Genomic DNA, 144,179 nt, shown 5'->3' on the forward strand with positions numbered 1-144,179 from the left:
AAGTTCTATTAATATATTATTCTTTAAGTAATATACATAATTCTTCTACTCGTGTCCTTCGACTAATCAGTATTTCCATATTTACGGAAATGCAATATATTCTGATAAATGAAAAGCTAAGAGCTATATTGGTAGACTAGGATGTGTTCGTTATTCAACTGCTAGACGCTAACTGCCTTTTTTAGCCCTTCTTTATTTTTACTCTTTATCTTTGTCTCGCCGTGAGACACTCGCTCGCTACTCGGCTATTCACATTATTGGCCCGCCGTCCTACATTTCGCTTGCATACGCTACATGTCGCTTCGCGATCTCTATCCCACATATAACTCAACTTTTACCTCACTCGTCCCTTCGCACTCCACCTATATATTAAACTTATCAGCTGTATTGTATCCGTTATTATTGCCTAAACTGAAAGATCATGCAAATCAAAGTTTACGTACCGAATTAAAAGATCGCGAGAGAAATTTATTTGCCGAACTAGACGATCGAGAAAGATTTGCGAAATCGATGTACTGAACTAGAGGATCATGAAGTATCATTACTCCGTCGGGAAAGAACTGGTTCTACACGAAAAATTTATAACGTTAGATGAAACGCGCGAAATCCATATTATTTATAGTTCACCTCATGTTAATTGCGGATAATTCGATATTCCTCTGGAAATAACTTAAGACCAAATCTCGAAGCATCGAGGCGAGAAGTAAATAGATTAAGGGAAAATCTTCGAAATGTAATGGAAGAAAGAACAAACGGTCGATACAATTTGATATCTTCATTTCAAGCAAGTGCTCCACAGTTTAAATTGAAAGAATAACTGAGACAATTCCACATTTCAACGGACACAATATTCCAATACATCAATTTACGAGAGCATGCAAATGCGCATTAGAACTATTTCCAAGTTATCCTTTAGCCAAATCTGAATACGTATTGGTAAGGATGATTCGTGCTAAATTAGACGAACACGAATATTTGGTAGTGAAAGAAGAGAATTTAACGACGACAAACCAATTAGGATCTGTGTTAAAATCGGCATTTCAACCATTAAAATCCATTAGTTATTATAGAGGACAACTGGCAAGCATATATAAAAAAAAAAACAATGAGCACGTATTAGATTATGCAGGACGAATCAGAAATTTTAAACAGACTATTATTGAAGGAACTTTTAGGTAAATTTGCAGTAGGAGTACGTTAGTGAATCGAAGTTAAAACTCTCGAATGCTTCGAGAATGAGTTACAGAATTAAGACCCATTAAAATTATAGGACCATTTTGACTTAGCTTCTGCATCAACTGCTCTTCTCCGAAAAAGCAAGTGGAATGGGATCATGAAAGGGCGAAAATGCCTGCATGATATTATACTGCAGGAGTTAATGCAATCATTATAGACGGACACCATTGTGTAATATATGATACATCGCCGCGAAATGTTGAAAGACCCATCTTCCTATGTCGTGGTCGCTGCTAGACCTCCTCCTCGTGATAGAAGTTTAAGAAACAGCACAAATAATAGTCGACCGAATTCGAAGTCTTTTAATTCGAGAGAAACCAAAATCTGTCATTATTGTAGAAAGATCGGGCATATTAGAAGAGATTATCGAAAGTTTAAATGTAATAATGAATGTTGAAATTTAGGGACAAGGCTCAAATATAATAACAAGCGTCGAACAGGAAGTGCCGTTCCAGGAAATCCCGTAAACGGCCCGTCTCGCACTGACAAGGGCGAAGCCGTTCCAAAAATTGTTCGTTCTCTACTAGTGACGAAAGCAACGAGTACCGATGAATCACGATAATTAGCTATCGGCCTATGATTAAAGCACCATCGATATATTTTTATACGACGAAATTTTGTAAAGCAGTGATTTTTATGATCGATACCGGCTCGAAAATCAACTTGTTGAAATCAAAAATCATTAAAATAGAAAAGAAGGTAGATGATAGTGAGAGAATAAAAATTATCGAAATTATGAGCAGCCACATCTATACTCTCATAATACATAAATCTTTTTGGAATAATCAGTCCGCTTTCATTTGGTAGATCCTACAGCTTTCTCATAGAACAGGACGGAATTCTGGTAATTGAATTTTTCAAAGAAGCTAACACGAGCGTGAATAGAGCCAATAGAGATCAAGAATCATCAATATTAAGAAATACCATTTGTTAATCGAGAGCTAATTCACGTTCCCGATCCCACGTAGAAAACCAAGAATTTAAAGAGGGCATACATTCTCTGATTAGAATCTTTGCCCGGGATATATATAGGAGATGCTTTAGTCAAAAATGATAGAAGACAGGCGTATTTTAAAGCAATAAATACCATTGACGATGATTATGAAATAATAGTACCTTACAAGCTTCGAAATCCAGTGAATTATGCGAAAAAATATCCGCGAGCTGAAATAAAAACTCCAGAACTTCATGCTAGAGAGGATCTGACGAAATAAAAAATCTGAGCTTCAGAAAATCTTGTGCAAAATAACCCCGTATAGAATAGTCCTAAATCTGATAACAACACAAGTTCTGAGATTCGATATACTTCAGTTAGAATTATTTTTGCTGTTTCCGTGGCCAGTAATAAGAATAAGTATTATATTTTCGGTGTGAGCCTGAACTGAATGAAATAAATAATAAAGATAGGACAGCTCAGGTGGAGTCACCTTTACGATTCGATTACTTTAATTCAGAAGAAAGAAAAAGTGTATTGAAACTTTTAGCGACTAACTTTAGTGACTGTTTTCATCTATCAGAAGAACGTTTAGAGAATAATTTCCCACAGAACGTAAAATACATTACGACCGACGAAATTTCAATAAACATGAAAGAGTATAGATTTCCGATCACCGGTGCACACAGAGTAAATCAATAGACAAACAACAGAACTTCTGGCGGATGAAATCATCTAACCAACAGTCTCATCTTATATTTCTCCAATTTGGGTAGTTTCAAAAAAAGGGGAACACAATGGAAAATGGTGATCAATTATAGAGGACTAAACGAAAGAAAACTATTGAAGATGCTTATCCTCTTTCAAATATTACCGAAATTCTAGATCAGTTGGGCTCTAGCGAAATATTTTTTAATTTTCGATTTAAAGTCAGGATTCCATCAGATAGAAATGCACCCGAAAGATAGCCACAAATTCTCAACGCCATATGGTCATTATGAGTTCGCACGTAATGTCATTTGGCCTTAAAAAAGCTCCGGCAAAATTTCAACGCTTACTCAGGACCGTTTATTCTTGACGGTGCTCCAGGACGAAGAAATGTTTGTTTATCTTAATGACCTAGTTTTGTACCCGAGATCGCTTCGAGAATATGAAATTAAGTTTAACAAATTAATCGAACGACTAAGAGCAACCTATTTGAAGCTGCAGCCAGATAAATGTGAATTTCTAAGTCGTATATTTATTGGGGATGTTAAGCCAGACTCAAAGAAGCTTTAACCACTTAACTTACAATGTCGTGTCAGAGACGTAGTAGGGCGGCCGTGTCAAATGTAAATAAAACGTCTCAGAGACGTTGTAGAGCTGATCCGGCTACACGTAACATTCACTCATTTTTGCTTACTGCATTTAGAACTGCAGACTTACTTTGTAAGAAAAATTACAAAAGTACCCTTCACAATGTGTATTCAAAAAGAAAAATTAGCATTGACAAGGACAGTGTGATAACATCCCCAACAATGATTTCCAAGGTTTCTTAGATGATAATGGTGACAGTGATAGTGACATTTTATCTGTTGTACGGAAACGTTATAAGCGACTGGTGATTGAAGATGATTTCGATTATGAAAATTATTATCAACAATCAGAGTTGTGGATTTGGAAAGAAGAAGATAATCAATCAAAAAACTTTAGATTACTTGAGTCCAAGGAAAAAGGAAATAGACGTTTTTATTTAATAGTATATTTGGGGAAAATATTATAACGGAAACAAATCGATATGCGGAACAAGTAATAGGAATGTATAGAAATAAAAAACTGAAAATAAACGAAATTTGATCTCCTGTCGACCGTAATGAAAGAAAAATATATATTGGGCTATGTATAATTATGGCTGAAGTAAAGGAACCTACAATTCAAATGAATTGGTCTAAAAGGGCCGTTATAGAAATCCCAATATTCAGGAAAACGATGCCATTAAGAAGATTTTTACAAATAAGTATATAATTGAAGGACGCTTATCCTATAAATAATTTAATCCATCAAAAAGGGCCAAGTTTGGTATTAAAGTTTATAAATTATGCGAATCAAGTTTGGCTTACTGCTATGATTTCAAAATATACACGGGTAGTGAGAAAATAAATTCTAGTGACAATGCATTCGAAAATATTGTTAAAAAACTATCAAAGTCGCTATTACACAAAGGACACACTTTATATTTGGACAATTGGTATTCTTCAACAAAATTTTTTGTTGAACACTAGTCAACCAGTAAAATCAATGTCATTGGAACAGTGTGCGCGAATAGAAAAAATATGCCAAAAGATTTCTTGAAGACAACATTAAAAAAGGGAAATATAAAATGAGAAGCTGTAATGCAGTAATGGCACTAAAATAGAAGGACACACGAGACGTTCTTATTCTTTCTATAAAACACATAACAGCAGCAATGATTGAGCCAGAGAAAAATCAACGCAATCCTACTTGGAAATCGAAATGTGTCATCGAATACAATAAAGGGATGATAGGAATTGATTGACAGGATCAAATGTTAACATGCTCCCCTGCGATGAGAAAGTGTATGAAAGGATATTGCAAAATTTTCTTTTACCTCTTTGATATGGCTTTATTTAACTTTTACATTTTGTATAATAAAATAAGTAATGAAAAAAGAAAGAGTTACACAAAATATAGAATTAAAATAGCCGAATCATTGTTGCAAAATATACCGTTACTGAAATACAATCGTAAAGGACGATTATCAAATGGAGATTTATCACAGAGATTGCACGCACAACATTGGGCTCATTTTCTCAAGCCATCATAGATCCAACACCGTTGAAATTAAACCCCCTACTAGAGCCTGTATAGTTTGTAGAAAGTATAAACAATGTAGCGAAACGAAAACGTGGGAATGCAAAATTACATTACATGTATCAAAATGTTTTGAAAAATATCATACAATCGAAGATTATTACATTTTTTAAATTTTATTAAGACGATGATATTCTTAAATATCTGTTTATTTATTAGAAATAAAAATAAAAATGTTATTAATGTATATTCACTGTGAGACAATAAATCTTTCTTGTTCAATAATTACATCTTCGAACACTCAGCCAAATCGTGAATGGCCCGACATGGAACCGACATTGTTGTCGTTTATGGCACGCGATATTGGAAATTAAATCGTAAGGCAAGAAATTAAGCGGTTAGAGAGTTCTGGCGTTCGTGAAATGTTAAAAATATTCAGCTGTTAATAAGATTGCAAACAATGCGAGGTCCAATTTGTTTCGTCAATTTGGTCGATCCCCGTCCAATACCTAACTGAAAAAAGTTTTTTTGAAGGACAGGATGATCTGTAGTGACCTTAATCTGTCCAACGGAAATTGACGGAAAGGGATTTCCGTCGACATCCAACACCTGGATGATCATTGTGAACAACCGGATTTATAAACTATCATAATCATGAAGCGCATGCATGGCTATTGATACAATCTGACGCAGAGACTCCCAATTGATGAGTTTTTGCCTTGTGGATCGCTTTGTGGATTTGATGATGTCGCGAGATACAGAAGTGTGTTATATTTGTGTTGTGTAATTTTTGCAACTACCGGCTTGACAAACTTTCGCGCGATGCGAAGTAGATCGTAAACAAGACACAGTTAATTGTCCCTGGCTGCCTTTGCGTGCTCGAGAATCGGAATCTTCACTAAAGTTTCGCACTTGAACACAAAATCCTTGTCCTTGTAAATAGGGCATTTGTTAATCTGAACTGTGATGTTGGACGAAGTCGGCTTTGTTTGCCGTTGCTTGTTAATTGGAGGAGGAATAATTGAAGGAATATTGGTGCGCTCTTCGCACGAGTTCCTCGTCAAAGCTTTCCCAGTCGGCGTTAACGACGGAGAATCGTAGTTTTTGCAGCGTGTAACTATTGTTTCCGCTTTTCTCGAGGAAGAACAAAATGACATTGTGGTCGCTGGAGGTGTGAGACCCTCCTCGACTCTCCAATTCCTTACGAACGGCACTATGTTTTCCGTGGCGAGCATAACGTCGATGTTCGACGTTCCTCGTGGCGAGCTGTATATTGGCGGATTGCCTGCCTCGTTGATGACAATGAGATTCAGTTCAGAAATCAGTAACTTGAGCAATAGTCCTCGGTCGTTTCGAGCGTCTTCGCTCATTGCTGTGCCAGATCGTTGATCTGGCATTCACGTCCGCATCGATGATTAACTTTTCGCCTAGAAGTTCCGTTCCGATCTTTCTCACCAATTGCAGGTGGGAGTCGATTGGCTCCGATGGTGGAAAATACATGCTTGTCGTCGCAAATTGTAGTTGCACACACGTCCAGTGCGCGTTCGAAAGATGCCAGAATTTCACCGCCGAGATGTTTCTTTTCCCAATGACGATGGCTGCCCATCGTCGTTCTCGCCGCCATTTTAGCTTCGTGAATGGTGGTAATTACACAGAGTTCGAAACCCGGAATATTGTTCCTACAAACATATGGTTCTTGTAATAACAAAACATCTATGTTTTCCTTACCCATAAATTGCAGGACTTTTTCCGTTACGACTCTGCCCTCCTCGTATTAAATTGTAAAATCCTCAGTTGATCCGACGCCGGTTTTACGACCTCATTAGTGCGGTTTATGGCCCCGGCCGGGTCAGATACAGTTCTATTGACCGTAATCAGTCTTGACGATTATTACCTGCGTTACTGCCTTGTATGCGAAGTACTCTCTATCTGTCACAGAATGTCCCTAGGGTTTTCCCGCTCGCTTGCAGTTGACGCAAATTGCGGGCTTTCCCTTCGCCTTACATTCTTTGTGAGAGTGTCTATCGGCTCCGCAATGTCCACATGTTTCTTTTTCGGCTTTGAAGTGCCGTGTTATGTGCCCTTATGCACATTGGGCCCTCATGATTGGCACTTATAACATCTGGTTGGCGCGATGTAGTCCTGGAATTTGCAATAACCCCAGCCGACATATAGCCGCTCTCTTTTCCTTAAGATTCCCTCGCGGGCCTCCTTCGAAACTTCTAGGACAATGTTGCAGATGTCTTTTTTCTTATCTCCCGTCTTCAAAGTCATCTTGCTGCTTTTCGTCAGCATTTTTAATTCCTCGCCTTCGAAGTTGTGCTTTAGTATCTCCATCCTCGCCTCTTCATCATTAGTGGGCCTCGGTACGGAGAAGATGATGATTCACGTGCTTCTCTTCGCTGGAAGACCGACTTCCATCCCTGTTGCCCTTATCTTTTCGTTCCTCATAATTGTCTCTATGTTCCGTTTCTTCAACGTCTCTATCAATAACCCGTTATTCTTGATCTTCCGCACGTTCCGTATTCCCATACCTTCTTCGCGCGGAATAACCATTTTCTTCAGAGCCTCTTTTAAGTTCTCGCTACTTTTTAGGCTCTCGTTTTTGCCGGGCAAGATTGTTATAAGATTCCTCGGTTTCATTATGCTAGCCGTTGCAACATTTTTGGCCTTGACACCCACTCTTTCCGCGTAGGTTAACGGCTTCTTCGGCAGAAATGGTTTCCTGGATGGTCTCTTGCACCGTTTTCGCCATCCTCTTGGTGTTTTCCACATGATGTCTGTCTGGAGGCATTCAATTTTACCCTCCAGTCTACCGTTCGCTATCAGTGCCTCATTGACGAGTTCTTTCAGCTCCGTTGCCGTGGCGCGAATTTTCCTCTTTAGTGAGTTCTCCAACTTAGCTTCCGTAACTAAGTTTAGCATTCTATCGAATGCTGGCCGAGACTTCTCTTTTAGGCTTATTAAGCTTCTCTCCTCGTCTTCCACGGCAGATTCTACGACCTGCGCGTTTCTTGGCGCTTTTCTCTTCTTCTTGAGAGCCACCGGTGTAGGCATTATATCGATTTCTTTGATCGGCTCGGAGTCTGAGTCGATCACCTTCTGCGCTTTCCTCTTTTTTTCTTTCTTCTTCCTCCGTTCCACCAAGGAGAAACTGCCTCTTTCTTCCACCGTCGACATCTGATCGTCGGTGGCGTTCATTACGCGAGACAGATTCCTCGCACAGTCATTGTTCTCCACTGAAATCGTTACAATTTTTTTTCGTAATCAATCGTTACAATGTTTTATAATTAAAAATAATAGAATAAACCTTTCGCAAAATCGCTCTCTAACGCACGTAGCTTCATAGCACGTCACTTCTCGTCTCATTCCGCACTCACTGTACCGCTTGGATAGCGCAGGTAGCTGGGAGCAGAGAGAGCTTCGATGTTAACCGTACGACGTTCGGCAAACGACTATGACATCGAGACAGTGCTATTGTATAGGAGTGAATGAGGAAAAGAGAATAAAAATATGATTGGAGACTTACCAAACGCCAAAGAAAATTGAACCGGCCGCCGTGAAATTTCATCGAGCTGTAGTCCATTGTTGCTTCACTGTTGTCGTTCGCGATGCTGATTTGGAAACGTGTTTTTTCTCGTTTTGACGCATGCTACTGTCGCGTAAAGATTTTATAGCGTAATACTTCTCGTTGAATACCTTATAATGTATGGCACACATGGGATTATGAGAATGTACAATGTAATAGTGTCCCGTTATACTACGCACAAATATATTTGTACTACGCACTGCGTTGAAATCGACGAATTTTGAGACAAAAATTGCTTTTAAAATGCTCGATATAGTCACGATGTCTCCACGTTTGTTTCACCACATTCTCACGAATGATTATCTATAGTGAGTGCGAGAATGAAAACTGTTTATTGTTGTTTGTCACGATTTTTTTTCACTAATATTTATCAATATCCAGCTCGAAGGACCATGTTCCATGTGTGGATAATAGTCACGTGAAATAAATAACACACGAAGCTTAACACTTTTTTATTGATTAAAAATAATAATTTTAATCAAAGTACATTCACAAAAAATTACATACTATACGAGTTTGGAGAGACAAAGCGTGAGCTCACTTCTTTTATCGATTTCTTTTATGTTAACGTTTTTTCTTAAAAGTAACATTTCACGCATTTCTTTCTTATAAGCTATTACACCAATGTTAACTAAACTATTTACATCACACACACACACACACACACACACAAACTTTCCAATGCTCCCATAGCTGCAACTGTAAACAATTCTGCCAGTGCCACTCCTATGGAATTCTGACCATCCAATCATTCTATATTCCATCACAGGCTGATATATTGGTATCTTATACTACATATGCAAGGATACAATAGCAAATAGGTAGGTATCTTGGATCTCTTTATTTCACGCAATTGTCGTTTGGTCTATCCCAAATTTCTGTGTCCAGTTTGAAAATTAGTCTCATCTTTGATAAAATATCACTTAGGCCTTGTTGAAATTTTGTCTTTAATGTCTACACGTTCGTAGGTGTGGCTATTAAATTCAATTTCACTGAAGCTTTCACACAACAGCACTTGAACTTTCTGCAGTTCTAATCTTTTTCTTTTGCAAACTCAATACTTTTAGGTTATTGATATCCTTAATGTTACCCTTATGTACCAGTTGTTATTAATGGTATATTCATGTTACTATTCGTTCCCATTCGAATAGGCTAGACGTAAAATACGTTTTCGGACTTTTTGATGCCACAGATACTACAACACATAAACCCATCGTATCCACTACATGGGTCCAATATAACTTTGATGTCTTCAAAAAAGTTGAGTTCCGCTTTATATGGTTGATGCATTTTGTAGCCGCCTTTGCAGACATATGCACCTGTATTTGTCATCGGCAAAGTTCTGATTATAGCCTATTTGCCAAACGGTCAATGACTTGTCTTACGCGTATTATCTGAAACACGTCTATTGTATTCCATAGTAGAACCTTGGAACCACTCACCCATTCCCAACTGGGCGCCATTTGCATGCTTGGGGCATCATATCACAATGACTCCTTGAAGCGGCCAAAATCACCAGAGTCCTCCATTATCGAGGTCATCGCTTCTCCTTCCCTCAAGTCCAGCTCTTCCCTCAATTCGCAGCACCATAGTCGAATTCCAGTCATCTATTAGCCAGACTGGGCTTGGCATCCTGCAATGATCCCCTTACCAGAATCTGAGTACAGAATCGGAATGGGGGCGAGAATTTCAAGAATTGTCTTGCTGACTTATCGTGCGATGCTGCTCCTGTTGGTGACATTTAAGATAGTACGAATTAATAGTTGATAAGGAAAAATTTGACAAAGAGAAATGGATGTCTCGCGTAGTGGGAAGCAGGTATGTAGGAAGCAGTCTAGAAAGAAAATAAAATTCCAGCTGATTAATTGCATACAATGTGGGAAAATTTTTCATCCAAGATGCCACAAACTCTATAAAGGTTACGAACTCCAAAAGTACTAGTACTTAGGGAAAAGCAGGGATAGATAAAGAACGAAGAACGTTGATTACAAAGAAGATACATATAAATAATTCTGGAATGGAGACTGAATAGTTGATTAGAAAATTTAGGGAGGAGATTATTAAAAAAAATGAAATAAAGAGCACGTAGGATCATAATGTAGGTATTAATGTACTTAAGTTTTCTTTAAAGGCAAAGTTTTTGAGAGCCACAAATTATAAGCTTAGGATAGGATTGTAAATGTACGCTGAACGAATGTTTACCAGATGTCAATCAATAAATAGTTATAGAAATATTCTTTAAGATAAATTTAGAGATAGTGGATAAATGCTTAGAGTGATTGTTGCGTGGGAACCTAGATTTAAGAATGTTGTGCGCAGTATTTTGTACATGGGCATAGTATTAAGAGTATGTAAGTGTATGACCGAGTGGGGTGAGTGGTCCAAGTAGTAAGATACCTAATTGTAAGTGACAGAAGGGACAATCCAAGACCGGAATCAAAGTAGACATCTGTTTTATTCATTTGTTCCTTTTACTTGAAATAAATAACCGACATTTATAATATTTCCTTGGCCTGTGATGTTTTTTTATAGATAATATTAACGTCATATATCTATCCTAGTATCCATTATATCTTTTGATACTACAGAGCATAATTTACAGATATTGTCAAAGACGAGTTGGAGAGCTTTAAGAAAGAAATGAAAAAAATGAAAGAAATGATGCAGAAAATGTGGAATATGATGTCAGGCAAAGTTGCCCAGCGCAGATACTGTGATGTGACAAAAGAAAGGAAAAAAGGAAATATTATCATAATAAAGCAAAAGGAATAACGGGAGAGTGAGAAGACAAAAAAAGATAAAGAATAAAATTGATATCAAGTATGTGTATCAAAGTTGAAAAAAGGAGGAAAAGGGACACTCATCTTAGCTTGTAAAAGTGAGCAAGAATTAAAACAATTAAAATCAAGTGGTGTAAATGAATAGGGAGTAAAGGGAATATCAAATTATAGAGCCAAAAGGTATTCAAACTAAATTGAAAATTATCAATTCGAGCAAAAAGAAAATGGAATGTGAAAAGAAGCAGATAATAGAAATGATAATAAAACAAATCATTTGAACAAAACAATAAAAGGATTTTATATGAAAATTTTAAAAAAAATTACTAGAAAACAGAATGAAGACAGTAGTATGGTTTAAATGAAGAGGGGAGATGGTACACTGATAGTTGAGATGGATGATGCAATGTATGCGACGATGTTGAAGAATAGGAAAATTGAATGAAGAAAATGTTATGCTGCTAATTATATAAACGTAAAGATATGTTTTAAATGTTGGAGTTTTTATCATCCTGGGAAAAATTGTACACAACCAGTAATATGTTTGAAATATGATGATGATCGTAAGAACAGTGAGTGTAAAGCTAAGAAAGAGAAGTGTGTGAACTGTTTATACAAAAATAAAATCTATAATTTGAAGATAAATGAGGAGCATAATGTTCTGGATGTCCAACATTCATGAGAGCGATAGAGGAAGAGAAGAGGAAAGCCGGCTGGGAAAATATGAAATAGCGATTATAGAAAAGAGAGTTAATATTATATACAAATGTACAAAGTTTGTTAGCGCATAAATTCGAGATACAACATCAGATTATGAAGAAACTGATTCCTCCATTTATAGTACTACCTGAAACTGAAGATAGTGAGGTGAATATACGAGGAATTATAATGTGATTAGATGCTATTCTGAAAATAGTAATAAAAGTAGCAATATCATATGAAAGAAATGATGTTAAATATGAAATATTAGTGACGATAAAATGTTATTGGTGTATTGCAATAGGAATAAAAGAAAAATTGTATAAAGGAACAATAACGGTAGTCATTTATATCATTTACCGAGTCCATCATACGGTGATTTTGTGAGCTTTTAGATATAGTAAAGAAATTCGCAATGTATAGTATTGAAGAAATAGTATAATGTAGGGAATGTATAGAAGAATATACATACAAAGAAGAATGTATAGTATTGAGAAATTTTAATATAGACTTTATGGTAGACTCATTCTATACAAAGAAATTGTAAACGATGATATTAAGTTTAGGTATGAAGCAGTATATTAATAAACCGACAAGAATCACAAAGTATAGTCAAACAATTATAGATTTATTTTTTGGTATTAATAAACTGAAAATACAAGTAGTTTATCATGAATGCAGTAGCAGATCGTGCGTGGCTAAAATCTGTTTTATATACGAGTAAAACTGGAAATAAGTATAGATAATTTATTGCTAGAAACTATAGTAAATTTAGTGTAGATAAATTTGTTAGTTTGGTGAAAAACAGAATAGGGCAAGGTCAAGATATAATGCAATAAATAGCAAAACTAAGAAATTTGCTGATGACATAAGAGAGGCATTGAACATCATAGCACCTAAGAAAAAGTTTAGAATCCCAAAAGTATGGAAAGGAAAACAATGATTTTCAGATAATACAAGAGTAACGGTAAATATAAAAATGGATGAACCGTATAATAATATAATATACGAGGATATGTAATAGCATTGGTTGCAGTACAAAACGGAAAGAAATATAGTGATTAAATTAATCAGGGAAAAGAAGATGAAATATTATTCAAATATGATAGATAAATATCATGCAAAATAATTTTTATGGATCTTAAGAAATCGTGCGAAATAAAAGATAAAAAAGATTAATAGAAAAATACTTCTTGATTCCTAAGCTTTTATTGTTACATTGCATAATCCACATATCAAGATATTTATCACATTTACTGAATCCCATGTCATTAGCCCAATTGATTTGAATACTGCATTTACAGTATCACTTAATCCTGCTCAAAAATAGGGAATAGTATAGAATTATATCTAATTATTAGTTTAATTATCAATGATTATTATACTTGTGTAATAGTGGCAAATACTTGTAATAATAAATATTTAAATTGGAAAAGAAGATATGTAATACATGCATATATAAAAATAAACGGAAAATATACCTAAACGAATAAGATAGTACTCTGTTAGATCCTTATTGGCGGCCGTTTTGATATCTATTGTTCACAGTCATTTAATTATTTACCTTTTCATAACATAATAATTATTTTGCGTTTACATATTATATAGATTAATATTAATTTAACTATGAAATACTGGCGACTTTTCTGATACTCGTTAACACGGATAGTCGATTTAAAAATCGATTTCTTTTGCCTATAAACATGTACGTAGCGATATCTAGATACGAAACTCATCGAACTATAATCTAACATACTTTGCAAACACGTCCATTGACAATATGATTATTTGATTGGTGGAATCAGTAAGCATCATACTCTCATGAATATTTTATGATATTTTAATTCTAAATTGAGTTTCTGTTGATCTATCATAATGGTTATACAATGTTGATGGATTAACCTTGTGACGTTCTAGCTGTCAAGTATTAATAACATATTTTTAAAATAAATAGTACAATTCAAAGGATATTGTAAATATAAAAATATATATATATATATATATATATATATATATATATATTACGTACATAACCTAAAGGTAAAATGAAATATTGGATATACTTATCTTTTTTTAAATTATTTAAAGATATCAACGATTAACATGTTATTAATTAATTATTTGTGTATTTAGTTTCAGTTATACCTAATGAAAATAAAGAAGACGAAGAAAGGAATAAAAAATTCAACAATATCTACTAGAAGAGGAAAAAAGGATGAATATATTGAACAAAAAAATTTTGGAGACATTGGTTAATAGTAAGAAGAATGACGATTGACAGAATCATATATATTTATATATATATATATATATGATTCTAAAGTCCATGCTTTTAATAATTAGGAAATAATGAGGTTTAAAAAGCCGATGATATTGAAAGGAGTGATAGTGATATGAGTCAAAAAGAATAGAAGAAATCATGAATGAAGAAGCTAAAGGAAACATATCTAGAATTTTTGTTGTATTTAAAAGAAAATGATCAAATTCTATTAGATTTATCTGATTTATCCAATAGTAATAATGAATCTGATGGTGAATTACATCATAAATTTAATGATAAGTTAGAAGTATAAAAATATTATATATGTTTAAAATACTAATACAAAAAAAGAATATGTTTTAATAATATACATTTATAATTTATTCGTTATAAAATCATAGATTGCTAGCGATGAAAATGATTTTGACTCTGAAGATACTAGTGGTATAACATCTCATGATCTGGAATAAGAGTTACGCTATAATTAATAACAGTTTGGTAGAATAATATTCAAATTGACAAATAATGTTTTCATATATTTTTAATTATCAAAATAACTATGTATTATCAATATATTATAGTTTATTTATAATCTTATTTGTTTAGAACATTCAAAATTGCACTCGAAATTCCTTATGCTATATCGCAAACCGTATCGGAAACGCAAGATAAAAGTGCTACAAAATTTAAAAAAGAAGAAAATGTAAGTAGGCTTTATCAAGTAATATATTTAATTAATGTACTTGTGATTAGCAAAATTAGCACCTTAATCATAACAATTTCAGTATTTCATTGAGTCATTCAATTGTGTATATTGCATTTATCTTATATATTGCATTCAGACATTGGCCATTTAATGTTTCCCCGTTTTTTATGTTCCTTGTATAATATAAATAAGTTATCATGTTATTCTATTATTTTCTATAGATGATAATATGTTGTCCAATTTATAAATATATATTTTACAGTAGAAAGTATTTTTCAACAACTGTCATGTCGCACTTTATTGTAAGAAAGTAAAGTAATTAATAGAAAAAAAAAATAGAAGAAAATTCAAAACATATAGAAAGTGAAAGAGCTAAGGATATATTCGATTTGAAAAATATGATAGAAATCGAAAATTGTAAAAAATAGAATGAGAATTCAGGGTACAGCTTCAGGGAAATTTTATAATTCCTTGATTAAAATTCATCAAGCTCAGAAACTTAAAGATATAACGAAAAATGATAAAATTAGTGAATAAAATTTAGCAAGTTTAAGGGAACCAAGAAGGAAGAAGTTAAATAAAAAAGGTATAGTAACTTTGAGTTACAAATAAAAGGAATAGAATAAGAGAAAGCAAAGGATATATTTCTAAAGAGATCTAATAAAAATCAAAAATAAAAGTGATAAATCAGAAAGTATCTGAAATAGACGACGCACAGAAAATACAGATATTGTTACGAATATTAATAACGATGACTGGTAACAAAATGTTGCAATATGTAGAATAAGTGTAATAACAATTGTGATAACAATTTCAATAACTTTGTCATTATAAAGAAAACAAAAATCTAACTTGAAATATACTTGATACAAGTATCAAATATTTTGAATGTAAATCATTTGTTGATTTCTTCATTGGCATTTCAAACTATGTTTAAGCATTTACAAAATATACATATACAACAAAACACGTATTTTATTTAGTTACTCCAGAATACTATACGTTCAAAGGAATATCATTGTCTTCTTTAATTTCCTTTCATTCCTTTTAATCCATACTTTATCAATATCTCCTTAATTCTAACAAACAGGATTTATTTTCATAGCTATGATGAATTCTTTCACCGAAACAAGGATAACTGGCCCAAAATGTAAACTTTCTTAGAGAGTCGTTTGGGCCAAGTCTGCGAATAAAGTCAAACGTATGAAGTCAGAAAGAGGAAGAAAGAGAGAAAGAGATAGAGAAACTTGACGTGACGACTTACCGTGATCGCTACGGTGTAGCCAATAATAACAAAAGTCTACTCCTAAAGTATCAAATCCAAATGAAATTCCCGGATAGATGCCATCGATGATAGTTTTTATAAATCTTAAATGAAAATATAATATTCTGACTTACGAAAGATAATGTTGAAAAATCGACATAACAAAGATCCATATAAATGCCTTGTTAATGTTTAACAAGGTTATTAAATGACGATTAAACGAAAAAAGTGTGATGTCGTTTCCTTTCTCATGTAAACAATCTTAATACAAAAAAAGCGAAATAAAAACCAAAAGAATTATCATTGCTTACCGACCAGACCCTTGAAATATCTTTATCAGTATCCTTTTTTAATATGAGTCATACGATATAAGTAGATTAATGTCTTTAGAGAAATCGATGTTATTCAGTTAATTTGTCTAGTAAGAATTATTAGAAAAGGTTTAATCGATCAATTTAAAACCCGATCATCCTCGCTTTGTAAATTACAAAAGAGCAGCAAATTACACATAAAGGACAAAAAAAGGAAAAAGAAAAAGAAAAACATCACTAAAACGTCAAATAAATACATTTTGTAGATGTTTCCTCGAATCGTACATTAGAATAATCATAGATAGAAGAATTATTATTTTCTCTCACTCCTTTGCGTAGTGTTTTAAGCTCTTCCCTCCAATACGTGATGTATCATTGCCATTTTTTTATTTAAGTTTTGCGATCTACGTACCATAAAATTGTTATTGCTCAAACGATAAGTGTAAATTTATATATTGTACATTCAACCTTCGTTTTAAAATCATTATTGAAGTTACGCTGCACCAGGATTCCTGCCGTCCTGACGCGTGTTGTACTTGCGTATCTACATAGCCATGCGTATTTTTTAATATCAGACGATATTTTACTAGATAATTAGAGTCGCTTATTAGAGTATAGAAGTATAAAGAAAAAGAAAGAAAAATTTTAGAGCGGCATTCCTGACGTCGGTTATCGCAATGAACAATCTCTGAAAGAAATAAAAGCACTTTCATGTAGTGATGACTTTGAATTTGCTAACTCAGCCAATTTTATCCTCTTACATTTCCTTTCTCGGCATGTTCACTAGTAAATAACTTCGATTAAATGATTATATAATTTTTTTTCCTTACTACATATATTTATATACTTATAATAAATTCATATTTATTCTATTTCTTTTCGTGTATAATGAAAAATATCCACGAAAAATTTAATAATGATCCGACAAAAGTCATAAACAGAGTATACATTAATTTGTTGTTAGTATTAATATTGACAATTGTTAAACACATTAATAATTTCTTAAATTTGCATATATCGTTTTATATCATATATCTATTTGGTTAAGTAATTTTTATAAAGTTAAAAATATCTTAAGATGTTATAAAAGGAAGCTACATTGTCAAGCATTGACTAGATTGCTACTAGTATTATTTCGAATGAATTGCTTGGATAATTGCAAATTTTTGGGAATTAAAAGGATATTGCTGATAAGATTATTAATCGTATGGACAATAACCATCCCGACGTTTAATGCGGTAATGATCTTAGGTAATAAGTAGAGCATTCATTCAAACTAAAAATACGATTGCATCCTAGGAATTTATTTTTCCCATTTCAAAATAATCGAAAAGCAAAATAAACAGTAATAAATACAAATGTTTTATAAGGTAATTAAAATAATACAATTTAATTAAATTATTATAATATTATAAAATTTCAAGTTAGTCTTAGTAATAGTATCTAGAATTTTGTAATGAACATCGTACAATTAATATATTCTTGTAATAGTTAATAACATTAATAAGAGAAATATCTTAAATAAATGTATTCAGGATATAATATTTTATAATTATTAAATTATAATATACATATAAATAATTTGCCTGGGTGATATGTGTGTAATATCCGGATAAAACTTAAATGATAAAGAAATTTTCGACCTATATGAGTATTTAAGTTAATTTTACAATAATCTTTCCTATCGTTTCTTTAATATAATGTTATTTCCGTTATATCAGCGATCTTTGGAGTTTGTTGGATGACGTTGTTATCCTACGACATTTACAACTGAAAAACTTTCGTATTATGGATATTACAATTTATAACCATGAAACTTTAAAAGTATAGTAACACTCGAGCATACGAGTAGTAAGGATAGTTAATCGATAATTTTTTGTCGCCTTATTTGTCCCCTAAGGAAAAAGAACCAATCTTTTTACGATAATAAATTCAGGATTATTATTCAGGTTTTTTGTAGGTAAACTAGCGACAGCCAAGTTAGTTACCGATATGAGAGCGTTACGATTTCTTTCGATGGTAGTGGCAACACTGCATGCTGGTAATTAATATAACTGATTCCCTCTTGAATGTCGTTAATTAATTAAAATCAAATAATAAAGTTTTAGATACAAGGTATGCTTTTATTTATATAATTATTTTCTTTAATACATATATACGCACGCATACATTCACATGTGTGTAGAAGCGTGTGCATTCGCGTATGTTTATAATCGTGGCTGTGAAATTATTATATGGTAATAGCATATAAAATATATTTTACGTACGATTGTAAATTTCATCGAAATACCGTATTCAATATATTATTCAAACGCATATGTTGGACGTTTCTTTCTATATATTGGGAAATATTTGTTTCGGGGTTATGCGGAAAGTTCGTGCCGATTTTTGATAGGTGGCGTAAGGACTAAATCGGCACGATCTTTTCGGGCGACCCAATAAAATTGTTATATATGTCTCTTTAGTAATTAAAAATATTGCGGGAGAACGTTATTAACGTGTACTTTGTATTAAAATATGTCTCGATAAATATTTTTATTTTTATTTTTAGTTGAAGTGTTTTATTAGAAGTTTCTATGTTATAAAGATACAGTAAAACTGTAATAACAAACAAAATAATTGATCTTTGAAATTTTATCCAATATTCTAATATGGCTCTGGTTCGTGAATTTAAAAAATCATTGGGAGCTGCAAATACTAATACGGACTTTAAGGACCTATCCAGAGTAAGTAATATTTAACAGTATAGTGGAGTTTTAATGCTTATGGCTTTAAAGTACTCTCCATCTTTTTCTTTTTTCGTTATTCTTATTTTTCTATTGCGCAAACATAGAAAAAGCTTTTGTCTTTATCCCATGCATCTCTATTTTGAATTAATTCCTTTACATAATATATTTTTATATAGTAATTGCTCAAAGCTATTCATTTTCTTCATTGCAATTGATATTTTGCAAATTATTGCTTAATGAACAGTTGATTTTATGTTTATATCAATGTGATATTTTTATTTCTGACAGCATCGAAGTTTCTAGATAATATATGAAAAAATAATACGTAATATTTACATTGCAAGCAATAATTTGGTTTCCAATTAAATTTTAGATCTTAAATTAACTTAATTGCACTTTTTTAGTTTAGCGCAGAAGAGAACTTGATAAAACAAGAGCCACATGATAGAAATGATGCAAAGTCATATGATACTTGCGTGCCAACTATGAAAAAATCTGAAGACAATAACTCGATTAATATAACTGAAGATAATATCGGTGGGAAAGAAAATATCTGTCCTCCGACTGAGAACCTCTGTAATGTAACGATTAATTCAATCGAAAGGATGTATTCTTCGATGGATCATGCGGAAACCGAAAATGTAAAGCGTATTCGTCAAGAAAAAGATTTCATTGTAATTGATGAAAACAATGAAAACAAAGAAACATTAACAAAGCGTAATGATATTAAAAGATCCAATAAAGAACAACGAAAAGATATACGAACAATAAGGGAAAAGAAGATTATTGTTTATTGCAAAATATGTTTTTTGTCTTACGACAATTTGAATCAGCTTAAACGGCATAAAAATTTTTATGCCAGACAAAATAATTATTCTTGTTCTAGTTGCTTCTCGAATTCTTGCTCTCATATTAGACTGAAGATTGATAAAAACGTGCCGAAATCTTTTAAATATTCCTGTCATTTTTGCAATCGAATGTTTCGAAGGAAAATAATTTTACAAAGTCATTTATTTCACGTTCATGGAAAGGAAATAAGAGTAAACGTTGTAAACGAATCATTTTCAATAAATCATTCAACTGTTTCATATTCTGGTACGTCAAGGAAGAGAAAAATACGACAAAAGACAATGTTGGAATACATTGTACATCATAATAAAGTAAATGCAAAGGATTCGTCTGAAAATTTAAACAACTCAAAGGTTAATAGCGCTTTACGTATAACTAAGCAAGAGAATGAATGGGTGGATAAGGAAGTGGGCAGATCGTCGAAGGACAAATTAGTTGCCAGTATACCTCAAACAAGGCAGAAGTCAAATGAAAATAGAATAAAACAACAGCCATTTGTTAAAATGCACGCCGATTTGAACACGATGAAGGCTCTTTTAGGAATTTCTTACCTGTCTAATGACGACAATCTTGACTTTGAAAAATCTTTCCTATATAGTAGTAATATTAATAGTAAGCGTTACGCATTGCGATCCTCAAATAATTCTATAAATGTAAATAAGCGTTACGCATTACGATCTTTAAATAATTCTATAAAAGTAAATAATATTGAGGCAACCACAATTGTACGTAAAAATGATCAAAGCGATAATAAAGTTAGTAAACTTTTAAGTATGTGTAAAAAATGTAGCATTTCGTTGATAAGATGCGATGATAAATTGTCAACCAGATCGATTTCGAATTCTTCAATAGTTGCTGCGTCTTCTAAAGTTTTACAACCAATTAATGATATATTTCGTAAATGTGAATTATTGGAACGGAAAAGTGATAGTAACGTGTCACCTTCCAAAAATCCTTTTTCACGAAGTAATAATTCTAAAGATTTCATTAGGAACAATTCTTCTGTAAGATCTGTGCCAGTAAAAATTAAAAAACGAATTACTAAGAGCAAACTAAGCTCATCTGTCATCTTAAATTCTAAGCGTTTTTCCAAGAAGCGTATTGATCGATGTCGAACGTTACTCAAAAAGAACAAGTTTGATCTAAGAAAGAACGAATTTTTAGGAAAAGCAAATATTACGAATCCCGAAAATTCATCGTCTGAGAAGGAATCGGTTGCTACAGAATGTCAAAATAAACAGTCTGCGAATGCTATTGTTAGATTGAAGGAAGTAAAAGTATCTTTGGTGAAGTTGCCAGAAATTAAAAAGGAATTGCTTATGCCAGGAATCAATGAGAATGCGACGGCCAGTACCAGCGATTTTCTTTGTACAATTTGTGATATGTTATTGACCAGAAAAAGACATTTGAAGAAACACATGAAGAAATGTCATACGGCATACATATCAAGCATATGCCGAGCACGATATGCCTCGAAACATCTTTTATTGAAACATTACTTACGAGAACACGATATGAGGGTACGCAAATGTTGCGTTTGTTATCAATTCTGCAATAGCCGATTATCATTGAAACAACATTTGCTTTTACATTGTATTAGGATAACGTTATCGAAAAACGATCGTCCTCTTTCGAGTAAAGATATGAAATGTCATTCCAATGTAAAGGGAAACAAGTGCAAGATATCTGCGATAAAAATATTGCCACGATCACAATCGACGGAACTTCAGAACGATCGAAACGGAAGAGAAAGGGAACATCAAGAGATTGATGATAGTAATCGAGAAAATCCAAAGGAAAATTTACTTGTTAGTAGTATTGAGAATCTGACAAATCATGTTAACGAAAAGAAAGAAATTAATGTCGGTGTTCTTGAAGAAATAAATGATCGTCAAGAAGATCAGACAGTCTCCGTTGAATTAACGAACTCATTGGAATGTAATAATGTGGAGGATTCTCCTTCTAAAAGTAATGATTTGATAGAAGAACCAATACCGGATACTTCGGCATATACTGCCGGTGAATTTACCATTTCTAATGCTAACGATGATATGCAAATTGATTTAATTTTGCATGGAAATGTGATTGAATTGGGTGATAGTTGTAATAATGAGTCTATGCCGGAAATAGATGCTACAGTAAATAAGAAGAAATATCCATGTTCGATTTGTGAGACACAGTTTCAAAAAGCAGAAAATTTGTTCCAACACCTACGTACCTATGATCACTCCTTCAATAATTTCTGCGAAATATGTGGACTATTCTTTTCAAGTAAAAAGATATTGAAGACACACAATGATACTGCTCACAATTTTGCCATCTGTAGTTTGTACACATTGCATTGTCAATTTTGTAATCAAGGCTTTCGTACTGAAAATAATCTTCGAATACACGAATTTCATTATCATGCAAGTGCAATAACTGTAAACAACATAAGATTGACGGATTTTTTGAAAATTCTCAACGGTCCATCTACTAGTACTAGTCTATCTTTAGCAACGGTTTGCAATATTTGTGGACTATTTTTTAATACCTATAAACGTTATCAGTTGCATTCTATGTATTTTTATAAAGGTCATATATTCCAATGTACATTTTGTGGTAATATATTCCACGGATTGAACATGATACATCGTCATAACAAAATGTTCCATTATCCTAGAAATAGTTCAACATCTTATAAATATAAATGTTCGATTTGTTGCGAAGGTTTTGCTATTGAATCATCTTTTCTTGCACATAAATTGCACGTGCATTCGAATAAAGAACATATAGAATCATCGATTTCGAATCTCTCATTGATTTCTATGCATTATAATAAAATGAGTAAGTCTTACGTATGTTCCAAATGTAATATTGAATTCTATAGCGTAGTCGAACTTTTAATACACATTGAATATTATTCTAATTGTGGCAATTATAAGTGCTTAAAATGTCCTAGAAAATGTTGTACGTTGTCAATACTAAGCGAACACATTAATTTAACTCATAACGATAATAAATTGATGTTAGGACATAAGTGTGGTATTTGTGGCGAAATTTTATTGTCTGATATTTCGTTCTTGTTTCATAAAAATCACTTCCATATTGATGACATGGAAAATCAGCAAGTCGTTTCCTCCTCTTATAAATCATAATATACAGACTTAAATATTAATGAAATCATTGATGACGATAAGTTCGTTGTTGATAAAGGACCAATAAAAATTGTACATGGGCCTACTTTCTCTTTTGCTAATTTGGTAAAATGTTATATTTCGTGTCCGATATGTACCATCAAATTTGCAAAAGAATTACATTTAAAGAAACATTTAGCCGAATATTTAGATTTCAGGGATTATCAATGTAATAAGTGTCGAAGATCATTCGTTAATTCTGACCTTTTAAAGAAGCACGTAGAAAGTGATTTGCCATCGGGCATGACACTTATCAAATATTATTATTATCATTTGTAACGAAAATTGTAAATCTTTTGTCGTTCTCGAATCTCATATTGCTCATTTACATGCTCGTGTGCAAATTTAAAGATATTCCGTCATAGTCAGCTTAACATTTGTGTTTTACTTATTGATAATATATAATTTCTATAATTCCAATGAAATTATGAATTCAAAATAAGAATTTATTTTTTTTTTCATCTTTTTATCGTTTTCACGTGAACACTTCGTCTTAAAAATATTTCTCATAATATATTTTTACTTATATTTGAATAGATTCTATTAAGTATACCTCCTTTCTTGGGATTGTTATGTATACGTTATGTCATTTTATATGTAATTTAGATAATGTTTTTGTAATGTTTTATATCGAATTACGCCTGTCAAATAAATAAACGTATTTTACTTGATGCTTGGTTATATGTGTCAGATGTAAATTTATTATCGAGCTTGAAAGTACGTATTCATTTAATATTTGAAATATATCTTTTACTATTTAATGTGAAAAGATATCTTTTTCTCCTTTTATTTCTATTTGTTCATTATTTCGTCCTGACTCTTTCTCTCTCTCTCTCTCTCTCTCTCTCTCTCTCTCTCTCTCTCTCTCTCTCTATTGTCCAATCTCCATTTATCTTCCATATTCATTCCTTCTCTCTCTTTCTCAGTCTCTTTTAGTACAAAAGAAGTTCTTCTACATTTCAGGTAGAAAGACTTTAAATAGCCATATAAAAATTTGAATCCCTCGATGATGAAACAGTCTTCATGCAGGGTATTTTCCTGAAATAACCTGGAAAATGAATAAAATTCAAAAGTTTTTGTTTACATTCCAAGCCGTAAACGACAGTGAAAATCAAAATTTTTAAATATTGACAATTAAAATTAAGATTATTTTAAGTTTCGATCTATGTATTGTTTACATAAATTTGCTATCGATTAAATGTTAGTATACTGTACTCACTGTACAGTATATATTATTTAAGTAACAACAAAATTCCTGAAAGTATTAATGTTTTAATTTTTGAAGTTTGGAAAGGGAGATCTTCGATATTTATATGTCGAAATGCAAAAGAAAGTTATTTTGATAACATTCAAGTCAATACACCGTTCATTTTTCTTGATATTATAGGTAATCAACGATTCAGTGTTCAAAATTTAACCGTATTGAAATATTAAATTAAATTATTTGACGATTAACGAGCGTTACGAGTCGTTTACATACAATATATTCGTAGGGAATCCACGTTGGATCTTCAGTAACCAATCTCTTTAAAAATTGTTCTTTGGATTCGTATGTTTTGCTGCAGTAGCTTGTCGAACATCGAAGTACGGTAAGGCTGCTCATTACTTCTGCTTTTATAATGGTTTACGCCATCAATGAGAATAGGCGGAATTCTTGACCGATTTTGACGATCAAAGTCTCATTTTAATTACGAAGATCTCGTCTAGGATACATCTTTATCATATTTTTGGAAACGCTTTATTTTCTTTGAAAAAGATTGTTTTAAATAATGGTATTTTATATGTAGAATAGTTTATATAATAATAAAAAGTTTCTTCAAAAATTCGAAAAAGTATATCCTAGATTGAATCTTCTTCTTTACAATATCTTGCTAATTAGAATTGGTCAAGAATTCCTATTATTCTCATCGATAACGTAAATGCTGCTTCCGACATTTTTCGCGAAGAAATACTTTCGTACTGTGATGCTCTTCGAAATTTGGGACAAAAGAGAACCTCCAGTATTGATTTTAATATTATACAGAGTTTTATGGCATATGTTTTATAGCGATTGAAATAGCGATTGCCTGCTTCTTTGTGTGCGTAAATAAATGATTCTCAGATTTTTAGAATATTTCCAAACCCAAAGAAATGCGTTTCACGACACTTGCATGAAGAAATAACTCACTTGATCATTTTAATGAGTTTTGGGCAGATGATTCTATGGCAAAAATAAGAAAATATGACTTTATACGTTAAAAACACAGGAAGTTCTGCAAACAATTTATAGCATATTGGCAAGCCTCTGGGTACCTAATTGATGAATTGTAGGTACTCGAGACTAGTTAAAATCAATGGTTTTGTTTCATTGCATTGATATATACGAAAATAATTAATTAATTTATTTCATTTTCCTTATATGATAATTTAGTAAAGTATTACTATCTAATTTTTGATATTTATTTCCACCACTGTTGACTGACATGAATTTCTGATTATGATCTGTACTAGATAGGACACAACAGCAGTAAAATTTTTTTTGATGACAAATGAATAATAAAAGCTATACATTTGTCGATTATTTTTACAAAATGAATAATTTTTAATAATGATCAAAACACAAATTCATTTCCATATTATCTATCTGATTTTTGTCCCGTGGCTACTTTGTTATGATTTCTTCTTTAGGCGTGCACTTAATGTTATTACTATTATTACTGCAGTAATATATAATATGATAATATAGTAATAAGAACAGTAATATTAAGAAGAAACAGAAGAATATACTTATATATATTATGTACATCATGACACATAATGACGGTAATTTATAATAATAAAAGAAGAAAAAGTGTATTATTTTACATGGCGCGACATATGAAGAAAAGTACAAAACGTTTCTTTTGTTTCCATCCTCCTTATCTTTATCGTTTCTCCTTGTCTTACTACCTTATGATAATTTTTGCATTTGTTTTTATCCTTTTTTTACTCATTACTTTACATATGGCGCATGTTATGGCTTTCATCCAGTGCGTTACGTGTGTCACGTATCATGGGCTCCGTCCGGTGCACTACAGATTATATAAAAATATTTCATATAATAAAGAGACTGATAAATATGTAAGGTTTCCCCGATCACTTCTTATACCTAATGAGTGATTTACAATAATATTATTAGGGACTTATTTCTAGAAGACTAAGATTTTTATAGGTGGATAACAGATTTTTAAATCTAAGTATGAGAGGGGTGCGGAATGTAACACTTTCCCCCATATTTGAAAATGTGCGTAGATATACGTACATTTTAATATTTATCTTTATTTAAGTACGCGTTTAATTCGAATAATATGCTTGGTCGATCGGGTGCGTCAGCTGCGGGTTCTCCTTTTTCCTCGTGGAGGGCAGTAGTCTCGGGTGCCATTTTTGTGGGTGGTTCTTCTCGTTCCACTCTTTTGGCATGGTGGAGGTGGAGGAGGAGGACTGAACTCCATAGGGCTCCTAGGAGATGTAGGCTCCATCCATAAATATCGTGTAATCCGTACCCATGGGTGAGTGTGTCGACGATGAATTTGACTAATCGAAGAGGCATAAAAATGGCCAAGATTCCGGCGCTTGCTGATTCGAAGGTTACGAAGGAGTCGTTGTGCCGTACTTAATGCAATCTTACTTAATGATTCTTCATCCATTAGGTTATATAAAGAAATTTTGCCTAAAGGTATATGTCTCCCACTAGCTTCTTTAGCAAAAGTGTCGATAATGGCGGGTTTTTCAGCTGGTTCCATGATGTGTGACATGAGTTTATTTAGATCCCCGCTTGTTCCCAGGTGTTCAGGGTCGCGATGTACCTCCACTGTGGCTTCGTCAGAGGTTGAATTACTGGGGGAAGTATTGATTCGATCAGTTTCGGAATCACTCTATATCAGGTTCTATGTAGATTATACATGTTGGACAATAATTCATTACAATCTTTTGGTGAAGCTTCTTTCAGGATGATACGTGTTATAGGTGCTAGGAAATATGAGTCGTTCCGATATGTGATCGGTAATTCCTTACAGCATTCCTCAGTCTGCCTGACCTTTACTTCCACAGGAATATATTTTATAATATATATTACTTTTGCTGCGATGACCGCCATTGTATCCTGACTGCTTCATCAAGGTATAAGCCATTTCTTCGGGTGCTATTGTTGCTAAAGAAAGAGCATTCTTGAGAACCTGTTGCTCTAAGACACATTTTTGTTGCATAATATCGACATATAATGAGGTTAGTTGTGTCTTAAGATGTCTTTTTACATATATAAATTTTGAATTCACATAGGCGAGGATATCTGAGTTTTCTACGGAAGTTTTACTCTTTCCTTTAAATGTTCTTCCAAGTGATGTTTTTATAATGAATAGCTTAAGGTGTTCTATTTTGCGGATAGAGCAAAAAATATTTGCATAAAACAAACTTGCTGGTTCTTGTTAGAGCAAACGTGACGTCTTTCGTTGTCACTGTGTAAAGTATGGGTCCTTGAGATGATTCGGCAGGTGTTAGTTTCATTGCTGGCCCTTCATAAAGGACATCATATTCATGGAAGCCATAGCTGTCGGTTGAGATGTTTGATCAGTAACTTTCGCTTTTATCCGAGTCGAGGCAGGCTTCCTCGTCCAATGCACATACGGTTCCAGATTTTAAGTGGGTTTAATTGGCTTTTGTCATGACAGTAGTAAAGTAGTGTGATCCTAACGGAGGCTTGTACTACTACGTCATCCCATGTTCCATAGAGGTTGCTATATTGAGAACCTTTGCAAGTGCCATCTGTCGTGGCGGTACCACTCAGGGTAAGACTTCTTGTGTCATTGCTGTTTTTCTTTATGACTTATATGAATGCCTTCGGGTCTAGGGAGAGATTGTCCGTAAAGTGCAGTTGTTGGCACAATTGGTGGGTCAATATGAATAAGTATTCTCGACGTCCATTATGAACGATGGACGCGTGTGAGTACATGCTGCAATGAAATATCGTGCGGTATATCTCCACGCGACATTGTAAAACTCTTAAGAAGTAGTAGTCAGCAGTCTGTAGTAAGTCTACGTAGACTGTGTTATTAATTGGTTGGAGATTCGGGATCTCACAATCGGCTATATCTAGGAGAGAGTACGAGGTAATATTCAGGAATTGCGTAGCGCAATCGTACCCTACCAGTGCTACTGCTACTTTTATTAAGGTTAGCATCGAAATAAAGGTTTTCATTGTAAGGATTTTATGTCGAGTTCTGGGCTGTTCTGTTTTGCAAAGCGTCGAAAGGTAACTGAGGCCGTTAGCTCGTTTAATATTTCTTATATTCTAACTTATAGATTAAGGTGGAGGACCACCTTACCAACCGTCATCATGGAAGGGAGAGCGATCGTTGCGCCATGCTGCGTTTAGAGAAACCGTGTGTCGATATTACAAGTTTCCATGATGCCGATTTTTACTTGGATTTTTAATCTGGAGTCTATTGGCGTGTACTATGCAATCGCCATTATCGATACGTATTTTTATATTGTGTGTTTAATACTTTTATTACATCGAATGATCCGACATATTTGTCATCGAATTTACCTTTATGTAACCCTTTCAGAAGGTACACTCGGTTTCCTATTTTAAAATTGAAAACTCATTGCTTTCTGTCATAATATATTTTTGATTTATTTTTAGCGTTAATTAAATTTCGTTTCGTGGCTTTCTGAGATTTATCAATCTGTTCTGACTCGTTCTGGCTAATTGACCAAACACTAGTTCGTGATGTGTACACATCGTTCCTACAGTGTACGTTTATATTATATGAAAACATTGCCACATCAATCCAATCGCTGTGCCGTTTTGGGCTATTTTCGGTTTCAAAAATTCTACGAGGACGTGATGTGGTTGTGAACTATTTGATTATGGGTGGTACGTGCTTATCTGGTATTGATGGATTTGGGACTTTCTAGCTACGTTTTTCATTAATTCTGACAAAAAGTTAGTATCTTAGTCGGTCAAGATACCTTTTGGAGAGCCAAATCGGCATATTAAATTTTTAATAAATGCATCAGCGATTTCCTCCGAAGAAGCTTGTTGAAGAGGAATCGCGATAGAATATTTACTTAGAAGATTGCATTGTTAAGATATAGCTATGTCGGGTTTCGTGGTAGGTATCGGACCTAAGATGTCCATAGATATCTTATCGAACGCCTTCCCGGGCGTGTCAGTGATAGTCATGATGAGTTTTTAACCTAATAAGCTTTTTCGTTTGACAAATTCTTCATTTCTGTATATAATTTTGAATATTTCTTTGTAAATTTGCCCAATAGTATTTTTGTCGGATTCTAGAGCAAGTTTCCGATACACCTTTATGTACGCCTACAGGCGTCGAATGGTTGTCATGTATTATTTCAATTCGTTCGGTTTCCTTAGATATCACTATCTCACGCCTTAATATAATGATCTTTGTTTCTCTACCTAAAAAGATCGAATAAATTTTGCGCCTTATGTCGGCTCAGGGTATATCTCCCTCTGGTCCTCTAGAGATTTCTATCGTTTATAATTGTAGTTTTATGGTCGCGTCAAGAAGAGAATGAAGGACTTCATCCAGGGTCTCTAGTTGAATAGAGAGTGAGATTCTTTCCTTGACGGGAAACACGGTTAAATACCTTTCATTTTTCTTTATTCTTCCAAGGGTTGCGTCGGTAATGGTGGGTAATGTATAATTGTCTGCTAGCTCTTTTGCGTCTAGATCTACTAAAGTTCCGTTAGTCCTAATAAAGAAGGTAATGTTCCCGTCATACATTATCATCATGTCTTTTATCTCTGTTAGATTGCTGTCGATATGAGCGTAAGTTTCTTCGGTTGGAGTTACGTCATTAGTTTCGTCTGTCTTATCGTATACGTCGGGTGAGACTTGAACAGTTTCTTTTATTATATTATCCGCTTCCTGATCTTGAGATTCTTTAGACTCTTGAATGCTTGCGCGTTTATTTCTAGCTGTATACATTTCTTCGTCACTCGAGCTTGTTCCTACTATCGGAAGTATTTGTTGTTTATGGAGGTCCACGGGGTTTCGAGATAAAGCGTCCGCGTTTACATTTCTCTTTCCGGCCTTATATACAATGTTATATTTGACTAGCTTTAATCGCCATCGTATCAATCTCGATACGATGTCGGGTCTCTCATGAAATTCAGCCATAGTAAGGGCCTGTGGTCTGTTACCAAAGAGAAATTAGTACCATAAAGATATGGTCTGAAATAATTCATTGAGTATATAATGGCTAATAATTCTTTCTCTATGGTCGAGCAGTTCTGTTCCGCTTGGTTTAGTAATCTCGAGCTTTAGTATATGCGATAGGTAGATTCTTCTCTATTTCGCTTTGGCTTAATATTTCTCCGATAGCGTAATTGGATGCGTCTGTTGTAACGACGAATGGTTTTGAAAAGTCCGAGTATTGTAATAGTGGTTCTTGACATAATAAATTTATTAATGTTTTGAATGACATCTCTTGGCTGTCCTCCCATTTGAATGGTATGTCTTTCTTCAAGAGATATTAGTGGTTTGCTGATAGCGGAGAAGTTTGATATAAACCTTCTGTAATATCCGGCGAACGTTACACGAGAGCTCTCCAGAGTATAAACCTAGAATCACTAAAAGTAGAAGAAATAAAAACAGCAAAAGATATGATAAGAGATTCCCTGGAACTATTTCATTTACCAGGAGATGAACTCACGTTCACAAATACCATAACTCATAAGATCGAAACCGTAGATTCAACACCCGTTTCCGTACGTCAGTATCGTTTCCCTCCTAGACACAAGGAGGAAATAAATAAATAGATAAGCGAGCTCTTAGAAAACGAAATTATTCAATCTTCAATATCGCCTTATAACTCACCTCTCTGGATCGTCCCGAAGAAAGCAAGTGCTGACGTGTTCCATTGCGGAATGTAATTCTATTGCTTTGTCGCATGCGTCTGTAAGGTCCCTACATTTATGAGCCGATAAATACGGAAAGTAATCCATTGGTAACCCGGTGCAGAAACTATAGAGGGCGAGTTCGTCAATCTCGCACTTTTTTTACATCGGAAGCTTCTTCCCAATATTCTTCTTCATCCATGAGTGCCTCATGGTGATCTTTTACTCTACCGATGTATTCTATCATTGATTCATTCTCTCTCATTAGTATATTTCGGAGCTCTGCTTTGTAGTATTCTTGTGAATGACGCGTCCTTAATGTCTGCCTGAGTCTGTTACATAACGAACTCATTGTCTTAAGATCGTGCTTCTCGATCGCGCGATACGCGGAATCGTGCAACTTACGTATTGCAACTAATCGTAAAGAGATCTTCCGGTATCGTTTATCGCGCTCTCTTACATGCCTTTATAAATGAAGTTAGTGGCATATTTTTTCCGTCAAATTGCGGTATCATGCCCAGTGCCTCGTTAACCGAATGATTATTAGATGTAGAACGACTCTCACTCCTTACAGCGAGGATTTCTTTCATTATGAATGTGATAGGATCGATCTCTGGTTTCGCGGCGGATGCGTACTCGGTACCACGCCTAAGCATCTCTTCACGTTCGCATATAACCTGTTTGCGTGATTTTAACTGAGATTCTTTATGCAATAGTTGCCTATGAGCTGTTCCGATTTCTTGTTCTGTTGGTCGACTAGTTCTACTACGCGTTTCCATTCTGTCGGCTGTCGCGTCAAGTTTGTCAGAGCGAGTCATCTTATCGGTTGACATATCGTATTAACTCATCCCACCTCTGTCACTAAATTTACGTTATGTTCCACACGGTACGGGCCTCAACAAAAATATATAAATAAGTTACTAAACTTACCTGAGGTAACTTGTGAGATTTTCTTGTGAGATTTGTGTCCTTTTTGGCCGTTACCTGCTATGTGCAGTTCTTGACACGGGACGAACACCAATACGAGCTGTCTTCCGTTCAAACGATCTCCTTCGTAATGTTGATTGGTGTTAGACGATATGGAATTGCTTGGGTGAACTATACTCGAGGATCGGACGGCGATAATCGACTCGGATAGTGAGTCTTCTTCTCGATCGTGACAGGTATGAGGCGGTAAGGTACGGCCTCGTGTTGGTCAGTAGTTTCCGTTGGAACAATTCCCAAATCTTTGTGGTAACGAACCGAATCGTAAAATGACGCGAGTAGTCGACGTAAATGGTATTTTCTACCACGGCGTCGTTTTCTCGGCATAAATGAAGCTAGGATTCAAAGATAGGATATATTAACTCGTACGTGCGATTCGTACGCACCACCTAGTAAAAGAATAACTTAAGGTTAAGGATTCACGTCTTATGAAAAGATAGCTTTTATTAGCTTTGAACTTGTCGACTGTGTGACAGAAAGTTCTTGAGACTCGCGAAAACAATTAATGTAACTTGAAAATAGTTTAGAACTTCGTGAGGTTTTGTTGGAAGTTAAGCAGCCGGGATTATTTAAGACACACTGACTTTAACTTAACAATATTAATTTATTAATACTTTACAATAACTGTCGAGAATAACTTTCGAGAATAACTTTCGAAAAAAATAACCGAAAATAACCGTTGGAACAAAAAAATACAACTCCTGAGATCCGTTGTACAGCCGCTTATATACCCTAAACTAAAGATCAATATCATTAATGCAATATTATTAATTAGACAAATTTAATATATATACCAGAATTATATAGCGTCGATTATTTTTTCCTATTATTTAATATTTTATGATTACTATGATTACTATCTTTAGTTCTAATTTGTAGATCTGTATAGGTCTTTCAAGAAATTATTTACTTATTCGAGCAAATTAAAAAATTAAATTACGTATAACATTCATACTTTTGTTTTTAGATAAAATAAAGCAGAATCTTTATTTAACGAGGTTGCGTCGTACGGGAGCGTTTTTAGGTATGCGTCCTTCACCGGGTCAGGTTCGCGGATCCGGTTCTCGCGAATTAATGGGAGAACGCGAATTTTTTTGAAAGATCCCGTGGAACTCGTGAGGTAAATGCACGTTAATGAATTGTATCACGAATTGAAGTTATCACAGTATATTTGTTGAAATATGATACAATTATGGATGTAGTAACGATTTCCATTGTGCCGGATACCTCCGTTAGAGGCGTAGCCAGTGATATTCGTAAGAGTCGGTTGTCCTACTGATGAATGCGAATGCTCGTATACCACTGTCTTTAGATTTCTCTCGAACTATCCAAGAAGGCATTAACAAATTAGGAAAGGAAAATAAAAAAAGAGGAATTTAAGTAAAAGGTACATGGAAAGGGAAAGCAATATTCTTATTGATCGTGGGTATGTCTGGATAGTTCGTTCGAAATGTTTTTAAGCAATCTCATGTTTGGTCCTTTATCCTGGTGACCGTGTGGACCCATGAGTGTTGCATTGATATTTGAAGGATAGGTGCTTTGCTCGACACATTATCGAAGATTAGGTATTTCATCATTTCTACGTTACAGCATTTTAAAACTTTTAGCTGCTATATATATATATATAATATCTCGGATTGATTATGGGAGGTGATAAACGAAAATATGTTTCTCTGTGAACAAAGAGATAAATCTTTATTTGTTAATTAATGCTTAGTTTCTGATTAGTCTTATCTGTGAGCAAAGAAACGACAATTTACATTTATTATTCACACTGTTTAAATTTTATACTACACTCTCGTCCTACTTCTCTCTTTTACGTTCTATTTCTTACTGCCCGTTTCTCTCCCAAATCTTAACGACTCGATTTGTAGGTCACAAAAGAAATCTACCTGAAGAAAGTATACTTTCTTTACATATATACGTGTGAAAATCTAAAGATATCGGAAACAATCGTAAATGAGATCGAGAATCGCAATAATAACTCTCGAAATATTCTGAACGCGGCAGTGATCGCGTTCGATTTAATATCGTTTATTCCAGAAAGCCGATTTAGATTCGAAAGAATATCGTCGTAATATGAGATTGTGACAACAACGGTTCCGCACTTCGCCATTCTGCATATATTTATATTCGTTCTCGAATATTCTATTTACTTTCGTCTAATCTCTTATCGTCTTTCTTTCTCCTTAAAGTTTCCTGTCATCACTTCGGTGCTCTTTGCCGACATTTTGTTTCACACTTTACTTTGCACGTTTATTATTTATTTCACTCAATAATAATTACAATGTTTGCTAATCTTACAAACTACGTACCTATGCACTTAGCAATTCCTAATGTCCTTTTTTTTTCTTTTTATAATTTTTAAATTGTTGCCGTTTCCTCTTTTTAATTTTTGAACTTTTCTGTTAAAAAATACACGAGGATGTAGATCCGATTCCCTTTGTGGTTTCTCGTTTATAGATAATTTCTCTAGTAATTCTGAAATGTTACCAACAACCTCACCATCCTGTTCGTACTTTGATGATTGGTTCGTTAATTTCCTTCGCCTGATCAACTATCTTACTTGTGATAATTCCAGTATTTGCCGTAGAACTTGTCTGTTTGATTGTATTTACTTTTACATTTTTAATATTCAATATATCTGCTCTATTATTTTATTCTTATTGTACAAATACGAATGTATGCGTGCGTATATTATTAAGGTGAACCCATAATGTGGAACCCATAATGTTTCATTTAAATAAATTTCTTCTTTTCATTTGTATTATATTATCTTTGAGGTCGAAGTCTTCAATCATACAACGAGAAAAATCATTATGTGAATTTAATGTTCGAATAATTAATCTCCCTTATATGTCATTAACTTTGCTCTATTTCATTTTTAATTACTTATTGAAAGCTGAGTTTCTCTTGTTATCATTATGTGAAAAGCTTGGATAAAGCCGGCAGAAGTGAAGAGAATATTATGCTTGATGAGCTCTTATTCTCTTCAGTTTCTACTGTTCCTGTGAAAATGTCATAATTCTTTTCTTGTTTTTTTTTTGAATATACGCATGAAAGCATCTCCATATTCTACTTAATCGATATTTCTAATTGCTCTATTGATATATATGACATCGGTATTTAAATTAATCCATTGATATGCATAAGTCGGTATTATAGATTGCTTTCATGTCATTATTGCAGATTAATTTCTTATCAGTAATTTACATTTCTCTTCCTATGATATCGTAAATTGTTTGGCTCAATAGATTAATAGGCAGCTATTAAGATAATAAGCTAATGGATAAATTCTGAAATTGTAAGGATGACATATTACTGGGAATAGCTGTCATTTCTTCTTCTTCTGTAGTTAAATCTATTCATGCGAGAAGTTCAATGCCACGGATAACTTAATTTTTCAATTAGTTTAAATTTATTTTATCTGCTTTACCAAATGAAAGATCTAAAGTTTCATCGTATATGATGACATAACTGTTCGACCGTTTTATTGATAGACACGTGTTATAAAAAAGATTAACAAATATAAGATATTAGTTCTAGTCGCGACGTTTGCTTGTACAATAGTTGAAATAATCTAGAGATCCATGATAATTGCATTCGAAAACTTCATTCGATTAACGATGTCTCATTATATGGAATTTGGAAAATTTTTGCGTACTGTTCGAATACTTTGGACATAGTATTTTTGCTTTAATGGAATAAAATTTCAGGGAGTGTATCGAATATGAACGTTATATTTGCGATACCAAACATTATAATAATATTTAATTTAATCTATAAATTCACGATTGTCATATATATATACATACACATATTCATTTTCATTTATAAGAGAAAATTCTGGTCGAATTCTGTACACGAATTCGTTATATTCGTCGGTACTTTATTTTTCTTTCATATTAGCTTCTTTTTTGGAAGATCGAAAGAGCGTTTTATAAAATTTTGAATATCGTAAGTTCTTCACTTAGCATAATCGATATATTCGATTCTAAAGAGTTCAAAATTTTTTGATGTTAGACTATAAAGGTATTAAGGATTTTCTGATCTTTTGAAATTATATGTTTTTTTATTTAATATTTGTATCAGAGTACTACTTGTGGATCTAAAAGTGAATTTTGAGTAAATTTATTTTCTTCGATTACTGTTTCAATAGCCGTTACGTTCATGGAGCAATCAGCTGACATGAAGTAGACCGTAGTATCCTACCTTTAGCAGAATATCATTATCTTATTCCCATGTTAATGTTAATTAATATATTTTCTGTGATTGTTGCACTTCTTGTCGATAGATTCGTTGTTATGATCATGTAATGTGTTTCTTGTGATACTAAGTTAGTTGTTATTTAATTTTCACTTTTTCCCTTCGTTCTAGCATCCCATTTAACATTTGCCATCTATACTTCTCTCATTCTCTCTCTCTCTCTCTCTCTCTCTCTCTCTTGGTTTCTATTTCTCTTCCGCTTTCTCTTCAATTCCGCTCTCTCAAATTCATATTAACGCCACTTATACCACCGTCGAGGGTGGAAACGGAAATTGAACCAAGTCAGAATAACTGTATCTGTCGATATCTCAACCTCTTTCTCTTTCTTCTTTTCTCTCTCTCTCTCTCTCTCTCTCTCTCTATCTCTCTCTCTTTGTTATCTCCACACATTTAAAGATGTTAATATTATTATAGATCGAAATCACAATATACAAAACGTGGCCGTGCAGTAACAGGAAGAAAAAAGAGTGACGTCTATAAATTGAAAGTTCAAACTAACGAATATGTAAAGAGAGAGAGAGAGAGAGGGAGAGGGAGAGGGAGGGGGAAGAAGGAAGAAAAAGAAGAACAAACAAAAATAGAAGGAAAAAAGAAAGAGAAATAAAAAGGAAGGATCTAAGGAAGAAGCAACGAAAAGTGCTACTCCTCGCCATCTCACTTTTTTATAGCATCGCGTGGTTGAAGCTGAAGTACAGTGTAAACGAGATACAATTTGATTGTCGCCGCTACGAAAGAGAAAGATGGAGATAGAATATTGGTGGCATAGGTACGCCGCGCCGCACAATCTCAAATACGACTGGCAGCTCGAAAGATCTACGCGAACGACCGGAGACCAGTTGACTGTAGTAAGACCTTCATCCGGATTGTCGTGCAGGCCAGCAGAACGTGGCTTCTCGACCAAAGAATCGATGTTTCGTTACGATACACCGTTCGTTTTTTTCTTTATTACATTTTGTCGATCGTTACTATAAATCGTTATCATAGTTCACGATCTTTACGAGCGAACGGATAAACAGCTGAAATTTTTCTTTTTTCTTTTATTCCTCCCCGAATTCTTTGAAATCGTTCAACGTATTATTGTGTATGCATATAGTACTTTTATTATCATTATCGTCATTATTATTATTATTAGCATCGTATCCCTTTATAAAAATACGTAAATACATCGTATTTTAATGCGCACGATTTCTTTTCAATCTGTACCGCACATTATACAACAAGCCTTTATCACAAGAGCAGAAGGATCATTATCCTCTGTAGACAAAGTAACAATTTTCCTTCGATGTTCTGTCTCTGTCATCTTTTATATCAATCTCGTGCTCAACGAATTTTCCCTGTATTGTCTTCATACAAAGAAAGAATGCAAATTTTGCTGTGGCAGGATTAATTACTACAATTGGTAAGTACATACACTCACGTTTTTTCATCTCTGTATCGTTAATCTGCTTAATCGTTTGCGTACCACAACCCACTTTCGTGCTCTTCAGATTTTGTGTCGAACAAAGCCAGAGCATTTGGCCGAAACAGACAACTGAAACTGATGGTCCGCCCGAAATTTGTTGAAACGCGCTCAGCCTTTCAAACGCATGTATGTCGCATTGCTATTAATAATCTAATTTATATTTTGTTACTTATTCTAAATTAATGGAATATATATATATATTTTTTCTTTTTCATTCATAATTTTTTATTTTATGTATTGCATATATATGTACAGTTGTTTACCGCATTGTACATGACAAACGCTTCCGCGCTCTTCGGCTTTTTTCGATACGTAATCGTTTCGATTCGTAATCGCGCTCCTTGGCGTTTTTCGATCATGTTTTGTCGAAACCCTCTGGTACACAAACAGTTAATATATGCTTTATTGCATTTTGAAGATTTTCTTTGTTTTCTCTCGCGAAAAAAAGTGATTGAACTTTATCTACTTATATATTATTCGCTTATTGTCGGAAATAGATCATGTTTATTGTTTTATATTTTTTTCTTGTTCTTCAGCGTTGAACATTTCTCGTGCTTGTGACGTAGAAGATCGTGGCTCACAAGATCGTTTTAATGTAAAAAGTAATTATCGTTTTTCATTGATAGATTGAATCGTTTGAGGCTTATGATCGTGTCGACGTGACGTAAAGAGATTCAACTTCGTCTCATAAATAGATCATGCCATTGACGTATCGATCTTATGAGAAAATTAAATTATATTATAATTAAGTGATTGCACTTAAAAGTTCTTAGAAGGACAAACAGCTTTCACTAGCATCGATCATGATCCTTTTCATTTCTTTTTCTATTTTTATTTATTTTCTTTTTTTTGTGGAGAATTGGAAAATTTTTTAAAAGCTTTACAACAATCGATTTTACATTATCGTAGCAATTATCGACGTTCGTAAAATTTATTTTAATCATGATTTAATCGATCATCATTATGTTATTGTTCATTCAAGTCGAATCAGCCGGTATGAGTCCATTTGTTTTGCGAAGCAGTAATCGATCGATTATACGAAAATGACCTTTACGTGTAATATAATTAGAGTAGTTTACAGCTCATTTTCGTGTAATAATTGCATTCGGAAATAAGCTGATTCGTGTAAATCGATCGAATTGTCCGATTTTAAGAAGAATTTACTTCGGCAGGTACACTCAGAACCGTATTCAATAATCTTTCAAGCGTTGCTCTTTACTTTTCACGTAAAGAGTTTCTACTCGCGACTCACCAAATCTACTTTTCTCACCGAGAACTCTATTTGCTTCCTCGTTGGTGTACTCTAGAACGCCCGATCCTCTGGTACTTTCCTTATCTTCTTGTCTTCTTCCTATCAAAACTTATGTTAGTACATTTATACGTACTAATTGTTTTGATCGTCATTTCGTTGTCTAGCTTTTTGTGTCGCATCAACGTATTTTCTCAAGGACTGGCCAGAGTTTCTTCGGCCGTCTTTCTAACGCCGCTCTTCTGCGTACTTCTCTTCAAGGAAAGACTGAGATTCTGATAGGCTACTTCTCTGATGTTAGCTTCTGCACATTTCTTTTTACGGACAGATTATTCTCTTGCTCAGTTACTTCTCTGACGTTACTGTTTTGCGTATTTCCGTTTAATACTATTTTTCGATCAACTACTTTTCTGGTCTTGATTTTTTGCGCATTGCCTAACGATGCTATTTTTGCTATTTTTCTGATAGACTGTCTTTCCTGACGTCGATCTTCTTCTTCGAGTTGTCAAGCACAAACGCGATCACTCGTACATGTTACTATTGTTTAATCACTGGTTGGCTTACCTCAAGTGTATTATTTCGTTTACCTCGAAATTCATTAAATGATATTGAATTCTTAAACGTTGATAGTGTCAATGTAGTAAAAGAAGTATATATAGACGGAATAGTTATCATCCGATATTAGATGTCGATGATAAATACTTTGAATGAACTTATACAAGCGTCGCGAAGGAATAACCGCATTTCTTTGTCAAAGTTGGAGTATGCGGATTGATAACGCTCCGATTTTATGGAATAGCGTTATGTAACGGCTTGTAACTGTAAGAAAAAGTGAACCTCTTTCTCTCTCTCTTTCTCTCTCTTTTTCCATTTCGGGATTTCGTCGACGACAAAAACGAAGAAACAACAAATCGTATTGAACAAAAATATCATCGTGCTATTTTTTTCTTCTTTTAGAGAATCTACAATATTTAAGATTAGGAGATAACAATCTACACGCCGTGTTGAGTAATGCGCTGAGATAATTTCATCGTTTGCATCATCTGGATCTAAGAGCTAACAATATAACCATGGATTATCCCGGAGGATACATTCACCTGTTACGAAGACACGATGATTTTTCTTAATCTACAAAAAAATTTGTAATAACATTTTAGACGTTTCAGAATTAAAGACCTACCACCCAATGGTGGTAGTTTTTGACAATCAGAATTCATTGGAAACGCTCAACTTGCAGAACAATAAACTCGCATACCAGAGGAAGTGACAGAAACGATCGTGATACATTGCGAGATACCGACATAAGAGTTAATGAAATGATAAAAACTCGATAAATAATTCTGATTATAGACGTAGAAAATTCTATTGACGTCGTGGTAAGATATTGGGACCTCGTCAAAATAATTCAATAGAAATTCTTAAAAAGAAAATATTTTTAGGAGAAAAATTTGTATACGTGACTAATAAAATATATATGAAGAAAGAAGTTTTTGAATTATGATTATGACTATCTCTTTTCTTCTTCTTTCGATGAGGCTTGCTAGAGACCACGTGCCAATTTCAATTCTTCACACTTAGCTGTTTTCTTTTCCGTTCCCTCCAATATTCCTTTATCTTTTCACTATGCTGTTTCTTTCTATCCTCATACCACTTCGCACCAGGTTTCTTCTTTAATCTTCCTTGGAATCCTTCCATGCTTAATATCCTCTTTCTAAAAATCTCTCTGCCTATAGTTTCTTCCTCACTTATATTATTTCTTTCTAGATCTTTCTTTACCTCTTGAATCCAGCTAGTTGTTGCCTTTTTCTCCCATAGGTACATGAGTATCCTTTTTGTTAATCTGGACTCATCCATTCTGTAAATATAGCCAAAAAATTGCAGTCTTCTTTATCGTTTCTATTATGCCTTCTATGTTCCTGTATATTTCATCATTAGATATTAATTTCCATACTTTTGTTGTTTTCACTGGATCTAAAATTTTCCTCATGATTCTCCTATCTCTTTTATTATTTCACATAGATAAACTATTGGTCTGCGATTGTAGACTACGCTGGTATCCAGCTTGGCTTCAAAATCTTTGCAAAAACAACGAGATTATGTCGAAGAGGCGCACGGTTTGTATGTCCAAGTATCAAGAATATTCTGTGCAAATTATACAGAAAAATTATATATAGAAAAAATGGACTGCGTCAAGAGCATAGAGAGGATATCGTCGAACGGAATTTCCGTTAATCGAGGCGTCAGTTTTTCTTACTTCTTCGCATTTGTTTTCATCGGCTTGTAAACATTTCATCTTTCTCGTCGTTTCCATTGATATCAACTTTATAATCTTTTCCTTCTTATTTTGTTACTCGTTTTATTTTTCTCTTTTCATTATATCATTTATAAACACTATTAATAACTTTTCCAAATAGATAAATTCCAAATAGATAATTTTTCAGATTATTCAAAATTATAGTGAGCGATGTTATAGACTGTTCACAAAAATATAATTCAACGAATTATTTCTTACATTTTCTAGTTGAAAACATAATCGATGTAAGTGGAATTAAATGAAATTTTTGAATATGTGCACAGCATTCAGTATATTTTTAAGTACAATTGCATATTGAAATTGGAAAGGAACTTTCTATCTTGAATGAGAACTTTTGAACAATTCTGCATTTTTTAATTATTATCATTATCATATTTGTAATTATGTTCTATTCCAATTGCTTTTAGCAATCTAAAAGTCGTGTTTAAAGTTATGCATTTAAAAATGCCCTTCAAGTCAATAATTTTAAATAAGTGCACGATGCCATGCTATGGCAATAATTAATGTATATAAATCAGATGACATAGTTCTTCAACTAGTCCAAGTATTAATCACATCAATCTGATATTAATGAAACATTATACGCTTAAACATTATTTTGTAGAAATTTTAATATAAATAACAATTATTGAAGGTTTTTTATACCGTAAATAATTAAATTTATATTTCGTGCTTTCCTTCAGAAATGCATACACACCCACATACATATTTTTTATATAGCAGCCAGTTTAGGTGCTCTAATACGCGAAAATCGAAAAGTACTAACGTTAACAAATGCAACAATGTTTTCCTGTAACGAAAAGAAAATATATTAATCATACGATCAATGTTTAAAGAAATGAAATGTAATAGGATTTAACGTATTAATATGTAGGTGCACTTTACAATTTAATTTTCTATCTATTCTTATGCATCCCTATATCACGTTGTAAAAAAATTTAAACGCATGACTCTATCTAACATGTAATACATATAATACTTAAACAAAGAAAACAAATTGCGAATATTATATTAGAAGAAACGAAAATTAGTTTATTAGAAGCTGAAAATCTGATCTAAAAATAAATTAACATATTCTAGAGTCTACGGACTATGATTCTACAAGTTTCTTTGGTTTTTTCATTAGCAATGACTCTACTCGACTTTTTTCTTTCCAAAACTTTTCTTTTATGAACAAAAAAGATTTAATATTCACTAACTTGTGCTGATTCGGACATGATTAAGTATTGAAGGTATTTTAAATTTGTTCACTCACTACTTAAGAAGTTCTACGATGGTTCCAAAATACTCGTCCACGATGTAAGTAAAAATTAAAGGAGAATGGATCCATAGAAAATTGAAAACAATGTAGTTCGATACATAAGTAAGTTGAAAAGCTCAACGTCGTTGTAGACTGATAAGACACGATCATAATGATGATTAGTAAAAAGACAAACAAATTTTTATTAAATCTATATTAATAAAAAAATTGTGAAATTATTAGGTATGAAATTAAAAAATTTACTTACCAATATTCTTCTTATAGAAGAAAATGTATTTATTTTTTGATCATTTTCTTCGATGCACTGACTCTACTACGCGAATAATGTAATATAGTATAAAAAGAAAAATAATTTTAAACTTTATAAGAAGAAATTATAACTCTATGACTGACTGCTTTGCTCTCGCAGTCAATTTAACTGCATATGATACTAAAACTTAAATCGCTAAACGTGGACGAAATTAAAGTAACGAACGAAGAATCCTTCTAATTCATGATTGTTATATTACTTAAACGGTACAACACTCGATTCATTATTACCCGCATGATTGCATTGATTATCTGAAAAAAGAAAAAAAAAACAAAATTATTAGTATGATCTTTATAATGAAAGTTTTTTTTTGAATTATGAAGGAAATGTTTAAAAAAGAAATTTACTTACTCTAGACTTTGTTGCACGATGAACTTTCTAAAACATAAAGAATATGTCAACACAGGCTCTACATCGCGAATTTATATTAAATCTAATTTTATTTAATCAGATTATTTTATGTTATAAAAATAAATCAAACGTATTACAAACAAACACTGCTTTTACTTCATATATATATATATATATAATATCTCGGATTGCTTATGGGAGGTGATAAACGAAAATATGTTTCTCTGTGAACAAAGTGATAAATCTTTATTTGTTAATTAATGCTTAGTTGCTAATTAGTCTTACCTGTGAACAAAGAAACGACAATTTACGTTTATTATTCACGTTAATTAAACTTTATTTACTAAATATTACCTATTATAAATATCCGTATAATCTCTCGTGCTAACTTTCTCTTCTACGTTCTATTTCTTACTACCTGTTTCTCTTCCAAATCTTAACGGCTCGATTTGTAGGTCACAAAAGAATTCGTAAATAACAAAGGACAATGGAAGGGCGGATCATGAGACGCACGGCAAATCTACCTGAAGAAAGTATACTTTCTTTACATATATATCATATATATATATACATATATATATATATATATATATATATATATATATATATATATATATATGTATGTATATACGCATATAAGAACATTGAATTTAATACAAAATATCGATCGATCACAATTATAAACACAGAATTATTGTTCAGTAGGTAGTGTAAAAGTGAGGCAAATATCGATGTTATGAAAATAAAGTAAAAAATTATTTTTTTATAACTCGCAGGAATTATCCCGCAATTTGTTATTTGAGACAAAACAGCGAGTTGTTTTATTGAATTGAGGGTAGCACGTAATATATTGAATTTTTATTGAACATAGGAATAGCACTATTACAATATCTTGTTGTTTCAGATTTGCGTAACTAAATCTTAAGGCCTCCTTTTCTTAAGTCTTTTCGCAGTATTGTTGTTGTAGAGAGTGTTGACTAGCGGGTTTGGGTGATTTAGGGTCCTTGTTTTATATTTGTCAGACATCCGCTGTATCTACTTTGATACTGCTGGGATCTGTAAATCTTTACGTAAGTCCTTGTTTTTGACATACCATGGCACGTCCACTATTATGCGGATTATTATTGATTGCATAGCTTCCATTTTAGAGATATGGCTTTTAGCTGCCGTGTACCATAACTGGATGGCGTACATCCAAGTAGGCTTTATTATTGTTTTATATGTTAGTAACTTATTTTCTATACTTAGTTTAGATTTTCGCCCTGTTAACCAGTAAATGTCTCTTCTTTTAAGTTTAATTTGTAGTATTTTTGTATGAATGTGTTGTTTAGTTTAGAGTCAAGGTACAAACCCAAATATTTGATTGATTTTGTTTGCGATATTTCATTACTGTGTATAGTGATTGCTGGTATTTTGTTTTTGCGAAAAACGAATGTAATTGCATTTATTATAGATGACTTTAATTTTTCGATCTATCAGCCATTTTTCAAGCTATTTTATGTGATTTTGCAAGATTATAGCTGCATCTTGTGGATCTTCATGTGTGGCTAAGATTGCAGTATCGAATGTTCTTAATATAGTGTCTTGCGTTATCGGGATATCCGCAGTTAATATAATGTCAGCGTATAGCAGTGTAGAGCGTATAGAGGACCGGACCCAGTACACTTCCTTGTGGTATACCGGCAAATATTACGTGTACAGCTGAGTGCGAGTCTTTAACTTTAACGTAAAAGGTTCTATTGTTTAGGTATGATTTAAGTAAGAGATAAATTGGTACTTGTAAGTGTTGTTTTATAGTTTTCAATAAGCATTCATGCCATACCTTGTCAAAGGCTTTTCCGACGTCTAAGAACAGACGTGTACAGTACTTCTTGTTTTCCATAGCAGTTGTTATTTGGTTAATTAATCTGTGGACCTGTTCAGTTGTAGCATGTTTCTCCCTAAAGCCAAACTGGTAATCTCATTAATCGTTTTTTATTAATTATATTTTTTAATTTTAACTAATATTAATTTTTTTAAAAGTTTGGATAGAATAGGTAATGAGGAAATAGGTCTGTAAGAGGATGGTTCATAAATATCTTTATTCGGTTTAGACAGCATTATTATTTCTGTCAATTTCCATGAGTCAGGGAAGTAGTGGAGTCTAAATACGGCGTTAAATATTATGGTAATCATTCTGACGACTTTTTCTAAGAGTTCTTTAATTACTTTCCCACTAATGAGATCAAAGTCTGGAGATTTTTTTAGTTTTTATTATATTTATCAATTGCTTTATTTCCTTTTTTTGTACTCTTATATGTCAAGTTGTTTTGATCTTCGCTTTCAGTACATACGGTTGTAGCATGTACTGTCGTGGGCATAATATTTCGCTGAAAAGTTTGATATAAGTGGTTAGCAAATGTCTTGGCTTGTTCCATGGACGTCTTTGCCCAAGATCCGTTTGGTTTTTGCGATGCTGGAATCTGCATTATTAGTTTTTTTAATTTTTTTTTGTTGCCTTTCAAAGTGAATAGTTTGTATTTTCATTTGGCGTAAAGTTTAAGAGATATTTGCTAAAGCCGGAATTACAGTATTCTTTTATCATTATTTTAACCTCTTTTGTGAGTGCATTTAACTGCCTTTTATTTTCTTCTGTTTTATGCCTTTGCCATTTGTATATAACTTTTCGTTTTTATTTAATTTTCTGCAAAACATAGGCTGGGTATGAACAACACTTTTTATTTTCTTGTATATTAGGGGTAGATAACCATGCTGACTCTTGAATTATTTTTGTTATGTAGTCCACGGCATTCTCTATGTGTTCTGCAGTTTTTAGAGTGATCTTGCAATTTAGGTTTTCGTCAATAGTTGATCGAAATTTATCCGTATTTCCGTATTTCTATTTTATAATTTGGATGTAGTTTCTATGTGGATTGGTTTTTGTAGAAATTCTATCAGTATAAGTGTGTGTCAGTTAGTTCTGTGCTTGAGATTAATTCGAAGTTCGCCTTGTTCAGTCCTTTAGTTACGTGGAATCTAGAAGATCTGGTGATTTGTTTGATGCTGCTGGCCAATAGGTGGGTTCCCCGGTTGATAGTGGTGTTAATGGTTATTTCTGTATGATTTCGAGTAGTGTTTTACCCCTAATTGAAATTCTTTTTGATCCCCAATACTTGTGCTTAGCATTCTAGTCCTACTACTATAGATTTCTTTCCTAGACTTTTAAGGAATTTTGAATATCGCTCTTGAATAATTTTATGTTTAGGCGGTGAATGTATAGCCGATATTCGTGTTTCTCCAGTTATGGTTTCTAGTGTAATTGTCGTAGCTTGTAGATAGTCAAGTGAAGTATTGGCATATAGATGGTGTTCAATATTATTTTTAATGATAATCGCAAAACTTCCGCGTGTATTTCCCGATGGGTGTTTGGTATCATATATACTGTATTTTTATATAATTTTTAACTGTAATGTGAATTTCCGAAATTGCCATAATATCGATGTTATGTGAGTAGATGAAAATTTTGAGTTCTTGAAGTCTTTGTTGTAATCCGTTACTGCTCTAAACAGCTATTCCGATTGACCCATCCATTATTTGTAGGTATTCAAGAATTTTGTTGAGATCTAACATAATGGTTATTTAATGTGTTTTTTGTTGTAACGGTGATGTTTGCATTGAGAGAATGTCTGTTATGAGTTCTGTATTTTCAGTAGATTGGGTTAAAAGTTGTTTAAGTTCTCTATATTTGTTTCCAGGAGAATTTTTTGAGCAAGTAAGCGGTGCTAGATTTTGTTGTTGCGAGGTCTGTTTGCCTGTTACTTGTGCATAAATTCTATTATTTTTGTAAAAGTGTTTAGTATAGTTTTGAGAAATGTCTATTTTTGGATTGTATTCTGTGGTATAAAGAATATGGTTATTGTTAGATTGAGACAGTGTTCTTCGTCTTAGTGAAGGAAATGTCTTGTGTTGTAGGTATTTATGTACCAAACAGCCTTTATAGATTGCTGGATGATTAACTTGGCAGTAAAAAGCAATTTACGTTTATTAGTTTACCCTGTTTTGGGGAAAATGTAGTTAAATGGTTGCCTGCACATTTAACACAAGCAGGTAACCAATTCAGTAATTCTTCGTATGACCGTAGGTTTGGCAGCGATGGCATTAAGGTATGTCACGTTTCGGTCTTGGCGGTTCGAATTTAATTACTATGTTGAGTAGTTTTTCTATGCTCCTTGTTATTATTATTTGGTTCATGTTCAATAGCAAATAGAGGTAATGGCTGTTTAGTATCATATTTGACTATATTATTAATCGACCTAACAATGTGTTTGAGTTCGTCAATGATTTTCTGTAAATTTGTTTTTGGATGAATTCCGCATAGAATTTCCTTTTAACTTTTTTCAGCTTTAAGTTGATAGGTGTGAACATTTGCGTTTTTGCTTTTTAACTCGTTTATTACTTTCCCATAGTTACCCGAGGATGATAACTGGATTTTTGTCTGATTATCTTTGAGTTGCTTTAAAGTAAAATTGTTGTTACCTGCTTGATGCACAAATAATTCTATCAGAGGTTCAATGACATGAGGCAGAATGTAAATAGGAGGAGGTTTATTTTCTTCATTTGTTTTGATGTTACCTGTTGGTATAGCATCAGTTTCAGAGAGAATACTATATTAGTTGTGTATAGGTATATCTTGTAGCCACATCTCGGACTGATGGAACGTGCGTGAATTTATCATATCTGTATTTGTATTAGATTTCCTCTTGTTGCTAGTAGATAAGAACTCAGCTCAATAGATAGAAGCTTTAGTGGACATGTCGATATTCCCTACTTCGTTATTTGACGTATTCCCTATGGAACATGTGTCTCCTATTTTTCCGATTTTTAGCTTTATTGGTGGCATATTTGAGCCAACAGCTGTACGCTTACTGTCTCACCGCGCCGAGATAATACAAGAGGTCAATGTACGCTATAAGAACTGTAAACAAAAATAAATCGCGAGGGATAAGAAATATGTCTATCCTGTATCAAGTTAGCGAGCAAACTCAAAAAGCAAGAAAATAGAAGATAAATTATGACCCAAAAGTTCGTGCCGACTTGCGAATGCGGCCTCTGCTATTGCGCATTCTGATATCGATTGATATTTTAAAAGAGGCTGTTAGAAAAATCCAGACGTCTAAGATGGCGACGAGATCATCAGCAGGGAATCGAAATGACCCACCGTAATTCGATTACATTACATTACTGCGTGAACACCGCGAATCAATGCAAATATTAATTTCATCAATTAAAAACAATAAAAACATGTGGGAGCATCAAAAGCGTAACAAATGTAATTAATACGGATATTAAATGTAAACAAAAATTTTCTAATGAAATAATTACATTTTCTAAAAATACAGAAATATAAAATAAACTCATATGTATATCACACGTATGTAGATTATTCGCATTTCAATATTACGATCGAAATAATTAATCAATGAATTGAATAATTCAAAAAATTTCTCTATTTATGCATATCTCTAAAAAAATAATACTTTGTCGAAGTTTTATTTATAAATATTGAATAATACGTCATTTACAATCGTAATAACGTTTATCATAATTTGGTAATAATTGGAAGAGAAATGCTGTATTATCGAAAAGAATAAAATATATTCATTCACACACACATACACACACATAGAGTGAAAACTTCACAATTAATACTTTCGTTGTATCAACTTCGAGAATAGAAGATATCCATATGGAAAATAATTTTCCTTTTAAATTTTGTCTTTACGTTTATGAGCTTTATTCCTACAGGCATCAAATTGAATTGATTAATTTTCTTTTTTAGTTTGGACTAAAAAGTTTTGTGATGTCCATTGCACAGATGACATAATACGCATGAGCGACGATCCAATTAGTCTCCTTTCTTTCACTCCGCCGGTAGTTTTTATAACTCGATAGTACGGATTGCAACCAAGCTTCGTCGTCTCGTTAATTGTAAGTAATAAGAATATTTTTTCTATCCTTATTTTATATATTAATCAATTTTCAAAAACGCGACATTCGCGCATAAATGTTGGGAAGATATGTCATCGTTTCGTTTAAAAAATATTCGTGAAAATAAATTCCTAGTGACGTTTTCTATTTCGAATTATCCTATTTTATTTTTGCTGTGTCAGTATTTGTTTCACTTTTTAACGTCTTTATTATTCTTATAAAAATTTTATCGATAGTCGTCGTACACCGAATCGTAGCTTTTTAGTAACGCCACTTTTTCATCGGGCTAATGCTTTATTGTTATCTCATTTTTAAACATAAGTAATTAGTCTTAGAGAATAAGGATGACGGTATCCATATGATAAGTTTTGTGATATTTTGGCATGACCTTTTAGTATTTACTGTTATTCTTTTTCCGTCAACTGCGTAGCATCATGCCGATCGTATGTTGTTATATCGCATACGATTTGTTTTCATTGGAGATGTTTTTCTTAGTAATTATCTTTTTTATTAACGCGAAGTGTGCATTAGCGTTTATTAATAAAGTCGAATTATTGTATATACAAGATAAGTAAACTTGTCAAAGTTTAAATGTGAAGTAAAGGAATATCTAAGATAATTGATACAACGAAGAGAACACTTATAATTATTCAGTTTTTTATATCTGTTCTTACAATTAATTCAAATATATGTGTTCTTATACGATCTTCGTGATTGGCTAATCTTTAGCACTATTGAAGAACATTAATAATCAAATTGAAAAATAATCAAAATCAAATAATCGGTTAATAATCGGTTTCTTGGGAATACATCGGTTGGATAGTTGCGTACTTGCTCATTGCAGCTCGCTGATTGGACAGTTGATTGCATATTAATAGGATGATGTTGTTTGGCCGGTCGTTAGCACTTTAGTTAGCACTTCGGAAGTTAATCAATGTGAATTTTGATCTAGCAATTGGATTGTAACTTTGACATCTATATTTATCATATGAGTATTATTCCCAGGATTGATAATTAAGTGTGTATCTTGATGGAACAAATTTATTTAGTTCAGAAGATAGAATGTCAAAAGTTCGTTGAATATTCGAGAGAATTCTGTTATCGTATGAAACGCGTGGATACTCGCGTGTTCAGTTGGATCATCTAATCAGTTGGTAAAAACAATTCGACTAAAAGCCCGGGGAACAACTTTAATTACTTCCTCTCGTACTATTCTTTCTCTTTATTCTTCTTCTTCTTGTTCGATATTTTATTCGAAGATTGTTGTTCTATTTCTCTTTCTTTTGCTTTCTTTCTTTATTTTTTCATTTTTTTTGAAGAATGAAAAAAGACTCGAGAAAAATATCGTTCGAAATTTTTGCGGAAATTCATAAAGAAAAATACATTTACATACATAGAACGCACATGTTTATAATATACATATATACATATATACATTGGTACGTATATGGAAAAGAAAAATAAGTTTGATTGGGAGAAATGAAACCACCCAACTCCATTTCCCCCATCCCCCAGTCCAACCCGGTTACCCATCCTCCCAATTCCCGTCTTTTATTCGTCTTGTTCCATTGCTGTGCAAATAGTCATTCCATCGAACGTAAATATGGAACGTATATTTATATATATATCACTGGCCAGATCTGACATGTCTCATATATTTTTACTTCGTATTAGACTTGCGTTATTTGGTTCGTAAATCGGCGTCGATCGATCGATAAATCCATTGTTTCGAATGATCATTATCATTTCCAAGAAAACTTGCTGGAAATAAATAAGTAAGTACCTAATTTATTTCCAATTTGTGATGACTCGTCGAAAAGTATTAGAGTGAGGGTGGGAGAGTAAGAAAAAGGTGAGATGGGGCTAAGGATTAATATTTAATTTAAGAAAAAGCACGTGCAATGTGTTATGAGGATGTCATAAAATGGAATGGCAAAGTCACTCTAAGGTTCATTTTAATGAATAGTAATTCGAGATATAGTGATGACAATGAAACTTTAGCCTATGGAATGATTTTGTCCGGCTAAATTTAAAATATTGAAAAGGACTTGAAATGGCCACCTTTTGGAACTTGATTTCACGGTATATTTTCGTGCCATTTGATCAGTGACATGGACGCTAAATTTAGTTCTATTATAAAACGATACAGTTTCAGATAATTTCTTAGCAGTTTTATCAATTGTGACGTGTTTATGCTTTGTACTTAGTATAAGTACTTTTTTATTTGATTTGCTCTTGTAAATGGTAAGTGTGCACCCATTGGATTGATATAACGACGTTGAGAAACGAGTTATACCGTATTTTTTCAGTTTGCAGGTTTTCTGCAATTCCCTCTTATTTCCGCGTATTGTTCCAAGCAACGAGATATTTTCAGATTTTAATTTTAACGCCAAAGAAAAACTTGTAGAAAAATTATCGGTTGTTGCAGTTCGATTCGTCATGGTATACGGTTCAAGAAGTTTCATTAGAACAAATTCGCTTAGGGGGGTTGATGCATCTCGAGCCTCGTCTTTTCCTAAATACGGAAACCCACTTACTACATATTTCATCTGTACATCAGATGCCAGCCAGAATTTTATACCAAATTTATGGGGTTTGTTCGACATATACTGGGTAAATCTGCATCTTGCCTTCATTGGAAAGAGTTGCTTATCCACGGTAATATAAAACTCCCAGTTTGAAGCAATTTTGACTGCTTTCAATAAATTTGACCAAAACAGCTAAGACTAAAGCGAATTTGTCTGTTTGCAAACGTCGACTCTTTTGATTTCTTTTGTCGAAACGAATATATCGCAGAATCTCAGTAAAATCGCTTCTACTCATAGCGCTGGAGAAAAATGATGGTCTCTACTTGTTATTCCACAAATATTGAAGCCTCAAATTATTTCCTTCGGACGCTACACGAGCGTACAATATTGCAAGAAACGCCTTCAATTTTGCTTGCGTAATTGTCCAGTTTTTCCACAAAACTCGAGAGGCTTCTAACTCTGTACAAATTCGTACATGTTCCAAGATATGGTTATCAATCAGTAATAGGAACGCACTACTTAGATTCCCCTTCATAATGTTTCTTTTAGCACGTGCTGTTGGTCCGTGTATATCTTTGAAAACACTTTGAATTAGAAATTTACCAGCAACACCACTTTCTTTAATTCCTTTCCAAATAGTCCCATCTAAAGCAATTTCAGTTTGCTTATTTGGTACGTTACTTTCATCTTCGTCTTCAGAACTGGAAGAAAATCGTATGCATCGTCTCATACGTTTGTTTGGAATATTTTCACAATTACTGTCGTTTGACTGATCTATAATTTCATTATCAGAAATTTCCTTATCATTGCTCTCGATAATAGCACTGTTTTCATCACTGGATCAATTTGTCCCTCCAATAATTCGCCGTTGCTATCATATAATTCATCACTTTCTACATCTGAATATTCCTGAAGTATGCTGGTTGCATTTTTCAAATTTCTAAAAACATTTACTCGTTTTTCCATTTTTAGGGTCTGACGATCGCTAAAAAAAAGGTGAAATCAAGTAACTCTCTCAGTATTTAGTATTCTTACAAGAGAATCAATTTTTGAATATTTCAATATACACATAAATGTTTCTTACCCGTGTCATTATGGGGATAAAAGTGAATGATTACGCTTTCAGATCGATTGGACTAAGAATTTATTTCGCGTGTACCCGAAGCAATGCATTATATTCTTGGATGGAACGCTGGGCCCAGTTCCTAAATAAAAACTGCGCATAATCGAATCAATGCCGATAACGGAACGAATGTCGCATGGGGCGTCATATATAATGTATCGGTCTCATGATTCTCCAGAAATCATATTTCTGTGTCGATAAAACGTTGCAGTACCCATCAATTGTTATAGCTTCCCCAATGTTTTCTTTTTTACAAAATTTCTTCATAGAAACGTGCACTAGTCATTTTGACTGGTACTGGTATAAGTGTCAATAACCAAAAATATATTTTTTACTATTATATATAATGTAATATTAAGTTCATAAAATGTATTCTCTACTTACAGCTACAAAAGTCATAACATCATTTCAGAAAGCAAATGTTACATGCAGTAGGAATTTTGAATTTAAATCAGTCAAAGTGACTGGTCTGGTAAATCTAATTTCTTAATTTCTCTTGCCGTTTCTCTTGTAGGTAGTAAGTGATATCTTTATTTTATTATAAATCGTGTAATACGCGTAATTATGTCAGCTCATGATGTTTCGTCTCTCGCGAAGCTAGTTACATACAGTAATGAATGATTAATAGTATGAATAATTAATATTAATTACTGAGATGTATCATGTTAATTTGCTTATAGAGACGTTCTCGAGTTTCGGGACGCACAAACGGAATAGAGAACAAATAAATAATGACGTGGAAACACATAGTCCCTAGTCTCATAGGTTCAAATATCTAACGTTATGTGAATTGATTAGCGCTGATGGATGTGTAACGACGAGAAGAAAATTCATTTGCTCAGCTGTCGTATAGTATACGAACATAATTGATGTTACTTCGCGAGAATGCTCAACGAAATATTGTTTTTTCATACAATTACCTATTTTTACGATTACACCTACTTTAACAATACAAAAATCGTTTTACGTATGATCGAAATATCTCACCATGGTTCTGACAAATGGAATCTATTTTCTCTCTCTCTCTCACACACACACACACACACACACTCTCTATCTTTCTTTTTCCTCGTTAACTCGTTTTATTACGAGACACTTTGCAACGATCATTCCACATGAATAGAACTTGATAATACTACAAAAGTGGTGTACTACATAAAGGATAGAGAATATACACGTTTTGTGGACTGAATTTTTTTCATAATAAAATGATATGCCCTAGATACATATAAGTATATATATGTATATTAGATTGCAGTTTAGTGCGCTTTCGTCGAAACCTTTGTCGAAGAAGATACGGGAACGATCCATTATATATTACATATCTACCTATGTACATACATACCTAAATTATAGTAATTTATAATAAATTATATTATTATACCTAAGTTATAAAAAATTCGTTTATTCGAAAGAATTATTATAATGAAAGAATTCGTTTCTGTCACAAACAGACCCGAATATACCAGTGGAGCAAACACGCAATACACAACAGTGGACTTTATAGAATAGTATCAGATTTTATTACTCGCCCGCATTGTTAAATTTCTTGATAAATCCATGAGATCATTTATTATATACAGATTGTTGCATGCTCACGAAGGATCATGTTTATGCTCGAAGTCGTAAAACCAAGCGCCATTCCAGTTAATAGCTTTTTCGGACGGCTCGTATCATAACGGACTCCAATGTATTAACGCACATGAGCATCTTCCCTCTTTCTCACATTCGCTCGCTCTATCTCTCAATCTTCCCTATCCTTCGGGATTTATTATCGCATAGGTATATATACGTATATATAAGATTCTCTAAAAATTCATCAAGTGATTAAGTTATTTTTTTATTTTTACAACATATTTACAACAACCTATAAGTGCGCTTACCGTTTATTATTTCATCTGTTTTCTATCGTGCGTTACATGAAACGCATTGTTAAAGTATCATATATTCTATGTTATATTTAAAACTAATTTACAATCAGATTCTTATATATATACATGGTTTTAAAAGTAATGCGTTCAAATACTCAAGAAATATTCTATCGAGATCATTATTTCTGTTTTTTTTTTTTTCAATTGGAAAATACAAAAGAGAAGAAAAGATGGAGGATTCGAAATTTCGGATTAAAAATTATGGAAAAAGAAAAAGAGTATGTGTAATATAATTAAAATATTTTAAACCATTCTACTTAGTTAAATCGGGACATTCTATGTCTTTCGATTAAAATTTAAAGTACTGGATATCGTTGATACTTTTTATCTGTTCCATTGGATTCAAAGATGTTATCGATTATCAATTCGACTATTTCCTTTTGATATTTCAGCCGGTTACTCGAAGCGTATCTTTCTTCTCCTTTTAATCCAGATAACACCTATTTCTCTTTTAACCGATTCTATTTGTTTTGCAACGATATTTTTTCTATGTAATCGAACACTAATGTCCATCGATATTTCACTCACGAAAGCGAGAATTTGAGAATCATCGAATCGTTAACAAATGAAATATTTAATATATGTTTGTAAACATTTACGTAATTTTCATTATAATAACTAAGTATTAGTCACGCATGCACGAATAATTAATTATTTTCCGCGTAATTATATCCGGATGGAATGAGTTATTGATAATCATTCTCTCTCTCTCTCTCACTCTCCTTCATCGTTTTTCTCTATTTGACAAATCGAAAAAACAAGTCCATAAGTTTGTATAAATTCCGATCGATGTGAATGTGAACACTGAAAAGTATAATTATCGATATTAGTTAATTTCTTTGATAAAGTTTTTATTCTAATGAAAATTACGCCAATGTTCCTTCTTTTTCTTCTTTTTTGTTTTCATATAAAAGAAAAAAAAGAAAGAGAGAGAATGGCAAAGGGAGAGAGAGAGAGAGAGAAAGAGAAAGAGAATGGTCGGTTTTAGTAATAACGGTTTGTTAATCCAAATGTTATTTCACTTCTGTACCGGATATATTATCCAGGTAGTGAAAATGGCTTAATGTCACCTGCCTGATGGTAGTTATCTCGTGTCAATATTTTCTATACGTGATATGAAGAAAGAGGGAGAAGGAGTATCGACTATCCGTTTACAAGTCTGTCTAAAAACCCCTTGTCTGTCTCTCAACCCCTCTCTTTCTTTCTATCGCTCTCTCTTTGTCTTCTTCTTCTTCTCTCTTATACATCCTTTTTACTCATTTCCTATTTCTCTTCAACGAAATCATACTTGGGATTGTCGATTGTTTTTCTTTTCTTTTTTTTTGCTACCACGTTTTTGCTACCTCTTATCTTCAATATATCAATATATTGGAAAAAGACGATTTAAATATTTATTTTTACTATTTATTTATATTCTTTCTTATCTCCCTTTCCCTCTTTCTTTCTCTCTTAATTTTTTTTATATATAAATTTGTTTCCAAATAAATTTTTATAATTAATTGATTTTCTCAATTGAGTTTTATATTGATTGATGTAATATTAAGATATTGATATTTAGTACAATGATAATCGAGAAAAAACAGAGAGAGAGAGAGAGAGAGAATATGTTGAGATTTAAAAAATTTCAATTTGTTCTTACGATTTCTTTATATAAATTACTTTTCGAAAATTATGATGTTATGATGATATTCGATAACAGAATGTTATAAACGAAATTTGCTAGACAATTTGGATAGAATGAAGACAAAAAAAAATGGTATTAAAGATCCCATTACTTTGATTTACCGCAATAAAATAAATTCATTTTACGGAAAATGAATCGAGGATTTTGATCTCCATCTTTTCTGTTGATACCTATTTGCGTATAAATCAATATTATAACTACAAAAAAAAAATAATAATAATCTATCCATTCGCGTTCTGTTATGATTAATTGATTTGCCTTGACAATAATATATAAATAAAAGTTTTTATTTAATATTATTGTAATAATTACTAAATTTATTATTGAAAAATAATGAATTCGAAGATGGACATTAAATATATATATAATATCTCGGATTAATTATGTGAGGTGATAAACAAAAATATGTTTCTCTGTGAACAAAGAAACGACAATTTACGTTTATTATTCACGTTATTTAAATTTTAATTACTATATATTATCTATTATAAATATCCGTATAATCTCTCGTGCTAACTTTCTCTTCTACGTTTTATTTCTTACTGCCCGTTTCGCTTCCAAATCTTAACGGCTCGATTTGTAGGTAACAAAAAGAATTTGTAAATAACAAAGGACAATGGAAGGGCGTGTCATGAGACGTGCGGCAAATCTACCTGAAGAAAGTATACTTTCTTTACATATGTGTGTGTGTGTGTGTGTGTGTGTGTGTGTGTGTGTGTGTATGTGTGTACATATATGTATATCGAGGAGCATATAAAAGAAACGTTTATGAATGTAACACCATATCTAGATTACGTCATTGATTAAATTATTCAGATTTTAAATAATTTCGATGATTTGATCATATAATGAAGAACACAGTTGAAATACAAAAGTCAATGATACTGTATTTGACTCTCGATCATTTTATCTCATATACACACACACACACAACTAACTAACGCTAATACTTTCAATCTTTTCGGTCAACTACTGATAGACTTACTTATCTTATACATACATACACACAAGTAACTAATTCGACAATCATCCATCCCTTGTTTAACTGTCGATCGGATTATCTCATACGCATACACATACATGTATACCAAAAAGTAGCATTAGGACCTTCCATCCCACATATATATGTACTCATGTATATCATATTTATCCTTGATTTATCACTTGAATACGTTTTTATGAATATATCAATTGAAAAGGATCGATATTTATTCCATACTATAATGTATATAATATGTTCGTTCCACAGGTATGAATAATCCTATAATATATTTGTAATCTGTCTGGAGATATATTTTAATATACGGATTGTGAAGAATCCATCTATTTTGCTGACTTACAAGTTTCTTGAATATGGCTAATGTGTATATACATGATTAGATTGAGCTTCTTATCAAATTCTTTTTATCCAAATAATTAAATTGTTTAGTAAAACAAAAGAAGATTAGAATGATCGAATTGTAATGGATATTATAGGAGAGGGAGCGAGAAATTCAAAGATTGAATTCATATAATAAAAGATTATTATAATATACCATTGTTATCACAAGAATATCGTATTACGACGATATTTTTTCGAATTTATTGGTAAATCACCTTTGTGGAATAAACGATACTGACTTATCGATCGATTAAGTAATACTTACTCCGAGTTTCCAATGATATAATTTCATTTATATATATATATATATATCTCGAATTGATTATGGGAGGTGATAAACTAAAATATGTTTCTCTGTGAACAAAACGATAAATCTTTATTTGTTAATTAATGCTTAGTTTCTAATTAGTCTTAACTGTGAACAAAGAAACGACAATTAACGTTTATTATTCACACTGTTAAATTTTATTTCTTTTATCTGATGAATCTTCTTCTAGCTCTCGTGTTTGCTTTTCTCTTCTATGTTATATTTCATACTGCCCGTTTCTCTCCCAAATCTTAACGACTCGATTTGTAGGTCACAAAAGAAATTGTAAATAATAAAGGACAATGGAAGGACGGGCTATGAGACGCGCGGCAAATCTACCTGAAGAAAGTATATTTTCTTTACATATATATATATAGAAAAGAGGAAGGGGGAGAATCATCGGTCCAATTTGGGGAGTTCGTAACTTTTAAATTAGCAGAACCATATACAAGTCATTGGAGAAATTATAACTGACAATTTTTTTACAAGCTTGTCATCAGCGAGTAAACTTAAAGCAAAAAAAACTACACTTGTTGGAATTATTCGCAGAAATAAAAGAGAGCTACCAAAATTAGCGAAACAGGCAAAGGATAGTGTGACACGCTTCTCAACAATATTATACAAATCGAATGATTTTATTCTAACAATTTACAAAGCTAAACACTATTAAAAAGTATTAATACTTAGTTCAATGTATTCATTCGTTAAAATTGGGATAAGTGACATCCGTATACCAGAGACAATCAGATTTTACAATAGCACAAAATTCACAATAAAAATGTAGATGTAACCGATTAAATGGCCAGAAAATATTGTGTCAAATCTAAATGTTAAAGATGGCCTTTACAGGTATTTTTCAATATCTTAGATTTAGCCGAGATAAATGCTTGGATGTAATACAAAGAAACGATGGGTGAAGGAATATCGAGGCAAGAAATTTTATTTCAATTGGCAGAAAAGCTTGGGAGCGAACATCAAAAGCAGAGATAGCTAAGCAAATAATGTTCATTAGAAACAATAACAAATACAGCTATAGATTCATCTGGATGGAAAGCTTGTCAAATAAGATATTGTAAAGTCAATAAGACTAACAAAATTTGTATAAAATGTAAAAAATACGTATGCGGAAAATGTGCGATACAAAATACTGTAATTTGTAAAAAATGTGCTGAAAATGTATAAATGTAAATAAAATTTTTCTAACTAGAAAAAAAATATTTTGTTCACTATCCAGTTGGATAAGATCTCTTTGTATATTAAGATAATTATCTTTTTTTGAAACGGTCATTTGATCGCTCATAGTAGGATTAGGTATATATGAAATGTCGGTAGGTTTAGTGTTAAGTGGACTTCTAAAGAGGAAATCATAAAAAAATAGCGCTGAGAGAAAAATCACATAGATAATGTAGAAATGAATTAGTGTTTTGATCTTTATTAAAAATAATATATAATATATATACCCGCTAATTATTTACTTTGAAATAATAATCGACGAATGTACATACTTTATATGCATTTGTCATCGAACAAAATTGTGCTACTGCTATATCTTATCTAGCACAGTCAAAAGTGGAGAAAATAAATATAAGAGATGGTATAGTAAAACCTTACTAAATTATCATATAAAGAAAAAAGAATAAATTAATTCATTATTTTCGTTTACATTGATACAATAAAACGAAATCACTGGAATCAACTAGCCTCGAATACCTACGATTCCTGAATTACGAATCAAGATACTTACAAATGTGCTATAAACTGTTTGCAGAACCTATAGTGTTTTAATGTATAAAGTCGTTCATGTATAGACTTAATTATTTTTGTCATAGAATCATTTGCTCAAAGCTCATTAAAATGACCGAGTAAGTTACTTCTCCGTGCGAGCGTCGTGAAACGCATTTCTTTGCATTTGGAAATATTCTAAAAATCTGAGCATCATTTATTTACGCATACAAAGAAGCGGGCAATCGCTATTTCACAAACATAAAACATATGACATACAACTCTATATAATATTAAAATCAATACTGGAGGTTCTCCTTCGTCTCAAATTTCGAAGAGCTTCACAGCACAAAAGAGATAAGATCTGATATAAAGCGAAAGCAATATTACTAGTATCATTATTATAATAAAAAAAGCTCCTTGAAAGTATACGTATACTAAGTAAATGAAAGGAGGTTACTTGAATTTTTATTAATAAAAACTAAATGAAATAAACAAATAAACAGCACGAAATAAAAAGGAATTAATAATTGCGGTTTATTTAATAATGATAATTACCCTAAAATTAAATTTTCGATGGTATAATCAACAAGAAAATAATATTACTTATGTACGTCCATTTGTATTGTATTTGTATTTTATCTTGATCATAATACTGGATAGTGACAGAGAAGTCACCTTCTCTAATTGTCTATCATGCGAAAACAAAACAACTTTCCTAAAAAATACCAAGCAAAATAGAAATTACCAAAAGAGGAATAGTCATGCTCGTCAATAACTTATTTAAAATATTACAAACAGTAATTTGTGCTGATTCGGACCTTTCATCCTCGGCATAATTGAGTGTTGGAGGGATTTTAAATTCGTTCGTTTTCTGCTACAAGTTCTACGTTAGCTTTAAAACATTTGTCCGCGAAATAAGTCAAAATTGAACAGCTATGATCCATAGGAAGTCAAAAACAATGTAGTTCGATATATAAGTAAGTTGAAAATAAAATAGCTCATCGTCATTGATAAGACAAAATCGTAATAGGGATCAGTAAAAAGACAAACAAATTTTTATTAAATCTATATTAATAAAAAAATTGTGAAATTATTAGGTATGAAATTAAAAAATTTACTTACCAATATTCTTCTTATAGAAGAAAATGTATTTATTTTTTGATCATTTTCTTCGATGCACTGACTCTACTACGCGAATAGTGTAATACAGTATAAAAAGAAAAATAATTTTAAACTTTATAGGAACAAATCATAACTCTATGACTGATTGCATTGATCGCGGTCGATTTAAGTGCATATGATACTAATACTTAAATTGCTAAACGTGGACGAAATTCAAGTAACGAGCAAAGGATCCTTCTAATTCATGATTGTTAAATTACTTAAACGGTACAACACTCGATTCATTATCACCCGCATGATTGCATTGATTATCTGAAAAAAGAAAGAAAAACAAAGTTATTAGTATGATCTTTATAATGAGTTTTTTTTGAATTATGAAGGAAATGTTTAGAAAAGAAATTTACTTATTGTAGACTTTGTTGATTCGTTGCACGATGAGCATCCTGCCTCAAAAGGATGACAAATTATTCTTCTTTTATTGAACCTGAAAAGAGGAAACGAAATTATTAGTATCATTGTTATATAATAAAAAATTATTAAAATTATTAAAGAAAAATATAAAAAGAAATTTTCTTACCGGAATCTTTATTAATCGTTTGTACGAGCTTTCTATCCCAAGATCTTAAAGAATATATACTAGCATAAACTCTACATCGCTTATTTATATTGAATTTAATTTTATTTAATCAGATTATTTTGAGATATAAAAGGAAATCAAACGTATTACGAATAAACACTGCTTCTACTTCATATATTATATATACAAGTATAAATATAAGTATATATGAATATTGAATGTAATACAAGATATCAATCGATCAAAATTATAAACACAAAATTATTGATTAGAAAGTAGTGTAAAAGCATCAATATAAGAAAAAAATATCAATGTTATGAAAATAAAGCTAGAAAATAGAATACGCATAAGTACGTGCCGACTCGCGAACGCGGTCCTGTAAAAATCACGCTGTTATCGATAGATATATTGAAAGAGAGTGTACGTTAGAAAAAGTCTACTAATTATCTGTAATTATGCGAAGCGACAAAACACCGTGTAAACGGAGTTAAAAAGTCCAAGATGACGAAGGGACCATTAATACGGAACTGAAATAACTCCTATAATTCGATTACGTCACATTATTGCGGATACAACGTGAGTCAATGCAAATATTATTATTATAATTATTTAGTTAAAAACAATAAGAACATATAATAAAAATGTGTGAAAGTATCAAATGTAATTAATTCGAATTTTAAATGTAAACAAAAAATTTCTTTCTTAATTAAATTTTAATATAAATATAGAAATATAAAATAGACACACATATGAATAGATGCGAATGCAGAACATCCTTATGCTTTATATATTACGCGCGAAATAATGAATAATTAATAAATCTAGTAATTGTAATGATTTATCTATTTACGTATTTCTCTATTTATGCACATCTCTAATACGTTTCTACAAGTATTTAGGGAAGTATAGTACTTTGTCGAGTTTTTATTTATAAATATTGAATAATAGGTCATTTACAATTATAGTAATAATTAAATAGGAAATGTTCGACTTTCGAAAAAGAGAAAATATATATATACACACATATACAAATATCTAAACGTAAAAGGTTCAAAATTAATACTTTTGTCGTAACAACTTCGAGAATAGAAGATATTCGTATGGAAAATAATTTTATGCGGACGCTTTAACATTTTCTTTACAAATTGTATCTTTGTTTAGGAGCTTTATTTCTACAGATTTCAAATTGAATTGATTAATTTTCTCATTTAGTTTGGAATAACAAGGTATCCGTTTAGACAATTTTTAAATTTCTGTATCATATTTTTAATGTTTCGATATTTTAATATAATAGATGAAAAAATTACAAGCTTTGCGAGGTCCATTGCACAGATGATATAATGAGCGACGACCCAATTAGTCTTCTTCCTAACAGTGAATTAATCAGTTTGTATAACTTTGTGTTACTTTGTTGCAACCGAGCTTCATTGTCTCGTTAATTATAGGTAATTAGAAAATTTTTTCTAACCCTTATTTTACACTCTCCAAGCTCTATAACAATGTATTCTATAAATGCAAACATGATGAAATAGTGGCGCTGTTGTCACTAAACGTTTAAGGTTAAGTTAGCTTAACATTATATTTAATGCTTATTTAAAAAATAGATTGCGTGTGATCATAATTTTTTCAAGCGATATGCTTTCGTTATGTATAACAAAAATGTTAAGCCAATACCAATTTATAAAAAATCATTTGCATAACCATACTATCTACATATATATCATAAAATGATATTTTATTCATAATGTGTTTGTTGCAAATTATTCGATATAAACAACACACTATTTTTCTATTAACTGCAAGGTAATTGTTCTTTTTTAAATTACTATAAATAACTTTAGTAAAATTTGTTATTTAACCTTACAATATATTTTTTTTTCTACCAGTCATTTTCTTTGTATATTATTGCTAATATTGATCATCATTAAAGATTATAAATATAAAAACCGTAGGTCGTTTTTTTCAGGAAATCGTTACTAATTAATCCATCCAAAGGAAAAGGTAATGTCGTCGTTGAATTTAAAAAAGATTTCAACGCCACGTTAAGGTTATCTATTAAACAGGAATACAAGAAGCAAAAGATTCTATCAAACATTTACAAAGTTGGTTGAAGGACATTATGAACAGGTCCAGTTAATATATTGAAGGTAAATATGAAAGAAGCAATTAAATGTGAAGCAATTAAACAAAGTAATAAGGCAACAAAAAATAGTGATAGGCCGTAATCACAATGGAAAGACTTTTTGGAATATTTATATCCACAGTTATTTATTTCTTTATCAGTAAGTATGAAAACATTGATAAAAAGTATTTATAGCTGTAAGTTGATTTAGTCTTCAAGCTACTTGAGACGTATACAAAGTACTCTTACTGGATCATAGGAATAAATATAGATATAAAATTTATTTATCGACCGACAGATATTTACCTAAATATATTATGTAACATAAACTTAGTTAATTGCCTGAAGGCACTATTTTACAGGACCTTTGCCATTGTTTCTATCACCTGTGCATAGATCCATCAGTACATATTGTGTCACTATATTCATTATATTAATTATTTGTAGAGTACTCTGATCATAGGAATGTTAAACATATGGATCCCAAAAAGACACGATAATACATAAATGTATTGACAAAAATAGTATAAAGTAAAGGAAATGTTTCTACAAGGAATATTTTGGGAATGCTTCTGTGACCATTACTTATGTTGGCATGCATATATATTGCACAAGTATGTACATACTATATATTTCTAATAGAGATAGAGGATAGTTTCTTCTTTATGCTCTTGAATCATAACCGAATTTAAATGTTGCAGACATTTTTTACTTTTGCTTATATTCACGCAATTTCTTATATTATAAAAAAAGTGGCAATGAAATCAAAATGTATTCAAATCTATCATTGTGCAAGGTGGTACACTCTTCGAAAAACAGAAGTATTTTTTAAAGTAGTTGCATATGCATCTGAAAATTTAGTACATGGTACAGGTTTTTTCTGTCAGCTACAAATTTACTTTGAAATGATATTTTGCTTTGTACATTGTACTTTGTTGGTCATTTCATGTCTATTGGGCAATTGACATTCGGCCATCTTACGGCATTTTTTATGCCAACTCAAATAGTTCAAAGATTCTCTCTCTAGTATTTTATTATTCTTACTTACAAAATGTTATATAAACTGTTAATAATCATATGTGAATTTTATCTTATAGGGATAAGATGGATCCAAGGCAATGGTTTCTATTTCTGAGTGACGAATAATATAGCGGTCATGAAGGATAGCATCCTTTTATTTTGCCAATCGTTTGTAGGTCAGTTGAAATTACATTCTTTTCTACGTTGATAAGAATATATTTTGTTGCAGTGATTCTCAATCTTTTCTGTCTTTTTTCTTTCTTTTGTTCTTTTTTTTTACTTTGAGTAATGTCTGAAAACGCTTTTGTTACTTTTATTCTGCAACTGTTTGTGTTTATATATATTATATATATGGATAGCTATATATATAAATTTATATATATATATATAAACAGGAAAAAGAACGAAAATAATTGTACTAAAAGAAGAAGACTAAAAGAGAAGAAATGAATGGGAGACGATGCGTTCTATCTTATACGAAAGATAGAAAGAGGAAAAGAATGAAAAAAGAGAGAGAGAGAGAGAGAGAGAGAAAGAGAGAAAATAAGAAGATGCCGATAAAAGTTATAAGAGATTACGCCATACTTTTAATATTTTTTAAGTTCATCTTCACATTTTGAGTTATGATATTAAACGATGCTCGTATATCTTTTTCTTTCTTTTTTATTTTTTTTTTCAAGTAAGCCATCTTATTATTTTCACAATTTCTTTATACCGTAAAATATACAATTAACTCTTCTGGCCTTGTTTTTTGATGGGTATCGTGTGAACAGGAAGCATTACGTTTCGTTATTTAATGTATATAATTACATCATAATAGAAACCTTTTTGATATGTATATGCATGTATGTATGACAATATATGGTTTTATTTTTTTAATGAAAAATATAATTGTCATTTACTTTTCAAATTAATATTTTATTTTTTATTAATTTCACATATAAATACATAAGTACAATAATATATTATATTTATCTTCATCTATCTCTCTTTCTTCCGCTCTCTCTTTCTCTCTTTCTCTCTCTACGTACTCGGCAGTTTGAACTTCCAATTTACAGACATTACTCTTCTTATTCTCATTTTTGCTCGAATACATTTACGTGTATTGTAAACTAAATTTATAATATTAACATTTACGTGTACTTTAAATGTGTGGAGATAACAAAGAGATGGAGAGGGAGAAAGAGAAAGATAGAGAGGGGGAGGGAGAAAGAGACAGAAAAAGAAGAGGGTTGAGATGTCAAAAGGTGCAGTTATTGCTTGCACAATCTCTGTCCCGCACGACCCTCTTCTGCTCTCACCACTCCTTTTAGAAAAGTCTTTATTTGTAATTAATTTGTTCTCATTGGCTGTTTTGCATTTTACACGAGTTCTTAAAATGAACCTCACGTAGTATTGGTCATTTTCCTACATGTTCATGCTTTTACTATTATTATTATTATTGTTATTAATGTTACCTTCGATTTGAAACTTATAGAAATTTCAACAAACAATTTTTTGGACGAATTTGCTTATCATCGGGAAAAAGAAAGAAATTTTGAAAAGTATAAATTTCGATAAAATGAAAACCACGTTTTGAGGTGAAAAATAACAGTAGTAATAATAATAATAATGATGATGATTATAATGATAAGAACATTAAACAATGAGAAAAGAAAATATAGAAAAAAGCCGCGAATTTTTCATAAAATGGCTTTAAGCAATTAAAAATAATTTTTGCTTGAAATAATTTCTAATACATAAATATATAGGTGTATAAGTTAAATTAAAGTGTATGTGTAAGGAAGAGAGTGAGCAAGAGAGAGAAAGAGAGAGAGAGAGAGAGAGAGATGTCTTGCAAATGTTTCTTCCAAAACGAATCTTCGCGGTTCTCAATTTCGCGAGTTTTGCCTATCGGCCAATTGCATCTTCTAAACTTGTTTAAATTTCGCCATATTTATACCCATGTTCGTAGACCATCACGTAAATGCGTTGAACCAAGCGGGGAATTGAATCAAGGGGAAGCTTTACGGAAGGAAATTATTCGACTTTATCCATTTATTTTTAAGAGAACTAAATCTTCAGAATAGACATCATGTTAAACATTTGTTCGATTACTTCCATTTATTTTTTTTATTTCTTTAACTTCAATTTATTTGACCAGTTCTATTTTGTTTGTTTACGATTATTATTATTTTTTTCCTTCTTTATCAATTCTAAAATATTTATATAATTTTAAAAAACTCCTTCTTTCTTTCTCCTTCTTCCTACATTCCTTTGTTCCTTCCAACAATTTGTCATGATTTCTCTACAAACATTTTTGATATTCATAACATTTTCATTTGTAATTAAATCATATGGGTAAATATATACACACTCCTCTCCTTATATATATAAGGAGAGGAGAAAGAGACGAAAGCTCCTGTTCATAATGCGACCTCGTATTGGTTGATCCAATTTGACTCTCTCTGACATGATGTACATCAAGGTTACATACCTACGTATGATAATATCTAACCGTAATACCCAGCCGAGCTACTATTCTACCATAAACTGGCATTGTCATCAGTTTTTTTTCTACCATATAAACAGAGAACAGATTCATCCCATAGACTAAAGTGTCATCGATATACTTTGGATTACTATCCGTTAAAATTAATTCTAGAACAACTTTTCCATTCCATTTTATGACACCATCATATACGTGCTTTTTCTTAAATTAGATATCAACCCCTACTCACATCCAATCATTTCTTTAAAAAATAGATACGTATATGATAAATATAAATATAAATATATATGTATATATATATGTATATATATATATATATATATATATATATATATATATATATATATATATTAAAGGATATATTAAATCCGATATATTAAAGGATAATATGATAGAAGAATGGAACAAATAAAGTATCCTAAATTTCAATACCTTTTTTGCCGCCTCTATTAATTGTTTCACGGAGATGGATATATATATATATATATATATATATATATATATATATATATATATATCTATGTAAAGAAAGTATACTTTCTTCAGGTAGATTTGCCGTGCGTTTCATAATCCGCCCTTCCATTGTCCTTTGTTATTTACAAATTCTTTTGTGACCTACAAATCGAGCCGTTAAGATTTGGAAGAGAAACGGGCAGTAGGAAATAGAACGTCGAAGAGAAAAGTAACACGAGAGCTATAAGAAAATTTATAATATAATAGAAATAAAATTTAACATTGTGAATAATAAACGTTAATTGTCGTTTCTTTGTTCACAGGTAAAACTAATTAGCAACTAAGCATTAATTAACAAATAAAGATTTATCACTTTGTTCACAGAGAAACATATTTTCGTTTATCACCTTCCATAAGCAATCCGATATATATATATATATATATATATATATATATATATATATATCTGAAGTAAAAGCAGTGTTTGTTGGTAATACGTTTGATTTATTTTTAAAATAATCTGATTAAATAAAATTAGATGCAATATAAATTCGCGATTTAGAGTCAGTTTTGGTAATATTCTTCATGATCCTGGGACAGGAAGGTCATCGTACAAAAGATCAATGAAGACTGGTAAGTAAATTTCTTTTTTGACTTTTCTTTAATAATTTTAATAAATTTTTATTCTATAACAATGATACTAATAATTTCGTTTTCTCTTTTCAGGTTCAATAAAAGAAGAATAATTTGTCGTCGTTTTGAGGCAGGATGCTCATTGTGCAACGAATCAACAAAGTCTACAATAAGTAAATTTCTTTTTTAAACATTTTCTTCATAATTTAAAAAATCTTTCATTATAAAAATCTTTCATTAAAAAATCTTTCATTACAAAATCTTTCATTAAAAAATCTTTCATTATTAAGAAGAACAAAGTTATTATAATAATAATTTTATTTTTCTTTCTTTTTTTAGATAATCAATGCAATCATGCGGGTGATAGTGAATCGAGTGTTATACCGTTTGAATAATATAATAATCATGAATTAGAAGGATCCTTCGTTTGTTAATTTAATTTCGTTCATGTTTCGCGATTTAAGATTTAGTATCACATTCAGTTAAATTGACTGCGAGCAAAGCAGTCAGTCATAGAGTTATGATTTGTTCCTATAAAGTTTAAAATTATTTTTCTTCTTATATTACACTATTCGCGTAGTAGAGTCAGTGCATTGAAGAAAATGATCACGAAATAAAAAAATTTTCTTCTATAAGAGCATATTGGTAAGTAAATTTTTTAATTTCATACCCAATAATTTCACAATTTTTTTATTAATATAGATTTAATAAAAATTTGTTTGTCCTTTTACTGATCACCATTATGATCGTATCTTATCAGTCTACAACGAAGTTGAGCTACTTCATTTTCAACTTACTTATATATCGAACTACATTGTTTTCAACTTTCTAAGGATCCTTTAATTTTTACTTCTATCGCAGACGTGTGTTTTAGAACCATCGCAGAACTTCTTAAGTAGTGGGTGAACAAATTTAAAATACCTTCAGTACTCATTCATGTCGAGGATGAAAGGTCCGAATCGGCATAGGTTACTGGTTGTAATTTTTTAAATAAGTTATTGACGAGCATGATCATAACCAATTCTTCTTTTGGATTTATTCGCAAGTGGCATATTTTTAATAATTTATATCAATTGTGCATTCTTATTTTTATTAGTTTAGGATAGGATCTTCTTGTTTCATCGGTTTAATTAATTATTTGTGCTACTACTATACTAATATATTATTATTTATATCATTTTGTATAGTAGACAACATATTGCATGAAAATACTCGTATATTACTAGTGTGCATATATACTATTGTAGTATATACTGGTACTTTTTGCTTTAGTCATTTACGTAATAATCATTAGCCTTGACAATCGATTATAGCAATTGGTACGTACTCCTTATTAATTAAGAATTATACGTGCTTGAGTTAGGGTATCGCAAGTGCCTCGGGACATACTTCTTATTTGTTTTTGCACTCTGGTTGTATGAGAAACAGTCGTGGAGTTTGTGTATAGGAATGATCTTGCTATTTTTTAAGTACAGATTATAGATAGGCAAGTAGTACACATTTTTCTGTGTGGTCGAATATTTAATTTCAAGCAGGTAGGACCGGATGAAAGTTGTAATTTCCACTTGAGAGCAAAGTTCCTTCTCGTATTACGCGAAGTTTTAGCAAATTTTATAATCATTCCAGTATATCTGTGTTTATCTTTTTCCCCTTACTTTGACGATGCTTCATACATATATATATATATATATATATATAATATCTCAGATTGATTATGGGAGGTGATAAACGAAAATATGTTTCTCTGTGAACAAAGAAACGACAATTAACATTTATTATTCACACTGTTAAATTTTATTTCTTTTATCTGATGAATCTTCTTCTAGCTCTCGTGTTGCTTTTCTCCTCTATGTTATATTTCATACTATCCGTTTCTCTTCCAAATCTTAACGATTCGATTTGTAGGTCACAAAAGAAATTGTAAATAATAAAGGACAATGGAAGGGCGGGTCACGAGACGCGCGGCAAATCTACCTGAAGAAAGTATACTTTCTTTACATATATATATATATATATATATATATATATATATATATATATGTATATATATATATGAATATATGTATATATATATATGTATATATATATATATGTATATGTAATATTACTCATGTAAGAGAAGTCATTGGTGGCCACTGGCAATTTTTTTCACAATCATAAGCATTTCTGCAATAAATGCATATCTTCTATATTTGTGTTTCAAAAATTAAAAAAATATAAAACGATTTGACTTTATGAAGAACTTAAATTTTGCAAGAATAAAATCTTATCTGCATAACAAAATTTAACAAAATTTAACAAAATTTAACAAAATTTAACAAAATTTAACAAAATTTATATGGTGAAATTAGAAACCTTAGAAAACATGTTGAAAGATACAACACATAAAACTGCTATTCTACTACATCACTTGGGACATGTTACCTTAATTATGTATTATGATACGTCGTCGTATTTCTAACCTAACCTAAACCTAACACAATTACTACAACTACTGCTATTATACTTTCCTGTATTACTAAACCATTACTTTTAGATTTTTTCTCTTTTTTCTATCTTTGATACGGCAACGGATATACAATGATAATAAACTTATGTTAAGGTTAAATATTAGTTTTTAACATTTAAGAAAATAGAAAAAAAATAATGCCAAATGCAACTGGAGCTATAAAAGCAAATGGAAATGAATTAACAGTGTTGGAATTTATATCATTAAGTACTGAATATTTTATATCATTCTACACTATCTGCTTCGTCACGGAGTAATTCTAGATCACCTCAAATATTAAATTTTTTTATTTCATATATTTATATTAAAAGAATAATATTTATTCTATCTTATTTTATTTATTCATCTATTTGTACTTTAGGTTTAGAGTTTATTACAAGGAGATAATTGTTGCTATATGTACATATATAATATATACACATGTATATATATATATATATATATATATATATATATATATATGTAAAGAAAGTATATTTTCTTCAGGTAGATTTGCCGCGTATCTCATAGCCCGCCCTTCCATTGTCCTTTATTATTTACAATTTCTTTTGTGACCTATGTGACCTACAAATCAAGTCGTTAAGATTTGGAAGAGAGACGGGCGGTATGAAATATAACATAGAAGAGAAAAGTAACACGAGACTTATAAGAAGATCTATAATATAATAGAAATAAAATTTTACAGTGTGAATAATAAACGTTAATTGTTGTTTCTTTGTTCACAGAGAAACATATTTTCGTTTATCACCTCCCATAATCAATTTGAGATAATATATATATATATATATATATATATATATATATATATAAAACTTTGTTTAATTGTTTAATATATTTATATTCGCCTAATTTAAAAATTTGTTATATTTACCTGTTGTCAAGAATCTAAAAATAATTCGTGCCTAGAGTGACAAACAAGGCTCTAATGACGTGACTAAACGAACACGTAGCGACCCTCGTAGTTTCTTTTTTGTTGCAAATCAATTTAAGTTGTATTGATCAAAGCACTCTCTATAGTATTCATATGTCTCATATGCATCCTAATATTATTATCACGATTTTGTTAGTTGATGATTTTGGCAACAAAATCACGTATCACATTAAGTTATGTACTTTTTTCGCATTACTTACAAGTTTTTAAGTGTTATTTCATCACATACAATCATTTTCTTCGTCATAACCTGATAGATTATGAGCCCAAATGTGCAGTCGAATTAAAATAAAGATAGGAAACGCATAAAAACGCATAAGAATATATTTTACATCGTGGAATAAAAAGAGTAAAAAGAACATGGCTATTATGCCTTAACGCATCAAGTTAAAAAGCTTTGAGCGATACAAATTATAAATCTGGAAGCTGCAGATAAAAAGCGTCCTCATTTGCAACAAATTGTGGTTGTATATAAATGGAATAAATTTTCTGACACAAGATAATCAGAATACTTGGAAATCAAAAGATGAAAAAGTCTTAGTGTTAATTTTATTAAATATGCCTAGGAATCAACTATTTTATATAAAATTGTTTTCCATCATATTCGCTAAAAGATAAGTTAAAACGACCACATATTACATCCAATTAAAAAATAGCACCTGATTTTTAAGAAAAAGATTCAAAAGTTTTTTAAAATAAAGAAAGTGTTTATTTTATTGAAAATGCTTTTTTTAATGGAAAAGAAATATTCTTATATACATTATAGGTTCACAGAAGTTATAGGTTTGATTAAATAAATAAAAATATTCTGTAAGATAATTAGTTCTTTATTTTACAACGTGTGAAATAAAAAGAGTGATGTTAAATCACGTAGCAATAATGTTAAGATTGTTTGTGTCTTTGAAAGCATAGTTGATGTATACGAATTAAATATAGTTACTATCGAGAATGAAATAGAATAAAACAAGAGAGAAATATACAGAAATAGGAGAGAGAGTGAGATAAAGAAATAGATATACAGAAGTAGGAATAGAGAGAGAGAGATAGAAAGTGAAACAGAGCATAAGTTGCGAGCTATTGTTTATCTTAAGCGTAAGAGAGCGGATGAAGCTTTCGCTCCTTTACCTTTCTCATTCTTTGTTTCTCATTTCTTACTAATATCTTCCTGATTCATCCTTTGTTTTTCGAATTCTTATTATCATTCCTCCAGTTCCGATGCCTGCTTTTGATCACGTCATATAGAATTAGAATGAAACAATACTTTTATATAAATAAGTTACTTTCAATATTTTTAATATAATTTATAACTATTTAAAATCTCTCTCTCTCTCTCTCTCTCTTTCATTGTTGTTCTATCTTCTTACTTTTAAAACTTGCTGATAAAACAGCTGAAACGGGAATAACAAGGAAGATTAAAATTGAAAAACTATATTAAATAAAATTAAATTAACTAAAGAAGTTTCACTTTCATTATGTGATAGATGCACAACCAGTTTTCTTTTTTTCTGTTGTTTAGTTTTTTTTATATATAATATGAAAACGTAAATGTAAGTAATACTTACAATTAGTATATAGTATAATTGTACTAGTAGAAATAATATTATATAACTTTCATACAATATGTAATTTTGTTTGTAAACACGAAAAAAGAATTGGATTTTAGAGGATTTAATTTCTTTCAAAAGAGTAAGACAATAAACTTCGAGACAAATATATATAATGAAGGATTTATATAATAGCCTTTATTGTTCGATTATTTTGTTAATTTATTTAAAATTATTACTTTGCTGCAAATTTGTCGCATCACTTTCTTCTACTTAGTAATCGGCCGAACATTTCGTATCATTTCCGATTTCTATCGATTCGTAATATTTCATTTCAATTATAAATTCTATATTAATAAACGTTTTTAAATAAAAATGAATAGATACAGATAAATACTACTTCTTCAAAATATTTATAAGAAAGATTGAAAATTATTACGCAGATAAATTTATTTATTATTCGATTTATTTTTCGTTCTTATATATTCATTTGTTGTAACAAATGTACGCGATGAGGATGATTGCTTTAGGAACGTATTCACAACTTTTAGATAAATTGACGTATAATCACTTTCATAACTGAAAACGTATACGGATAAAAAGCTATATAATTTTGATATTTTTTAAAACTATTACAAAATTTACAGGATGTACTATTCCTTTCGCGGACTAAATAAAGAAGTCAAATAGATATGATGGAAAGGCAAATGATTTGCAAACTATTAATGCGGCCTTGGTCTATTGTACGAAATGTTCACAAGATGGTGCTATATATGTGGGACTTGCTACGCCTCTTCCGGCAAGATACATAACTAACATGTCTCGGTGCCACCAAACGTACACGCGGGAAACAATAAACAAAGGTGACGAAAAAGACTCCGGAAACACAAAGAAAATCATTGTTCTTTCTTCGATTCTTCTAGAGAGCACAATCATAACTGCTAGAGGTCATAGTTTAATTATACCTACTACACACCGAACAAAGCTAAATAAACATCATAATTGTTACTTGATCTGCAAAGTTTCTCTTTATATAATGGATTGTCAACGATAAACCCACAGACTTCATCTACTGCTGCTATTATCAAGACCACTTAATATTTGCACGTGCTGGCGCAGATTGCGAGGAAGTTCGTCGTTCTATTGATTACAAGTAATCAACTTTATTTCTTTTAAATTACAGATTCTTTCAATATACTAATCGATAGCTAAACATGTGATTTCTATGGTGTAGCATTTGCAAGTAGAAAAAGGTGTGCATTTGAGATATATTCGTGAAAATAAAATTGTAATCTAGATATGTCCATCGTGGAGCTTATTGCGTTGTACTTGTTTTAAGATTTTCAGATCTTATTTTCGTAATGTGTCGTAATGTGTATTCTTTGTTAGGTTAATAGTGATTTGTGTAATTATTGTTAGGTCATTTAATCATAATTGATTGTATTATGTATTATATATTATATTCGACTTTCCTCTAAATCGTATATATACGGGTATACATATATCAGGATTGTTATTGCCAAGCGCGTGGTACAGACATTCAGGCATTAAGTCACCTTAATGCCTTAGTTACGATTGAAAAAAGACTTGAAAGACAAAAAGAGGACATTCTGTAAGATTTTGTGTTGTCGAACGGACCGTTAGTAGCACTATTATACATATATATATATATATATATATATATATGTGTATATATATGTATATATATACTCTTTAAATTATTTTGTGAGATCAATTGTTTCAATCATTCCCTCTAAACCCTGATATATATATATAATTCGTGTGTATGTGTATATGTAAAAAAAGTATACTTTCTTCAAGCAGATTTGCCACGCTTCTCATGGCCCGCCCTTCCATTGTCCTTTGTTATTTACAAATTCTTTTGTGACCTACAAATCGAGCCGTTAAGATTTGGAAGAGAAACGGGCAGTTAGAAATAGAACGTAGAAGAGAGAAGTAGCACGGGAGTGTGGTATAAAATTTAAACAGTGTGAATAATAAACGTAAATTGTCGTTTCTTTGTGCACAGAGAAACATATTTTCGTTTATCACCTCTCATAATCAATAAAAGATATATATATATATATATATATATATATATATATATATATATTTGATTTATATTAGTAAAACACTTTCATTTTATAATACATGATATTCTACGAATCGACGAAGCTCTATACACGGTACAGTAGAAACGTAGGTTTATTTTTCACTGCTCTTCGTTTGTAGCCGAAGTTAAGTTAAATGTGTGGTTTTAAAATTTTCAAGTAAATTGTAATAAAAGAACATACATTAAGGACGAACTTTCTATTGTTCTATTTTACTTGGTATTTTTTAGGAAAGTTGTTTTGTTTTCACATGATAATCAGGGAAGGTGACTTCCCTCTCACTATTCAGTAATATGATCAAGGTACAATACAAATACAATACAAATAGAGGTACATAAGTAATATTATTTTCTTGATGATTATTCATCGAAAATTTTATTTTATTTTATTTTAGGATAATTATCATTATTAAATAAACCGCAATTATTAATTCCTTTTTATTTCGTGCTGTTTTTGTTTCTTCTTCTTCTTTCGATGAGGCTTGCTAGGGACCACGTTCCAATTTCAATTCTTCACACTTAGCTGTTTTCTTTTCCGTTCCCTCCAATATTCCTTTATCTTTTCACTATGCTGTTTCTTCCTATCCTCATACCACTTCGCACCAGGTTTCTTCTTTAATCTTCCTTGGAATCCTTCCATACTTAATACCCTCTTTCTAAAAATCTCTCTGCATATAGTTTCTTCCTCACTTATATTATTTCTTTCTAGATCTTTCTTTACCTCTTGAATCCAGCTAGTTGTTGCCTTTTTCTCCCATAGGTACATGAGTATCCTTTTTGTTAATCTGGAATCATCCATTCTGTAAATATGGCCAAAAAATTGCAAAATTGCATTGAAATCTGCAAATAATATCACTACATTTGATTTTGGAATTTTAGACATTTCATCGTCCAGGAGGTCCCAGAATTCCTCTACTTTATTTGGGTTCTTCTTGTTGTCTTCATTTATTGGTGCATGACAATTAATAAAAGTATATAATTTATTTTTGCATTTTATTGTCAAAAGAGACATCCTTTCTGAGCGAGATTTGAATTCAGTTACACTGTCTAATAATCTTTTATGGATATAAAAGGCTGTTCCCAAGAGTGGCATTCCTTTCATAATTTTAATCGCAGGCTTAAGATTCTATAATCTTTTGTTTCTGTCACATTTTTATCCAAAAATCTTGTCTCTTGTACTGCTAAAATTTGAATATCGTTTCTATCTAGAAGTAGTTCTAATTCCTTTTGTTTATCTTCGCAAAGGTTTAAAATTCCTTTGTAACCTTCAGTAAAGAATTTATATTTAAAGTGTCCGCAAAAAACTTCTGTTTAAATTGAAGTCTGGAAGGATTCCAAGAATGCTCCGACTCATCCTTATTGCAGATGTTGGGACTCCCCAGAACCTAAGGTTCCGATGCATTGCCACCATCCGAACCACCATAGAACTTCTTAAGTAGTAATGGCCATCCAAAGGTGGAATTCTCTTCTGAGCTGCCACCTGTGGTAGTGCTTTATTTCAACGAATTTTCCATTCTGCAATTGAAATTGTGTATTACACTAGTAGGAATAAAATTCCAAAGTAAGATCAGATTGTTAGTCTGAAATGATTTGTTTTCGTCGTTGACTCCACTAGGTTCTTCCGCTCCCACAGCCATTGAGAAATAAGATTTTTGAAGTATTCGTATTTTATATTAAAATATATACTATTGTTTAAATATTACTTTACTCTATCCGACGTACACTAGAGATAGTTTAAATAATTAAAAGTTTATCGAAAATATTAATTTATAAGTACTTCTGTTCGGAAAGAAAGAGTTTCGATGTGTTCGCGTCGGAAGGTGAAAGCAAACTTCGCTGTTTTTGTTTATTTCAATTAGTTTTTATTAATAAAAATTCAAGTAACCTCTTTTATTTACTTAGTATACATATACTTTTAAGTTTTCTTTATTATAATAATGATACTAGTAATATTGCTTTCGTTTTATATCAGATCTTATTGTGCAGTTGTTCGTGCAGCCATGGATGAGTCGATTCTTATTTCAATAAAGTAAAAGCAGAATTGTGAAGTTGATTGTGTTTATTTAAATTTGTTTACGGTTTGCGATTTCAATTAATTTTGAGGAACATGTGTACTTGAATAGGTTGCGCGCAAAACAATCTTAGAGTCATTGTTTGTTCGTATTAATTTTTATTTAACTTCTTTTTTATAGTCACATAAACTTTACAGGTAACACCCTTATAACGATATAACATGGTATTGAAATTGTTAGATTTTTATCTTTTCACTTATTTTATTTTATTTTGTTGAAAATATTTATGCGTTATGTGCATGAAATAAAAATTTCTTTTGTATGTTAACTTATATGGATTATATAGATAAAACAGAAATTATATTTATTAGTCACGTTAGTGGCTTTTTATATCATATAAAAAAAATTTTTAATAATGTAAAAAAAATTTCGTTAATTAACTTCGTCTGTTCTGAGTCTCGCGTAACGGAATTTATGTAACGTGTTATTTTTATGGGATGGAATATTTGTGTTATACTGTTATTTCAGTTATTTGTATTTACATATAAAACAAACAATAGATATTAGCGAATTCAATTTATTGTCCCCTTTTATTTAATGAATAATTATTGCGTAATAGAGTTAGTGCTTCATGGAAGATGATCAAGACACTAATACACTTCTTTTGTAGAATATTATTAGTAAGTAAATATTGAAATTTTATAGCCAATGTAATTTTGTAATTCTTTTTATTATAATAAATTTAATACTGGTGAAGATAATTAACTTTTCACTGGATTGCAAAATAACACTGATAATAAATCTATTCTTTTAACGAATATATTGATATATCAAAAAACGAAAATCGTAAAGCTGTGGATTAATACCCCAATCGGAGATATCACGTTATTGTTTATAATATTTTATAAATTTTCCGTACACCGTCTAAAAATATATAGAAAACTATGGGATTTTAATCGCATCATTATCTGTTAAAATTAACATATTTCTTTCAAAAATGAAGATATTTTCATGTATTTTTTATTTTATTGTAAAATGTTTGTAGTTTTACGTGAAAAAGAGAGAAAATTATTTCCGTAATCAAAATATAATGTCGTTACATATGTTTAAATTATTAAAAAACTTGGAAATTCGATATATCGGCTTTAAGATATTAAAACGAGTAATTGTGTTCTTGCTCAAGCTGCTAGTTAGTACTAGATTAATTTATTGTAAGTGTATATATGGAAGTATACGATATCTGCTCGTGACCTGTCTATTTAGATCATCCCCATTTAATGAAGAAATACCTACTTTATATAACAAATAAAAATTTTGTTTTTAATCTTTTTTCAGATAATCATTGCTTCTCAAGTCAATTTCGATTTACATCGCAAATGAGTATTTTGGAACCACCATAGAACTTCTTAAGTAGTAAGTGAAGAAATTCAAGTCACTTTAGTATGCCTTATTGTAGTTGGATTTAGGCCAAAGTATTTTGAAAACTACAAATGCTTTTTATCTATTATCTCCCGTGATATACAAATTTACTCTCGTTCATTTGCTGGACATTCGATGCTCGGTAAAACTGAATTACTCAGCTTTTAAGCATTTTATAATATTTAAATTTACAATATACGATACAAAATATTGAAATGTTACAAGCTACAATATATATATATAATAATATATTACATAATATATATAATATAGTTGTTACAGTATTATTTCTACCATTCTTTCGATTCTTACATATAAATGAACATTTTCCTAATCCCATATTATGCTGGCAATGAAAGTTTCGAATCGACATAAGTTACTGATCATAATTTTTTCAATAAGTTATTGGCGAGCATGACCATTAATAATTCTGTTTTAGGATTTTTAATTACCATTTTTCCTTGTTTTCTTATATTATGCATGCTTTTTTTTATTAGCTAAGCTTAAGATCTTATTTTGTCAATTTAAAAAATTACATTTCTCTACTTTTTTATTCAGTAAACGTGGTCATTTACAAACTTCAATGGCGGCTTTATGCTTTCCAATTAAGGGAGATTATTACTTCAATTGTTTGTATTTAATATGCTTGCTTTTTTGCAGAATATGACACATATTTCTTACATTTGTTTACACTTCTTTGGCGATTTGTTAGACAGTATCTTTGTAATTCGAAGCAACGTATAGAATTTTTTTTTATATTTCATATTTTTTTCAATTTATCAATAATAGATATTAGGTAAATTGTTTATTTATGGAAAGTAGCATGTGGACATTGAGACAACGTTTCTATTTATAAGATCATAGATCTAATATAATTCATATTGTTTAATTTTTTACCTAGTTTTCAGGGTATATTTTTTCAAGCCTTCGCAGGATGTATTTCTATAAATATTATTGACTATCGGGATAAATTTGTGCCGTGTGAAGTGTTGTTTCTATGTGATCTAATTATATGATTTTTTTGAATACCATTTAATTTGTCTTTTCGTTACATAGGATTCATGACTTTTTATAAACGATTGATCTGTTCCAGTATGTAATTAATATAATTTAGTGGACAGAGCTGAGTTTTAACCATGATTCAGTTTTAAAATATAATGGGTTTAAATCTTTTAAGATGTTAAAATCTAGTAGATAAGGAGTTTTATTCTAAATTAGTAACCAGTAGATTGGCTTATCGATGGTGAGATTGTTTAAATTAGTATTATTTAAATATGGATTTAGTTTATTACCTCATGATGTTATTTTTGATCCCCAACTTGAATGCTTTGCATTATAATTGCCTGCTGCAATGGATTTGATACTTATTGATTGTAAGAAATCTTTTCATTGATCCATTGTGATTTTAAATCTTGGCAGGGCATAAATTGCCGAGATTGCAAACAAATTATTGGTGACGAAACAATTTCGAATTAATTATTTGGTAGAAGGTAAAAAAAAACAATTCCTTTATAATTCCTCCAAATAGAAAGCATCTCTTTTATTGATTAATATCGGTTCTTGAAGTACTTTGAGCGAGCTCATCTCTTCTGCTCCATGATTTCTCGTCACCAGTTATGATTTAGCTTTAGAAATGGATCATTTTTTCGACGTTTGAGAAGCAAATCATAATGCGACGGAGCAATCTCTTTCTATAAGAATATATGGAACCCATATATCGATCTTTGAAACAAAATCAAGTCGTATCACGTGATTATAAATGATCGAATTCGACAGATTTAATCTCGTAGCAATGTCGTGTGTTATTATTGGACAGTTTGCAGTACCTTTATTTTTAGTCTTTATCAGCTTCAATTGGCCTTCTAGGACGTGATGCATCTTCAATATCAAAGTTGCTGGAACGATATTTTTCAAATCAGTTTGAGCACTGGCGTTACGTTAAGACATTTTCTCTATATATGTCAGAACTTCTCCCTCGCTTGAACAGCATTTTTACCTTCTTAGTGATAAAAAAACAAAATATGCCAAAAATGCTGCTTTTGATTTTTCATTTTTGATAATACATCAAGAAAAAACAATTGCACAGAATCAAACAAAATTGTTTACAAATACTCCTTTAAATGTTAGGTGTCAGAATATATAATAACAATATAGTTTAACAATGAAGTTAGCTGCTTAAAAACACAATTGATGCCTCTATAGGGAAAAAAAGGGGATAACTTTCCGAACAACACAATATATTTGATATGCGTTCTATTCGCTAAGAAGGTGGAGAGAAATTAGAATTATAGTATAGATTCCAAACATGGATTGTGCAAATTTTCAGTTTGTGAATTTGATGTTATCAATATTTTTTTCTGGTACTAATCCTTCTCTCTTCTTCCTTCTGTAATTTCTTAAACTTTTAGTTACGACTAGACTTTCCGCGGGATTGTATTTCTGTACAGCATGTTTCCACACGAACTGCGCGTAAACTGTGCATGACGCTTCTTACTATGACATTAAATCGAAGTAGACTTATAAAGGAATAAATTATAATTTATTTATACATTTTTATGTAAAAAGTTTGAAAAATACGCAAAAAAACTAATAAGAAGACTTATACTTTATTAATTAGTAGTATAATTATATATGCTAAAATAAGGAACGATGCAGAATCACATATCACAATCTTTACATTCGTACCGTGATCTTCTCCTTATATTATTTTTTGACCACCCTACACAGTTTCGCAACGTTTCTTTGCTATTCATAATTTCACAGAATGACGGGTAATACATATTTAATCTGTAATATCTGTTAATCATTATGACTAATAGGTAGTAGATTTATTATGATTGCTATAATTATTATTTAACGTCTTATGTTTTTTGACTATCTTTTAGTAATTGAAGGTGAAATGCACGCATTGTCACTTTTTCATCTTGTACAAACAAAATGCATTCCAAACAGCCACATCAAATAAAAGGAAGAAATTTTTTGTATCAATTTTACCTGATTTTCCGAGAGACTTTTCAGTTATTTTTGTTGTCTCCGAATTCCTGCCTGCATATACAATAAATTTGAAACGTATCCAGTTTTACAGTCGCAGAATATAAAAGATTTGATGTCAAATCTATTCCGTTTGGTTGGAATATACTGTTTGAACGGTAACCTGCTTTTGTATAATAATGAACTTTTATTGATGCATATGTTGCAAAATTGATTAAAATTATTTTGAAATGAAAGGCAAGAATTATTATAGTATTTACTTATTTTTACTAGCCTATCACTAATCTCACTGGAATAAAGCATTCGCATGAGAAATATTTATCTATGTCTATTTATTATACGTCCGGAGATGTCAATACGCAAAAATTTATCTTTTGTCCAACATTCGGAGTAATGCAATTTTTTAACACACGAAATTAATAACCTAATTGCAAAAACCATTAAATCTCACTCAGAGTTGCTGCTTGTTCATAAGGTTTTAGAAATGAACACAGAATTTTTATTTTGTGTTCGATTTTTCGTTTCAACTGATTTGTTTCTTCAACAATTAATAATATCAATTCTTCGGAAAAGAATAGCTCAAAGTAGTCTAATGGAGTAGCAAATTGATTAATTCGTGTTTACATTCCAGAGTTATTTGAATTAAATTTATGTACTTATTTTTGTTTCTTGATCACTATTGTTATCACTATTGTTACTTAATGTGCGACGTTCTTTCTACATAGTAGGTTATCAACGTTAATTTGACCACAATTGGTGACTCCGACGTAATCTTTGTGCATCAAGAGTTCCTACAAAAGAAAAAACGTATCGGCGTCAGCCATCCTATCTTGTAATAAAATTCGAGCTTCATGTTCAGAACACTTGAAAAAGAATCACAAACATTGAACACCATGTTAAGAGTCAACAGTACACATACAGACTAAAATACCTGACTGTCCTTAAGGCCCTTGATCAAGACACGATCGTGCTGATTTTTGACGTGATACAACAGGATTCAGCGCGAACCTGAATCCAATCTCCACGAATCAACAACAACGGCAAGTGAAACACAGAAGATACAAACAACAAAGGAACTCATCCTGAACAAAGGAATCAAAATAACAACGGACAAATGACGCCACGGAATATTGCGACAGCTTCACCCATCGCGTCAATAACAGGAACAATAGAAGGAAATACTTCTGGTATGTAGAACCTGTACAATTATAATCAATCACCAGGCTATAACAATATATTGCGTGACAAATATTATTTGATGAATAAACTTAAATTGGCGGCATTCACCAAAAATCGACCGGATCTTTGATTCATCATGGCTAAGACTGAATCCACTATTTTTGGAATTGTTGAAGATAAAGTAAAATACCTGACGGCCCTGATTTCAGACGTGATATAACAGGAGCCCGCTACAGGTAAAGATAAAACTCTCAGAAACGCGATAATCTCACGACTCTTTGATTTCAGACAAAAACAAAGAAACTTTTACGTGAGTCAACGCTTCCAAATAGAACACCTTCTCAGCTCCTGCGACAAATGCGCGAATTGGCTGATGGTTTCGCTGATGATACCATATTGCACCAATTTTGGCTTGAACGAATACATATTATAATACAACATATATTAAACCCTATCTGATTACCACAAGTAAACTTCGACTTGATGCTATAGCTAAGTTTGCGGACCGTTTTTACGAGCTGATGCCTTACGATCAACAGAATAACCGGGTTATGTGTGGCAACCTTTACACGCAATCTTGCATCATCGACTCTTTAAGACATTGACTCAAAGCTCATAGAAATTCAAAAAAAAACCAACAACTGCAGGCTCGACAATCTCCGATGCATCATAATCGCAACAGTCCAAGATTATCGACACCTATTCGCAATAAAATCTCCTATTATCACCAAAGGTTTGGCAGCGAAGCAAAACGCTGTCTTTTACCTTGTAAATTTGCTTCAATGAGAAACTGACAACAACAAATTAAGGAAACTAACGTCGCTGTCTTCAGTAAGAGCAGTGCAAGACAACAATTCCAGACCAAAAGAGCTCCGACTACACTACCAAACAGAAATTCTTGATTGACTCTGGGTCCGTCGTGTCCATAATATCTGCAAAAAAGTTTTGTAAAAATAGAAATACTGACTCATACTTTATGTTGCAAATTCATCACAAATATACGGCACTAAAATCATCAACCTTGATTTAAATCTCCGCAGAGATTTCTGCTGGTCTTTTATCATCGCAGACGTGGAAATAGCAATCATCGGAACTGATTTCTTAATTCATTAAAACTTGTTGATTGATTTGAAATATCAACAATTGATAGATCCAGTGTCTCATCTCTCGTCAAAAGGAAATGCAATGGAAGCACAGTATTACGACATCTCATCAATAAGTTCAGATTTTTCTACTGAGTATGCTGAACTTTTAAAACAATTCGTTGAGATCACTTGGTCGATTAGCAAGCCATGCTTAAATTTAACAGCACGTCCATTTGCGCACAAAATTATTACGCATGTCCACTAGTCACTGCACGAGCACGTAAACTAGCAGGTGAAAAGGCAGCGGCAACAAAAACTCAAATCAGAGAACTTCTGAACTCCGGAATCATTAGATCATCCAGCAGAACGTACGCCAATCCTATTCATATGATACGAGAGAAAGACAACAGCAGGAGAACGTGCGGTGATTACCGTAAACTCAATGATGCTATTGATCCTGACATATAGTTCTCCGCTCATTCTTTCCGTGTATACACGATAGAGAACATTACAGCAAAATTGATTGCGAAAAAGCATATCTATAAGTATCTATGCACGTGGACAATATTGAAAAACTGCCATCATAACACCTTGGGTTCAATACTTAGGTATGCCTTTTGTCTAAAAAACTACACCCAGTCGTATCAACGATTTATGGACACACTTTTCAGAGACTTCGTCTTCGTCTGCATGGATGGCATTCTGGTATTCTCGGACGATGAAGACTAATATCTGGAACACATACACGTTGAACGCCTAAAAGACAAGAACCTTATTATCAATCTCAATAATTGCCTGTTCAACCAAACGGAAATAAACTTCCTGGGTTACACCATTAATGAACATGGTTACATTCCAACGTGCGTACGAGTTGATGCCATTAAAGGATATCAGAAACCTAAAACTTGCTCGCTTTTCCGTTTTCTAACGAATGACTCTCACAACCGACGCATTCGCAATTGCTATCGGAGCTAAACTAGAACAGCTGGAAGATGATACCTAAAAACCCATAGGGTTTTTCTCTGGATAACTGAACCGGACATAACAGAAATATAGCACATACGATTGTGAACTTCTTGCTATTTTTGCATCAGTCAAATTTTTGCATCACTTGCTTGATTTCCGTCAGTTTGTCATTAAAACGGACAAAAAACCACTTACTTTTGTCTTCAAACAAAAACTGGACCAAACATCGGAACGTCAACTAGCTCAAATACATCTCACAATTTTTCACTGACTTTAGTCTATGTGAAGGGTGATGATCACACAGTTGCAGATACACTATCCTGCATTAATACTATAAACATGCCATCCATTGTCACATCTCTTGAAATCCAACAAGCACAACTGAACGACAATGATCTAGCTGATCTGATTAGAGACACAACTTCATTGAAACTACGAAAACTCACACCAGAACCAGGAATGAACATCTATTGTGACATTTTGTCATCAGACCATTCTTACTGGAACCATTACGCAAGACAGTTTTCAAAGTCATTCATAATCTTTCACATCATAGCGCCTGGATCATATCTCTAAATTTATGCGAAAAATACATTTTGGCCTGATCCTTAAGGACGCACTCAAATGGTCTAGAGAATATCTTGCTTGCCAAAGAGCAAAAATTCACCGTCACAATAAGATCAAGCCTATCCACATATACATACTTGATAACCGCTTTAACCATAATCACTTGGACATCATCTTTTTATGTCGACAGATACTATACCAGTGTTCCACTGGCTAAAGAACTGCTTAAAAAGAAATGCTATTTAACGGGCACAATAAGAAGTGATAGAAAATTTCTGCCAAGAAAAATAAGAAAACCGAATTCTAAAATTGGAAATGTTATCAGATTCCGTTCAAGAAAAAGTAAGCTGTTAGTTTTATCATGGCGAGACAAACGAATTATTACCATGCTTAGTTCATATAATAATGGGCCAATGAAAACTGTATCGAGAATAACATGTGCTGGCTATCATGTAGAGCTTAAGAAACCTGAAGTAGTATTGAATTATAATAAATTTATGGGGGGAGTGGACCGCGCAGACCAATTTGGATCTATGTATTGTTTTTTATGCAAAACATTAAAATGGTGACGGAAAGCTTTTTTCTGGGGAATTGAAGTATCCTCCTTGAATTCTTATAATCTGTATAAAACTGATTGTAAACATAACAACAGTAAACCAATGTCTCATATAGAATTTATTCGGAAATTAGTTATATCCTTAATTGGGAATTTGAGATTGAAGGTGAAGGTGAGATTCTGCGATATGGAATGCCACCAACAACAGACAATGAGGATAGATTAGATAGAAAACTACATATCTTGCAAGCTGATGCTAAAGGAAAACATAACGATTGCTTAGTATGTTCTAATCGTAAGTTGCCTGGAGGAAGAAAAACAACAGTATTCTTCTGTGAAACGTGCAACAGAAAACCGTTCCTTCATGTTGGAGGTTGTTTCAAAAAATATCATACGTTAAAAACTTATAAATGATTATTTGAAACTCATATATTTGTAATACACCTTCAAAAAATAAATAATTTCTAACAAAAATGTTATTCTTATAATACTGAAAATTTTTCGCATATTGACCGAAACAAGCTACAATCTAGGGAGAACCACGTATAAAAAGCTAGGGATCGATAAGGGTAATTGGTACCGATAAAGGTACATCGATATTTTTAGAAAAAACAATAGGAAAATTAATAATTCGTTTTCGTATGATAAGTCTCAAAACAAGTATCAATACATAATCCGACGTCGCATTTTTTACATTTATATGGTGTCTCCTTCCTTCTTTGCTGTTTTCTATAGACAACACATTTCCTTTTTGTCGATTTTCTCTCTGCATTCAAAATTTTTGAACGGAAATGTCTCTCAGTCAAACGAAATAGTAGGTTTTCTACGCTTCTTTTCCCACCGCCTGCTCGTGTTCTATTTTGAAGGTATTAGAATTTGTTTGATTAGTGACAGATGATAATCGTTATATTGTAGTTTTTTGCCAGTCACACATTGATACAGGACATACGAGTTATATAATGAGATGTCTACTAAATGGAAAAAATACTTCTTATACTACTTTAGACATTTTCTGCATGAATTAATTGTACTTAGAACCATGTCAAAGTGGTCTACAGAGCTCATTTTGATGTTGTAATCTGCAACATATTCTGGTTTTAACTTGGGCGATCCTATAAGATAATTTCTTTGACGAGATTCTATCATTTTCGATTCGTGAGCACTTGATAACATCCATACATCTTTTCTATTTCGCCATTTCAATGACAATAAATTTTCTGTACATCTGTAGTCAAATTGCCCTTTTGTCAATTTTCCCTCGATATGGGGCATATCTCTTCTGTTTTTCCATACTGTCCCAAACGCATTAGTTTTATGTTTATGAAGTACATTATACAAATGCGGACTTGTGTACCAATTATCTGCTAATGTATAGCCCTCTTCAAGGTATGGATGTAAAAGTGTCATAACAACATCTGCCGATTGCCCAATGGTTGTAGAATTACGTACAATATCTGTATTTTTTCCGATATATACTATATAATCTAATACATAGTTTGTTGTGCAGTCGCACAGGATAAATGATTTGATACCAAATCTATTTCTTTTGGACGGAATAAATTGTTTAAAGTAACACCGACTTTTGAATAACATAAGGCTTTCGTTAATGCACAAATCTTTGTACGGATAAAATGACTGTGAGAAAGAGTTCTTCAGAGTATCAATTATAAGTCGTATTTTTATCAATGGATCATCACTTTGTACATTATTATCATTAAAATGCAACATTTGCAATAATATCATGTACCTGTCTCGCGTGATAAATCTTCGAAAAATATTAGTTTTTAACATGTCATCGGTCGACCAATACTCTTTTAGAGTCAATTTCTTCATCCGCGGCATTAACATCGTGATAGCCAAAATCCGTATATCTCACATATTGATGTGTCTTTCCAAGTATTAATACGAGAATACGTTCTAAATGTACTATTTTCAATAACAAATATATAATAATTGTTCGTATCCTCAGTAATATGTGAAACTAATCCTTCTGAAAAGAAAAGTTGAAAAGCATCTAAGGGCGTAGCTTCTGGAGTTAAATTTCCTTTTACTACAGAATTTTTATCGTTAAATACACGTAGTGTGGGCTTGAAATCGTTTTTCGACCATGACAACGTTGGAAAGAACTTCATTCAAGTCGGATCCTTCTAAATTCAAATTTGAATTTAAATCATTCTCATTGGAAGATGTGCTAAGTTTTCTTTGTCGTTTATTTTTCCTTCCACATATAACTATCCCATTATTTATGCTATTTTCTGTATCTTCCGAATCTCATGACAGTCATATTTGAATATATTTGTGTGGTACCTGTATATCGTCATCATAATTGTCACTTAACACTATGCCGTACGCACGTCTCGTAAAAATTTATTCGCTTGGCTCCGGCAGTGCTAACTCGGATTACTTGGCTTGTCGCCGGCCGTTTTTGACATTATCGGAAGATTATGAATTATTAAATTTTACTAATCTCATCGTTAGTTCTCATAAGTTCTCAACCCTGTTCCCCTTTCATGAAATTTCGAAGATATACATACGTAAATAAATACACAATTTGTTTGTTTTGTATATTTGTTTTTTTTGCTTCTTATATTTTGTTTTCTTTGGTTCTTAATATTTTCTTTCGTATGATATGCAGCAAAACAGTCTCCAAGATGTAACGCAACTCCACAAGACTTGCACATTAAGTTTGTTATTCTTCTTTTTTTATTTTTGGAATATACGTGGCAGTTTCTTCGTTTTCGTTTATTCGTTTCGGAAATAAGTACTAGTTGGTGTTGCTTTATGTGACCGGAAGGTCTGTCAACCGGATCATAATGAGACGTACGCGATGTAGTGGCAACCTCAAAGTTTTGCTCAGAAGCAAATACATAGTAATTTATCCAAGAATCAGACACTTTCAATAAAAAGTTGTAAAATCGGAGACTCTTGTGTTCTGTATTGAAATATTTACACGTATGGAATGCGTTAAATAATGCGCAATTAAAGAGGTAGATGCAAACCTTTTTTGACCATTTTATAATTTTTCTGTATATAGGGTAATAAATCAAATATTGGTCTGCCCGAACCACTCCTTTCATGTATTTGTTATAGTCTAAAATACTTTCAGGATTTTTTTATTGTGTAATTGGTTTTTCTACAGTTTCTTTGAATGTTAGTCAATGTGGCATTATGTATTATAGAGATCATTCGTATCATTTTAGTTTTTGAAGCTCTCCATACCTGTGCGAGTATTTCACCTTTCCGTTGATGACAAGCTTCAAATACATTGACATTTACGTGCTTTAATTTTTCCGCAAATCCTCTATTTTGTCGTATCATTTCACAAACTCGAATTTTCTTTTCAAGTAAATTCCCTGCAAGTTCTACACTGTTGTAATAATTATCCATGTAGAGGTGATACCACTTTCCATAAGAAGATTTCAATATTTCCATCACTAAAGTTTTAGGCTGTCCAACGCCGGAGCATATCTTGAATGAGGAAATGTATCCTGTAATCGAATCACACAGCATCCGAATGAGTATGCCATATTTCGTAATTTTCGACGGATTGTAACCTTTAAAATTTAACCGTCCATGCCACGATATCATTCCTTCATCAATTGAGATGTTTTGACTTAGATTAAAATTTTCTTTAAACTTTTTGGAAAAATAATCAATTATGAATTGCACTTTGAAAAGGCATTATCCGGTTTATTGTTGTTGTCGGAAAAATGTAAAAATGATAATATTTGTCTGAATTGATTGCGGGACATCGTTTTGCAAAATATCGGTGTGTCTATCAACGGTTTCGTTGACTAATAATCATCGATCCTTGCTTTTTTTACAATACCCATAAGTATAGCAAGCCCAAACCATTTTCTAAGTTCGGGTGCTCTAACGTCCACAAATTTGGCATATTTTTTATCCAGTTTCCTTCTATTGCAATTTTGATTGTAGTACTTGTTGGTTTCATTGCTAATATGTTCAGATCGTTTCCAATATATAATTCTACGATATCCTCGACGTTCTGTGTATTTTTGGGAAATATCTTTGGACCCGGAGATCCTTCAAATTTATTATTAGTCCTCGGTGCATTAAAGTCTGACCACCGTGCACTGTCTTTTTCATTTGATTCATCCGAATCAATTGGCAACCGTAGCGTTCGCTGCATTCTTCTTATAGGTATTTCACTATCTTCCGACGCTTCTGTTTTACTTTCAATTTTTTTGATATCCATTGTCGTCTTCCCAATCGGCCAAGTCATCCGGAACGTCAAACAAGAACGTCAAATCCGCGTATTCGTCGTAAATAATCGTATCGTCTCTTTCGTCTGTCATGATGAAAGGGCACAAGTACTTATAAACACATAAAACTTAAGACTTATATAACTTATTGTTACCAAAACTAAACATCTACAAAATACAAAAGATACTAAAGTGCTGTCGTCGGCCATTGAATGATAATATGCACACAGCAATGTAATATCGCCGATCATTGGCCGATAATTTGCGCACGATACCACTGTGGTATCGTTCGCCGTTGGTCGCTATTTTGTGTACGACACCAATGTCGTGTCGTTGGACAGCGTAGTGTTAAATCTGCCGTTTCATCCAAGTCGTCATCGCTGTCGTTTCTTGTAATAATTTCTTTAAAATTGGCACATATTTTTAAAGTATGAAACAGGGGTAAATAACAATATGAAAATTACGTGTATTATAAGTTTAATACGACAATATGCCAATGCAACATTTACAACTGTACGGCGTAACAAATGAAATGAGTTATCAGAAACTAACCGAAGTTGCGTCTAAAATTAAATTTTGTTTTTCATCGTTGCTAAGTGACGAGGTATGTGGTTTCTGCGAGTGTCGCAGACAGAATGTTGGGCAATAGAAACAATTGCCGAACATATACATTTGACCATAGTACACTGATCATTTTTTCCAGACGCGTATTTGCGTCCATAGTCTATATCGATAGCTTTCGCTGGACGCACATGTGCGCCCATAGCACTCAAAGGGTTAAAAAGGGTAAAATTTAAAATATTTGTTAACATTAAGAGCAAAAAAGTGAAATTGAAAGTTTTACCGATATAATTAGCGATTCGGCCCACTCTATTTCTTGTAGCTTATTATAAGTTATTTGAATCTGATACATCATAAACTTACAGAAAATAAATGCACTTTTTTCGTATCTTCAGAATTTTTCGAATTTTTAGCAAAATAATTTTGTGTTGCCTTTATTCGCATAGAATACTTTTACTGAGAAAAATTCTTTATTTCTTTGACAATAAAGTTTGTGCCGTATATATTGTTGGCGATAACCTCTGTAAACTAATAATCTGACTGCCGTGTCTAGACTGCATCAGCCGCTGTAAACTAATAAATGATTGCCGTGTATAAGCGGCGTCACTATCCGTGGGCCAAAAAATGACTGTTGCATTTAGAAGGCGTCAGCCTTCGTGAACCAAAAAATGACTGTCGTATTTAGACGGCATTAGCCGCTGTGGTGCATCAAGTGACTGCCGTATGTAGATGGTACCCGTCGCGAAAGGGTTAACCATCATTGATCGTTTCACCATATCATTTCACCCGTAGCTATACCTCTGAAGGACATGACAACGGATACCATCATTACTGCACTATACGAACATTGGATCTATCATTACGGTACACCAATAAAAATCACAACTGACTAAGGAACTCAATTTGTGTCAGCACTTTTCCAAACTCTCGCTCAGCTCGCGGGAGCAACAAAAACTCGCACTACACCCTACCATCCTCAATTCAATGGAATTGTAAAGAGGATTCTCAAAGCAGCCCTGATGTGTTCCCCTAATACATGGACGGAGATAGTACCTACAGTATTATTAGACTTAAGAATTAGCTTTAAACCTGACCACCAAGGCTTCCCAACTGACATGCTATATGGTATTTGTTTACGCATATCAGGCGAAATCTGCGTCACTGCTGAACAACAATCTAAGCCACATATCTTTTTGGAGAAACACAGAATTCATGCGTGGACTTAAATGTACATCTACTGCTCATTACGACAAAGCCAGGATCTTTATTCTAAAAGACCTTGACACCTGTTCTCATATTCCTCTCATTCCTGTACTGTGATCACGTGAAAGATCCACTAAAATAATCGTACATTGGTCTATATAAGGTTATAGACCGAATAAGTGATCGGGTTATCAAAATTAACATCAACGGAGAAGAGAAAAACATTTCAACAGACAGATTGAAGCCTGCATACATAAACAAAACCGACGAGGATCCGAGCAACCAGATCAACAAACCCAACCACATTACTGGGGTTTCATTACAGATAAATCTAAACGAACTTACAGACGTAAAGTCAATTTCAAACTTTCCGCAGAAACTCACTTAGGGAGTGGCTGTGGCGATCTCGGCGGCGACTGTTACGTCTCTTCTGGCAAAGACACGTAATAAATACGCCAGAGAGCCACCAAACGCACACGCGTTTTGTTATCATAAATTACCATCATCGTATGTGTCATGATGTAAATAACTGATGTAAATACTGCTACTCTGTCCTATCTATCATAGATCACCGCGAATTTCACGTCACGTTCATCAGTGGAGGAAATAAATATCAGATATTGGATAGTAACAGCTTAGTAATTTATCAAATAAGGAAAAAAAAAGCAAAGTCATTATTTTCGTTTACATCGATGCAATGAAAAAACCATTGGAATTATTTACGTCTCGAACTTAAAATTCCTGAATTACGAATCTATACACTTGCCAATATGTTGTACATTGTTTATAGAATCTCCATTTTCTCAGTCTATAAAATCTAAAAGAAACTATATATCTTTCAAAAATTTAAATATTTTAAAAATTCCGATCCATTGACATAAAAGATTTGACCCGTATTTTCTTATTTTTTCCGTAGAATCATTTGGCCAAAGGTCATTATCGACTGAGTTACCGTAGCTTTTCCGTTTGAGCATCGTGAAACGCATTTCTTTAGGTTTAGAAATGTTAAAAAAATCTGAGTATCAGCTATTTACGTACACAACTTAGCAAACAATCGTTACTTCACGTACGTAAAACATATACCATTCAGGCGTGTATATGAAAATCAATAGTGGAGGTACAAGCTTCATCTCTTTTGTCGCTAATTTCGAGGAGCGCCATAGTATACTAAACTTTTTCTTCGCGAAAAATATCGAAAAGAGCATTTACGCCATCAAGGACGACAGTTTAATCTACGGTATGATTTCGACGGATTTTAAAAAAAGCTTGGCATTTATACATAAACTGTTCTCGAAAAAATACCATTTTTTGACACAATTCTTTTCAAAGAAAATAAATCTATTTTAAAAATCCATTTACAGTAAATTAAACCTTCGTCTTTAAAATGAGACCCAGTTCGTCAAAATCTGTCAAGAATTACGCCTCATCTCTTTAATGGCATTAACGCATTGTGTACGGTACTCTGCGCACTCAACGCGCTCCCAAGGCCCGCACATTTTTGAACACTCCAGATGCATGCTTGGCAAACAATAGGATGGGTATATGCACATTTTTGATTTGCATTTGATATTATATTTACATAAATTCTTAACTATAAATTTTATACTTCTATTTATTATATAAGATTTTTTACATTTTAACTGTTATTTATTTCACATGCTTGAATAATGTTTTAGAATGTGATATTTAATTAAGCATACTCCATTGTGCAATGGTGTTCAACACAATGTGTTACAGTATCTTGTTTCACTCTTTTTTTCCATTGGACGAACAAATTTTATATTGCTCGACTGAAAAATTTTTGCCTTTACTCGTTATTGGTTCAAGTATATGCTGCTTTATATTACCAGCGAGTCTTATGGTGGGTCGATGCGTAGATGATTTGTTGTATTTGAAATACTTTTCTATATTCATAACTGTATCCGTTCATTTTTATTCTTACACGAATTATAAATCTTGAATGCATTGAACAGACTGCAGTTGATGAGATATAATACTACCTTTTTTGGCCATTTAATGGTTTTTCTCAATATTGAGTAATATGATAGATACTGATCAGCAAGGTCGACGCCGTTCATGTTTGAATTATATTCTCCAATGCATTTTTGCATGGTTTTATATTTTCCAGTACATTCAACAATTTCAAATTTATGAATTGTCGGAATCATTCGTATCTCCCTTTTATCTTTCCAAATTTGCAACAAGATATGACGTTTACGTTTGAAAATACTCTCCCCTTTTTTTAGATTTAACGATTTTATTTTAAAACATCTTGGCAATCTATTGGTGCTTATTGTGCCATAAATTCGTATTTTATTTTGTAATAAGTATTCAGCATTATTCAAAGTATTATAATAATTATCCATATAAAGATGGTGCAAATATCCGAAATATGGTGTTTATCATTATTATTAATAACGGTGTAAGAATCGTTAGAAGAATCCTGCGGTTTTCCTCCTTGTTCATAACAAATTTCTATATTATGTATATATCCAGTTTGACTCTCCGATAATACTCGTACAAGTATTCCATATTTAGTAATCCATTGTGGATTGTACGTCTTAAATTTTAATTTTTTACGCCAAGGTATTATGGCGTCATTTAGCGACAGGTTCTGATTAGGAGTATGAACGGTTAAAAATTTTTCTATCAGATATTTGTAAACAAGTTCTATTTTATAGAGTCTATCACTATTTTCTATAACATTTCATGTTATTGTTAATGTAAATATTTTATAACCTATTCAAACTTGTTTCTACTCATTAATTTTGAAAAGATAGGTGTAGACAAATATGGATCCACGGACCAATATTCTTTTATGTTTTTCTTTAGTATTTGTCCCATCAAAATAAATTCTTCGAACAAATTTTTTATTTCTGAACATGAGACATTCCTCCATTTGCCTTGTTTAGAATTATCCTTATATTTATGTACGTTTTTTAAGTGATAACTTACATTTGTTTCTTCAAAAATAATTTGGAAAAATTCATTGCCAAATATACAGTCAACAACTTTCTTCACACTGCAGTTTCTTTGTAATGATGTCGACGTACCATAAATTTCTTTAAAAGGTTTCAGATTTGGAAAAGTATCCTCATCGGTCCATTCTTCAACTGTAGACTCATCAGCCTCCATCTCATCAGCCTGAATCTTTACTTCCGCTTGAAACATTATATTTTTTACACATTATATTCTTTTATGTCTAATCGCATCATTTAATTCAAGATTGTTGCTGCTATCACTGAATTCATTTTCGTCTCAAGTGTTGTTCGGTGCACCCGATAAATCATCGAACAACAATTCACTTTGACTTTCATTTTCATTACATCTATGTGTAATTTTGCTACTTTTATCGAATTAGAGCCTATTACATAAAATAATTTTTGTTATAAATTATCAATAACAAATTGAAAATATAAATGATTTTTAAAAAAGTATTTTTTTACAAATAAAACACGAACTTTATAATTTCAAATTGTACAATAATAAAACATTTTATAAAGTACGATACATATGACGATCGGCACAGATCTATCGATGTAGTGGCTATATTGACTGATTATTTTTGCATTTTCAGAATGTCAACATTTAGTTATTTCGCTAACTAAGTGTTGAACGCGCAAGGCTTCATTATCCTGGTAACGTACCTAGCTTTGCGAACAATGGACCGACCTTATCATTAAGGTAACGGCAATGTGTCGTGACAGCTCTTTGTCGAAGTGTTCCCCGAGATATCTAACAGATTTTCTAAATTTAGTATTATTGTCTTCTATCTTTAGTGATTATATACCCTACTAGCTAAGTCGGTTTTTTTCGCCGTTTTCCGTTTCCGATCCGGACGTTGTCCTCCTCTTCTGCCGATGGCTTTTCTTTTCATCCAGTTGCTCTTAAGGACGATCGTTTCCGTCTTAAGCTCGGAGATAGACAGTTTCGTCGACGAGCATTATCCGGTGATACTATTTACCACGCGATTCCCTTTCTCCTCGAGTTCCTTTCTCGAGTCTCCATCTACGATAATGAGTAAATAATCCGCGTACGCGATCGCGTTGACTTCCGAGGATTCCTCGAGTATCCTGGAGAGGTGATAAAACATGAGATTCCAGCAGGAGGGGCCAAGAACTTTTAAGGGCATCCTCTAGAGACCTGCTTTGAAATCTCATGCTCTCCCAGAGCGATTTTGAACTTACGGTCTGCGAAGTAGCTAGTCATCACGTTAAAGACGTTTCTCGGACAGTCCCGATCTTGGAGTGCCTTAAGGACTAGAGGCCACCATACGTTGTCGAAGGCTCCCGAGATGTTGAATAACAACGCGACGACATATCTCCATGAGAAGGCAGAAACGATTCGACGCATTTCCACGATTACGTCTCCTGTGGAACATCCCTGGACAAAACCGAACTGTTTGTCGGAAATGTTTCCCGGCGCGAGAAATGTTTCCCTCTAGCCTTGCCGCAGTGAGGGAACATGCGCTCAGCGAACAGTCGACTCTCCTGGTATTGAACCTACTGTTCCCCGCGTCCCGAGCACAACCCCCCCCGGCCCGACTTAGCCTTCGGAGGATGTATTTCGATATCTATGGAATTTTGGTCACTGGACGTCCAGCCCGTTCTGACCTTCTATTGGCCAATAAGTCGGCTTATGGATTGCGACGAGGGTTACGTCGATGTATGAGGAGTCCCTCGTCGTCCAAAAGATGGGTGGCTGCTTCACGTTATTTATAACTTTTAACCCGGATGCCCGGATGAGGGCTCCTAGCTTCGAGCATCTTTCGTCTAAGAGTGCCCTGAGGGTCCCACAAAGGAGATCGCGGGTTGGCATCCAGTGATACTATTACTCTCTCCTCCCTTAGGGCACGAAGTACCGATTCCAAGTGCCTAAGGTGCTCCTATATTTCGTCGCTGTACTGAAAGTACTGCGAGACTACGTAGAAGGAGGAACCGGCTGCTTGTACTTCTGCACAGATGCAGCGCGGAGTGTTAAGCTGCGAGATAAATAGCAGCAAGATGTTCGGGAATCTACTCGTCACCTTAGCGCTAGGTGCATTTAACAATGCTTTGCGCAAGCTTCTCCTTACCACGCTAATCGCCTCTGGAAAAACCTCCACCCGGAGATCCGAACGGGAGGATAGTTTACCTCTGGAATATTTTTCCCCACGAGCAACCATCATGGAATTTGGGTGGTAACTTCTTAATTAAAAATAAGGAAAGAAGCTGCTAGAAGAAAACTTTAAGCTGAAAGAGAACGGCTGAAAGAAAATGCAATTAAAAAAAAGCCGATAAAGAGAAATAGTACTTGTAAAAGTATACTTCCATTAACCCATTCGCTTCAGCTGTCCAGTCCGCCGAAGTACTGTCATTGAAAGGAAGCGCGTTGTTGCTGTACGAGTCGTTCGGAAAGTCGTTTCGTTTTTTCCCGACAGAGGATTTAATTGTATTTTTTTCCACCTAACTGCACACTTAAGCCGCATAATCATTATATGTTTTGAGAGCTGATGTAGCAAGGCTTGTGTGTGAAAAAGTCCAATTGATCCTACGCAGTAGTTTTTGGTTGGTGCCCTTTTATATGTGGAGAGCAATAAGCAGCATTTTCGTCATATTTTACATTTTCACTATAAGAAAGATACTATTTAAGCCAGAAAGAAATTAACCGATGTGTATGGAGAAGATGTGTTGACAGTACGCCAATGCCAGAGCTGGTTTGCAAAATTTCGATCCGGTAATTTTTATGTCTAAGATGCACCACGTTCTGAACGACCGGTTGAAGCTGATAAAGACACAATAAAGGCATTAGTTGATGCAAACCGGCGAATAACAACAGGTGAGATCGGTGAGAGATTAAATTTATCAAATTCAACTGTTTATAACCACTTGAAAGGCCTGGGTTTAACCCTGAAGCTCGATATATGGGTTCCCCATGTTCTCATGAAGAGAAATTTGTGTCGTCGCGTTGACGTCTGTGATTCGCTTCTCAAACGTCATAAAAATGATCCATTTTTGAAGCGCATCATTAGTGGGGACGAAAAATGGGTTATATATAACAATGTCAAACGCAAGAGATCATGAAGCAAAAAAGATGAACTGGCTCAAAGCATTTCCAAAGTCAATATCCATCAAAAAAAGGTGATGCTGCCTGTTTGACGGGATTTTAAAGGAATCATTCTTTTTGAGATTTTACCGGATAACACAACAATTAATTCGAAAGTCTATTGTCATCAGCTGGACAAACTGAATGATGCACTTCAACAAAAAAGGCCAGAATTAATCAACAGAAAAGGTGTAGTGTTCCACCAAGATAATGCGAGACCTCATACAAGTTTGGTCTCTCGCCAAAAGCTTTTACAACTTGAATTTTACAGCTACAATGCCACATCCATCATATTCTCCAGATCCGGATTATTATTTGTTCCGGTCACTGCAAAATTTTTTAGACGGTAAAACCTTCACTTCAAATGAGGAGGTCAAAAACCACCTCGATCAGTTTTTTGCCAGCAAAGACCAAAAATTTTATGAGCGTGGAATCATGCTACTATCAGAAAGATGGCAAAAGGTATTGGACCAGAATGGCCAATATATAATTTAATAAAATATTTGTTCATTATGCGAAAATTGTCTTTCATTTTCACAAAAAAAAAAAAGAAACGAAATGACTATCCAAACAACTCAATACTTCTTTTTTATCACTTCATCGCTAACAAATTGTTTGATGAACGAAAGCATGCCTCTTCTTTTTTCAGATGTTTCCCAAACTTCGGCATTCCTTGCCATCTTTTACTAACAGTCCCGCACGCATTTGTACTATTATTATGCAACAAATTAAATAATCCTGGAATATAAGCGGCGTTCGTATCCACAAATCATATCGTGCACGCCGCTTATAAGACAGGAACCGTTTGTACATTGGACGAGGAAGCCTGCCTCGACTCAGACGAAAGTGAGACATACTGATTAAATATACCTACCGACAGTTGTGGCTTTAATGAATACGATGTTTTTTACGAACGGCCGGCAACGAAACTGACACCCGCCGAATCGGTGCAAAGACCCATATTATATACGGTAACGACGAAAGATGTCACACATTCGCATTAACGAGAACGAGCGAGTTCATTCTATGTAGATATTCTATAATAAAGACAGAACACCCCAAGCTATTCATAATCGAAATATCACCTGGAAGAACTTTCAAAGAAAAAGCGAAGACCCCCGTAGAGAACCTAGGCATTTTCGCTTACGTAAACTCGAAGTTCATCTATGTAGAAAGGCATCTCAAAACACAGATAAATTCACTGAATATCGATATCACTCGACAAAAATGTATACTGGAGCAACAAGTTCTCAAAAACGCTCTCTCTCTAGCAACGTTAGCTCCCGACGAAATGGCTCATGTCCTAATGAAACAATCGGGATATATGGCTGTCATCGCATCGGCAGTTATATACATCATAAAATGTGTTCCAGTAGAAGTTAGAGTAAGACAAACAGAAGATTGCTACAAAGAATTACCAATTATCGAAACGATTCTTATTTTCTCTCGACGAAGACACGCATCATTTTGAAGGAAGAATCTCCGAAAGACTGCAACGAGCTGCTACCTAACATGTATAACCTACATGGGACATGGTACAGAGTAACACCAAAATGAGTAGAATCGATACCTCCGCCAGTAATTCAATCACTAACAAAGCCAAAATGGAGATATATCGATCCGGAACACCTGGGAACAAGCGGAATTTATTCTAACGAAGACCTAAACAAACTGAGGTCTCATAATGAAAACAGACGAAAAACCTGCTATCATCGATACGCTCGCCAGAGGAATCAGCGGAAGGTACATACCCTCCGGAAAAATTTCGTTATACAATCTAATGGACGTGGAGTCACTAAATAAAATTGCATCAAGTACGGCACAACGACTATGGAGCGCGTTTATAACATTCGGATCGGCAAGTGCCGGAGTTTTAGCCATCTTCATGGCCATACGCCTGGTGAAATTTATCATCGATACACTCATCCACGGTTAACGCTCTGCATGACATCTATGGATGGAGCTTACATCTCTTGGGAGCGCTATGGAGCTCGGTGACACATTTCCTCCACCTAGGAAAAAGGGAAAAGAAGGAAGAAACACCAAGTACGGCACCTGCGGTTACCGCCCTCGACGAAGAAAGAGGAGAGTACGCTGCTGATGAAAAACCAAGTACTTTCTACGAATTAAATACGTATTTGGGTAAAGAAATAAGTTAAAATGCACGTATATCTATGCACATTTTCCAATAAGGGGGGAAGTGTTACATCCCGCTCCCTTCTCACACTTAAAGTATTAATACCTGTAAATAAAACTTTTCTTATATTATTAAGTATAGGAGTAAATGGGGACACCTTACGTACCACAGAAATTTTTTCAAACTCTTTTATTATTCAAAAGACGTATAAGTAAGATCCTTACATATATAAATAACTAACACAATTATATGACACATTCGAGCCCGATGTAAAGGGAGTCTCTATTATCACAAACTAACACTATTATAGAACACACACTAGTAAATAGGTAACAAACATATAAGCGATAAATTCAAGAGACGAAAGGAATCTAAGGAAGTTATGGAAAGCGATGCCAAACTCCGGAAAAGTTTAACACGTTCACGCTGGGGCCAATTTTCGTTCGTTTTCCTATGAGGCGGCGCTCGAATTAATATCACGTTTCATCTGGCGGCGCGTGATTATTGCCTGTTCACCCTGGGATTGCAAGGATCAGCCGAAACTTTGCTTGAAATGTTTTAACAAATTACACAAAAAACAATAAATAATGAAGTTATAAATAAAACAGTATCAGATTTTATGTTATTTTTACCGTATTTGTGTTTTTTTTATAATACTGTATTATTATGTTTATGATATTGAACAAAACTTATGTTTCTGATACATTATTAATTATAATTATTATTAAAAATAAATGTTTTTAATGAATAGACGTTAAATTTTCATTATTTTAATTTTCAGTATATAATAGTCTAATACTTCAGAACACAATGGAATGCGTTCCGCCGGTGGCCCGCGCCGCCCGATAAGATAGTTTAGTGCGGGCCACCGGTGACCCGCACCGGAGTGAACGTGTTAAGGGACGCAGGAATTCAAAGAATTGTGAAGAAGTGAAATTATCGCTCGACGTGCGTGTTTTCCGGGTGGAAATCTTTAAAATTTCCATCCTCACCACGGGGCCACGGCAGCGGCAGATTCATCCCCACTACGCACGGCGGCTCATCCCCACTGCAGCGCTGCTTCGAGCCGCCTACCGCAGACCGACGGAGGATGTAAGTAGCTGCTTCGATCGGCTTCTCGGTTGTATTTTTCAATCGCTCAACTATTAAACTTCGATCATACTAACGCACTATTAGTCGTTATACTACGTGGTTATACTACGCTACGTCTTATTCTTGTACGGATTTCGATTTTATACTTTAAAAATTCGATTATTACTATACGATTGTTACTTGACAAATATTAATAAATTAGTTTTGTTAAGTTTAAACTCAGTGTTCGTTCATATAACCCCGGCTGTGCTTCCCAGGCAACTTCACGTAATTCTAATTTAAACTTATTAACTTCTCTCGCGAGTCTCAAGATCTTCCTACTACAAGTCAGTCGATAAGTTCGAAGGTAAAAGGCTTCTATTATTCACGTGAAAACCTTCACCTTAGATAACCTTCAAGGATAACCTAGTTATCCTTTATTAGAGGTGCGTACGAATCGCACGACCGCGCGTATAGGTGTCCATCCCGTGCCACGAACTGCGCATAGCGGGTAATGGCCAAAAAGGACACGAATTTCACGAAGGTCAGAGCTCCTCAAGGTAAGTTTTGAACTTAAAAAAATTTTTTGGAGCCCGTACCGAATGGGACGTGACACCGCCACACTTGCCGCTGACGGCAGCATATAGACGTGACGCTTCAGCGTCATTTATTTTCAGAGCTAGTCACTTCGGCATGTGAGTTGTTACATACTCCTTTGCGGATTCCAACTTTCATGGTAAACGTCTTGCTGTCTTTATCAACCAACGCCTTTTATGATATTTTATAAGCGGCGACTTAACCTATACCAGGGAGATAGGGTTTGGAAAGCGAAGAGAATCGCAGTTTCGGCGGAGTCTGGATCTTCCCTTCAGACTTTAAAAATCCACGAGAGGACCACGTGGAGTATCGGAAACGCAAGATGAAAATGCTACAAAATTTTAAGTAGAAGGAAATGTAAGTAGGCTTCATCAGCAAACATTCAAACAATACTTTTAAAACAATTACATGAAATGTTTTCTCATTACAGAAACCATTATTGAGAGTCTTAATAAAATTTTGGTCAACTGATGAAGAAACTGTTCAAGTTGTTTCATTTTTATATACATTACGTATTGCAACCATTCATAAGATATCTTTGCTTGAAATATTATTAAAGGTAAAGTTATATTTTTCTGTTTATATCAGAATATTCGTCACAATCATATAAATGACTAAATTCTAATTATGTCTTCTAGTCGATTTTCTACGTCAAGTACGTAGAAAATTCCAAATATGTATCGCCGAATACTTCGCCAGAAATAAATTTTATGAGGCATTCTTTAACAGAGATTTATTTTGACTTTGCATACAGTCATGCCTTTTTATATATCAGACAGCTTGCTATTCATTTAAGGAATGCAGTAACTTTGAAGAAAAAGGTAATATCAATTATTATCAACTATTTAAGCTTATAAGATTATTTTATTATAGAAGAAAATTTTCAAGCAGTATATAATTGAAGGCATGTAAATTTATTATTCTTCTGATCCAAGTCAACAACACTCTAAAAAAAACAATTAATTTTACACTATTTGTTATACCCTTTAGTACAGGTATGTTGGCGATCATATTAATTGCATATCAATTATTTAGTTAAGTAGATGGTAATTATTAATTGCGTATTACCAGATTATTATTGGAAGAATTAAAGTAATACCGAGTCAACAATTTATGTTTCCACTGTTTGCAATCGTTATTTAACATTTTTAAGGAAACAAATACTTTCACATTTATTTTACCATTTCTATTTGGGGTATAGTAGTTAATTAATACGTATAAAAAAGTATCTACGTTTTTAAAAAAGCATAAAGCTGTACCAATGAAACCAATATCTTTAATTTGTATATTAAAAATATTTAAATATAGTATAATTGATGGTCTCTACCGATTAATATTAGAAATAGTAGCAAAGGATGGCCATTTAATGTTTCCCCGATTTTTATGTTCCTTGTATAATATAAATAAGTATAGCATGTTATTCTATTATTTCCTATAGATGATAATATGTTGTCCTATTTATAAATATATATTTTACAGTTGAAAGTATTTTTCAAAAACTCGAAAAAATGTCATAAATTATTCTAAGAAAGTAAAGTAATCAATGGAAAAAAAAAAAAATACAAGAAAATTCAAAACATATAGAATGTGAAAGAGCTAAGGGTATATTCTATTTGAAGAATATGACAGAAATCGAAAATTGAGTTAAATAGAATGAGAATTCTGGGTACAGCTTCAGGGAAATTTTATAATTCCTGGATTAAAATTCATCAAGCTCAGAAACTTAAACATGTAACGGAAAATGATGAAATTAGTGAATAAAATTTAGCAAGTTTAAGGGAACCAAAAAGGAAGAAGTTAAATAAAAAAGATATAGTGACTTTGAGTTACAAGTAAAAGGAATAGAATAAGAGATAGCAGAGGATATATTTCTAAAGAGATCTAATAAAAATCAAAAATAAAAGTAATAAATCAGAAAGTATCTGAAATAGACGACGTACAGAAAATACAGATATTGTTACGAATATTAATAACGATGACTGGTAACAAAATGTTGCAATATGTAGAATAAGTGTAATAACAATTGTGATAACAATTTCAATAACTTTATCATTATAAAGAAAACAAAAATCTAACTTGAAATAATATGAAATAATATACTAATAATAAATGATATACTAATACTATATTAATGAAATAATAAATAATATACTACTACTAATATACTAAATGAAATAGTATACTTGATACAAATATCAAATATTTTGAATGTAGATCATTTGTTGATTTCTTCATTGGCATTTCAAACTATGTTTAAGCATTTACAAAATATACATATACAACAAAACACGTATTTTATTTAGTTACTCCAGAACACTATACTTTCAAAGGAATATCATTGTCTTCTTTAATTTCCTTTCATTCCCTTTAATCCATACTTTATCAATATCTCCTTAATTCTCACAAATAGGATTTATTTTCATAGCTATGATGAATTCTTGCACCGAATCAAGGATAACTGGCCCAAAATGTAAACTTTCTTAGAGAGTCGTTTGGGCCAAGTCTGCGAATAAAGTCAAACGTATAAAGTCAGAAAGAGGAAGAAAGAGAGAAAGAGATAGAGAAACTTGACGTGACGACTTACCGTGATCGCTACGGTGTAGCCGATAATAACAAAAGTCTACTCCTAAAGTATCAAGTCCAAATGAAATTCCCGGATAAATGCCATCGATGATAGTTTTCATAAATCTTAAATGAAAATATAATATTCTGACCTACGAAAGATAATGTTGAAAAATCGAAATAACAAAGATCCATATAAATGCCATGTTAATATTTAACAAGGTTATTAAATGACGATTAAACGAAAAAAGTGTGATGTTTCCTTTCTCATATAAACAATCTTAATACAAAAAAGCGGAAGAAAAAACGAAAGAATTACCATTGCTTTCCGAGCAGAACCTTGAAATATCTTTATCAGTATCCTTTTTTAATATGATTCATACGATATAAGTAGATTAATGTCTTTAGAGTAATCGATGTTATTCAGTTAATTTGTCTAGCAAGAATTAGAAAAGGTATAATCGATCAATTTAAAACCCGATCATCCTCGCTTTGTAAATTACAAAAGAGCAGCAAATTACACATAAAGGACAAAAAAAGGAAAAAGAAAAAGAAAAAAATAACTAAAACGTGAAATAAATACATTTCGTAGATGTTTCCTCGAATTGAACATTAGAATAATCATAGATAGAAGAATTATTATTTTCTCTCACTCCCTTGCGTAATGTTTTAAGCTCTTCCCTCCAATACGTGATGTATCATTGCCATTTTTTTATTTAAGTTTTGCTATCTACGTACCATAAAATTGTTATTGCTCAAATGATAAGCGTAAATGTCTATATTGTACACTCAATCTTCGTTTTAAAATCATTATTAAAGTTTTGCTGCACCTGGATTCCTGCTGTCCTTGCGCGTGTTATAATTGCATATCTACATAGACATGCGTATTTTTTAATATCAGACATTTTACTAGATAATTAGAGTCGCTTATTAGAATATAGAAGTATAAAGAAAAAGAAAGAAAAATTTTAAAGCGGCATTCCTGACGCCGCTTATCGCAATGAACAATCTCTGAAAGGAATAAAAGCACTTTCATGTAGTGATGACTTTGAATTTGCTAACTCAGCCAATTTTATCCTCTTACATTTCCTTTCTCGACATGTTCACTAGTAAATAACTTCGATTAAATGATTATATAATTTTTTTTCCTTACTACATATATTTATATACTTATAATAAATTTATATTTATTCTATTTCTTGTGTACAATGAAAAATTATACGCGAAAAATTTAATAATGATCCGACAAAAGTCATAAACGGTGTATACATTAATTTGTTGTTAGTACTAATATTAACAATTGTTAAATACATTAATAATTTCTTAAATTCGCATGTATCGTTTTATATCATATATCTATTTGGTTAAGTAATTTTTATAAAGTTAAAAATACCGTAAGATGTTATAAAAGGAAGCTACATTGTCGAGCATTGACTAAATCGCTATTAGTATTATTTCGAATGAATTGCTTGGATATGTGCAAATTTTTGTGAATTAAAAGGAATATTGCTGATAAGATTATTAATCGTGTGGACAATAGCCATCCCGACGTTTAATGCGGTAATGATCTTAGGCAATGAGTAGAGCATTCATTCAAGCTAAAAATACGATTGCATCCTAGGAATTTATTTTTCCCTTTTCAAAATAATCGAAAAGCAAAATAAACAGTAACAAATTCAAATGTTTTATAAGGTAATTAAAATAATACAATTTAATTAAATTATTATAATATTATAAAATTTCAAGTTAGTCTTAATAATAGTATCTAGAATTTTGTAATGAACATCGTATAATTAACATATTCTTGTAATAGTTAATAACATTAATAAGAAAAATATCTTAAATATATGTATTTAGGATATAATATTTTATAATTATTAAATTATAATATACATATAATTAATTTGCCTGGGTGATATGTGTATAATATCTGGATAAAATTTAAATGATAAAGAAATTTTCGACCTATATATGAGTATTTAAGTTAATTTTACAATAATCTTTCCTATCGTTTCTTTAATATAATGTTACTTCCGTTATATCAGCGATCTTTGGAGTTTGTTGGATGACGTTGTTATCCTACGACATTTACGACTGAACAACTTTCGTATTATGGATATTACAATTTATAACCATGAAACTTTAAAAGTATAGTAACACTCGAGCATACGAGTAGTAAGGATAGTTAATCGATAATTTTTTGTCGCCTTATTTGTCCCCTAAGGAAAAAGAACCAATCTTTTTACGATAATAAATTCAGGATTATTATTCAGGTTTTTTGTAGATAAACTAGCGACAGCCAAGTTAGTTACCGATATGAGAGCGTTACGATTTCTTTCGATGGTAGTGGTAACACTGCATGCTGGTAATTAATATAACTGATTCCCTCTTGAATGTCGTTAATTAATTAAAGTCAAATAATAAAGTTTTAGATACAAGGTACGCTTTTATTTATATAATTATTTTCTTTAATACATATATACGCACGGACATATACACATGTGTGTTGAAACGTGTGCATTCGCGTATGTTTAGAATCGTGGCTGTGAAATTATTATATGGTAATAGCATATAAAATATATTTTACCTTGAAAAAAAAATCTTTCCTATATAGTAGTAATATTAATAGTAAGCGTTACGTATTGCGATCTTTAAATAATTTTATAAAAATAAATAAACGTTACTCATTGTGATCTTTAAATAATTCTATAAAAGTAAATAATAGTGAGGCAACCACGATTGTACGCAAAAATGATCAAAGCGATAATAAAGTTAGGAAACTTTTAAGTATGTGTCAAAAATGTAGCATTTCGTTGGTAAGATGCGATGATATTGTCAACCAGATCGATTTTGAATTCTTCAATAGTTGCTGCGTCTTCTCCTAGAGTTTTACAACAGATTAATGATATATTTCGTAAATGTGAATTATTGGAACGGAATAGTGATAGTAAAGCGTTACCTTCCTTTTTCACGAAGTAATAATTCTAAAGATTTCATTAGGAATTCTAAATTTTACTCCTTCCTCTTCTTCCATAAACAAACGCCCCACCCATACAAAAGAAAGATCATGCACTATTTGACTGTAGATCACTTTGTCTACACACACACACACACACATACACGACTCTGATATAAAAGCTAACGGTATTTAAATTATTCTGTTGATACACGTAAATCGGTATTATAGATTGCTATATTAATTTCTTGTCGATAATTCATACTGCCTTTCCTAGGATATTGTAAATTTTTTGGCTCAATAGAATAATGGATAGCTATTAACATAATAAGCTAATGGATAAATTCTGAAATAGATACAGATAGAAAGAGTGTGAGAGAGACACATGAGATATGTAAAGCAGTGAAAGGTAAGAAGTAAATTGTTGTGAAAGTTATTATTCATTCAAGTCTTGTGAAAGTTATTATTCATTCAAGTCAAGTTTGTTTTGCGGAGTAATAATCAACCGATTATGTGAAAATAAACTTACAATAGCCATTTTTCTGTCAGTAGGTTGTTTTACGTGATAGATAATTTGCTCTTTTAAATATATCTTAAATAATTTTCATAATATTTTTTATTATAATGATGGTATTATTGCTTTTGTGTTTATTTTCATCTAAAAACAAATGAGCCATTATTCTGTTGTACTCTAAGAGTTCGTTATTCTGGCACATTATTTTCACTATGCAAGAATTAACATAATTGAAATCAAAGTGAGCTCTGCGTGTATTTTCTGTTTTGCTTATTTGTTTCTTTATAAAAAGAAATATCACGGAGTTCATTGTTCGCGTGACTGCCGTAGTAGCTGTGAAATAGACGTGTTGGAGGACCATTGCAGAATTTTTCTAAGCGATGGATGAATTTTTCAATTTCTTCGATCTTTCAATCGTGCCAATGGCGATTATGTTCGAAAGTCTGTCCCTACTATACCGAACTTGTAATCACCAGGACCATCCTTTCAATCATGTGCGCGTCCGCTATTCTCATACGTCGATATTAAAGATTGCTATATTGAATTCTTGTCGGTAATTCATACATCTCTTACTATGATATTCTACATTTTTTGGCTCAATAGATTAATGGATAGCTGTTAACATAATAAGCTAATGGATAAATTCTGAAATTGTAATAGTGACACTGCTGGGAATAGCTGTTACTTCTATTTCTATAGTTAATCCTATTCATGCAGAAAGTTAATGTTACGAACAATTGAATTTTCAATTAATTTAAGCTAATTTTATCAGCTTTAACAAATAAAAGGTCTAAAGTTTCATCATGTATGATGACATATAACCGATAGACGTTTTGTTGATAAATGCGTGTTATCGTTAATAATGCGTTGCGACGTTCGCTCATACAATAGTTGAAACAATTTAACATCCATTCGATTAACAGTGCCGATGTTATATAATATCGTGGGAAGAAAAATTTTTGAGAACTATTCGAATATTTCGGATGTAATATTTTTGCTTTAATTCGATAAAATCGCAGGGAGTGCGCCGGATATGAACATTACATTGTTTCCGATATCAGACATTATAGTAATATTAACTTTACAGCACAAATTAAGGATTTACTGAATATATATATATATATATATATATATATATATATATTACACACACACACACACACACACAAGTGAAATATATATATATATATATATACATATATATTTCACTTGTGTGTGTGTGTGTGTGTGTGTGTAATATATGTACACATATATATATGTATATCAATTGAATATATATAATATATCCAGTTCCATTTATAAGAGAAAAATCTTGTCGAAGTGTGTGGGCGAATTTATAATATTCATTCATATTTTATCTTTCTTTCACAATTTGTTTTTTGAACGATCAAAAGAACGCTTTATAAAATTTTGAATATCGCTAATATAAATAAATATAAGTCATTCATCTAGCGTAATTGATATAATTGATCCTAAAGACTACAATCCTAAAAATTTTTTGATGGTAGACTATAAAACTATCAAAAATTTTCTACCCTTTGGATCTTCTGATGTGAGCTTTATGTAGAATTTAGCTTACTTAAAATTCGTATTTAATTATATTACCTACTTGTTAATTGCAATGTAAAAGTGAATTTTCAGTAATTTTCTTTTTTTTGATTGTTATTACAATAACCATTACGTTTAAAAATCAATCAGTTGACAAGTGATTTTACCAGAATGTGTTCTTGTTATTACTATATTGTTGCTGATTAATATCCTTTTTCATGATACCGTTCTGCGTTCCATCATCATTTCGTCAGAGCGGTGATCGAATATTAGATAAAATATATGTAATGGTTTCATCTTTTCGATTATCTGAAATGTGTGATTTGGTGCTTATTTTATTCAGTGTTTCTATTTGTCGCAATTCCGAGCTCGACTTTTAATATAAAACGTTACTTCTTACTTCTTCATTGATGTGTAAATCTTAGAATACTCTGTTGCAGTTTGTAAGCTGTCGTATCATTTATTGCTACTAAATTTGACTTTCACAAGAAGCTCGCTTCTGTGTGACATCCTTGTTGCTTGTTCCTTATTGTTGAAGGTTCTTTTCTTCGATGGTCTAAATTCAGATTACTTGGTCTGAATTCTTTATTCCATTTCCATATTTGGTTTTCTTCAAGCGGCTTTTCAACGTCTTGTCAAAATGACCGTGAAATTCACAGTATTCTTCTACCTCATTTTCAAAGTATATTTATGCATCAAAGGACTACATTATGCTCATGTAATTTTTGCATATTAATTTTTACTTGTGCAATTCTTTTTCGACAATTTGAGAATGATCTTCTAAATATTTAAAATTTTCTATTTTTTCTGGAATACAAAATGAGAAACTACCTCTGATGAAAAATCTCTTGTAAATGATCCTTTAACTTATTGTTCTTTCTCCATGATTTTGCTGTTAAGATTATTCCTTTAAAATGTTATATTTCCAGGTAGTTTACTTAATCTATTTTATTTTTTGACATCTACATCTTATTTGTGACGAGCTTATACAATTACCGATCCTTTATCGTTTTGGATTTTCTCTTTTAATTCGTTTTCTAAATAATTCACGTCCTTGGCTGTAAATAATGCTTTCTTCAGTTCTTTTAAGAGTTTTCCTAATGTATTAATGTCTTTCTTGCCGCCATCATTGGCAATGGTAGCATATTTAAGTACTATAAGATAAAATTCACATATGATTATTAAAAATTTATATAACATTTTGTAAGTAAGAATAATAAAATACTAGAGAGAGAATCTTTGAACTATTTGAGTTGGCATAAAAAATGCCGTAAGATGGCCGAATGTCAATTGCCCAATAGACATGAAATGACCAACAAAGTACAATGTACAAAGCAAAATATCATTACAAAGTAAATTTGTAGCTGACAGAAAAAACCTGTACCATGTACTAAATTTTCAGATGCATATGCAACTACTTTAAAAAATACTTCTGTTTCTCGAAGAGTGTACCACCTTGCACAATGATAGATTTGAATACATTTTGATTTCATTGCCACTTTTTTTATAATATAAGAAATTGCGTGAATATAAGCAAAAGTAAAAAATGTCTGCAACATTTAAATTCGGTTATGATTCAAGAGCATAAAGAAGAAACTATCCTCTATCTCTATTAGAAATATATAGTATGTACATACTTGTGCAATATATATGCATGTCAATATAAGTAATGGTCACAGAAGCATTCCCAAAATATTCCTTGTAGAAACATTTCCTTTACTTTATACTATTTTTGTCAATACATTTATATATTATCGTGTCTTTTTGGGATCCATATGTTTAACATTCTTATGATCAGAGTACTCTACAAATAAATAATATAATGAATGTAGTGACACAATATGTACTGATGGATCTATGCACAGGTGATAGAAACAATGGCAAAGGTCCTGTAAAACAGTGCCTTCAGGCAATTAACTAAGTTTATGTTGCATAATATATTTAGATAAATATCTGTCGGTCGATAAATAAATTTTATATCTATATTTATTCCTATGATCCAGTAAGAGTACTTTTTGCCACATCATATGTATTCGTCTCAAGTAGCTTGAAGACTAAATCAACTTACAGCTATAAATACTTTTTATCAATGTTTTCATACTTACTGACAAAGAAATTAATAACTGTGGATATAAATATTCCAAAAAGTCTTTCCATTGTGATTACGGCCTATCACTATTCTTTGTTGCCTTATTACTTTGTTTAATTGCTTCTTTCATATTTATCTTCAATATATTAACTGGACCTGTTCATAATGTCCTTCAACCATCTTTGTAAATATTTGATAGAATCTTTTGCTTCTTGTATTCCTGTTTAATAGATAACCTTAACGTGGCGTTGAAATCTTTTTTAAATTCAACGACGACATTACCTTTTCCTTTGGATGGATTAATTAGTAACGATTTCCTGAAAAAAACGACCTACGGTTTTTATATTTATAATCTTTAATGATGATCAATATTACCTATGATATACAAAGAAAATGACTGGTAGAAAAAAAAATATATTGTAAGGTTAAATAACAAATTTTACTAAAGTTATTTATAGTAATTTAAAAAAGAACAATTACCTTGCAGTTAATAGAAAAATAGTGTGTTGTTTATATCGAATAATTTGCAACAAACACATTATGAATAAAATATCATTTTATGATATATATGTAGATAGTATGGTTATGCAAATGATTTTTTATAAATTGGTATTGGCTTAACATTTTTGTTATACACAACGAAAGCATATCGCTTGAAAAAATTATGATCACACGCAATCTATTTTTTAAATAAGCATTAAATATAATGTTAAGCTAACTTAACCTTAAACGTTTAGTGACAACAGCGCCACTATTTCATCATGTTTACATTTATAGAATACATTGTTATAGAGCTTGGAGAGTGTAAAATAAGGGTTAGAAAAAATTTTCTAATTACCTATAATTAACGAGACAATGAAGCTCGGTTGCAACAAAGTAACACAAAGTTATACAAACTGATTAATTCACTGTTAGGAAGAAGACTAATTGGGTCGTCGCTCATTATATCATCTGTGCAATGGACCTCGCAAAGCTTGTAATTTTTTCATCTATTATATTAAAATATCCAAACATTAAAAATATGATGCAGAAATTTAAAAATTGTCTAAACGGATACCTTGTTATTCCAAACTAAATGAGAAAATTAATCAATTCAATTTGAAATCTGTAGAAATAAAGCTCCTAAACAAAGATACAATTTGTAAAGAAAATGTTAAAGCGTCCGCATAAAATTATTTTCCATACGAATATCTTCTATTCTCGAAGTTGTTACGACAAAAGTATTAATTTTGAACCTTTTACGTTTAGATATTTGTATATGTGTGTATATATATTTTCTCCTTTTTGATAGTTGAACATTTCCTATCTAATTATTACCAAATTATGATACACATTACTATAATTGTAAATGATATATTATTCAATATTTATAAATAAAAATTCGACAAAGTATTATTCTTCCCTAAATACTTGTAGAAATGATGTGCATAAATAGTGAAATACGTAAATCGATAAATCATTCCAATTATTCGATTTATTAATTATTCATTATTTCGCGCGTAATATAGAAAGTATAAGGATATTCTGCATACGCATCTACTCATGTGTGAGTCTATTTTATATTTCTATATTTATATTAAAATTTAATTAAGAAAGAAAATTTTTGTTTATATTTAAAATCGAATTAATTACATTTGATACTTTCACATATTTTTATTATATATTTTTATTGTTTTTAACTAAATAAATATAATAATAATATTTTCATTGACTCGCGTTGTATCCGCAATAATGTGACGTAATCGAATTATAGGGGTCATATCTGTTCCTTATTAAAGGTTCCTTCGCCATCTTGGAAGTTATAACGAGTTTACACGGAGTTTCGTCGCTTCGCCTAATTACAGATAATTAGTAGATTTTTTTCTAACGTACATCCTATTCCAATATATCAGTCAATAACGAAATGCGCGATTTTTTGCGCACGTTTTTGTCATCTATTTTCTAGCTTTATTTTCATAATATTGATACTTTTTTCACTGTTACACTATCTAATTATTGATTTTGTGTTTATAATTGTAATCGATCGATGTTGTATTAAATTCAATATTCGTATATACTTATATATATAAACATATATATATACATATACATATATATCTATACATATATATATACACATACATATATATATATACATATATATATATGTATATAATATATGAAGTAGAAGTAGTGTTTATTCGTAATCCGTTTGATTTATTTTTAAAATAATCTGATTAAATAAAATTAGATGCAATATAAATTCGCGATGTAAAGTCAGTGTTGGTACATATTCTTCATGATCCTGGGACAGGAAGGTCATCGTACAAAAGATCAACAAAGACTGGTAAGTAAATTTCCTTTTAAACTTTTCTTTAATAATTTTAATAATTTTTTATTAACATTAAAAAATCTTTCATTAGAAAAAATTTTCATTAAAAAATCTTTCATTATTAAGAAGAACAAAGTTATTATACCAATAACTTTTTGCTTTAGTCATTTACGTAATAATCATTAGCCTTGACAATCGATTATAGCAATTGGTACGTACTCCTTATTAATTAAGAATCATACGTGCTTGAGTTAGGGTATCGCAAATGCCTCGGGGCATACTTCCTATTTGTTTTTGCACTCTGGTGGTATGAGAGACAGTCGTGAAGTGTGTGTATAGGAATGATCTTCTTGCAATTTTTTAAGTACAGATTATAGGTAGCCAAGTAATACAAATTTTTTATGTGGTCGAATATTTAACTTCAAGCAGGTTGGACCGAATGAATGTTGTGATTTCCACTCGAGTGCAAAGTTGCGTCTCCAGGTATTACGCGAAGTTTTAGCAAATTTTATAATTATTCCAGCATATCTACGTTTATCTTTTTCCCCTTATTTTATATACACATATATATATATATATATATATATATATATATATATGTATATATATATATATGAATCATATCAAAAATAGAGGGAATAATTTTTATGGATCTTAAGCGAGCATTTGAAACAGTCGATAGAAGAAGACTAATTGAAAAATTATATCAATATTGAATGAGAGGGAATGTTTTAGAACGGTTTAAATCATATCTAAATAATAGAATGTAGCAGGTTCGTTTCAACAATAAATGGTTTAAATTAATTAACACTGAATATGAAGTGTAGCAAGGGTTTGTTCTGGGACCCTTACTATTTATTGTATATATAAGTGATATAATTAAAGTATACTCCAAAGGATGTAATATATAAATGTTTGCGGATAATAATTAAATTATGTCGCTGAAGAAAGTAGAATGCAGTTAGAATGGGAAATGAAGTAGAATTTAATACAGTAGAAGAATGGATGAATATAAATAAATTGAAAATGAATGCATAGAAGGCGAAATATATAATAATTAGGAGTGTAAGAAAAGAACTGAAAAGAAATATTGATATGCTTAGATGGTATAGTATAGAAGTAAAACGCATAGAGATAATGAAGATCTTAAGAATAATTATAGATCATAAGCTTAGATTTAAGTATCATTGTGATTATATGTAAAAAAAAGGAAAGAAAACTGGTTTTTTTAATAGAGTAGATATTTATATAGGTAATTATCAATATATATTAGATGTACTATACGTAAAGTGATCATAGTACCGCATTTTAATTATAGTGCAACGCTGTTAATAAATATGGGAGAGACATAGCTGGATAAATTGCAAAAAGTGCAATATCGAATAATGAAAGTTATATTTCAATGCGATAGGTACTCATATATGCTGCAAGCGTTGCAGTTTATGTCCATAAGACAGAGGCCATAAAAATATACTACAGTATATTCATTTTTAAGATCGTAAGGAAGTTACTAGATAATTAAGAAATAAGTTAGAAATAATAGGCAATAAAAGTGGCAAGGAAGACATATAACATGACGGAGATATTGCAATACAATTTCGCAGAACTCGTAGTGGGTAAAAGAGTTCATTCTGCACCAGTCTGCAAGAAGTAATGGATAGTTAAAAAAATTTTGATTAGAAGCCATGAGAGCAGAATATGACAGCTTCTTAAAAAACACCACATAGACCTTGATGATTAAGCTAAAAGATAAAAAAGTTTAATGAATAAATTTGAGAAAAAAGGACAGATCACTGGAAAAATTCGAAAATTGGTTGCTCGTGGATATCAACAAAGAAAAGAAGTCTATTAAGCTAAGCTTTTTACTAAAGTTAGTACATATAAAAACGTTAGAATCTGGCATGTTGTTTCGAAAAGACAACATATGTGCACCAAGCATATGTTCAAGGCTATTTATCTAACAATATATACATAATCGAAGCAAAAAAGTTTGAAGAAATCTCACAAGAAGAAAAAATTTGTAAACTAAATAAACCATTATATAGACTAAAACAGACAGATAGAGAATGGTATTTAGTAGGTTTTTACTAAGTTAATATTTGATAATCATTTTATAATTATACATTTCAAGAAAAATGAATTTAAACCATGTGTAGATTCAGATATGAACAACGATATTACTATAATATAATAACGACGTTGATAATAAACTGATAAGATCAAAGAATTAAACAAAATAAATGAAGTTAAGAGTATGCTAAAAATTAGGTTTAAATTAACCATCACGTCACAAACATTTTTTAAAAAAGTAGAAAAACGAATAATCAATTTTTATTAAAACAATGTCATTTTATTATGCTTGTAGTTTTTCACAGATCTCTATCTTTCCTTGTAAATATGTTTTTTGACAAATTCTGTAAATCTTGGTGTTAGTCAGATCTTGCTTTTTGATGTAGTAAAATTCTTATGAAAATATAGACCAGAATCTTAAAGATAATATTGTCATCCAATAGGAAGCAAACTTTTTATCCTCGGTAAATATCATAAGTAATAAGTTAGAAGCATCTAAAAGGGAGAAAACTAGATTGACTTTTCAGAGAAAATCTGGAAAGTTTTTGTGATTCTGTAATACCTAAAAATTAGAGATCTTGTAAATCCATGATTAATTCTTCGGTCCTAATTTTGTATTTAGCCATTAGGTAAGTTGGTAATTAGGTAATAAGTCCTCATTTCGCAATCTGTAAAATCATTGACCAATAAGAATAATGAGTAATTAGTACATAATAAGTCCATATTTTCCATTTTGTTTGACTGTTCATAAGTCAGTTAATAAATCTGTATATTGAATTTAATAAAGAATCTAATACATTTATAAGATTTTATTCAAAAATCAATGAGTCTACAACCAGCTCTCTATTCTTTTACTGAACATTGTCCAACTAACTCATTGAGATATGAAGCCACTCTTGTACACCACTTATAGAAACTTGTAATATTTATTCTAATACTCTGTCTACAGATCGAATTTAGGTTTTTTAAGATCAATCTCTGATAAAGGCTTCACGACTTGACTAAAAACTAACTATTTTTACATTATTATAATTACGCAATAGGATATAATAAATAAAATGTCAATTATATTTGGTAATTTTATTATTTTTATTTTTTGTTTTGTTAAATCTATAATTAATGGCTGCATAATATTCTTATAAAAGAATATAATTTTATAGTCCAATTTTTATTTTTAATTTTGTATTCTGTGAATATTATTTATATTAAATTGCTATTTTTATTAAATTGCTTTACTATTACTCACTTATTATTAATAAATTATTTCCAAAACTAGTTTAATATATTTTATAATATTTAATAACTTATTCAATTATAGAAAACCATTTCTACATAAGTACAGCTTATAATTTTATTTATATTCTATGTTCTATTCTGCTCTTAGCTGTGTCCACAACATTTGTATAATTCAACTTCATATTATAATTATATTCATATTTATAATTCCTACATATAACATTTTGCGCCAAATTGATTAAGTAAATTCTTGTCTCGCTTCACTGACAATCCTTTCAATTATGGGGATTGACAATATAGCACTACATATATGACTAAAACACATATGAAAATAAAGTAATTGCCTGTGTAAAACATCCTGTGCACAATGGACAAAGTAAATCTTTCTATTACTTTTCTTTTACTACCACTTCCATTTATGGGAACTGGTAATATAGTACTATTACATATACATATATATGAAACGCACTAATAAAACATACTCCGACATCTTTATAAATATTTAAAAATTCATAAAGGTTTACAATATGTATAATGAATCTGCATTAATTTTTTAAGAGGTAAAAACAATGTCAATTTTAAATTCTCGAAATACGACAAATGTGCATGTACACATATAATGACCGCAAAGAAATTATAGCAACATGTTTATCAATCCCAGATTTTTTTATATTTATAAATATTACAAATAAGATGATCTGTTATCTGAACAATTTTACAATCAGAATGTTTCTCACCAAAAAAACTCTCCAAGTTGCCAATTAGGTATTGATAATTGTTCATTTATATTTTTTACTTCTTTATTTTCAAATTATTTTTTTAATTTACTTAAAATTATTACTTTGCCGCAAATTTGTCGCTTCACTATCTTCTACTTAGTAATCGTCCGAAGATTTCGTATGATTTCCGACTTCTATCGATTCGTAATATTTTATTTCAATTATAAATTCTATATTAATAGACGTTTTTAAATAAAAATGAATAGATACAGATAAATACTACTTCTTCAAAATATTTATAAGAAAGATTGAAAATTATTACGCAGATAAATTTATTTATTATTCGATTTATTTTTCGTTCTTATATATTCATTTGTTGTAACAAATGTACGCGATGAGGATGATTGCTTTAGGAACGTATTCACAACTTTTAGATAAATTGACATATAATCACTTTCATAACTGAAAACGTATACGGATAAAAAGCTATATAATTTTGATATTTTTTAAAACTATTACAAAATTTACAGGATGTACTATTCCTTTCGCGGACTAAATAAAGAAGTCAAATAGATATGATGGAAAGGCAAATGATTTGCAAACTATTAATGCGGCCTTGGTCTATTGTACGAAATGTTCACAAGATGGTGCTATATATGTGGGACTTGCTACGCCTCTTCCGACAAGATACATAACTAACATGTCTCGGTGCCACCAAACGTACACGCGGGAAACAATAAACAAAGGTGACGAAAAAGACTCCGGAAACACAAAGAAAATCATTGTTCTTTCTTCGATTCTTCTAGAGAGCACAATCATAACTGCTAGAGGTCATAGTCTAATTATACCTACTACACACCGAACAAAGCTAAATAAACATCATAATTGTTACTTGATCTGCAAAGTTTCTCTTTATATAATGGATTGTCAACGATAAACCCACAGACTTCATCTACTGCTGCTATTATCAAGACCACTTAATATTTGCACGTGCTGGCGCAGATTGCGAGAAAGTTCGTCGTTCTATTGATTACAAGTAATCAACTTTATTTCTTTTAAATTACAGATTCTTTCAATATACTAATCGATAGCTAAACATGTGATTTCTATGGTGTAGCATTTGCAAGTCGAAAAAGGTGTGCATTTGAGATATATTCGTGAAAATAAAATTGTAATCTAGATATGTCCATCGTGGAGCTTATTGCGTTGTACTTGTTTTAGGATTTTCAGATCTTATTTTCGTAATGTGTATTCTTTGTTAGGGTTTTAATAATGATTTGTGTAATTATTTTTATGTCATTTAATCATAATTGATTGTATTATGTATTATATATTATATTCGACTTTCCTCTAAATCGTATATATACGGGTGTACATAAATCAGGATTGTTATTGCCAAGCGCGTGGTACAGACATTAGTTACGATTGAAAAAAGACTTGAAAGACAAAAAGAGGACATTCTGTAAGATTTTGTGTTGTCGAACGGATCGTTAGTAGCATTATTATATATATACTCTTCAAATTATTTTGTGTGATCAATTGTTTCAATCATTCCCTCTAATCCTTGATTTTACATATTCGTGTATATATATATATATATATATATATATATATATATATATATATGTATATATATATATATATAATTATGGAATGGGAAGGTTACAGAACTAGTTAGTCATGTGTGTGTGAGAGATGTATCGATCGACAGTTGAACGAAGCGGTAGAAGATTCTGGAACTAATTAGTCGTGGTAAGTATGTATATGTGAGATAAACCGTTTGGTAGTTAAGGAGAGCGTGATTTATCTTTTAACGGGTAATGCCTTGAGTAGGCTAGATTATAAGAAAAGAATTATAGTTTCCAAGTTGTTACATTCTAGTTATAGTATTTTTGTCAATAAAGTTCGTATTAACGAAGACTTATTCGAATTAGTCAATTCGTATCTTCCAGGTAGGGTTTCAAAAAATATCATATATATATATGTATTTGATTTATATTAGTAAAACACTTTCATTTTATAATACATGATATTCTACGAATCGACGAAACTCTATACACGGTACAGTGGAAACTTAGGTTTATTTTTCAATGCTCTTCGTATGTAGCCGAAGTTAAGTTAAATGTGTGGTTTTAAAATTTTCAAGTAAATTCTAATAAAAGAACATACATTAAGGACGAACTTTCTATTGTTCTATTTTGTTTGGTATTTTTTAGGAAAGTTGTTTTGTTTTCACATGATAATCAGGGAAGGTGACTTCTCTTTCACTATTCAGTAATATGATCAAGGTACAATACAAATACAATACAAATAGAGGTACATAAGTAATATTATTTTCTTGATGATTATTCATCGAAAATTTTATTTTATTTTATTTTAGAATAAATATCATTATTAAATAAATCGCAATTATTAATTCCTTTTTATTTCATGTTGTTTTTGTTTATTTCATTTCGTTTTTATTAATAAAAATTCAAGTAACTTCTTTTATTTACTTAGTATACATATACTTTCAAGGAGCTTTCTTTATTATAATAATGATACTAGTAATATTGCTTTCGTTTCATATCGGATCTTATTGTGCAGTTGTTCGTGCAGCTATGGATGAGTCGATTCTTGTTTCAATAAAGTAAAAGGAGAATTGTGAAGTTGACTGTGTTTTTACATTTATTTAAATTTGTTTACAGTTTGCGATTTCAATTAATTTTGAGAAACACGTGTACCTGAATAGGTTGCGCGCAAAACTATCTTAGAGTCAATGTTTGTTCGTATAAAGTTTTATTTAACTTCTTTTTTATAGTCACATAAACTTTACAGGTAACCCCCTTATAACGATATAACACGGTATTGATATTGTTAGATTTTTATCTTTTCACTTATTTTATTTTGTTGAAAACGTTTATGCGTTATGTGCATGAAATAAAAATTTCTTTTGTATGTTAACTTATATGGATTACATAGATAAAACAGAAATTATACTTATTAGTCACGTTAGTGGCTTTTTATATCATATAAAAAAAATTTTTAATAATGTAAAAAAAATTTCGTTAATTAACTTCGTCTGTTCTGAGTCTCGCGTAACGGAATTTATGTAACGTGTCATTTTTATGAAATGGAATATTTGTGTTATACTGTTATTTCGGTTTTCTGTATTTACATATAAAACAAACAATAGATATTAGCGAATTCAATTTATTGTCCGCCTCTTATTTAATGAATAATTATTGAAAGAATTAGTGCATCACGGAAAATGATCAAGACACTAACATACTTCTTTTGTAGAATAATATTAGTAAGTAAATATTGAAATTTTATAGCCAATGTAATTTTGTAATTCTTTTTATTATAATAAATTTAATACTGGTGGAGATAATTAACTTTTCACTGGATTGCAAAATAACACTGATAATAAATCTATTCTTTTAACGAATATATTGATATATCAAAAAACGAAAATCGTAAAGATACGGATTAATACCCCAGTCGGAGATATCGCGTTATTGTTTAATCCTTATAATACCTTATAAATTTTCCGTATACCGTTCAAAAATATTTAGAAATCTATAGGATTTGAATCGTATGTATTATCTGTTAAAATTAACATATTTCTTTCAAAAATGAAGATATTTTCACGTATTTTTTATTTTATTGTAAAATGTTTGTAGTTTTACGTGAAAAAGAGAGAAAATTATTTCTGTAATCAAAATATAATGTCATTACATATGTTTAAATTATTAAAAAACTTGGAAAGTCGATATATCGGCTTTAAGATATTAAAACGAGTAATTGTGTTTTTGCTCAAGCTGCTAGTTAGTATTAGATTAATTTATTGTAAGTGTATATATGGAAGTATACGATATCTGCTCGTAACCTGTCTATTTAGATCATCCCCATTTAATGAAGAAATACCTACTTTATATAACAAATAAAAATTTTGTTTGTAATCTTTTTTCAGATAATCATTGCTTCTCAAGTCAATTTCGATCTACATCGCAAATGAGTATTTTGGAACCACAATAGAACTTCTTAAGTAGTAAGTGAAGAAATTCAAGTCACTTTAGTATTCCTTATTGTAGTTGGGTCTAGGCCAAAGTATTTTGAAAACTACAAATGCTTTTTATCTATTATCTCTCGTTATATACAAACTTACTCTCGTTCATTTGCTTGACGTTCGATATATATAATTATATAATTATTATTTAACGTCTTATGTTTTTTGACTATATTTTAGTAATTGAAGGTGAAATGCACGCATTGTCACTTTTTCATCTTGTACAAACAAAATGCATTCCAAACAGCCACATCAAATAAAAGGAAGAAATTTTTTGTATCAATTTTACCTGATTTTCCGAGAGACTTTTCAGTTATTTTTGTTGTCTCCGAATTCCTGCCTGCATATACAATAAATTTGAAACGTATCCAGTTTTACAGTCGCAGAATATAAAAGATTTGATGTCAAATCTATTCCGTTTGGTTGGAATATACTGTTTGAACGGTAACCTGCTTTTGTATAATAATGAACTTTTATTGATGCATATGTTGCAAAATTGATTAAAATTATTTTGAAATGAAAGGCAAGAATTATTATAGTATTTACTTATTTTTACTAGCCTATCACTAATCTCACTGGAATAAAGCATTCGCATGAGAAATATTTATCTATGTCTATTTATTATACGTCCGGAGATGTCAATACGCAAAAATTTATCTTTTGTCCAACATTCGGAGTAATGCAATTTTTTAACACACGAAATTAATAACCTAATTGCAAAAACCATTAAATCTCACTCAGAGTTGCTGCTTGTTCATAAGGTTTTAGAAATGAACACAGAATTTTTATTTTGTGTTCGATTTTTCGTTTCAACTGATTTGTTTCTTCAACAATTAATAATATCAATTCTTCGGAAAAGAATAGCTCAAAGTAGTCTAATGGAGTAGCAAATTGATTAATTCGTGTTTACATTCCAGAGTTATTTGAATTAAATTTATGTACTTATTTTTGTTTCTTGATCACTATTGTTATCACTATTGTTACTTAATGTGCGACGTTCTTTCTACATAGTAGGTTATCAACGTTAATTTGACCACAATTGGTGACTCCGACGTAATCTTTGTGCATCAAGAGTTCCTACAAAAGAAAAAACGTATCGGCGTCAGCCATCCTATCTTGTAATAAAATTCGAGCTTCATGTTCAGAACACTTGAAAAAGAATCACAAACATTGAACACCATGTTAAGAGCCAATAGTACACATACAGACTAAAATACCTGACTGTCCTTAAGGCCCTTGATCAAGACACGATCGTGCTGATTTTTGACGTGATACAACAGGATTCAGCGCGAACCTGAATCCAATCTCCACGAATCAACAACAACGGCAAGTGAAACACAGAAGATACAAACAACAAAGGAACTCATCCTGAACAAAGGAATCAAAATAACAACGGACAAATGACGCCACGGAATACTGCGACAGCTTCACCCATCGCGTCAATAACAGGAACAATAGAAGGAAATACTTCTGGTATGTAGAACCTGTACAATTATAATCAATCACCAGGCTATAACAATATATTGCGTGACAAATATTATTTGATGAATAAACTTAAATTGGCGGCATTCACCAAAAATCGACCGGATCTCTGATTCATCATGGCTAAGACTGAATCCACTATTTTTGGAATTGTTGAAGATAAAGTAAAATACCTGACGGCCCTGATTTCAGACGTGATATAACAGGAGCCCGCTACAGGTAAAGATAAAACTCTCAGAAACGCGATAATCTCACGACTCTTTGATTTCAGACAAAAACAAAGAAACTTTTACGTGAGTCAACGCTTCCAAATAGAACACCTTCTCAGCACCTGCGACAAATGCGCGAATTGGCTGATGGTTTCGCTGATGATACCATATTGCACCAATTTTGGCTTGAACGAATACATATTATAATACAACATATATTAAACCCTATCTGATTACCACAAGTAAACTTCCACTTGATGCTATAGCTAAGTTTGCGAACCGTTTTTACAAGCTGATGCCTTACGATCAACAGAATAACCGGGTTATGTGTGGCAACCTTTACACGCAATCTTGCATCATCGACTCTTTAAGACATTGACTCAAAGCTCATAGAAATTCAAAAAAAAAAACCAACAACTGCAGGCTCGACAATCTCCGATGCATCATAATTGCAACAGTCCAAGATTATCGACACCTATTCGTAATAAAATCTCCTATTATCACCAAAGGTTTGGCAGCGAAACAAAACGCTGTCTTTTACCTTGTAAATTCGCTTCAATGAGAAACTGACAATAACAAATTAGGGAAACTAACGTCGCTGTCTTCAGTAAGAGCAGTGCAAGACAGCAATTCCAGACCAAAAGAGCTCCGACTACACTACCAAACAGAAATTCTTGATTGACTCTGGATCCGTCGTGTCCATAATATCTGCAAAAAAGTTTTGTAAAAATAGAAATACTGACTCATACTTTATGTTGCAAATTCATCACAAATACACGGCACTAAAATCATCAACCTTGATTTAAATCTTCGCAGAGATTTCTGCTGGTCTTTTATCATCGCAGACGTGGAAATAGCAATCATCGGAACTGATTTCTTAATTCATTAAAACTTGTTGATTGATTTGAAGTATCAACAATTGATAGATCCAGTGTCTCATCTCTCGTCAAAAGGAAATGCAATGGAAGCACAGTATTACAACATCTCATCAATAAGTTCAGATTTTTCTACTGAGTATGCTGAACTTTTAAAACAATTCGTTGAGATCACTTGGTCGATTAGCAAGCCATGCTTAAATTTAACAGCACGTCCATTTGCGCACAAAATTATTACGCATGTCCACTAGTCACTGCACGAGCACGTAAACTAGCAGGTGAAAAGGCAGCGGCAACAAAAACTCAAATCAGAGAACTTCTGAACTCCGGAATCATTAGATCATCCAGCAGAATGTACGCCAATCCTATTCATATGATACGAGAGAAAGACAACAGCAGGAGAACGTGCGGTGATTACCGTAAACTCAATGATGCTATTGATCCTGACATATAGTTCTCCGCTCATTCTTTCCGTGTATACACGATAGAGAACATTACAGCAAAATTGATTGCGAAAAAGCATATCTATAAGTATCTATGCGTGTGGACAATATTGAAAAACTGCCATCATAACACCTTGGGTTCAATACTTAGGTATGCCTTTTGTCTAAAAAACTACACCCAGTCGTATCAACGATTTATGGACACACTTTTCAGAGACTTCGTCTTCGTCTACATGGATGGCATTCTGGTATTCTCGGACGATGAAGACTAATATCTAGAACACATACACATTGAACGCTTAGAAGACAACAACTTTATTATCAATCTCAAAAACTGCCTGTTCAACCAAACGGAAATAAACTTCCTGGGTTACACCATTAATGAACATGGTTAACTTCCAACGTGCGAACGAGTTGATGCCATTAAAGGATATCAGAAACCTAAAACTTGCTCGCTTTTCCGTTTTCTAACGAACCAATGACTCTCACAACCGACGCATTTGCAACTGCTATCGGAGCTTAAACTATAACAGCTGGAAGATGATACCTAAAAACACATAGAGTTTTTCTCTGGATAACTGAACCGGACATAACAGAAATATAGCACATACGATTGTGAACTTCTTGCTATTTTTGCATCAGTCAAATTTTTGCATCACTTGCTTGATTTCCGTCAGTTTGTCATTAAAACGGACAAAAAACCATTTACTTTTGTCTTCAAACAAAAACTGGACCAAACATCGGAACGTCAACTAGCTCAAATATATCTCACAATTTTTCACTGACTTTAGTCTATGTGAAGGGTGATGATCACACAGTTGCAGATACACTATCCTGCATTAATACTATAAACATGCCATCCATTGTCACATCTCTTGAAATCCAACAAGCACAACTGAACGACAATGATCTAGCTGATCTGATCAGAGACACAACTTCATTGAATCTACGAAAACTCATACTAGAACCAGGAATGAACATGTATTGTGACATTTTGTCAGGATTCATCAGACCATTCTTACCAGAATCATTACGCAAGACAGTTTTCAATGTCATTTATAATCTTTCATATCATAGCGGCTGGACCACATCTCTAAATTTATGCGAAAAATACGTTTTGGCCTGATCCTTAAGAAAGCACTCAAATCGTCCAGAGAATATCTTGCTTGCCAAAGAGCAAAAATTCACCGTCACAATAAGATCAAACCAATCCACGTACACATACTTGATAACCGCTTTAACCATAATCGCTTGGACATCATCTTTCTACTGAAGGTCAAACACTACCGACACTACTTAACCCTTTCGCGACGGCGCACCTGTACCATACTTTGTTGTCTTCCGCGAAAGCGCAGTAACACTTTCTGAGTAACACTTTGTAGCGATCTCTACTCATTATTCTGCAAAAGATGTCACTTTGCAATAATTTATTTTTACTCCAATATTCATCAATTGATAATTTCTTCTCTCTAGACATTAGTAAGCAAACAGCGATAAAACAGTACAGTTCGTCTGCCTTTGTCCCAGGTTCACGATTACTATTATCTCTTCGTCTCCAATGATTAGTTGTTTTTTTCAACAATGAAATCTATCAGATACGAATGATTTAAAAAATCGCAAATTTTTCCAAGAATCAGATATGTCTGTTTGAATTCTCGATTGTGTTGTCTTGTAAAATCATGAAGCCCATAATTTTGAGAGGTCCATCTGATATCATTCGGATTGATACTTTGTTAATCACATCTTCAGTTTCATCAGATTTCTATGTACTAAGTAATTTTAATCACCGTATTTTACGAAATGATGTATTTATATAAGATTCGTTTTCATCATAACTATCCGAATCAGTCTCGTTCACCTGTTTCCGTTGTTTCCTACTGTTATATTCCGTTTTAAAAAGGGTAAAATATTTATTAACATTAAGAACAAAAAAGTGGAATTGGAGATTTTACCGATGTAAGTAGTGATTCGGCCCACTCTATTTTTTGTAGCTTATTATAAGTTATTTGAATCTGATACATCATAAACTTACAAAAATAAATGCACTCTTTTTGTATCTTCATAATTTTTCGAATTTTTAGCAAAATAATTTTGTGTTGCCTTTATTCGCATAGAATACTCTTACTGAGAAAAATTCTTTATTTCTCTGACAATAAAGTCTGTGCCGTATATTGTTGGTGACAGTCTCTGTAAATCAATAAACTGACTGCCATATCTAGACGGCGTCAGCCGCTGTAAATTAATAAATGCCTGCTGTGTATAAGCAGCGTCAGACTCCGTGGGCCAAAAAATGATTGTCGTATTCAAACGGCGTCAGCCTCTATGGACGAAAAAATGGCTGTCGTATTTAGACGGCATTTGCCGCTAAATCATCGACTCGTATCAATGACTTCAACAAGGGCTGAGTCTTGTTTTTATGAACTATTCCTAAATCTTCTGGTTTTAACGATGGCGCTTTGCTTTTCTATTTTGTGCATTGCTGCAACTCAATGTCAATAGTCGAATGATCACCATTTCCAAAAATGCTGCTGACTTGTTCAATTCGCTGTCATCGTGACAACCGGTTTTCTTTGGTATCTAGCAATGTAAGCTTCGAAAGAGCGGCGAAATTGTGTCTAATTGGAAAATGTGAGAGACTGAATTAGGTATAATTGTTTGGATTGTTAAATAATGAGATGAGGGGTCGGGAATTAACCCTTTTGCTACGGCAGTGTGCTCCGTCGGTATGACACTGCTGAACGGTCCACCGTGCCGCCGGAATAGCGCCACTGAACGGAGCACTGTGTCGGAAAGTGTGCATGTTGCGCTTAGGTAAACTGGTGTTCGGTCTTACATCTTTCGGTGCAGCCTTGTTATTCTCCGGATCGTACTCTTTAAGTGTTATACAACGACATATTTGGAGATTTTGTAATTTTTATAAATATAAATATAATTTAGGGTAATTGATATGTCAAATTAAGATTCTCAATAATTTAATTCACAATAATAAATTTTAAAGCAAAGGTCGATACACAATCCGACATTACAGTTTTTAGATTCATACGTAGTTTCGCGTCTTTTGTCGTTTGCACTGCAAACGACGTACCTTCTATTTCGGTTTTTTCTTGGTGGTTTATACAGTGAAGGAAAATGCCGTTCTATTAGCCGTAATGGATTGTTATTGCCTCTTTGATGATAATAAGTATTGTTCATATGATATTTTTACAATATTTGTCGGATTAATTCCAAGTGAAATTTGGCTATTAATATCGGTTTTAGCGTGTTATGTTTATATAGACAGTATCCATTCCACACGCTTATGTCCAGCAAATGGAAAAGATATTTACGGTACCATTTCAGAGATTTTTCCTGCCGATTTATAAACCGACGGACAATGTCGTTCTGTTAATCTCAGTGGATGATTATTGCTCGCTCGATGTTGATGACTTATACTTTGATGATACTTTCCCAGTATATCCCTAATTAATTGCAACTGAAATTTTGCCATAGATAAATTTTGCCAGAGAATGAGACAAGTGTCATCGATGTGCGGTATGCCTAAAAACAAGCATATCGCGGGGCTGATGGTCAACCGGTTTCACGCTGACGCCGTCTATAGCAGACGCTCGTACACACAGATCATCGCGCGGATACAGTCTATAGCCGACGCTGGTATACACAATTCGTCGCGCGGAAGCCGTCTATAGCCGACGCTCGTACCGAAAGGGTTAACCACAGTTGATAGGACCAGAGGTAATCTTGTTAATCTAATCATGCGCGTCACTAATTAGATAACGAGGCATTTGGCTATTCTTTTCTTTTTAAAGTAGGAGGGGAAAAATGCATTACACATAACAGCTATGTTGTTGCTGCTCGTCTGGGACTCATCACTGTGACAAACTCAGAAAAAAACCCACTCCTGTTCATCATTATGCCTAATTTGTAAGCAGCACGATGATGTTGTTGTCCATTGTCCAACTCTGGTGCGTTCTTCTAGTTTTCTTGGTGTGGCAGATGTTGTCGCATGATAGAACTTCCAGAACCCAGAGAGACCTTCAATCAGGATTTGTTGAGATCACCATGAATTTGGTGGGTTTGAGAATGCTGTTGTTTGTGAGGTATTGGGCAGAAGTTTTGCTCCAAATAGCTCTGTATAATAGAGTTATTTACATTTTTTACGTCGTATCTTTCCTTGATATGCTCCGTCAGCTTTTTATATTTCTGTTTTGGTTTGATGCGCGATATCGAGGTTCCTTTCCTACGATATTCTGTGTTTTGTGAAGTGCCCGTTTCACGTAGGAGACGACCGCATTGTGTCGATCTATACCTGATTTGTTTGTTCGGTAACACTTCTGCAGAACGTTATGTATCGGCTCTATCGCCCCGCATCCTGCCCGATATGTGTGGCCACTTATTCTGTCTCTTGTTGTTCTATATCTAGTAGACAGTGCATTGATTCTTATTTTAATTGAGTTGACAAAATCACGCTTAGATAGGAATTTAGTGCTGTCAATTATCCACTGGTGTTGTGGTGGGACTTTTCTTGATATCCTTCAACCGCTACCTTCCAATGACTTATTGAGAGCTTTCGCCCATCTTATCTCCAATTTTTCGCGAGATTCGATAACGAGTTGTCCGTCACGTAATTTCCTTTCAGCATATCCAATTTCCTGCTTAACGTAGGAATCGTTTACATCATCGTCCTTCCGCTCTATAGGCAATGCCACCGATGTAGTAGCATAAGCCACCTCATGGATGGAATTGACAACTCCCCATCCTTAACATTAGCATGAAAATAGGCTGTTATCGTGTCATGCGGTAGCTCTAGCCATTTCCTTGTATAAGCTCTTACTATGCTGTCGGTCTTTTTTAACTATTTGACTGCTGACGTATTTTTTCGGATATATGGTTTCGGCCAAAAGTGCGGCACCAATTGCGTGTATAAAAATTAAAAAATACCATTTATTTACATAAATTTGTTTTAATTCATTTTGTGAATAAAATTAGTAATAAGCACTTATAATTCAATCAAATTAACAAAAATAATTTTTTATGATCTTTTACACGGGTAGTTTGCTATACAAAGCGCGTGAATTCCCTTTTTACAAATATAGCAAATTAGGTTTGAACGTTTAACTCCTTTACCATATTTACAGCTGCATTTCACGCATCGCCGCAAATTTCGTACAAGTAGCTTTACAAGGCTAAATATTTCGCTTGGTGTAGACGATATAGGTTGTTTATATGCGTTGTTTTTGTTTGCGAGCTATTCCTTTTCAATTTCATCAATAATACTTGAAACAAATTGTAACCTGATTAACTTTTTAATTTTAATAATTTTCCGAATATATTATGTAGGCGTTTAAGACTATTCTGCCAATAATGTTGAATACAACTTTTTTCCAATACTTCATTGTTCTTCTTTCATCTAGGTATCATAAAAAAGCATTTTATCTGATTCATCCACACCACCCATGAACTTGCTGTAATTATGAACAAAAGCAGGTTTCGTCTTTTCTGACTCTTTTCCTCTTTTCTTTTTAACGATTACGCTATCTGTTATGCAGTTTGTTAAAACTAATATCACGGGATTTCTTTGAGACTTTTTCTCTCGATAAGAACACATAAGAATTTCGTTGCTTTCAAAATATTTAGATTTACCAACATCTGCAAATTTAGCCTGATTTAAAACGTTTTTTCTATTTTTTCTAATAGTACTAGTTATATATGTATTTTTTTGCAATAATACTTTTGCTAGTTGGGTGCTTGTAAAAAAGTTATTAGTGAAAACATGAAATCCTTTATTCAAATAATTCCCTAAATTTAATAATTGTTGGACAACAACATATCCCAATCTATTCTTTTTTATTTCTCCCTTACTTTCGGTTGACTTTGCGCCTCGATTACAAAAAAGTCCTAAGTAATACTTTGAAACAGTATCAGAAAGCATCCAAAATTTGATCCCCCATTTGTGGTGTTTTTTATTAGGAAGGTACTGTTTATACTTGATTGACAATGTGATTCATCTATACTCACCTGTTGGTGCTGTGTATACTGTTCACGAAAAATCTTATTGGCATAATTCACAAGAAAGTTAAACTTTCCACATGGGTCCGTAGTCTGGATGTCCTGGTGGTATCAAAGTGGTATTGTCAACCAGATGGAAAAACTTTATGATTAATAAAAACCTATTGCTAGGAAACATTTCTCCAAACCACGGTATTTGCCTTGAGCCTATATTCCAATAAGACATCATTGTTGGACGTCAAGTAATACCCATTTCTAAAAAAAAACAGCAGTAAATGCTTTCATTTCCACTTTGATAACAGGTTCCCACCTTTTTGCACGTGAGTTACGCTTCAAAGTTTTGTTGGAACTCAAAAACTGATGAGCGTACCGGTTTGTTTCAGTAACCATTGTAGAGAGTAGGGAAATCGAGAAGAATATGGAAAAATATTCAATTGGTTTTGCATCAGGATCAGGCGGATGTTGTGGACCAGGAACCTTCGTAAAATAATCCTTTTCATTCGAATACCGTGAATTCAAATTCAAAAATTAATCAACAGAGGCATGTTTGGTCTCCATTTAGTGTATCATTGCTGTTCTCGCTAATTGGCCGTAATTTCTTTTTAAGAATAATAATATCATTTCCGCTATCACTTTCGTTGTCACAAATTTGCATTTCATCATCAGTCCACGATTCGGAGTCAGTTTCGCTCCTAATATTAGGTATTGTTCTCACCGTTATTTAACAGAAAAAAGAAAATAGATTTAAAATATGTAATATTATTACAACAATTAAAAATCATATGTTCCGCAAACTCAACGCGCTTCACTGGATGCACAAATTTTAGTGATTTAGAGCAGCGTTAGTATGTTCTCTGCAGCCTTGGCATAAAAAAAACAGGAGCGCTAGCGCTCCTTTTTTTGGCAGAACATAAGAAGAGCGCGATAGCGTTCCCCAGTAGTCAGACAGTTAAACGGTTCAGAGATATACTAACGAGGGTTGAAAGGATATAATCCGGGAAGCATCATCACTCTCAGAGCGAAGAGTCTTTGTTTCGGCTTCAGTGGCGCTTTGGTTAACATTTGAAGTGCACATTGAAGGAGCTTGATCTCCTGCCCCTTCGATCTTAAGACGTGAACGGGACGCCCAGATATTTCCGTTCTTCTTTGCATGTTACGGCTGACAATTGGCATCCTGCGCAGTTGAACGCAGCTCTGCCGTCAACCACTGGCTTCTTCAAGTGTGGCACCTTTCCGAATTGCCACAGTGAACAACTTACCTGTATTTATAACCAAACCACGTTTGGCCAGGTAATCGTTCACAATATCTAGAGTGCTCTGTAGTCCTTTTGGTGTAGAATAAAGACGAGATCGTCCGCAAATGCAAGAGCGCTGTAACGAACTTCGTCCATGTCTGCCCCGACTTCAGGGGGAATTTTACACAGGAGCCCGTCGTCCATCGTTATATTAAGAATAAAGTCCGATAAGAAATGAATGTCCCGGATTTTTTTTAATTCAATTTAATTTCAGCCCGTTTGGTTGGTATAAAGTGAATATCACGGGCATAGTCGATAGTACGATGATCGGGCCAAATATAAATATTAGTGGCGGCGCCCTCTTGAAAATATAAATATTTGTGAAATATTTGATAAGTAATTAGAACCCGATGTGGTAGATGCAAGTGCTAAAAAAAGTTTATTTATACATAAATCAGTAATACAAAATTAATAATCTGCAATGGTGTGATACAATTCGAAACATTCTGGTAGATGTAAGGGAACTTTGCACTTCTTACACTCCCACGTTGTTTCTCTACGTTTAATTTTTTTGGCGAACTCTACAAGGTTTTGGCGAACTCTACAAATTTGACTTAATTTTGATGCTGTTGGGTCAATGTGTTTTGGAAAATGTGTCAAATGCTTCTCATGCAGTCTTTCTGGCATATCTCCGGAAAATAATTGTTCTCGTTCTCTATAATTCGGTTTTGGCATATTCTTCAATAGTGATTCGGCTATATTGATCCTATAGTCAACGTAAAATTGTTTCTTCCCGTTATTTATTTTATTGCATAAAATCTATGAATTAAAAAGACCAATATCGAACAGATAAAAAAAATTTTGTTATATCCTTTCATGTATTTCCTCATTACTGGAAAGCATGCTAATATTTGGTCTTGGAGACCAATTCCATTCATTCCCTTGTACTCTGTAATACAATTTGGTTTTGGAGTACGATTGAATCCTTGTGTAGTCATTTCGACTGTTTCATGTTTTTTCGTCATAATATAAACATCTCATTTGTCTTTCCATTTTATAGTAAGTATTCGGTTGCAATTTCTTATTGCGTATTTCCCCCTTTTTAATTTTACATTACACAAGTCTTTTGGCATATGCTTCCTATTTCCACGTACTGTGCCAATTACATTTGTTTTATAATTAAACGATACTAGTTATCTATATATAAGGTGTGACCCCTGTGCAATACTGACTCAGAAAGTTCTTCGACAACACTTTTCGAAGCGCTATCATCACGGTTTATTTTATCGTGGGCAGTATATATTTTAAATTCATAGCAATAGCCTGAATCGGACTCACACAATTTATAAAATTTAACGCCAAACCTTGATCTTTTTGATGGGTTAAATTGCCTATAAGATAGGTGCTTCTTGAACTTTATGAGCGATTCATCAATAGCAATATCTTTTTTCATTATATATACTTTTTTAAACTTTTGGTTCAAAAAATTGATCACAGATTTAATCTTGCTCAATTTATCTTTATTGGCAACCAGTGTATTGTTTGCGAAATGCAAACATCTTGTAGTTTGCAGATATCTTTTCAAAGGCATTGATTTTCTAAATATCGGCGTTTCGATAACAGCCCTCTTCGACCAATTCATTTGTAGTTTTGGTTTTTTTATCTGTGCCATTATTATGGACAATGCGAAATATATTTTTATTTCGTTAGAATTTACAAGAAACCAAGTGGCGTCGATTTTTCGTGTTCTGCGTGGATTCGCTCGTATTTGATCAGCATACCGGTTAGTTTAGGTTACAATATTTTCCCAGAATATGTCATCAAATATTAGATTAAATATATTTAATTCTCTTCTACTTCCTCCTAAGGCTGCCTTTCTTATGCCAGGAGTCATCGTATACTCCCAGATTTTTGGACTATTCCTTATTTCTTTCCAAAGCCAGGGCTCTGGTAGTTGATCGTCGCCAGAAGTATCATCAATAACTAATCTCATGGATTTTTTTTTGAACAGAACATATATCGTCAATATTGTCACTTTCGTCATTTTGATGGAAAATGTCCTGGTACCAATCGTAAAAGATTATCTTTGGATGCAGTTTAGCCACCGCACTTATTGCTGTATACATTTTCATTTGGATATTTTAGTAAAATTTCATGAATGAGACATAAATGAAATTTTGCAAATGTTATGTTCTTTTTGGATATAATTTTGTAGAGTATGAAAGTATTATAAATGGAAAGGTCCAGCATGTGGAAATAGAATTTCCTAGACCACTTCAAAGTTGTACGAATAGTATTAATTAAATTTGTAAACTGCTCCCTTAACGCGGTTATAGTCTACAATAACAGTTGGTTTTAATATTTGTGTTCCTGTTACATTTTTTTTTGTTTCTATATACTCAGCAGAATGATAGCTTGATAACATTAACACTTCTCTTTTGTTCATCCATTTTAGCGCTAATAGTTTATCCGTAGACTGAAACGTAATTTCGCCTCTGGATAATTTATTGAGTATATTTAAATATTTTATATTTTATTTTCCTCACTGTTTTAAATGCATTTGTCTTATTATGTTATAGGAGCGAAAATAATGCCGGGGTTGTGATCAAAACATGATCTTTATTTAGATACAGTTCTATCAGCGTCATAACAATATTCCCTGATTTGCCAATATCTGCTAAATGATTGTCATTTATATCCGTGCGTGCTCTACAATGGACAATAAAATCTTCGATATATCCTGTATGACAGTTGCAGATAACATACGACTTTATACCACGTCTCTACTTCGTTTTGAAGGTACTGCTTGAAAAAACATCGACCTTTGAAAAGCAGCAAACTTTCGTTGATGCATAAATGCTTATGCGGGTAAAATGCCCGTGAAAAAGAATTACGCAGACTGTCGATGATGCTTTATATTTTCATTAGCGCATTTGGACTTGTCTCATTATTGTCGTGCAACATTTGTAATGGAGCTATATATCTGTCTCTTTTCATTATTCTTGGAATACTTTCCATGCGTATTAATTCATCGGTTGACCAATATTCGTCTATTGATAATTTTTTTATTTTTGATATTAACATCGACAAAGCAAAAAATCGATACATTTCGGTCATTGCTATATTTTTCCAAGACATCAATCGCGAGTGACTGTATATAGTTTTCGTGGTATAATAATTATTGTTTTCTCTCACAATCTGTTCAAGCATATTTTTGGAAAAGAAAAGTTGAAAATTTTCTAATAGTAACAATTTATCGTTAATATTTGCTTTAACTCCTAATAGAGTTTCATCAAAATCAAAAACTTTCGGAACTAAATTTTGTGCGCTCCAAAGAAATTGCCGTAGGTCGATGTCAGGTAATTCGTCAATATTTTCGGGATAAGATTCTGAATTACTTAACAATATGCGTCTCCTGTAGTATGAGTTTTACTTTTTACCTTTGTATCCAATTTCTCCAAAAATTGCAGGAAGATCAGAATCTGATGATTCTTCTATACCATCGCAGATCATATTTGTCCGTTTGCCCACGATAGGACCACAATTTATGGATAAAATTATTTGATTATACGAAAAAATCTCTGCACAAGAAACGTATGCAACTAGAGTGCGTCGAAGATAAACGAATTAATGGTCATTATTTTGCATTTATTAACACATTGACTGCCATGGGGGTCACCGATGTTACTTCCCACTCGGTTCGGGCCTCAAAAAATTTTTTTTCGTTCTGAACTTACCTTGAGGAACTCCAACCTTGTTCCTCCAAATTCGTGTCCTTTTAGGCCGTTACCTGTTATGCGCAGTTCGTGGCACGGGATGGACACCTATAAGCGGTCTTCTGACTCGGCAACGTTGATAGGAATCTTCTGATTGTTCTTTGCCCTGGGATCGGATGGTGCTAAGTCCCTCGAGATGTAGATGGTTCTCTCAGTAGTCATTGGCACGAGACGGTATGGTAATACTTTGCGGTTGCTCGTGTTCTTGGATGACGCGAGTCTTAAATCTCCGTGAAAATGATAAAGATCGAAATATGCCGCGAGTAACTGCCGTAGGTGATTCTTCCTACCACCACGTCGTGTTCTCAGCATCAAGAGAGATGAGAAATGGAAATGAGGAGTAATAACCTAAGTTATTATCTTACAGGATGGTTACGATAACTCGTGCAATTCGTACGCACCTATAATTGTCGGTTGTAGGATGAGGTTAACTCGTGCAATTCATATGCACCTATAGTTATCGGGGTGAGGATGTTATTGCTTTTTACTCGTGCGATTCGTATGCACCGATAGTAAAGAATAACTAAGGTGGAAAGATTTTCACTTGAATAAAGGAAGCTTTAGCTTCGAACTTGTCGACTGTGTAGCAGGAAGATCTTGACTCGTGAGAGAATTTAATGACTTTCGTTATATGTGAGGTTGCCTGAGAAGCATAGCCGGGGTTAATTGAGCGAACACTGAATTTAAAACTTAACAAACTAATTTATTAATATTTTAAAATACAGCGTGAAAAAGAATTTTCTAAGTATAAAAGAGACTTATAACTGAAGAGAAATGCTCTCGTTAAGAAATGATTTAAAATATCCGTAGTTAAGATCGATGTTTAGTCGTCGAAGGAAGTGTCAAAATAACCGGAGAGAAGTATCCTCGACGAAGAATGATTTCAAATAACCGTAGTTAAAGAAGAGAAGTTTAGTCGTCTTAAGCTGGATCAAAATAACCGCGGAGAAGAGTGATACAGCCGCTTATATCTCCCGTCGATCTGCGATAGGCAGCTCGAAGTAGCACCGCCGTAGGGATGGAGCCGCCGTGCGTAGTGGGGATGAATCTATTTGCTGTTGTCGTAGTGGGAATGGAAATTTTGGAGATTTCCAATGTGGAGAGCACGTACGTCGTGTGGTGGTTTTGTTTCTTTACCTCCTTAGATTTCTGCGTACCTTTTCCTTTCCCGGAGTTTGACGTCACTTTTGTGGGGACGAAATTGGAGATATTTCCACTCGGAGAACACGCACGCTGAGTGGTAATCTCGCTTCCTCGAATTCCTTGAGCTCCTGCATCCCTTTTACTTTTTTCGGAGTTCGGCATCGCTTTCTATGACTTTTAAGTTTCCTTTCGTCTCCTTATTTTATCGCTTACATGTTTATGACCTATTTGTTATCGTGTTCTTTATAATAGAGTTAGTTTGTATTACTACTTCCTTTACATCGGGCTCGAATGTGTCATATAATAGTGCTAGTTATATATATAAATATATATAAGGATCTTATTTTGTACGTTTCTTTGATTGAAAAAAGTTAAAATATTTATATAGTGCGTAAGCGTAAGGTGTCCCCTTTTACTCCTATACGTAGTAATACAAAAAGAAGGTTTTTTATTTACAGGTTTTAATTTTTACGTGTGAGAAGGGAGTGGAATGTAACACCGGTGACCGGCATTCGACTTAGCTACAGCGCCGTGGGGTCCACCGGTGACCGGTGACGCAGCAAATAATAAAAGTATATAATTATAGTAAATATGGATACTGATAAATTTTTCAATAATACCATTGTTATTATAATGGTTTTAAGAAATTAATGCAATATAGAACATACGAAAATAATTTTATTAGTACATGAAAAATATACATTTTATCAGTGCATATTGCAATGAATCAGATTGAAACACTGAAGGCAAAGAAAAGGTGAATCAACGCAATCGGAACAATATGTCACCACTTTTTTAGTCAAATTCTTTGCTCTAGTTCTTCCTAGCTGGTTTGAATTTTTGTTATAGCACGCCTTACAAAATTGCCTTACATTTCGTGCATTTCCCGGCATTTTTTTTAATTCATGACGAGGTCTGCTCTGTAAGCATTTTTTTGGAGAAATACAATCATTATCGGAGCATTTCATTAGATACATTGCTAATTTCATCTTAAATTCAGGAATTGCAATATTTTTCCGGGTTACTTGTTTGAATAATACTATGAATTTACAATAGAAGTATTTAGTAAAAGTATCATTGCCAGTTTCTTGTACCATTTTATAGTTCTACGCAGCGGTGAGCTATAAGCAATCATTTGATCAGATAAGTCGACTGCAGATTTCCCTAAATTATATTCAACTATCATTTTCGGCTTTTCTTTTGAACAGTTTCTTTTCTCTATAGTTGATATTTCTGCTGAATGTTTTGTAAATAATATTAACACATCTCTTTTGTCTTTCTATTTTAAGATAGTTATTCCATTTTTATTTTTTCGCGCGATAACATCTCCACGTTTTAATTTTTGGGCCACTACTTCTTTTGGATTGCCGCGGCGATTTTTTCGTAGGGTACCCAATAAATGTGTATGCATATCAATTAATTTTTCCGCCAGGTCAATGCTTGTGTACCAATTATTTGTGCAGATAATGGGGCTTTTGTCTAAAATATCTTGACAAAGAGCCATTACAATCTCAGTCGACTTATTTCCAGATATTTCATCTGTATTTTCGCCTTTGCCCGTGTAGATTCGAAATAAATAAGTATATCCACAACATAATTTAAAAACTTTAATGCCATATCATCATTTTTGTTTTATATATTGGCGAAATACTATGCGGTCTCGAAATGGCACTAAGGATTCATCCACGCATAGTATCTCATCTAGTTTATAATATTTCTTAAAATTACTGTTCAAATGATTGATAATAGGAGCAACTTTAGATAATCTATTTTTAGGATCATTTTTTTCATTATTGCTGAAATCAACAAACTGCAATAACAATTCAAATCGATTTCTTGGCATAATTGTGCGTGTAAGTGTCAGGTTATATGCTTCATATTTACTCCAATACAAATCAATTTTCGGTAATCGCACTAATCCCATCCATATAATTAGGCCAAAGAAACGTTTTATTTCATTAGCATTTGTTTCATTCCATTGACCTAAACGATGCGAATGCAGTTCTGATTTCCTTTGCGTAACATAGATGTTCGTTGGCTTGGCAATAATTTCGAATATTTCATCAGTAACGAAAAGGAAATAAAAATTATGTGGTTCCGTACAAGCAAAAATTTCTGATTGACATGTGTTGATACCTGACGAATCAGAAAATGTGATATTGGTTTTATTACCTAACGGAATATTCTAATTCGCATCAAACTCTTCTGGTATATTATTTTCATTGTTATTGCTATCTTCAGATTCAGTTTCACTGTCAGACTCAATTAGGCGCCGACGTACCGTGAAAGATCTTATCATATCTGACGAACTACTCATTGAACTTTTCTCGCTGTTTGATAGCAGTCACAGTATTTTTGAAGGTCTTTGTAAAACTGCACCGTCAGATGATATACTTAATGAATAATCTTCATTCACAGCCATATTTTTAAGGGGTAATAAAAAAATTGAATGAAAGGTATAAAATGCAAAAACGTATGTAGAGTGAAAAAAATATAACATACGCACTTGCTTGTAAAACACACTGAATAAGACTAAGAAATGAGAGTAATCACTTAGCAATCGAAGCACGATTGTTCGAAAAAAGGACAATCGTAAGAATTGTCTACCGCGCCATGGGTCAACGGTGACCCCCCACCACGAAAACTGCTTCAAGTATGATTTTATAACTCATTTTATCTGCTGCAAATAATATTACAGCATAATATGCATCGCATAATGAAAAGTTCACGTTGGCGCCATGAGCAAACCATCGAAAATGCGTCTGGCAGATAACGTGTTAATAACAATAATTGCAAAAAAAATGCACGGCTCCTGTAGGCGCTGTTCGCTCTGAGGAAGCGTCTATAGTTGAGCGTCTAAAGGCGCTGTTCACAGTGAAGGGGTTAATCGTTGGGCTCCCTCTTGCAGCTGCAGACGTCTGATGCCGTACATAAGGACGAGCAAGTCGTCGACGTATGCGATTGTCTCGCAGTCTTCTTCCTCCAGTTCACTTAAGACGACGTCGAAGATGATGTTCCAGAGGTTCGGTCCGAGAATCGATCCTTGCGGTCATCCTCTCGAGACCGACTTGCCGACCTCCCCGTATGGTTCGATTAACTTCTCGTAAAGGTTTGCGTAGTAATCGAGGATGAGACGGAAAGCGTTGCGCGGGCATCTTCGTAGCTTCAGCGCATTCATCACGCTGGGCCACCATAGATTATCGAACGCTACTAAGATGTAATCATGTACGTACTTTTACTCTCTCTCGTGGACGATAGAGCGGAATTTAAGTATCGTATCCTCCGTGGATTTCCCCTTCCGGAATCTGTACTGCCGATTATATGTGATTTATTCCTTCGTAAATGTTTTCCGTAGACGACTTGCTATTAGCTTCTCGAATACCTTCTCGAGTACTGAGAGCAGGCATATCGGCCGAAACGATTTCGCTTCGGATTCGTCATTTTCTTGGTTTTTAAGGAGCGCTCTAACCGATTCCATTTTCCATGGTTTCGGGGAGACGCTTCACCGAAGACACCTGTTTATTATAGCCGTAACTTCCCAGAGGAGGTATGCGCAAGGCTTTTTCAGGACTTCCACCTCGATTCCATCTAGGCCCGATGCTTTTCCATTGCCCAGGCTGTTGATTGCGTGTGCGACCTCGATATCCTTGAAGGACTCGCAGTCCTCAGTCACGGGTTCCTGTTCCATGGCTCCACGAATGTTTCGCTGCTACTCGCAGGTGTCCACTTCGTCATCGTCGGGTACGAACGCATTTAGAAGGTCAAGCGCGGCTCTGTACTACGTTGCAGGTAAGTCGTCGCGCTGTCGCAAGCAAAGCGCTTTCTCGTGGGTGATATTCCCGATGCACTTTTTGTAAACCAGTCCCCACCGCTTTTCATTACCCTCGATAGTAACTGTTCTCTTCTTCCTTTCCTTCCTCATGTGGTGGATGAGAAGGTCGTAGCACTGCTTGATATGATGATATTCCGCTTCTTTCCACTGCATTTCCGCTGGGTTTCGTTCTCTTTGGAAATGCTTTCGCGCGCTGTATATCCTTTTCTTTTGCCTGGTGAGCTCCTTGCTCCAACAGGGGACAGAAGCCGGTTTATGGTATTTCGTCCGGATGGAGGCGTCACAGGCTGATATCACGATTTTCGTGACCTCGTCTACTGCCGCCTCCTTCTTTTCGCGGTCCGTGCATTTCCGTGCGATGTGTTTCACTTGCGCTCTTCGCAAGAGTTCCTCGTTAAAACTTTCCCAGTCGGCGTTGGCGACGGAGAATTGGAGTTTTGGTGTAGCTGTTGTTTCCGCTTTTCTCAAGGGAGAAGAAAATGGCATTGTGGTCGTTGGAGGTGTGACCCTCCCCAATTATCCAGTTCCTTACGATCAGCTTTATGTTTTCCATGGCGAGTGTAACGTCGATGTTCGACGTTCCTCGTGGCGAGCTATATGTTGGCAGGTTGCTTGCCTTGTTGATTACTATGAGGCTTGGCTCCGTTCAGCAATTAGTAACTCAAGCCAATCTTGATTATTTCAAGTGTCTTCGTTCTTGCTGTGCCAGATCGTCGTTCTGGTATTCACGTCCGCACCGATGAATAACTTTTCGCCTCGAAGTTCCGTTACAATTTTCGTCATCATATGCAGGTGTGGGTCGATTAGTTTCGATGATGGAATATACATGTTTGCCATGTATACGCTTCTCGCCGCGGATTTTAGCTGTACACACGTCTAGTGTGTGTTCGAATGATGCCCGAGTTTCACTGCTGAGATGTTTCTTTTCCCAATGGTATTGGTTGCCCAGGGATTCTCGCCGCTATTAACTCCGTCAGTGGCAATTACACGGAGTCCGATGCTCAGCATATTATTCCTACAAACATTTTGTAGTAACAAATGTTTTTGTAGTAACAAAACATCTATGTTTTCCTTACCCATAAATTGCAGGACTTCTTCTATTACGACTCTGGTTCTCATATTAATTTGTAAAATCCTCAGTTGATTCGGCGACGGTTTTTCGACCTCATTAATGCCATTTATAGCCTTAGCCGGGTAAGGGACAGTTTTATTGACCGTAATCAGTCTTGTCGATTACTACCTGCATTGCTACCTTGTATACGCAGCGCTTTCACAGAATGTCCCGCGGGTTTTCCCGCTCGTTTGCAGTTGACGCAAGTTGCGGGTTTTTCCTTTGCCTTACATTCTTTCTGAGAGTATATTGGCTTCCCAATGTAAACACTTTTTTTTCTCGGTCTTGCAGTGTCTCATTATATGCCCGTATGATTGATACTTATAACATCTAGTTGTTGGGATGTAATCTTGAAATTTGCAGTATGCTCAGCCGATGTATAACCGCTCCCTTTTCCTGGAGGTATCGCGGGCCTCTGTTGTGATTCCCAGGACAATGTTGCAGCTGCCCTTTTTCTTATCTCTCGTCCTGAAGACCACCTTACTACCTTTCGTCAGCGTGTTTAATTCCTCGTCTTCGAATTTGTGCTTCAATGTTTCCATTTTTGTTTTATCGTCATTAATGGGTCTCGGTACGGAGATGATGCTTTGCGGGCTTTTCTTTGCTGTTAGGGTGACTTCCACCCCTGTTGCCTTTATTTTTTTGTTCTTTAGGATGGTTTCGATATCCCGATTCTTCTCCGTTTCTATGAATACGCCGTTATTATTAATCTTCCGCACTTTATGAATTCCTATGCCTTCCTCGCGATGAATAACAAGTTTCTTTGGAGCCTCTTTCACGTCATTTCTGCTATGCAGGCTCACGTTTTGCCGGGGAAGTTCGTTATAAAGTTTCTCAGTTCTATTATGCTGGTCGGCGCAACATTCTTGGCCTTGACGCCCACTCTTTCCGCATCGGTTAACGGCTACTTTGGCGAATTGGTTTTCTGGTTGCTATTTTGCTCTGTTTTCGCCATTTTCTTGGTGTTTTCCACCATATCCGTCTGAAAGCATTCTATTTTGTCCTTCAGTTTGCTGTTGGCTATCAGGGCCACGTTGACGAGCTCTTTCAGTTCTGTTGCCATGGGGAGAATTTTCCATGTTAGGAAGTTCTCGAGATCTGCTTTCGTAGCTAAATTCAGTATTCTAATGAATGATGATTCTAGTGAATGGTGAGTTCTCCTTGAAACTCATCACACTCCTGTCTTCGTTTTCCACAGTCGATTCCTCGACTTGCGTAATACTTGACGCTTTTCTCTTCTTTTTAAGAGCCACTGGGGTGGTCTTTATATCTATTTCTTTTATCGACTCTCCGAGCGACTCTCTGAGGTTCGAAAACCGGACATTCGATGATGCGATACGAAATCGTGTCCTCTTCGACATACTCGCATGTTCCATCTGTGATGAGGTTCAGCGATATTAGTTGTGCATTGAAATCTGCATTTCCTGAAAGAAATTGTGTTGTGAAATTGTTTAGAGAGACAAAACGGGCACCCATCTTCTTGATGTCCGGGAAAAAACCAAATGTTCCTTCTTTGGTGGAATTCCCCATCTCGACTGCCAATTCGCAAGGATTTCCGCAACGAGCTGTTTTTTATTAACGCGCGCTTATGCTTCATGTCTTCCAATTTTCGAATCGCTTTCTCGGTGCTCCTGCTCTTCCTAAGGTCGTATAATCTCCTCCGTTTGAGTAACTGGAAGTCAATCGGGGGTTCCCCTGCTACGACGCAGAGAGATTCCATTGCGATTGTGCGATACGCGGATGTGACTGAGATAAGGACCGATCGTTGAGTCATTCTCA

The 144,179-nt window shown here is 32.7% G+C and overlaps 3 protein-coding genes, 6 long non-coding RNA genes and 2 pseudogenes across 29 annotated transcripts; 6 read left to right on the plus strand and 5 right to left on the minus strand.

The window, feature by feature from the left end:
- Positions 1-7,081: 7,081 nt before the first annotated feature.
- LOC118450511 (uncharacterized) lies at positions 7,082-13,496 on the minus strand. The gene is given in 5 exon segments (XM_085664512.1): positions 7,082-8,220; positions 8,292-8,436; positions 8,511-9,889; positions 10,013-10,298; positions 13,237-13,496. Coding segments are annotated over 2 exon segments (1,176 nt in total). The 5' UTR covers positions 8,329-8,436; positions 8,511-9,889; positions 10,013-10,298; positions 13,237-13,496.
- A 535-nt stretch (positions 13,497-14,031) lies between these two features.
- LOC118450521 (uncharacterized) lies at positions 14,032-16,372 on the plus strand. 6 transcript variants are annotated; one of them, XR_014983712.1, is made up of 4 exons: positions 14,032-14,086; positions 14,180-14,304; positions 14,913-15,009; positions 16,118-16,372. It is a non-coding gene; the product is annotated as an uncharacterized LOC118450521 (long non-coding RNA). The 6 variants fall into 6 exon arrangements; XR_014983715.1 differs by lacking the exon at positions 16,118-16,372 and adding an exon at positions 15,275-15,993; XR_014983714.1 differs by lacking the exons at positions 14,913-15,009; positions 16,118-16,372 and adding an exon at positions 14,390-14,613.
- Positions 16,373-18,562: 2,190 nt separating this feature from the next.
- On the plus strand, positions 18,563-24,146 carry LOC118450508 (uncharacterized). Its single transcript, XM_035886309.2, has 3 exons — positions 18,563-18,702; positions 19,139-19,313; positions 19,721-24,146. The coding sequence occupies exons 2-3, from the start codon at positions 19,239-19,241 to the stop codon at positions 23,300-23,302; spliced, it is 3,657 nt and encodes a 1,218-aa protein (XP_035742202.2). The 5' UTR covers positions 18,563-18,702; positions 19,139-19,238; the 3' UTR covers positions 23,303-24,146.
- An 8,748-nt stretch (positions 24,147-32,894) lies between these two features.
- Positions 32,895-43,831, minus strand: LOC146872040 (uncharacterized). Of its 2 annotated transcripts, none has more exons than XR_014983728.1 (5): positions 43,778-43,831; positions 43,424-43,647; positions 43,010-43,323; positions 42,757-42,894; positions 32,895-42,291 (listed from the first exon to the last, which is right to left on the minus strand). It is a non-coding gene; the product is annotated as an uncharacterized LOC146872040 (long non-coding RNA). The 2 variants fall into 2 exon arrangements; XR_014983729.1 differs by having other exon boundaries at positions 43,709-43,824.
- A 3,210-nt stretch (positions 43,832-47,041) lies between these two features.
- LOC146872041 (uncharacterized) lies at positions 47,042-53,109 on the minus strand. Its single transcript, XM_085664496.1, is given in 6 exon segments — positions 47,042-47,295; positions 47,606-47,747; positions 47,859-48,066; positions 51,452-52,056; positions 52,058-52,903; positions 53,003-53,109. Coding segments are annotated over 5 exon segments (1,800 nt in total). The 5' UTR covers positions 52,649-52,903; positions 53,003-53,109.
- Positions 53,110-58,646: 5,537 nt separating this feature from the next.
- LOC146872042 (uncharacterized) lies at positions 58,647-59,526 on the plus strand (annotated as a pseudogene).
- A 1,080-nt stretch (positions 59,527-60,606) lies between these two features.
- LOC146872043 (uncharacterized) lies at positions 60,607-62,283 on the minus strand. Its single transcript, XR_014983723.1, has 3 exons — positions 61,769-62,283; positions 61,596-61,675; positions 60,607-61,503 (listed from the first exon to the last, which is right to left on the minus strand). It is a non-coding gene; the product is annotated as an uncharacterized LOC146872043 (long non-coding RNA).
- Positions 62,284-63,080: 797 nt separating this feature from the next.
- On the plus strand, positions 63,081-98,986 carry LOC118450517 (uncharacterized). Of its 6 annotated transcripts, XR_014983739.1 has the most exons (12): positions 63,081-63,571; positions 63,735-63,769; positions 63,832-63,915; positions 63,981-64,050; positions 64,338-64,504; positions 64,592-65,086; positions 67,948-68,177; positions 68,239-68,487; positions 68,581-68,660; positions 68,827-69,132; positions 74,119-74,624; positions 78,929-98,986. It is a non-coding gene; the product is annotated as an uncharacterized LOC118450517 (long non-coding RNA). The 6 variants fall into 6 exon arrangements; XR_014983738.1 differs by lacking the exons at positions 63,081-63,571; positions 63,735-63,769; positions 63,832-63,915; ... (1 more) ...; positions 64,338-64,504; positions 64,592-65,086 and having other exon boundaries at positions 67,981-68,177; positions 74,119-74,418; positions 74,534-74,624; XR_004840735.2 differs by lacking the exons at positions 63,081-63,571; positions 63,735-63,769; positions 63,832-63,915; ... (1 more) ...; positions 64,338-64,504; positions 64,592-65,086 and having other exon boundaries at positions 68,049-68,177; positions 74,119-74,334; positions 74,395-74,624.
- Positions 98,987-102,149: 3,163 nt separating this feature from the next.
- LOC118450522 (nucleolar complex protein 2-like) lies at positions 102,150-104,369 on the plus strand (annotated as a pseudogene). Its single transcript, XR_014983694.1, has 4 exons — positions 102,150-102,195; positions 102,313-102,371; positions 102,598-102,791; positions 102,871-104,369. The product of XR_014983694.1 is annotated as a nucleolar complex protein 2-like (transcript).
- A 5,291-nt stretch (positions 104,370-109,660) lies between these two features.
- On the minus strand, positions 109,661-111,356 carry LOC118450513 (uncharacterized). Of its 3 annotated transcripts, none has more exons than XR_014983720.1 (3): positions 111,197-111,356; positions 110,644-110,966; positions 109,661-110,482 (listed from the first exon to the last, which is right to left on the minus strand). It is a non-coding gene; the product is annotated as an uncharacterized LOC118450513 (long non-coding RNA). The 3 variants fall into 3 exon arrangements; XR_014983719.1 differs by having other exon boundaries at positions 109,661-110,121; positions 110,213-110,966; XR_014983718.1 differs by having other exon boundaries at positions 109,661-110,966.
- Positions 111,357-118,510: 7,154 nt separating this feature from the next.
- On the plus strand, positions 118,511-132,597 carry LOC118450518 (uncharacterized). Of its 7 annotated transcripts, none has more exons than XR_014983702.1 (4): positions 118,511-119,067; positions 119,183-119,273; positions 122,193-122,270; positions 123,300-128,769. It is a non-coding gene; the product is annotated as an uncharacterized LOC118450518 (long non-coding RNA). The 7 variants fall into 7 exon arrangements; XR_014983701.1 differs by lacking the exon at positions 123,300-128,769 and adding an exon at positions 128,787-132,597 and having other exon boundaries at positions 118,512-119,067; XR_014983700.1 differs by having other exon boundaries at positions 118,523-119,067; positions 122,193-128,770.
- The last annotated feature ends 11,582 nt before the right edge of the window (positions 132,598-144,179 follow it).

This window comes from Vespa mandarinia, unplaced genomic scaffold (assembly GCF_050613455.1).
Source record: "Vespa mandarinia isolate Hongniang unplaced genomic scaffold, ASM5061345v1 scaffold_61, whole genome shotgun sequence".
In the NCBI taxonomy this organism is placed as follows: Eukaryota; Metazoa; Arthropoda; class Insecta; order Hymenoptera; family Vespidae; genus Vespa; species Vespa mandarinia.

What these genes read in the sequence shown, in the direction of transcription:
- LOC118450508 (XM_035886309.2), top strand. Translation starts at nt 19,239, where the DNA reads ATGGCTCTGGTTCGTGAATTTAAAAAATCATTGGGAGCTGCAAATACT. An exon ending in ACTTTAAGGACCTATCCAGA is followed by an intron (nt 19,314 to 19,720) that starts GTAAGTAATATT and finishes GCACTTTTTTAG; the next exon opens with TTTAGCGCAGAAGAGAACTT.